Genomic DNA, 144,179 nt, shown 5'->3' on the forward strand with positions numbered 1-144,179 from the left:
GCCTAACAGTGCACTGCTTATGTTACAGACAGATGTCTAGGTTAATGCTTTAGCTAGCACTATCAGATGTCTATCTAACATGCATGCTAGCTAAAACACACTTTAAGGAACATCCTCCTTTTTGCACGCAGAAGGCCAATACATGCTGAAAGTAGAACACACACACCAACATTTGTCTTCTGAGCTGCACACACCAGGCCAGAAATGTCACATTTGCAGACATTGATCCATTGACTCCAGCTCTCACATTGCATTTGTTGTGGAAGCTAGAAATCTTTACTGAAAACCACTATTAATTGATTAACCTTCACTATTCAGACCTCCAAAATTACATTGACCCCGCTATGGGTAAGGATGCAAGCAAGATTGTTCCTTGCCTCTGTTACTCCTGCTGTAAATGTAGAGGGGTATCTACAGAGCAGAGATGCTGACATGCTATTGCTCAGCTTTGGGTTTAAGAGTTGCATTTTCCATTAGATTTCTTATGAAAAATTGGGGGGAAACTGCCAAATCACAGTCCTCCCAGTTCAGAACTTCATATTTCTTCTGCATGATGCCAGCAGCTGGTCTAGCTTCCACTCAGGGATCTCTCTGCCATGAATACGTGGAAGGTGTGAGATTGTTTAGAAACAGTATAGGATTATTCAGGAGTAATGTCTGAGAACACACCTTGGTTATCTTCAGAGATGAGAGAACTGGAAGGCTACGTTGCCTCCCCTTTCTTCGATAGTAAGGGGGAAAAGAGGCTGCAGGAATGCTTTTTATTTTCCTGGCACACAATAATAGCAAGGCAGAAATAATTAAAAGAACATATGGAGAACTAAAAAAAGTTGCCAAACCTGGCTGTTCAGACAGCATGAACTATCCAAATCCTGAGAGGTCTGCACAAAGAGGCAACTGCACAAAAGCTGTCTGACTAAAGACTTTCAGAGTAGAAGAGCTTGGCAGAAAATTGGGTGCTTGTTTATTAGCTTGGCTTCCAAGCGCCTCCCTCAGCCCTCCCCCCCAGATCCTACTCAGCTTGGAAAACCCCTTTCACAGGAGAGGCTGACAGGAAGAGTCTATATGCAGATCTTCAGGCAGCCCTGAGGGGCTGCCTTTGGCTAAAATTAAACGACCTGACATCACCTTTCAAACATAGATGTCTGAAAGCTGTTGCTTGCTGTATCGAATCCAAAGAGCTGCTGCTCATGTTTCTGCCTTCCTACAGACAGATGGCCAAGAAAACTCACGTCAAGAAAATCCTGGTGAAACAGGAGAAGTTCTGGGTGTGGGAACAGGTGTTTCCAAATTCTGCCTTAACCATCCCTTACTCTTACATACCCACAGCCAACTGCCCTCCTTCTTCCCTTAGATGCGGGTGGTTATACTGGTGGGGAGGTTTCAGCATCCATCTATACTCGGGCTTTGTTGTTTTTTTCTCAGCTACCAAAAATTAAATCAACTCCAATATGAGGGAAATTAATTTGCTCTTTCTATGAAGGATATGAAGGCTCAAAACTTTTAAAATGCTTCCAACTCTTTTCACATGTATAAACTCTGATGCAAATGTATTCTCATGGAGGCAAAGACAACTAAGATACCTTTACATTAGCCGTGAAGAATATTGGAAGGGAATACTGTGTGAAAAGTTCATTTATTTCCACTTAAAAACAGATTTTAGCTTACACAACATAAGACTCTTATAGAAATTGAGTGAAATTTGCTTCATGCTCTGGAAATAAAAGGCACAGAACACAGGGCCTCTCCATGAAATAGCATTACCACTGTTATCCCTGAAAGCAGATTAACTGAAATTTATGGCTTTCTACACCAGGAATTGTTTGGTTCCAAGTCTACTTAATCAAAACCTTAAAGGTTTAGATTCCAGTGTATAACATGAGTATTACTCGCCTGGAATTAATATGGATTCCATTTGGGGCCATCATCCTTTCCATACTAGAAGGAACAGTGCAGTCAACAGGACAGCTCTGCATGATCATTTTTTTGAAACCCGAATCTTGTAGTTGGAATACCTACTTAAGATCAATTAAAATAACAGAATTAAGACCTTACTATTGAAACAAACTGGCTTTCTAATAGAGATAGCAGCTTTTTACAGTGGGAATCCTGAACATTTATTTTGTGACTGGTAGCTCCACCTTCAATACTCTCGATTGCTACTCAAAAAGAAATGCTTGTTTCCAAACTCCTCAACTTACCTACAGGTACAAACAGAAAAACAAACAAACAAACAAGCAACTGTGTTTGAGCAGCTACAGAACAATGTAAGACAAAGACCAAAAAGATGACTGAGGTGGCTGTGCTCAAGGATTTGAGATTCAAGGCACTGATATAATTCAGCTCAGTTTCAAAGTTATCCAAGGATTGTGCTTTCTACAAACCCTATCAAGCAAAGTTCTTGCTCAAAGAAAAACCTCTGCCCTGTTGATATCATAACATCCAAGAAGAGCCTAGCTGCTCTGGGGTGTTACTTTCAAAGATGGCATTGCACTTGTGCATCACAGGAGCACAGGGTTGTAGGGGCTGGAAGAGACCATTGCATATCATGTAGTTCAATGCCTGGATAAAGCAGGTTCTATACAGCAGGTTACAGAGGAAAGTATCGGGTCAGGTTTTGAATATCACCAGATCTGGGCAGCCTGCTCCAGTGCTCTGTCACCCTCACAATAAAGAAGTTTTTCCTTCCATGTTCAGATGGAACTTCCTATATTCCTGTTTGTGTTCATTCCCCGTTCTGTTGCTGGGCACCACCAAAAAGAGCCCAGCCCCATCCACTAGACACCCTTCCTTCAGATATTTGTAAGTATTGATAAGATCCCCGCTTAGTCTTCTCCAGGCTGAACAGCCCCATGTCTCTCAGCCTCTCTTCACATGCGAGATGCCCCAGGCCCCTCAACCTCTTTGTGGCCCTCAGCTGGACTTTCTCTAGAAGTTCTGTCTTTCTTGAACTGAGGAGCCCAGAACTGAACACAGTACTCCAGACAAGGCCTCACCAGGGCAGAGCAGGAGAGGATCACCTCCCTCGACCTGTTGGCCATGCTTTCTCTAATGCACCTCAGGATCCCATTGGCCTTCTTGGCTATAAGGGCACACTGCTGGCTCATGGCCAGCCTACTGTCCACTAGGACCTCCAGTTTCTTCTCTTCATAGCTCCTTTCCAGCAGGTCAGTCCCTAACCTGTTCTGATATGTGTGGTTATTCCTTCGCAGATGTAGGACTTTATACTTGCCCTTGTTGAACTGCATAGTGCTCCTCTCTGCCCAACTCTCCAGCCTTTTCAAGTCTTGCTGAATTGCAGCACAGCCTTCTGGTGTGTCAGGCACTCGTCCCAACTTTCTACCATCAGCTTAATTCCTGCCCCTACAGCACAGCTGTTAAAAATTCCAAAATGATCTTAGAAAATAGTTCACATGTCTATGGGAAAAGGCTGAACCTGAACTCCATTTTCACAGCCTGGAGGAATAATATTAATTAAAAAAAAAAATCCCTCAACTCTCTAGTCTGATTGTTCAGTTTGGTGCTGTGATCAGAATACAGCATAATGTCCATACGTTGTTTGGTAAAAATAATGGCCATGGTTCACAAATAAGCCCCAGATCACATACAGGTTTATGGGTATGGTACTTCTTATGAAAGCAGAAATCCTCCCTCTTCCCTCCCCTCCCAAATTAGATTATGCTTTATAAGGGCTTTGGAGGCATGATCCTTCCCAGGCTACAGAGTGAATCAGAAAAAGTCCCTGAGAGTGAGAGAAACAATATGAATTTGGTACAGATAATCAGCAGCCTACTCCCTTTCTAAATACCACTCCTTCTTCCCAAGGTGAGACATTACTTGCTTAGACAGGAAGCTCTTGAGCTCCGAGCTCAAATACAAGCCTTGGGATCCAAGTATGAACATGATGACAAACATGATACTGGGGGAGTTTATCAGTTTATCCAAAACTAAGAAGCAGCAGTATTTTCTTGATGGGCAGCAAGACTAATAGTGAGTGGTAGAAAACCATTCCGACCCCAAAATCAAAATCTACTTGCTGCAGCACATAACAGTTTAGAAAGCTACTAGACAACTTCTACTCATATCTACTTAATAGCTCATCAAATTAATGAATGAAATAGCTCTAATCAAATTAATGAAATGGCAATTCAAATATCGTGTGCATGTCAAATCATTAGGGAATCTGCTTATGTGCTTTTGTTGTTTTGCAGCCAGGACAAGATTATGCATCTATCTTCAAATTTTGGCACCTTAAAGAATACTCTGTCATATGCACTGGGAAAATGTGAATTTGAGAATCTAGACAAATCTGTCTACAGTTTAAAAACAGTTGAGAGTTAACAGCAGACAGGTAACACTATGAAGTGCGTATGCATACCTTGACTGATAACTGAGTGTCTGAAGAGTTCTTCAAGTATTCCTGCTTCCAATTCTCTCTTCTTTGTGAAAATAAACAGCAGAAGAGAAAACGGACAGTTTCAAGTCTTTGTGGTAAGAAAAGATCATTTAGGAACATTATTATAGACTGTAACACACTGTTACAAACAGTATGAAATAATATAATGTTTTTAATAATATCAGGGTAATTAATTACCTAGACTACTATCTCCTCAATATTTCATGATTATCAAAGAACATTTTACATTTCCATTCTTAAATAAGTTACTGTGTAAATAAAGTATGCTCAGAGTTCTTGTATGCGGACAGTACTTACATTTAATTACAGATGATCTGGATATGTTTGTAGGTGCAAAATACATTAAAATTGTTTACATGAAATCAGCTCAACTAACACTAAATCTGGAATCTAGATATTCACAACAGCACTGACAGTAGCTCAGCTATGTATTTGAACATGCTACTTAATATGTACTTTGAAACATAGTAGAAAAGAAATTCAAAGAAACTCTAAAAAAAGGGAAGAACAGATCAAAATTCCATAGCAGGTTGGATCAATAAAATATTGAACTGCAGTTCTTAAATGTAAGTACTACACCAAGTAGTAATCTGGTTGGTCTTAAATGGTGTTAAAGCCCTTTTTTTCCTAAAGGAGACAGTAATAAGCATTTCGCCTATTCAATCCAATCAAGATTTAGGCAACGTGCTATAAAAGCAAACATATCTGACACTTCTTCTATAACTTTAGCAGTTGGCTTTCCTGCTCCATGCCCAGCTTTGGTGTCAACATGGATGAGAAGTGGATTGGTTTGTTTACGGCTTCGGCCCACAACATATTGCAGAGTAGCAATAAACTTCAGTGAATGTAGAGGGACCACACGGTCATCATGGTCTGCTGTGAGCAGCAGTGTAGAGGGATACTGGATGCCATCTTCTTCTGGTAGTTTAACATTGTGAAGTGGAGAATACCTGCGAAGAATACACAAACATTTATATATATATATATCCTCAAGATCCAATAAGGTGGTCCTCTCCCACTGAAATTATCACAGTGACATTTGATAGCACTCAATACTACAATGCTGCCCATAGCAGGGCTGCACTGCTGGCAAATGATACATAACAAATCACTGGCTCTCAAATGTGAAGCAAATACATTAGTTTACAGAGGGGTGTAAGCATACATCTCACAGAAATAACAAAATAGCAGGAGTGGGCAACAGAGAAAGAACAGCAAAAGCTGTAAAGCTCATAGCAGGATCCATTCTGCTGTGAAGCAAGGAGATAACACTTTTCCAGCACACATATGTATTCCTGGTCTGCATGTGAATGAATGGTCCCTTTACATACAAGTTTGGAAACGGTTTCTGATGGTGAACAATATTTATATCACTTCTGAACATGCAGGTGCTCTGTAGGAATATCATGCAGGAAACTGAATAAAGAACTGTAAGTTTTCTGGGTTTTGATGGATGACTGATTCATACTTTTTGAGTAACAAATTATCTTACTTAAAACACTTGTTTTCTTTGCAGGAGAATTTATCTTTCTTTAAACAACTGCAGCATAACGTGAAAGATATATCTACATATCACAACAACAACAAAAACTGAATTTAACAGTCACAGAGAATTCCATCTAACCAAAGAATAATTTTACCTTTTTAAAATCTAGAGTAGGATACAATTTATTTTTCCTATTTCATTGCAGAAAATACAAATGGAATTCTGTTGTTTTTTAAATTAACCTCACATTTAGATGAGTAACCATTAAGTAATCCCAAACTGTTTTTAAGAACGCACAACACAACGATATTTGACTGCCTATCCTAACATATTCCTAGCTGCCTCATTTCCACTGAAAGAGCAATGGAGGTGAATTTCCAGATGATGATTTGTTTTAAAAATAGATGGCAGTCTAGCTAGCTAAGGTTTTTTTTGGGTATATCTGTAAGACAACATTTTTGAAACATTATTTATCTTTCTGTATTTGATGATTGGTGGTGGTACTCAGGTACTCAGGGATATGACTTAGAAGAGGTTTGTTGTTGTGGTATTGTTTTGTGGTTGTTTTTTAAGAGATAGGCTACTGGTTAGGCTGCGGTTGGACTTGATGATCTTCAAGGTCTTTTCCAACCTGAGTAATTCTATGATTCTATGATTCTATGATTTGATGTGCCATTGCCAGCTGAACGGGAAGCAGAGCTGCTTAAAGAAATGTTGCCAAGTAGAAATATGTCAGGTAATATTACATATGACGTAGAATGAATTTAAAACTCCGCTTTCGCTTTACAACTTCAGAATATCTGAACTTACAGATATTTGTGCAAATTTTACTGTTCAAAACACTCAAGATTACTTGATGCTTACATTGTAAAGCAATCTTTTTTGGAAACTAAAGAAAATTATGAAATTTGTTCATTGTTTTGTGCACTGTATGTACAAAATTTGTTTGCCACTGAAACCTTAAATTGAACAACTAGTAACAACATAATTACAATGAGCCCAACTGATTATTTAGTATTTGGAATTGATATTGCTTGTTTGTTTTTTTTTTAATAAATGTTGTAGATAAGTTAGATCTCAGTGTACTTTAGTATATACATTTTTTATGATCTAAACGCTATTGTATTTCAGACAAGCCAAATTGTTAGCATGTCTGAAGCACTGTCCTGTAATGCCAATCTTCATTATTGAAGGAATACAATTACAGTAACAGAAGATGAGATGCCAGAAAAATAATTTAAAATGATGGAACATATTTTAACACAGTCCTTAGTGACCATATCAAATGTGCAGACCATTGCTGTTCTCTCACAGTTACTGTTTTGTTTTTTCCCCTTCTAAATGATCTTTCCAGAACTCTTAGCAAGAGCCGAAGAACTGAATTAATATCCTGTTGTGGTCTACTGCCATTCAATTCCTACAAATAAATCCTATCCACATTGTATAATACAATTCATAATGGTCACTGTCTCTACCCCGCCATAAAAAATACAATTTGCGTAATGATTCACTTGAGAATACTCTGTTGTGACAGCCTAAAGCAAGCATTGTTTGGAAAGAGTACCTAACAAATGGTAAAGCTGCTAGTAGAATATGGTTTCAGAAACTATAATCAGTTAACTCAACAGGGCTTCGAGAAGAGTTGTTCTCGTGCAAAGCTGACTTGTAAAGAAGCTGTAAACTCCATGAATCCAATGTGAGAAAAGAATGTAATGGCTATTTATCACGACAACCTGAAACTGTTGATCAGAGTTTGCGTTTTAACAGTGACAGAAGTATTTAAAGACACTTACTTGAGCAGCCATTCAAACTGTTCTTTATGGTCAGAGCAACCATAGTCAGTAGTCCAAGCATGGCCAATGGTGTACTTGTGGAACTTTAGCATATCCATCACTCCCACTTGGGCAATAACACAGCCAAAGAGGTCAGGACGCTGATTAGCACAGGCAGCTTTGACAAGAAAACAACTTGATTAATATTAATATCTTAAAGAATTAAACACAGCAGTGAAAGGTCCAGTAACAGTAAGTTATTGTGAGAAAAAACTTCTACAAAGATATCCCTTCAAAGGAAACTCCCAAGTTTATAAAAGAAAAGAAAACAACAACAAAAACAGAAAAATGTTAAACAACAGAAAATTGTTAAGGTAAAACAAATATGGATTTCCCATGTAATATCTGAAGCCAAAGAACTTGAATACAAAATATTGAATATAAAACCAGTTGCAATGAGAGAAGCCTGCCAATGTATATGAAATGAAAGTCTTTTAAGAAAAAAATGAAAACAAATATGCAAATGGATAACAATTATAACTGTCAAAGCTGTTATTTTCTAAGGCGCTATTTCTTCTTAAAGAAGCACAGTTCTTAGAAAATATGTCTTCCAAACTAGCAAACTGAGTTTGCTAGGAGAAATGCACTTGTTAGATATGTGAACTTTCAGACTACTGCAATTGAAGTGTGCTGAACCATTCATTCACTTTCTAACATTATTGTCAACAAAGAGAAGGACATTAAGGAGTAAAATTCTCCATTTACTGATAAGTTTTCTTCCATAATTACTATGCCAATTCGTATGAAAAGAATTCTAATGAAAGCAAACTTCTAAAAAATCAGAGGAATAATGTCACTTTAATAATAATTAAAAAAAAGTTACGGTGGTATTTTTTTCGTGTTATTATTTTCATTTCCCCACTTCTGGAAGGGACAATTTCTTTAAGAATAATGCTTGTCTCGTATTACAAAATAAAAACCAGACTAGGCCCATCTAGCTCCATGTTCAATTTACATGAGTGGCAACTGGCGGATGCTCTGGAGAAGAGCTTTAACACAGAGAATACTGAGAGATTTCCTGTACAATGTCAGCTTTTGCAACTAGTCGGTTGGTTTCTCCTGAGCTGGAGTTTATCCTCAGACACCAAAACAAGTATCCTCCATAATACATCTATTTCCTTTCTTAATGTTCACTCATCTACTGTTACGATATCCTGCAGCAATGAGTTCTTCAATTCCAACTTCAGTTGCTTGATTTAAATATATTGCCAGATGATTTTACAAATTCCCCACACTTTTTTTGTAGCATAAGAACTAACAGTACCTAGATATTCATTCAACTACCACAATAGATCCCTCCCTTAATTCAGAGCTCATCACTGTGCATCCAAACCCAGATATAGTCTTTCTCAAATTCTTCAGCTTCTCATTTGTGTCCACTGTGAAAACAGATTATTTATTCTCATTCTTTGCTTTCTGCTGACCAGGATATTACAACAGCAACCTTCCATCCAACTCAACAAGAACTTTCTTTCAAAGTCTTGAAATCTTGTCAGAAGCTCATGAAAATCCAGGAATAACCAGATCACTGTTACATGCAACATGTGCTCCTTGACTCCTTCAAATAGCTCTAAGATTTCATGTTGCAACTTTAGCCTGCAAAATTCTTCCCCATGCATGTCAACTATTATTTATTGGTTTCAGTTGGCTGGCCTGTTACAGAAGTCAGATTTACTCATCTGCAGTTTGTGGTCAGCCATCAACCATTTTAAAAATTGGCACTAAACTTGTTCCCTTCTGTTCATCAGACATTCAGGCTTAGTAGTCTGCAGTTTCATATTGGAATTCACTTAGAATCTTGTGTGTGTACCATCTGGTCCTGGCAAGACACAATTTTTCATTTGATTTACTCTAAAACCTCTTCTGCTAATGCTTCAGCTTGAGGCAACTCCTCAGAGCATCACGCACAAGGAGAGACTGGTGCAGGGAAATCCCATCGCTCTGTAGTAAGGAACATCAATAGAAATGAACCATTTCCTTGTTCTGTTCTGCCCTTATTTTTATTTAGTGCTCCTGCACAGCCCCAAAGATGTTCTGGTCAGCTTCCTGCTTCTGATACACACACAGAAAGTTTTTATTAGCAACCTTTATGTTGTTAGCAATTTGCTCAATCTCCTGTGGTCCATCGGTCCCTGTCAAAGCTTATTTTTATCCTATTTTCTTCAGTTGAATCTTATTTTTGTTTTCTGGAGGATGTTACTTCTAGCCATCTCTGATATGTAACTACACTTCCTGGGTCTTTTTCTTATATAAGACTGCCATCTAAAAGCTCTTCATCCTTTTAACTGAACCTTTCAGATCTCTCCTTTTCAAATCCTTTCCTTTTTTGAAGAGAAATGCTATTCTGGTAGGAAAAAAAAAAAAAAGAGCCAAAACACCTATAGTAAGATTGAATTCATTCAATTCTTCATTGTAAAACATCTCTTGAAGGACTGTGCATTGCTCAGGATTATATCAGAAATGCTGCTCCTAGCTCTCATAATAGTTACTTCAGTAAGAAAACACTTTTGGAGTAACTTATCAGCTCCCATCGCACCCCTTTTGTTAGCTTTATTTATATGCATTATTGAGCTGTATCCTGGAACAACAATTTATTCATTAACTTTATTCCTCTACACATCGAGCTTTAAAATTTGGTTCCAAAGCCTCAGAACTGTTTGCCTAAGCAAACACAAGCGGACAAATGCTGCACTTGCATGAAAGAGGCTTTCAGGTCACAGCTGTGCTTCTGTGCTGAGATTTGGGATCCTATCCTACAAGACAAGGAAGTATTGTTTTTCAGTTCAATGAGGCAAGAGTTCAGAGCCCTGTGCTCCTCAGAGACACCTCCTGTTAGTTAAGATTAAAAAGAAACAGTATTTTGGAAGAATGACAATATTCTTCCTTATCATTTATTTTTTTCCCCTCAGAAAATAAAAAACTCAGAAAATTTGGCACTGGATCCTTGCACTTAACATAGCAGTTATACTTGTCAGTGTCCTGAACAGCTACTGCAAGATTTAAGTTGAAAAAGCACTTTTGTATTTCCTAAATTCACCTATTTTAATCTGTCTCATTAAAAACAAAGAAATCCAGATGGATTGTAATTAGTCAACAACTGAAATAGAAGGTTTCTAACACTAGACTTTCACAACAGGCATCTAGACTCACAGCATCTGTCTAATACAGGCATGACATGCCCTCTGCACTCACTTCCCCTAACCTAAAGAAGGTGCCAAGCTGACATGTTTATGAAGAAACAGATTTTTCTGGTGACTAAAGCGGGGTAGGATGAATCCTATCCTGAGTGGAACTGAAGTGCAAGTAAGGATAAAACAGTATTTGCAGAAGCTATGTAACACATTGGAAGTTTAACAGAATTTTCATATATATATACATATAACTGTGCTCACATAAAATGGACTTTTGTAGTGGTTGTACTCCCAATGATGTGTAAAACCTTTTTTCCTCTATTTTTTTTCAGCCATTTCTATTGGTGTTGTTTACAATACGCAAACACCTTCTGCCATGTGAGAAGCAAATATGCAAAAATATGACTTTAGATGTTTGTCTTTAAAATAATTGTAGTTGGCCAAGTGGCAAAGAGCTGTGTAACTCCAAATCTTGTTTCTTAAACAAGATATTAGTTCACTGAAAAACAACAACAAAAAAATAATCAACAGAGTGAGTATTCAGCAGCTGTTAAATAGAGGGTAGTATAAAAAGCGGAGCATGCAAAGGGTGGTCATAATAAATCTCATTTTCAATAAACTAGATGTTTTTCTCATGAGTAGATCATCTCTGTCATACTGTCTCATGTCTCTCATGTTGTTTTTAAAATAAGCTAAACTAACCACAATGTTATTCTTTTGTGTTTCCTTCTTCTGCCAAGACGAAACAAATAACTCTTTTTTTATTCTACTGCTTTTAGTCACTAGGATATAATCAGAAATAAATGTTGTAGCTTTTAAAAGGCTGCTTAGAATATGAGATTTTTTTTGTGCAACCTTTTCTAAGAAGGCTATTAATTTCCTTGAATTTAAGAACATAGACCCTCAAAAGTCCATGACTTTTTCAAGTACTTGAATTTAGTGTTTTGCACAAGAGACATTCCTGGATTTACTGGTGTTAGAACCGCTGCTTGCAACACCAGAGGGCCCGGGTTCGAATCCCCCTTGTGGCGCAAGGGGTAAAACTGCCACTCTGCTACACTAGAGGGCTCGAATCCCAGGAGTTGGACTCGATGATCTCTAAGGTCCCTTCCAACTCGCATGATACTGTGATGATGATGATACTTGTCACCATGTCTTAACTACACGATTAGAGTCAAACAGTCATGTGTCGTTGTACAAAGGCCTTAAATGCAGAAATATCACGTTATCATTTTTTCCTTCAGGAATGGGAGCACATGACTACAGAAGGACTGAATAAGAAGCTCTAATGAAGGACTGCAGAACTTGGGATTCTGGATTATGCCATGGGCACATAAAATTTCCTGAATGCCACATAACACACTTTCTGGTTATTCAGTTATTGTTTCATGCTAATTACCCTTAAGAGATAAGAAAGATCTTTTAAATTTCTTTATAAATGCATTCTTACTCTGTGATCCTACCAAGGGGTTAGCTGTAGCAAACAAGACAGTAATCGTAAGTACTGCTGTCAGTACTCGCTGCAGAACCCTAATGTCCATTGGAAATGGCAAATAGAGTAGAATGGTATATATTTAATGTTTGGTGCATATATTAATGCACAGACATTCTGGCAACTCTTGAGAAAAAGGTTCTGATATATTTCTGTCAGGCTACTTTGATAAACTCCAGTACCAAACCCAGGAAATATACAAGCAATTCTTACCAACTAAGAGGCCTCCATTTGAACCTCCATTAATAGTCAGCTTCTTTGGAGATGTGTAGCCCTCTTTGATGAGGTATTTGGCAGCATACTGAAAGTCATCAAAGCAGTTTTGTTTGTTGGCCAAGATACCACCTAGCACACAAACAAAACAAATCAGTTGATCCCATAAAACCCATGTGAATCCATCTCTTCAGAAAAACACGTGTGCAAAAATACCTGGGAACAATTCCAATTCTGTGAACATTTTAATAATTGATGCAGGTCAGAAAGACAGCAAAAACAAAAGATTCTTTCAACACAAAGAATATGAAATGGCTTTGTCAATAACTCTAATGCTTTCAGAAACTCTGAATAATACATACTTACACTGTGGAATTAGTGCCAGGTAACATTCCAAACCAGTAATATTAAAGCTAAAAGCTTTGCATTACAAAATATATACAAAATAACCACACAATCCACTTGAGGCTTGATCTAATGGGACATTAACAGCACTAAACTCAGTGACAGTTTCTTAAGGCGATAAAACTTCAAATTTGCACCTATAAAAAATAAGCACTTTAATTTCCTGGACAAAGAACATGTGGCTGATAATTTACCATTTTTTCCTATTATGTTTTCAAATCAGATGATATGCAGCTGTGGTCAAATAAGAAATTCAGAATCACGTCTTGGTTAGAAATGTTATTAGTGAGCTATCAGTGTGGAAAGAATATCAACCTGGAGGGCTCACAGATGACCCAATCTCAGTATCAGCATCTTCCTCCCTTCAGAGGCTTGTTTGGTAAAGGGCTAAAAAATGGTTCCTCCTCAGAGATTACCTAATACATTCCTTTTCAAACAATTAAATGTTTGTAAAAGTCTGGGGAGAATATCTTTACATTCCTGAAGGAAAGACTGTGGTCCAGTCAGGTAACAGGGGCTCATACGTGGCAGAAATGGAGCTCCATTTCCTTCCACTTAATTTAAAGCCAAGTGGTTTAGTCTAAACTAATTGCCCAGGCTCCCACTATGGTTCAGGATAATTAACTTCACCTTAAAATAAGCAGGATTAGATATAATATGAAGGTGCTTATTTCCATCATCCGTTGATGACTCTATGCACCCAACTTAAATTGCATACTTCATCCCTACACTGCAAAATTTGAGTAAGGTAACTCCAGACTTTACTCATATGGATTTCCTTGTGGAACTGCGAGCATTATTTTATAACAAACACTCTCATACTAACAAGACCATCAAAGAAAGATGTGTTGGGACAAGCAAAAAGTCTTCAAATGCATGGCAGCAAAGGAGAAATAAATAAATCTTACTCTTTCCTTCAAGTTCTGAACTAGTGTAAGGTGAAAATCCATACAGTAAACCTATAATTGCTTCTAGAGTTAACAAAGAACAGACGTATATCTATTTTTGCAACTGCAAGAAAGACTTGGGTCAAAATTAAGGAGGAAATAGGTGGAATAAAGAAGCATTATCATATTAAAATAAATTTTATTAAAACCTATTACAAACCAATCTGCAAATTAAAATTAATGAAGGATACTTCATCTTTAGCAATAATATCCTGCATCTGCAAGCACATATAGCTTCTATTTATGAAACCATTACTTCTTAACTCAATTGTAAGGAAATGACCCAGACAAAAAGTTACCACAGATGAAATGGTAATATCAAGATGTAATGATCTGGGAATACTGTTATGTTTGATACAAAGTTATTATGGATTACTCCCCATGCAAAATGTTGCATCATCACTGTTCTGGTGCATTTGCCTTACTGACAACATCTCCAGTAACTATGCTCCAGACTCTTGGGATACGAGTAAGGCATCATCACTAAATAATGGTGGTTATATTGCATATCAGAGAGGGACTTTCTTCAGCTTTTTCTTCTGGTGAAGGCCCACAGAAAACTGTCAACAACCAGAAAAGCTGACAAACAAAGGATTTAAGTGAGGACTGTACTGGAAAAATAGGGAGAGAAATACTTTAAAGGTGCTAAGAGGTGACCTGGAACACCGAAGTCACTTAAAAAATGTCTACCTACAAGCTGTGTCTCCTAAGTACAGAGTGCATGACATGCCACTCATGGAGCTGATTAAAGATCATATGAATACAATCTCACTCACTCACTAATAAAGGATCTATTCATAAATTTTGTAAAATCAAATCTGTTGATATTTGTTTTCTAACATACAAAGCGAGCATTTGTACATTCTGAACTCTAAAGTTCACACCTTCTATAAGGTTTTACAAATGGTTAATTTCTTTCTGTGATACCAGTAAAGACTAAATAGACTGTCGCACTGTCTAGATCTAGTCACTGTCACAGATCTAGAACTGTGTGGTCATGTGCATTACAAATAATGTAAGAGATACGTGAAAGTAAGGCAGATCTCCTGCAGTACAGACAGTCTTTGATTGGAAGATTGTTCACAATAAATATCTGAATTTCCAATGCTATTATCTAGGAAATCGATCTTGCTTTTAAAAACCTACTAGCTTTCACTTTCTTGGAAAATACTTTCTGCAAATCCATTCAAATTAGGATGCAAAAAATTCTCTGAAAATCCACTGAAAATTTCAGATAACACTGGGTAAGGTAGAGATCACACAAATAAGAAAAAAAACCATGACTTTTCTATGGAGGAAATATAAGGTGAAATGAGACTTGAGTATGGAAGAAGGACAAGAGAAAGAAAACATCAGCCTGTTAGACCTGCAGTTTTGTTCCTATGCTTGGACTGATTTACCTTTGTGCCAGGTCTCTCCATATTCACCACCACCCCTGATGTTCGCCACTGCTAGAACACCCCCCAGGTGTCGCACAAAAATAAGTCTTGATACACTGAAAAAGCAAGCAGAGGATTAATATTATTATGTATTCCTAACTACCTGTGTTCCTACCACTTTCACAAAAATACTTTGAAGGAAAGTCCTAAGATCAATGACAAAATAATAAAGTCTTGCTCTGATGGCAAACCTGAGTAGCCAGGTACTTTTCAGTGGTTATCAATGGAAATGAAACACTCTGCAGCCTCTTAGAGTGAACCAGAGCTGTTCTGCTCTTCTTTAGTTTCACACCCTTGAGGAGAACGACCACTGGTTCTGCCTCTCAAACACCAAGTAAGCTATGCTGTACCACTGGACCCCAAAGGCTTTTTAGCTGCTGCCCTTCAGTGAGTCCTTTGCTTTTCCAGGAGAGGAAAGTTTAGCCCAAATGAGGAAAGCAAAGAATTAAGAATAATGATCAGCACATGACATTTGTTTATGGGCTGGTATATGCAACTGCTGCTTAACACTTTTTCTTTGACCTTTATAAAACTGTATTTGCCCTTATTTTGTGCCAGGCTCTCAATCAAGTCTTAGTCTCCTTCCTCATTATTTTCCACTTGATTTGTTAAATATAAAAAGTAAAAGTTCTGCCTTCCCTAATAGCTCTCAAACCTGACTGAAAGCTGAAGTCAAATTGCAAAAAGTATGAAAGCTATTAGTATTATTTTAAAAAGGATTTAAGTAATTTAGGTTATATTTAAGAAGACATATTTATCTCTCATGTATTGAGACAGTAGCTTAACATAGCGGAAGCTCCAGATTTAAAACTATGTTATTGTTAAGGAGAAGAGTAAATATCCAAACTTAATACCAAGAAGTTTTTTTGTTGTTGTTGTTGTTGTTTCTCCTCCTCTCTTGTAGGTTTAAATTTCTTTTTTTAGTTGAATTTACTTAAATCTCCTTTCTTACTTGAAATTTTTGCTTATGCAAGAGACCACTGCCAGCAAAATTTAAACCTATTCAACCACAAGAGCAAAGGTTAGGTCTTTTTACCTTTAAGCCCCTCCCTGCTGCTCATCTGAAATGTCCTGAAAGACAGTTGTCTTACAGCATTTCTCATGTGGATGTAATACCAAGACAAGTAAACTTTACAATGGCAAATACTTCACAAAGCAATTACGTATGTATTGGCACTTGGTTTTGATCTATGTGCCAAAGATTAAGAAAATAAAGGAAAAAAAAAGCAGAAAGATAACAAATAAGAGACTTTAGCATTTTTATAACCTGCCAGAAAAAAATAATAATCTTCCTAGATCAGCTATCTGTGGCCATCAGATGGCATGAATGATTTCTGCTTCTGCAAAATCAATTCCTGAGTTCATCACTGTGAATAGTATTTTTCCTTTGATCACTGGGACATGCTGATCATTGATAAGATTGATATTCCATAGGCATACTGTGAAAAGGTCAGAGAGCATTATTCTGTCAAACTCAAGGATGTCCAATTTCTACAGGGCAACACATCGATGATGTACAGTAGTCTTGCAATAGCTTGTCCCATAAGATGGCGGCTTCTTAAATTCTGCTATGTTAAAGCTGCAAAATCTCACAGAAAACTGCACTACTTTTCCTTGCCTCTGTCCCAGACAAAATCAATAGAAAGTTTAAGTGCAACTTACTCGATCGAGTAACCAACCAAAGGTGCGAGGAAGAGGAATTGAAGATGAGGTATTAATTTGCTACCAAACACATTGTCTGAGATTATTTTAAAAACAAAACATGCCATCCCTTTCCATCTTCTGAAAAGGAAACAATGCCTATCTGAGAAGTCAACATATTTAATCCAACAGTCAGAGCCACATGGAACCAAATTCTTGAGTGCATCATGTGCATGGAGACTCCTCTAACAGGTGCTACATTGGTGATAGCTTTCAGAGGGCCTGAAAATGACTTATCATCACCTAAGATATTGAATTTCAGAAGAGTTCCTAACACAGTCACTAATTATACACAGCTACTCTCCATTTCCCTTAGCAAACTCTCTTTCAATTTCACAGACCCTCAATAGGATGAAGTCCAGAGATTGAAGTAATAATTATATTGCCAAAAATGTAAGTAAGGCTTAGTATATTTGTGTTCACTCTTATTGGTACAACTGGGATTTAGGCACTTCTGATAATGTTACAGACATACTCTCAACACAAACATCTAGTAATGTCACTGCAAATAACTATTAATTAATACCCACTTGGGTATGATCAGTAATAAAGAGAGACAAGACTCTAACTTGACTGATATTTTGAGGTGGATGTGCCTAGTGTTTATAACAAGTTTTCTCAAAGTCAATTTTAAATTCAAGGAATTAAGATAGACTAACTTTTAAGACAGTAAAAATCCAAAATTATCAGCACAAAATTCAACTTTCATCCAAACCCTGATATTTCCTCGTTTTTCCAGTAGATTCTTGTTTCCAGATTTGATTTCAAGTCAGCCTGCTGTTTAAGTCACAGTAAACTGTTCAGTAGCCTTAGATGTCTAGAAATTGTCTCCTTCTGTATGGAAAAGTCTGGCTCCCTTTTCTCTCTGACAGTCCTAATAGCCATTTCCTCATCATCTGATAGAAAAATGCAGGCTGGTGCATTGGTGGTAGGGAAAAAATCCCACAGTCCCCGAGTCACTGGACTTTGTTGCTTTCTTAGCTCTTATGGGGCAGGAGGAAATGGTAACAGAGAAACAGAAAATAGTAATCTCACATTCTGCATCACTGGCTGTGGCATTGCTTGACCTTTCTGTGGGCTAACAGACTTTCCCCATACCATCTCTGTGCTTAAAGGCTTGGTCGAATCGGGCCCTGTAGCAGTGAAATACAATTTCACAGTCTACTTCACAATCAATTGTATTTCTGGGTGCATGAGAAATTGCTTCTACTGCACCTGCAGAGGCACCCGCAGAACAGTACGGGGACACATGCTGTTTCCTGCAGTGTAATTAGCAGAATCTGAGGCATTATTGGTGGGTTTGCAATAGCATTACCACAGCAGTTCTGCCAAGCCACAGGTGCCAATTCCATCAATTTTAACTTGCACTCACTATGCAGTCTGTATATAATTAATGACAGTGCTCTAGTGTGCACATTTTAGAAATGCTACTGAATACAGCTCTTTGGTCAAGAGGAACACATAAAAGATGCATGCTTGCATTCAAAAATAAAACACTGCTGTAACTGACTTAATGACTTTGGCCTATCATTCTCATAGTTATTTTTGGATCCTCTTACTTGTTGATTTGTTTCTATTGCTTTCAGGGGAAAAGACTTTTTGTGCGTGTGTACGTATGAGAGAATAAGTGAAAAGCAATATCACTTTTGAAGAGCTGGCTAACATTGATGGATGCAAAATATCAGCAAGAAAATATTATACTGACTTGAAGCAGTATAGGACAGAAGATGGTCACTGGAAAAAATCAGCAGTCTAAAAACATACCAGGGAGGTTTAGGCTGGATATTTGAAAGACATTCTTCATGGAGATGGTGGTTAAGCATTGGAATGGGCAGCTCATGGCAGAGATGCAGTTCTCATCCCAGGAAGTATTTATGTGTTGCGTGGATGTGGCACTAAGGGATCTGGTTTGGTGATGGGATCTGGTAGGTCAGGCTGATGGTTGGACTTGGTGATCCTAAAGATCTTTGCTGACCAAGATGATTCTATGACATGAGAAGTAGGAACTGGGAACAACTCCTGAATACCGTAGTGTATAGTAACAGGGACATAGTTATGCATTGAATCTACTAGGTATGGAAGTCATGTCTTTCTGACATAACTTCTCTATTACAATTTCCTTTCCTGATCTTGCCTACTGTAGTGGAATTCCAAGGTCACAGCCTGAACCAACACATGAGCATGTGATGGCTTGTAGTGGGGCTTGTGGGGGGGGGGGGGGGGGGGGGCTAGAGCTACCTTTTCTGTCTCATCAGTGTTTCTGGGAGTGTGTGTGCAATCTGAGTCTGCATGGGTCCCCCTTCCTCCCACCCTTTTCTTCTACAATGCGAGAGTACAAACAGGAGAAAGCTCCATTCCTCAGCTCACCCCTTTCTCCAAACTACTACTGAGAGGGGTGAGGTATTTTCTCTGTGATAACTTTTCCTATAGCAGCTATTTCTCAAATAAAGGCTCTGTCATTGCCTTTGTTCGCTCTACACCTGCTTACTTCCAGAACATTCTTCCTCATCAAGTGTGCAACTCTGAGTTTATAAACAGTAAAGATGCATTCCAAGGCCTTGGTCTCTCTCTCTCTCTTTTTTGAAAGGCTAAGAAGAGATGTGTTGCTGTTACAAGGAAAGAATGAGGAGGGAGATAGAGATCACCTGTGTCTTCTTCACATTATTGGTGGAATAATGTATTTATTAAAAGAGACTGATAGTTCTCTGTGCTTCTTACTTTTAAGGTATTGTTTCAGATTCATACTCTTATTTAAGAGTACAGTTTCATGGGGCTCTGAAAGATACAGGCTACTGCTCCTTTCTCCCATCTTCCCTTCTTCTGTTAGCTGCACTTTCTTGCTGCTTGCTAATGCTGGGCTTCTACAAGTAAAATTTCAACTTGCCCAAGTGGCAGAAAAAGCCACCCATCCTTTTTGCTAGGAGTGTGAAGGTAATGAGCTTAGAAAAAATTCCAGCAAACATCAGGGCTAATGAAATTGAGGTGGAACAAGGGACCATGGGATACCTTCCACTCCTTTTGCCAGCAGCCAACTCACGTTGGCTCTGCAGCACATGAAATTTTATCCCAAATCAATAAATACATTATATTTACTTTGGAAAAGAAAACATGGTAATTTTTATCGCAGTTTTCAGCATCTACAATAGACCATAATAAATCAGTGCTTGAGTCTAATCTAAAAGGGAATTTAAAACCTATTCTGGTTATATAATTGTCTCACAAAAAACCACAGGAAATTAAAAAAGTAGCTTTACAAGGCATATAAAATACTTTCCAGTAATCACAAAGTGCAAGATGTGAGGTCCATTGTTAGGCAAGGTATTTGATATAAAGCACCAGAGACTGTAAATCCTACTTGGAAATACAATCACTGTGACCTGGAAGAGCAAGCACTACAAAGGATTTCTTGAAATACACTGACTCTAAAAGAAGACTGGTAGCACACAAACTTAACAGGATGATTTGATAATAGATTATTTTCGTATTAGTGAGCTGCCTTCTATCTGAAAAACAGTGTTCCATTCAGCCCTTTGCATTTCTGTTTACTTCTGCCTTGCTTAGAAACAGTTGTTATACATCAAAGCTCTAAGACAATCAGTGCCACTTTTGCTAAGTCTATTTGAATTCCCGTGCAGAGGAAATAAGCCTTTTCTTTAAACGAGGAGATGTATTCAATATAGGTTATGGCTTTGGAGAGCTACAAATCCTGTTTTGTAAGCAGCATTTTTGGTTTACAACACATTGCTTTGCATATGCAGAGCCTTTATCAAACCTACCTCCAGACAAAGTTGTCTTTTCTCAATTACATAGGAACACAGTATGATTTTGCTTCTGACAACCTCCACAGAAGTATATGAAAATACATGTGAATTTTTATAATTTAAAGTACACAAGAATTTTCTTTAATATTTAAGACATATTTGGTAAAAAGGAAACTTTCTATAGTATCGGTTCAGCACTTCAATGTATTATGTCTTTTCTGTTGAGCTCAATGACAAAGCAGGAAGTGGTTAAGCTATAATTCACAGAGTATTGTGCCTGCTGTAAACCTGAGAAGAGCACAGAACTTCTCTACTCTGACAGAAATGTATCCTGTGATTCTGGGCAAGTCCCTTGATTTCACAACTAAGAAAACAAACAAATGATGCCTGAACTCTGCTCTGCAGCCCTTGCAATTCCATCTTACTTCTCAAGGACCTGAAACCCTTAACTTTGCAGATCTGAGTCCAACCAGCTCTTAGTCCTTTCTGACAGTTGTTAACATCAGATTGCTTCAGAAGGTGTAAGATACCCCACTGCTTACCTATAGCTTGGTGTAATTGATATGTTGAAGCCTCCATATCCATACAAGAAGGCAGGATGAGAACCGTCCAATTTAATTCCTTTCTTGTGAATAATAAACATGGGGATCTTAGTACCATCTTTGCTAGGGTAGAAAACCTAAGACAAGACAAGAAGAAATGTGAAACGATCAAGCCATCACCTGCATGGTTGCTAGATAGCTCTGAAAAACATCAAAACGTGACAATACAAACGGTATGTCTATTAACCAGATTTCTAATCTAAGATATTCCCCAAAATCTCTCATTTTAAAAAACTCTACATTTCAAACACTAGAGAACAGTGTACAGAGAAGAAGCAACTCATTGTAGGGTAGCGGCTTAGTGAGACCCAAGCAAACGTACTGTTTTGGGTAAGAAATAGCTATGCGACTCCCAGACAAAATATGTAAAACTCCTTTAAGACTTTATGTTGTCTGCTGAAATGCAGCAGTATTTGCTTGTAAAAACGAATTTAACCATGAGAAAAAGGCTAAAGATATTTAAAAAAGCCATAGAATTAAGTTTTTGGTATCAATGTATTGGCATACATTTTGTTAACACTGTTAATACATTAATAACATTTCTCAACAGAGTCATTCCACACACCAGACTCAAATCAAAAGAATAAACCTTGAATAGCTGAAAAACCTGTTTCTTATTAAACCTTGTGAAAGCATCAAAAAGGTGACTATTCAACACTTGTGCACGCACCATAAACTCATAACAGCAGGACTGTATCCTGCAAACATGGATCGAGCACTGGCAAGTCTTTCCAGGTTGTCTCAAATTCCCCTAATCACGGTGGTAATGTAATCCACAACAGACACCTCTGTCATATTTGGCATATTTCCAGGCATTTCCCAGCAGCTAGGACCAGGAGTGCTGGCACTACAGAACCCCCAAACCCACCTGGCAGGACAACAGAGCTATCTGCTGGCTTTTAGGAAATCTGCTTGCAAAGAACCAAGCATCCACAGGCAGCATATGCTTTCCTACGTGCCTCTCTGCTATAATAAGTCACAGCACTGTAGTAACTTAAAAGCTAAATTTCACATATAGAAACATCCGCAGCAATTGCTTAGCAGAATTTCTTCATCTTGTTATTTAGATGCATGTATCTGCATGCATTTTCTAGTTTAGGATCTAGCATATTCTACTTTGACAGTCAAACAAAACATGGGCATGAATGCAGTTTACTGCTTATCCTAAAGCTCATTGTTTTGTGTTTGGTATCAACACTTGTGGCTTCCAGTCTAATCAGAACAAAGTAACAGAACTACAACCTTTCTTCATTGTATGTTTACAACCTCCTCAGCTTTAGAGGAAAGAAACCTATCATACAAAGTGTTATGTGATCAACAGGATCTGTTTTTATAACTAATGAACCCCACCAGTAATACGATCTCTCCCAACATATTTATTCTGAGTACTGCTTGTAACGTGAAACAGAAAGCCACATGGCATGTAAAAAAAAAAAAAAGGAAGAATCACATTTGATTTTAGTTTGGTCGTGGCTAAAGATGTGTGAGAAATTTCAAAAGACACTGTGTCAATATCTGAAGGCTTCACTGAGTCTTGTAGGCTTAAATCAGAACTAAAAGCTGAAGGCATTTTTGCATAAATGAAATAACCCTTCCCAGCTCCTGCCACAAACATCTCCTTACTGCTGAAGTACTCATCAGGGATCACTACAAGTGAACAATCAAAATATATATGAAGACATTGCAAACAAATTGAACACTATAAACAAATAAAATAGTTGATGGGCAAGAGACCATCTAAGGCATTCCAGAGAGACTCCTCTCTAAAATACTCTCCAACTACTCCAGTTGCTGGCAATTCACACAACGCACGCACCTGGCCCTCCTGTGTTTCCAGTAACAATGCTGTTGGACCTTCTCTTTTCCTTATAGAACTCTCTGGAAAATGACTTCAGCAAGGCTTTTGTCATCATCAGTTAGGATTAAATAACATGCCGGTAAATGCAAACTCATCCAAAAAAAAAAATAAACCAGACTGAAAAACTGCATGTCAAGGTGACATTTGCAATGTAAGGGTTTTCATTCCTATTTTTACTGAAATAATCATTACCTCCCTCTCTGAGAGGAACAAATGGGAGGCGGGAAAAAAAATCAATTCAGTGAGACACCAAGATATGTGAACCTATTTAAGCTTCTCCAAATAGACTATTTTCAACAACTGATTCAATCTCACCTTTAAATTGGGTGTTATCTCTGAAGCAAGTCCAATGGTTTATTTATGCAACCAATAAAGGGCTGTGCTTCTATCTCAAAGATTAAGGTAAACTGGAAAGGGCAAGCCCTGAAGAGAAAACCTTCCCGTGATGGCACTTCATGCCTAATTTTAGAAGCTGACGGTTTTTACAAGAGTAACTGCTCACAGAAGGGTCCTATGGTTTTCTGCTTTATCGCAGTGCAGAGTGATCCACTTGTGCCAGTCGCATTATGTTACTCATCGCTCACATATTTCCAAATGAAGACTCGCATCACTAGAGCCATTAGCACATATAAAAAGCAATATTTTTCCCTCCAAAACCACTTTGAGGACAATGCGTCAGACATACTGGGAAGAATGAAACTGTAGAAGTAGTACGGGAGGGAGGTGTGAAATGCTGAGAATAAATATTTTCAGTCTCCAGGAGTGTACCAGCAACAGTGTGTGGCTGGCAGGGTGCTTCTGCTGCGTGCAGCCTCTCAGGCTATTCTCAGAGCATGTGTGGGAGCAGCAGAGGAGCCCTGAAATAGTTGTAAGCATAACTTTGACTCACACTAAACTCCCTTTGTGTCACATGGCCTGGGCTCTCACTGCCAGAAAGAATCTCTCTTAATTCAGATGCTGGAACATGAGGCATGAATTTAGAAACCTTATTCTAATTAGCATGATCCAGAGAGAAAGCAACATTGCTTGCACATCTACTCATTACTACAAAGCACCTGAAAATTAAACTATAAAAACTACACACAACAATATTTGTTATTCCTCTTTAGTACATACGGTTTCTATTCTTTTTGCTTTAAATAAACAAGCCTTAGCACTTCAAAACAATTTACACTCAATTTTTGATCTAAAACAGACACTAGAAGCTTACTTCCAATCCTGTTCAGTAAGGTCTACATATAAATGATTTGCAAATTTACTTAGCAGCTAATGAGAATAAAAAGTGTGCTGTGCATTCAGTTCTGTGGCAGTCTTTGCCCTCTTAATTCCTGTTTGTTAAAAGCACACAGAATTTATGTTACATGATCTTTGCTTAAGGAATAGGACAACCAACACCCAGCACTACAGATACAGATACAAATTCAGAAAGATCCTTAGTTTATCCATTTTTGCCTCTGTAATGACAACAAGAGCATCCTCCCTTCTTCACAAAAGGCCAGGAAGCAGATGTTCATAATTCAGCTTCTGAAAAGTTAGCAGACTTTGGAAGAGAGCAGTTGAAAAGCCAGGTTTTCCATTTTATTTGTCTACAGAGATAATATGCTCAGACAGCGAGAACTCACGCATTGAATTAAAAATAATTTTGGCACCCATTCACCATGCACTTCTGTGAATAAATACCAAGTCGGTATCTTATAGCACTAAAGGAAGTGATATGATCATCACAACAAATAAATAAAATGAATCTGCCCGAGTACAACACTGCATCACTCAGCTAAAAATACTTAAAGCTATATAGCTATAAAATTGAAAATCCCCCTAGGCAAAAAAATCCACGCCAAACTTCTACCAATTTTAAGGTAAGATTCAACACAGGATTTGAAATACTGCTTTGAATCACAGAATATAAAAAAAAAAAGCCCAAAATAATCTAAGTAAGTCTAATGCAATTTTTTTAAGCCGTGAAACACATCTAAATGTCTAGAAATCTTTTATAATTTTTAACATGCTAGTTAATAGCAAGAATAATTAAATTCCAATTAAAAAGTGTTTTGTGCAACTTTTCAGACGTAATTATTCTTTGAAGACAATATGTTAATTTTACATATGAAAAGAAACTTCTGACTTGGGATTTGAAACACTCTCTAAGTCACAATAGGCTAATCATTCTTAGAAAGCTGCTTGTGATTCTAAAAATGTCTCTCAACCTCTCTTTCAAGATTAGTTACTACATACCAGAGATATCAATTCTTTCCATGTCTTTGTGTGCTTGATCCAAACCAGGTAAAAGTTGTATCTGTCAGTGCACTGACATTCATTGTGCCAAAACGCCGCAGAACGTTACGAAAAGTAACTAAGGCACATAAACCATAATAGAACAGGCCTTATTAAAAACATCTGTACCATAATTTAAATACAGCAATACCAAGACAATGCCTTCAAACAGACTTTTGTTCTATTGTCAATTAGTGTTTTATTGAATTCATTTCTTTCCTTTTGAAAAAGAACAGGATGTAGCAGACTTGTGAAGTTCAGCTATTGTTTTGTGCTTGCAGACAGGAACATCCCCTTCACTCATGGCTGCTCTCTTCAGTCCCAGCACACACAAGTAGGGTGACCCGAGCATACCTGTGCTGAGCAGATGATCAATAGAAATGACCGCTTCATTTCTAACTTCCTGGGACTACATTTCACACGTTCAGATTCATCTGCAGTATTCCCTTCATTAACTGCAAAATGAAGATGTCTCACTGCACTCATGCCAAAATTCATGCTTTGCAGTTAAGAAAAGTATAAGAAATCTGAAACATGTAATGTCATTAGTTTTCCCAAACACTGCACAAGCTTTGTTGAAATTCCATACAACTGTATTTCAAAGAAGACTGAAAGGGTAAACCTAATGGAGTAGTCCCTGAAGAAAGGTCGAACTTGTGCACAGACAGCACCAGAGGTTGCTGTACAGCAACACTTAAAATTGATAGATTGTAATAACTGCTGCTCAGCACTTCAAGGAGGCAAATCACAAAGACCCTACACCAGCAAGCCTGAAAGTATCAGTATTGGCAGGCAGGGGGAAATACTCTCCTTGCTTGAGGTGAGAAGGTGACAGTCTCATAGACTGCCATAGAATCAGGATTCTCCCTCCCAGTGCTTGGCTATGAACACAACCTCTGCACAGTACATTCAAATTCTCATAATTTCTGACATTACAAAACAAACCAACAAAACCCCCTGGTTTTGTACTGCAGGCTGCATAGCACTCCACAGAAGAAATGCTCCATCTATGATAGCAGTGACAAGCACTCGACTATAAAAAAAGAGGTGTCCGAAGAGCATCGTAGATCTGGCAGCCTATTGCCACTACACAGCAAATCCACAGCATCTGCGGTTTCCCTTCTTCAGAGGGAAATCCTAATCAATCTTCTTTAAGTTTCTTAAATTAGCTTCAAAGCAATTCTGTGCTGGTTGCAAAGCTTGCTAAATACAGAGCTGGACAGGAGCCAAAGTGACTCAGTACAGCAGAAATTAATGCAGGTAAAATCCAGAAGGAAGAGCACTCACTACAGACATTTTCAAAAGCACTGCGAAAATAATCGAGAAATCTCTTAGAAGAACCTGTTTCTCTACCCATCCACTGGGATGAAAAGCAGCCTCCTGATGACAGAGGAGATGAACTTTTAGAAAAGATGTCTTCTTCAGTTCAGCTGCCCTTCTGCAAATGCCTTCTCCCTTCTGCAAATTTGCTGTTTTCAGATTTGCAGTACTCTTTCTATGATGAAGAAAAATCACCCAGTGAGGAGCAGGAAGCGGAAAAGAATGATGAGAATGAGTTAGTTGTTTTTTACAGGGGGGTTTTGATATTGCTTTAACAACCGTGTGTGTGGGGGTGGGGGGGATGACAACAAACTAGTACATTGAAACCTTGAAAAATGTCACTTTATGATGCAATTTCAAGACAGACATCACAAGGCTTGAAGGTACTTCATAAAAGAAACACTAAGGGATATGCTAATGCATCTCTATAATAATGTTGGAACAAGGAGGAAAAAAACAAGGGGATGGAAGATAAACTTGTCTATTAAAACAGTAAAACTATGTACAGTTTGTACCGATCTTTCCTTTCATGGGCAATATCTGAAAAGGTGGTAAAATTCAATATACTTTTTTATCAGTCAAAGAATTCAAATATTAAGAATCACAAAAGAGATGAAATGTCTAACTGCTGCAAGGCAACTTCAGTGACTGTTAGTAGCTCAAAAGTACTCCAAGAAGTGGAAGAAAAACTTCAGGGATGTTTCTAGAGGTAAAAGATTCCTCAGCTCCAGGTATTCTACCATTACCCTTTGAACCTTTTCTGTATCTTGGGCATTCTAAGTCATTACCAACAAACACTGTGCACTATTACTTCCAAAAGCATTTGGCCGAAAAGCAAGCTGTAGTTGTCAGGAAGAATTTATCCAGCCATTTTTCTGTGCATGTGAGAAAAGCAAGTCAGGACTCAGGAAATCTATTTCTTTATATTATTCACCTAATATGGGTAAAAAACGAGTTGCTATAATTATGCTTCTAGGAGGTTTCTCTTGTCCTACAAATTTTCTAAGATGTGCCTCCAGGACAGAGCAGAAACCAAAGGAAAGATGATATTCTATCAATACCTCCGGGCAGTGTTGATAAAATAAAATCAACTGATAAATGAAGTTGCAAACTAGATTACCCTTAATAAAATTGTGCCCTGATGAATTTGTATTGGATCATAGACAGATAAATATCCAAAGGAAAAAAAAACAACCTCATGTAATTAGTGACTGAACTGTGCTGGGTGGAAAGAGAGCTGCTACTTTCTCTCCTTTTTCTTAGAAAAAGCATTCTTTCAGAATGCACCAAGATTGTGTCATTTTAACATAACTCATAGCTGTTATATGATCATCTTGCATAATATCCATTCTTTCCTAAGCCAATTGTATTCACAGCGGAAGTAAGAGTCATCAGTTCACAAATGCGCCACCATTTGCTTCCCTTTTTACCTTCCAATAGCTGAGTCTGCTCAGAGCAGTAGTCATAAAGCTTTACTTACTTTGTAGAGAGCCCCCAGGTTACAGACAACTTAGTTACAGTGTTTGAAGCAAGTCAACTCGAGATCCCACCAACACCTGGAATTACTATTTAACAGCAATATTCACCACTCAGCTCTATTTATCTATCTTCCACCAAGGTGATTAATGTTATTTAACACCAGAAATTCAGATTTTCTGTCAATAAGGATCAAGCAGAAATTTATCAGGCTTTTATAATATCTGTAAAAAGTTTATGGGTATTTTTCACTACTTTTAAATAGTGCTAATTATAATTTGGTTCCAATACTTCCATGTAATTAACACACAGTTTCTATTACTAACTGCCCAGAAACATAATTTCTTGAACTGTCTTGCTTTCAAGGTGTAGTTGGCAAGGGGCCCTGCTAATGGCCTGTCTGTACATGGCACTTCAGTGTACAGGTGAACATAGTCCATGACTAAGCCTCCAAAGTGCTTCAATAACACAAGTAAATAAAGATTACTTTCCAGTTTGTTCTCTGTAGGCTGCTGTACTACCTTAAATGTTTCTGCATCAGTTGTATGTCAAGCCTAATATAAGCTAGTTACTAACTTGTGTGCGTTTAGAGGCCTGGGGCTCACAAATACAAACCCCTCAGCTCTGCCAGAGTCATTTCTGTTCTGAAAACACCCCAGTTCCTTGGTGTCCCACAAGGACATTGTTCAGGATGAGAAATTCACTCACTGTGAAGTACTTAAGTGGAATAGGGGGAACTGTGGGGAAATTTCATTGCTAATAGGAAATACTAAGACTCTCCAGAAGAAAAGAGGCAGCAAGGGAGTGCTTTTTTGCAAAGAGAACACAAGGCAAAGCTACATGAAAAAGTAAAACAACATCCAGTATGGCAAAAAATGCAGCACGATGTTAGGACAGGTGCAATCACCTACAGGATGGGAAAGAACTGACTAAAATAATTCAGAGAAGCAAATGAGAAGTACAGAACATGTCAAACAGAACGTGAGCAAACAAGGAACTTCCAGGCAAGAAAAATCCACTTAACTTAACTGGCATGTATGAGCAGAATTCTTACCTACAACAGGAATATAACAAATGAAACAACTCATTCTACCATACTTAGAATTTGCAAACCTCAGCTACAGTTACTTTGCTTAGCATGTCATATCACATCCGGAACATTTAGCGAATGCAGGGAAAAGGAAGAAGAACAGAAGATAACGCTGTCTAGAAAAACTGAGCAGGCTGCAGATGTTTATATTCTAAAGAAAAGAACCCTGTCTGTGAGGGACACAAAGCAATGCATTGCAAGAGTAGCCAGAGAATTTAGGTAAAACCTTGTGGCAGACTCCTCTTTGCCCTGCAAAAAAAGAGGTTTCTAACAATAAATACAGTGAACCACTGGGACAAATTGCCTAGGGAAAATGGAGGTTTTTAACAACCAAGTGGATAAAAGCCAGTCTGGAATAGTACAGGCAGAAGTGGCCTGTCTTAGAAACCATAACTGTGACCTGTCTTAAAAGTAATGTGCTCTAGCACATGGATACATGACCACATTGCCACTGCATACACACGCTCCAGTTTCTTCCCCTCCCTGGTTTTTCTGTCCTGTTATCACAGCAGCTCTGCCAGAGGCTTTTCAGATTGCAACATCCCATGCTAGGCAGTAACAGTTGGTTCTCCCGTAGAAAAAGAGATAATCCAATCTCTTTAACTGCAATGTAAAAAATAACCTCAAAAGATCATTTCAACTTATACTTTATACGATCTCAGAAAGAGAAGTCTCATAGTAGAGAAAACAAAAAGAATGAAAGAAAATAAGCTTCCTTTCTGCCTTTCATAACGCCATGATGTAATAAAATTTCATAGAATCATGGAAAAATCTTCAGGAACAGCTGGTGAGACCATACAATTTATTAAGGGCAAATCCTCTTCTTAATGACTTAATGACTATTCAAGAGGACTATACTATACTATGCCTTTCCCTGCCAAATCAGTGGCTTGAATTCTGATCCAAATCAGTGAGGTCTGACAGCTGCAATCACCTAATGTCCTTTTGCCAGTGTATAAAGTGAATAAAACTAATGACTATAGTCCCAGAGAGAGCTGTCCTCTGTGCAGCATTAAATCACAATTTAACCCTGTCCTAGATAGGTCCTGTGAGGCAAAGTAATGAGCGAGCAAGGATGGATTAAAAAAAAACATTCCCATAACTGCAGAGGAACACTGTCATTATGAGCAATGCACTGGCATGCCAGCAAAGTTGATTTTAGCCTCAAGAAAGAGACAGAGAAAAGAAAGCTGGTAGTTATCGCTTTTTTCTTTCAGAGGACAATTACACATACAGTCGTTAGTATGGTAAGATTTTTCATTTTTATTACTGCGTGAGTCTGAACAAGACCTGAGGAGCCATAAAGAAGGTTGGGAACAACAGACGTTTGTGGAAGCACTCTGCATTTGATCCTTCACCAGTATAGAATGCAACTGCTTTATTCTGCCACTCTATGAGACCTGTGTATACTATACTGATCAAAAGACATTCTTTAGTCAGGATTTAACATTGTTGGAGATACTGGGAGTGGGTGATGTTTAGGTTTTTTGGTTGGATTTCTTTTTGTGTTTTTGTGTTTTGTTGTTTTTTTTTTTTAATTCGTTTTTCTTCTGTATGTTTTTTAAACTGATGCTAAAGTTCTATGAACTGGCACATATGTGATACCAAAAACTTACTTAACAGTTTTCTGATTGCATCTGAAGCATCAGCTCCTGGCATCAGCAAAAAGAAGAGCAACCCATATGAAAAAAAAGAAACCCTGGCACATCAGCATGTAACTATAGACAAATCTCATCCTGAATGTTTTTGTTCCTGTAAAACTGAGTTAGTATTCCTCACTACCTTTGAGAAATAACACCAACAGCTTATAAAAAGGGGAAAATAAGAGCTGTGAGAATATTCCCACTGAGAATCATTACAGAGAATTCTTACTTATTTTGTAAGGGAGATAATTAAAACAGTGATGTGTCCATGGTTAATTACTGGATGTAAGAACTACAACAGGAGTGAATATGAATGGTGGGAAAAAAAAAGAGAAGGGAAAAATCTGTGAAGAACACTTTTAATCTTTTTTCTTGTTGGTAAAATGTATTTAGTCACTTACTGTAGAAATCTATACTGTTTTTATTCACTGCTAACAATGCAATAACTTAAGACTTAGAAGGCTATAAAATAATCATCTCCTTTGCAGTTGTATAAAGCTCCTGTATATCAAAATGGATTCTCTACACTAGGTTCAATGATTACAGCTGTTTTAATCCATGTGATTCTATGTTGTGTTTTAGGAAATTCTGAGAAAGAAATGGAGCATGTAATGCAGCTTGGGATCAAACATGCCAACTAATATCTCTATTCATTACAAAAGTGAAAAACAAACCATTACAAGTTCAATCAAAGGTTCTACTGAGTAAGGCATAAGAATACTTCACAACACATTTTAGTTAACCTGCTATGATTTAACATGAATCATAGAATCATAGAATGGCCTGGGTTGAAAAGGACCACAATGATCATTCAGTTTCAACCCCTCTGCTATGTGCAGGGTCACCAACCACTAAATTAGGCTGCCAAGAGCTACATCCAGCCTGGCCTTGAATGCCTTCTTGGATGGGGCATCCACAACCTCCTTGGGCAACCTGTTCCAGTGAGTCACCAACCTCTGTGTGAAAAACTTCCTCCTAATATCAAACCTAAACCTCCCCTGTCTCAGTTTAAAACCTCCTTGTCATATCACTATCCACCCTTGTGAACAATCTTTCCCCCTGCTGTTTATAGCTCCCTTCAAGTACTGTAAGACAACAATGAGGACTTCCTGGAGTCTTCTCTTTTTCAAGCTAAACAATCCCAGTTCTCTCAACGCTTCCTCATAGGAGAGGCAGTCCAGCCCTCTGATCACCTCAGTGGCCCTCCTCTGGACCCACTCTAAGAGCTCCACATCCTTCCTGTACTGGGAGCCCCAGGCTTGGAGATAGTACTCCAGATGAGTAGAGGGAGACAATCATCTCCCTCTCCCCACTGACAACCCCTTTGTTAATGCAGCCCAAAACACAGCTGGCCTTCTGGGCTGCAAGAGCACACTGCTGGCTTAATGAAGGTTCTGCAAACTAGCATTTTAAGAAGTTCTTCAATTCTCTGCACACAAAATCTCATATTAGAAAGCCTGGGAATAGCAAATCACAAAGCCTGTATGATGATCACAGAAAGAGAGAGACTGGAATTTTAATATTATCCATGCAAACTGTGTGGTCTGGTATTGTGTTAATTCTTCCTAAGAGCAACTCTGTACTCCTCCACCCCAAACAACACTTCTATTATTCTGCATTCCGCTGAACACAAACTCCCAACATCCTAAACTGTACGACAATGCTATGTAGAATGCAAGAAGGGGAGAGAGCAACTTTGGACATTTAGGTCTTAAAACAGGAAAACTGCATTGCTTTCTTTGCCAATCCAGTTCAAATTAAATTACTACATCCCTCCTGCGTGGATTATGAAGATCTGGTTCCTACTCTATTCACCTTCAGACTTAGGGAATATCACAATCTGCCAGAATTACTGGTATGGATTATTTGAGTGCATTGCTTCTGCTTAGGCTAGCTTCAAAAGTTCAAGATCATTTAAGGTCATTATGGGAAATCCTTCACTAATTGCTCTTCTAGACATAACATCCTTCACAAGCACAAATTTTCACCTTAAAATGGAGTGCAATATGGCTGCCCTATAAATAATTTTCCAATATACTAACTTCTGGCTTTAAAGAGATACAGAACCTTAAAACCTAAAGATTGTGTTTTGAGTTGCTTCCTCACTGACCTGCAAGAAGAAGAGTTAATGGCAGATTAAAGTGGTGTTCACAGGAATCACATGCCAAGGGTGTAAGAAGTTAAATTTATGTAGGCATACTGCCAATGCTGCCACAGTTGTCGCTATGATTTTGTTGATGCCCGCCAGAGCAAGACTGCTGACTAAGTGCCAAAACCACAGCCATTACCAAAGTGCCAGAAAAGCCCTAAGCTAAAGACTTCAGACTCATCTTGGGGGTTTTGATGAAGTGAAACAGTCCAGAGTTTATTTTCCCCTTGGAAGAGGGTAGGTGGCCTGCTGCACTGTGGCAAGTACTAAAACCCATGCACTTCCTTACATTCCCGCCTCCCTCACAGTATTTCTTAGTCTTCTTCCCCCCTGCAATATGAAATCACAAGGAAATAAAAATGAATAAAATTGAAACAAACAATAATAAGCAACTTGTTTCCCCAAGTATTAAATCTATTCCCTCATCCCATGAGATCAAGACAGGAGTCAAACTCCATATGCTGTTAAAAACAAGCAAGTAATCAAAACTCAGTCAGTTCTGAAATGGGAAGAATTTTGTGTGTGTTTGTGCATAGATTCAGTGTAAAATAAATGCACTTTCCTCCTCTAGTATAAGAAACACAGCTGACCCAGCTACTGAATCAAAATTCAGTAGCTCTCCAAAACCCAGTGACCTCTCTGCACCTATTAGACAAGAGACAGTCTTCTTATTGCTTCCATCTCTTTATCCACACTGAAAAAAAGAGATAACGTCAGCTCTTGTACTGCTAAGCAGGTTGAGCTTACTATATCCTTTCATAGGACACTGCTTTCCTCTTCTGCCTTCTTTACTTTCATTTTAATGAGAGCATTTAATGCTCATGAACGGACACTAACAGTAACAGCAAGATCCAGGAATAGCATGGGCAGGTGCTGTGCACAAATCTCTCCCACAGCTCTGTCAATCAATCTCCAGCCTGACTCCTCTTCTGTGATTTATTTTCCCGAAACAGAGATTAATAACTGTGCCAAACAGTACAGTGAGAAGTTCCACTAAGAATTAGAATGTTTGGAGGCTAATTTTCCCTTATCAATGACTCACAACTTGAAATCAGTGCTGCAAAGTAGTGCAGATGGGGCTGAAAGGCAGAACAACAGAATGGACTTCTTATGAAAATCACTTCACTTGTAAAAACAATTTCTGCAAAAGAGACAGTCACATACCCTCTTAAAGACCTGTCCTTCTTCACAACAGAATCTAAACAGCAAATGCTTTCAAAACAAAATAAGTCGTGCTGTGAATTCCACAGTTCTCTCACAAGAGCTAATTCAAACTTTACTTGTCAACAGCAGCATAAACGTTTGGTTCACATCGAACTATGAGGACTGCTCTGAAAGTAATGCCTTCTATTTTGCCATGTTGGCTCATGATATTGGAGGCTCATGGTGGCAGTATGGCAGTAGAGTTCAAACCTTCCTGCTAGTGCTGCATGACAGATGGCAGCAGAAGGGTGGTCTAACAAAACGGTATCTGACTTGGAAGTGTATATGCTATTTGCTACTTAAAATGAGTATTTCACATAATATTTTTAGCCACAGTATTTGTTATGAGCTCACAGCAGATGATATAAATGGATGACACCCATTGCCCTTCCCCTGTCCACTGAAGCTGTCACTCCATCATAGAAGGCCACCAGATTATCAGGCACGATCTGCCCATGGTGAAGCCATGCTGGCTAATTCAAATCACCTCTTTATTTTGTATGTCCCTTAACACAGTTTCTAGAGGATCTTTAGGCCCAAGAGCCCCGTAGGGCTCAGAAGCTGAAGAAATCACTCACCTTCAGCAAAGCACAATTTTATTAAACTTCCGTCTAAGGGTTTACAACCAGATGGAAGGAGTTGCATTTATTACCTGAATTGTCTGGTAAACCGAAGGATCAAATCCTTTCACAGTCACCTCCCGAAAAACTCTTGGCTCCAGTTCCTCTTTAGTCAGATCACAGTGATATATAATACCTATAACAGAGCGCAACTTTGTCAGCTTCAAGTAAGGGGCACTGTTAAAAGGACGGTAGTTAGGCATTGTGATAGAATAATGAATTATATGGATAATTCAGCAGGGTGGGAAAAAAAGCTCCTGATAACTCTTTCAGTTAATACTTCTCAAAAAAAGCCAAAAACCAAACATGTCTACATTTAATCTAAGAGGGGTGCAAAGGTTTTCTGTATAGACAATAGTTCTTGCTGCCCAAAGTCAGTATCACAAGTGGATTAAACAAACTGGAAAAAAAGAAAATCTGTTGTTTTCATGAAGTAACAAAGCATTTATTGAGACTGAGAAAACCAGAAGAAGTATAAAGCCCTCTTCAAAACATCTCCCCCAGAGCTATCAGACCAAGAATAACTATACCAAGAATTTTATTCAAGTCATTTTTATCCTTACAATAAAATATTTTGACACTACAATACAAACAGAACCCTGGATAACAGAAAGAGCTGGGAACCCACTTGTGATAGCGGCAGAGTAGCAGAGATTAGCTATGCGACTGAACAGAATTTGGTCTCCTACCATTTATTTTACATCCTGATCCTGAAGGTTTGAAGGCAGCTACACTTTCTTAAAACATGCCTGTGTTTTCCAAGTGATTCTGCATGAGAAAAATCTCTGCCTTTGAGCAGTATAAAACTTCTAGGCTTTAAGGATTATTATTTTTTTTCAGGTTGTAACAGAATTGCAGGGCTTCAGCAATCTAGTCAGTATGCAGAGGTGTTACTGGACAAGAAAAATTTTGCATATAGACTGTAAATCACCAGTCCTGTCATTCAATCCTAGTAACACTTGAACAGGGACCATACAAAGTAAGATTTTCAGTAAAGTGGCTGAGACTATCAGTGCCTGCACACTGATTAACATCCTAGAAAATCCTACAGTTCATACATATGGTACAGATATACATGATGTAGAAAACTGTCCTCACTATTAATTATTCTGTTTTTCTAGTTCCAAAAAAACAATGAGTCTCTAGAATTTTTAAACAAGCATTGAAGTAAAGAACACTACAAGTTTAAGGCAATAAGCCGTCCACAGAAAATTTCATGGCAATAAAATTAACCAGAGTGGACAATGCTTGATTGAAATACTGCTGTGTTGTGTATCTTTTAGGTAATTGCTTCTGGTTTCCTGAAAATATTGCAGAAGTTATGGCTATAAAAATTATACTGAAAAATGAAATAATGAGGACACATCTGATACAAGTTAATTGCCTCATTAAATCATTTTTATAGACCGTGGAAAATCAAAGGTAGAGATTGGTGAAGGAACACAAGTGAAAACCAATACTTAAAAACTGATAAAGCTTTTTTCCATCACAGTGAATTAATGGGAAAAATAAAAGGAAGAATATTCTAACCTGCTGGGAAGTATTTTATTTAATCGTATTTGCCATATAGTGACTAGCAAGCCTAAAGCAGGTGAAAATACAAATGAGCATTACAGCAGCATTAAAGTAACGTGAAAGCACAAAGGAAATCACACGAGGTGGTCACAGGCAGTGCAGCTGTTATACACATATACAGCTGCTCAGAGCAGGCAGAATAAGCACATATTAGGAAACAAGCAGTCATGGATGGTATTTTGGTAATGGCTTGGCAGTTAATCTCCCAAACCATAGTCATCTCTAGTACAAGCCAGTCCTTTGTACTTTCTGAATGCAGATGTCTCAAACATGTTCATTACTTAGACAACGTGGACTTCCCAACTGGTAGATTCTGCAGTACGCAGCCCCTCCCCCAGGGAAACGAACACAATTTTATCTACATTGTAGATGTATTTAGTACCTACTGAACAATAGAATACAAGTCACCAGGAAAAAAAAAACACAATATGTAGTAGGAAAAACAAACAAACAAAAAAACACAAACAAAACACCTTACCTGGAGATAAAAATGAAGTAAATTGATAGAATATTTCACTATCCTTCTTCTGACCACTATAACCCACAATACTCCCAACCTCTAATGGGAAAGTCTTGAGATGTGCACCAGTAGCTAGATCATGAAGTTGCAGGACATTCTTCACATCATGCAAATAGCATAAAACAAGGAAGTTGGATCTCACACAAGCAACCCATTCTGAAGAGCATGGAAAAGAAAAAAACAAACATCATATATAAATTGACTGACATACACCATACCATTTTATAGGTCACTTGACTTCTGAAACAAAAAAACGTGAACCCAAACATAAAGGATGACATTCTTTGGATATGTGCTGACCATGTTTAAGCTAATTTATGCAGACATAGGTGAAAAGAATCATTTAACTAAGATTATTCCTCATTTTGGGCATTTATGGATCAACATTATTCTTAAATACCACCGATTTCAAAAAAATTCCACTGAGACCTTGTTTTAATTTTCATGCATTTCCATAAGTATTACTGGCAAAAATAAAATCATTACGATTTTGGCTCAAGATAAACTAATAATAATGAAGGGATGTATTATCCTGTGTTGCACAGTAAGTATAGCACCTGGAAGGTAGCATCCATCCTGTTTTAATTGTCTCAGCATTCAGGAGACTATTCTTCAAGCGAGCTCTAGTCAGCACTGTGAAATACTCAAACAGGCACACTGGAATCATGGACATGATTAATTAGTTTTGTTTGCAGCACTGGTGAGGCTGTGGTTCTTGTCCTCTTCCAACCACACATATGCCACTTTTCCCCTGATAAGTCAGACTGGAAATGAAAATCGTGGATAAGGCACCGGCATTACACAATGCCTTATCTTATCTACTGGAGCAAAACCAAAAAGGATGGACTCAAATGAGCAAGAAAAATCAGGTTGGAATGACTGGGGCACGCTGCCAGTGTCAAAGCAGCAAGTGGGGAATTTAAAATGCCAACACAGGAGCAAAAGACAAAACAGAAGCAAGAAAACATTGGCACAATTTCCATCTTATTCTGTATTGTATTATTCACATTTTAACAGCTTCTTCTCTTTCCTCAAAGCCCTGTAAAAACAAATGACTTGCATTCATAGAGTTGTACTGAACACTGTCTTATAAAAACATAATTGAGCATTCAGGAGCCAGAACAGAAGTTCAGTGACATATCATGCACCCCTTCCATTAAAGATAACAAGCTCTTCCTGAACTTGCTACTTTGCATAGCTTAGCTTCTTTAACAGCCTCTGCTTTCATGTGGAGTTTAGGTCTATCTTGATCCTCAGGAGCTTGAAAGCCATCAGAACCTAGCAGGTCTATAGCCTACACTTCTTTTAGCTTGATCCAAAAGAACTTAGCCATACAAATTTGTTATAGAAACAAGAAATTAAAGCTTTAATGCTCTGCCCTCTTCCCAAAGAACACCCCTGAAATTACTTTATCGTAATTTTCGTCTTTTTCCACCAGACTTTTCAACTCCCTCACAAGCTTCCAGCCTAAATCTGGGAATTTTTGGACAGAAGTCCCAGAACATAACATAAACCAAAAGTTCGTCCACAAATCCATGGTCTGAAATAGCATAATAGCAGACAATATAACACTGTTTATAAATTTAGCGGTCATCTAATTTTACTTCTGGAGTTTAAGCAAGACTGGAGAACAAAACATGCTTCATGACTTCATTATATATAAATATATATTTTGAAATATAGAATCATTCCTGGCCACATACAAAGAAAATATGCAGTCATTTGAAGTATTTATTACATCATCATTGCACAAACCTGCCAACATTTACATCTATAACTGGATCATTAATAAAAAAAAATCTGAATGAAATCCCTCTAGTAACATCCAGCTGTTACAATGAGCTCCTGTGAACTCTGTATCCTCAGTAACATCTGTAACAAATATGTCTCCGTTTACTCTTGAAATTTCCTGGCAAAGTCTCACAAAATGGACTGAGACACTCTCAGATCAGCCTCAATCACATTATACGCGTAGCTCTGCTTCAGCAAGGATACTCTTCAGGAAATCTTTATTTTAAAATTTAAATTGTGATCAACCTTAATTCTTCACTAATCATTCAGCAAAGCATTGCAATTTAGTGGATGTTTTCATTAAATGTCAAGCTACAGCAGATACTACTCTTTCCTTAAAAAAAAAAAAAAAATAAATTCATTTGCCCATAAGACTTCTGGTTTCCTGCTACTAAAGAACTTGCCTAGGAAGCAGCACTATTAACCTCATCATCAACTGGTTCATTTACAAATATGACACTTTCACCAAGCTGAAGATATGAGAAGACAATGGGAAATGGTTTTAAAACGGTCTATGAGATTTCAGCAGCATATCCTTGTAATTACTGTTTTGGTGCCTTCATAACTGCCTCCAAAACTTACAGTAATGGAACCTACATAAATACATGCAAATCAAAACAGAATGAAATAACTGTAGCAAGCTTGAAAGAGCAGAAGAAAAGAAAGACTAAGACTCAACATTTATATACGGCAAGCAAACAATGCTAAATTATTAACAAGAGCTATTTTTTGACTGCAAGCTCAGCCTGTTGCTCCCCTGCTCAGCACTGAGAACTGCAGGTGCTACTGAGTTTGTTGTGACAGCGGTCAGCCTCTGGTTTTGCCCATGTTTTGCAGAATGCACTCTACATGCCTCTGCACTTCCTTGAAGCTTTTAAGACTGTATGTGAACAAGCCTCACACGTCTAAAAGCTTGGGCTGACACCACTGCTGTACACTCCCTTTACAGAAAACAAGCAGCAATAAACATCTGTAGGACGTAGAACGGGTATTTTGGCTGCCCTGTTGAGTTTCTCTACAGATTCACATACTGAACAATAAACTAGTAGGAGGTTGCCTTTTCCAACCTGATCCTTCGGCTTAGGCATCAGAGATGAATGGAAACACCAGTCAATGCTACAAGCAGGTGTGAAGGAGTATCCTTGGTACTTTCCATTTCTCTCTGAAAATGAAAATATCCATCCTGATGACTACATAGTCATAAGAAGAAATGAACAAGTTATTTTCTATACAACATGCTCATGCATCCACTCAACAAATAAGAATGTGTGTTAATTGGCTGTGAAAACTTTAGCTAGGAAATTGATTCCAGTCATTTTTGGATTCTTTGGTCACCACAGATGACAATCAGTGTTCACTGTCTCAGCAGATTAACAGATATGCATGCTGGTCTCAAACAAAATGACCTATAACCACCCACTAAAAGATTGCTGCAGGTAGACTTGAAAGGAAAGCACCAGCAGCTTGCAGAGTAAACCATGAATCATTTTGAAACATGTGAGGGCAAGCAAGTTCTCACAGCATCTGTCTTTCCTCTGAGACACCATCAGTGACAGACTGCCATGATTAAGCTAAGGGCAAAGCTCCAACCAACTTCAGCACAAGGATTTTATACTCTACATTCTCACAGTATGAGAGACACAAATGAGAGAGCAGGGGGGTGGGCAAAGCTCTTCTGAAGCTGCAAACATCAGGAACAATGCTTCCTTAAATAACCAATAGGCTTTAGTCATCTGTGATTGATACAGCCTTTCCATGGTAAACTGAGTTAAACAGACACACCAAAGCCCTACCCTGGGAAGCAGAATAAAACTGAAGTTAGGGACATGTATCTGGACCACATCCTCTACATCCCTGATTGAGGGACTGCATCTAGCTTGGCCAGATCTTAGCTCTTAGTTGCTAAGAAACATGGCAGCTAAGCCACACAACATCTCCCAGTAGGAACTTATCAATCTGGTCCCTTGCATTGCAGCCAAGTTCCTCCTCTCTGTCATGCTGGTGTGCCAGCCAGCCCAACAGGGTACCTCCATGGGTAACAGACAGAACAGCTGCTCCTCAGACCATCCATGCAAGCCTCCACTAGCTTTACTTTGAACACAAAACTCTCCAGTGTGGAGTATGGGCACTTAAAAGACAACAAACGGTAAAGGAATGCACAAGTTTTCTGACAGCTGAGACAAACATGACAGACTGTTCACATCCATACACATTACACATCCCCTGCCATTTAGGATTAGTAATTTTGTGATCTCAGTTCAGCCTTTCTCTCCTGGTTCCACTACACTACCAAAAGACAACAATCACCAAACACACATGATGTTTCTGGATGTTTGTTCATTATCACCGCAGATTCTTAAGTATTTCTGATTTAGAAGGTTAGAGGTATGAGAGAAATCACTGCCTTTCACTAGCACAAGCTAGCTAAGGGAAGGTAAACATTCTACCTGCCCTGAATTTGGGTGTGCAGATGTTTGCAAGGTACAGAAACATTGTTAGCTTTGTCCCTGCTTACTAAATGGTTGAGATTTGAGGCATGGAGATTGGAACCAGATGACCTTTAAGGTCCCTTCCAACCTAAGCCGTTCTGTCATTCTAGGATATCATTCTATTGTTTAAAGTCATTTACCTGATCTACAATGTTCGGGAACACTGCTTACTTCTTAGCCCTCCCTACTCAGGAGATCTATTTTATTTTATTTTTTCACTGTCCCAACTACATGACAGGATGCAACTCCACAGGTACTGAGTACTCTGGGGGCAATTGGATAGTTAAATAACTTTTTGAGATCTATAACAACATAAGTTGGTCTTATGACTGAAAAACCATGATCCAAGCGTTTCTAATGACCACAGTGGTCACAGGTACATAGCTGCTTTTGAATGAAATCAGCACACCCCTTTGCAGCTATGCAGTTATTTGAACCACAAGTTCAACATTAGACACAAACTTCTCCTAGGGTTAAATTTCAGATTCCCCAAAAATTAAGAGTAACACTTCATAAACAAGGGCTAAAGTGGGAGGGAAATGAGTTTCATTGCACACCAAGATGTCCTCGGGCTCTTCCTTAAATTCCATTTTAAAATAGCTATCATTTCTTTCTTCCCCTTAACTCAGAGAGAAGTGATCCAAATTCATCCCAAGTTTCCACAAAGTCCCTGTTGTAAAATGAGGTGTGTGATCAGCCTTAATGTGGGACAATATTTGCTTTTCCCCTGTATTTCCCAAACTGGTTTATTTCTAAACAGTTCTGAAAATAAAAAAAAGTCAAAGTCAATTAAAAAGAAGTATATCTAGTAAAACTAAGTGATATCCATATTGTCTTGTAGGCGAGAATATTTGTTTCTTGGTTAAATCACATTTGCATGTTCCTTAAGAATGCAATATGACACTTTATGGAATTTCTTTTTTTAAAACTAATGGACATTGGCAGAATTTTGTTGTTACTAATACTTAATTTATTAATCATACATAACATTTATTTGCATCTAGCAAAGGTTTTCAGAAACAGAATTCAAGTCAACTCACAGAAACAAAATCAGATTGTGTCAGAATATTCAGTCAAGTATTCATATATCCAATAAAAGTACAAAGAGATATTTGTGGCCTGGAGGATCACTGACTATAGTATTTATAAAGAAATTCTAAAACAACTGATAATATCTGAGTCAACAGCCTCCCTCACATACCTTGAAGTGGACAAGCAGCAGCACTCATTTACCCTTTGAATCACTGCTGTCCTAGCTTTTGCTGAAGGCATTTCATTACATTGTCATCTCTGGATCACACAAAATCAAATTCCCTAGACTGCAAGGCTTACACAAGGCAATGAATTATTAACTGCCTTCTGCTATAATTATGTCTTTCCAAACCAAATCTTGGAATGATTAAAACAAAATGACAGAGACTGGTTTGCCTGCTATCTTCAAGTGTGTTATTTTATTCAGGGCTGCAATCTCCTAAAAGTGGTAAAACTCCCTTATGTTGGAGCTGAGCATGTAACACTAACTTGCAACTGTCTACCACAGCAACTGAACAATTCATGTACATTTTACTATAGCATTAGCTCTATGATACACTTACAATTGACCTTGTAGGGATGCTTTCATTTGCTCATTTAATGCAATACCATTATGCACCACCCCAAAAAGCTGGCAAAAAACCAAGAATATGATTGCTTTTTCTTGTTCCACATTCAAACACAGCAGAAGCATGATAATACACAATAGAGTCTTGAAAATCACTGTGATAGTTTCATATGACAGATTACTTTTGCCTTCAAGGGTGTAAGAGCTGAATGCCTGTTGTGTTTATAGTCTGAAGGCCAGTGCCCTCAGCAAACCCATTTATCTGGGCTTTTGATTCTCTAACTGCAGCATTTGTTATGTTTATATAGTCAAGACTGTCGCATATAATCCATTAGAGGAACGCTGCATACTTTATGCTGTTTTTTAATACTTGCACAAACATGAACTCAGTATGACTTTCCTTTAGAATAGAAGCAAAATGGAATTGAGCTAACTGACATGGTGCAGTGAAGAACAGATGTGGCTTTAAGATTGCTAGGAAGGAATATCTAGCTAGCATCTACATAGACACTGCACAATGCTTCTAGGCTGCCCAGATCACAGTGCAGGTAAACCCATGTCAGCTAAATGTATTTTATGCCAATCAGATGCCTCTGTCCCATTCTATTTAAACACTTGCTATCTGTAAGCTCGTTCTTCAGCTTGGTACCTTTCTATAAATTACTGTTCCTCGTAACCTACATATGGTTTCACAGACAGTCAGAAAATTTGCTTGCAATGAGAAATCAAACTTGGAAGCAGTTTTTTTAACCTGCATGCATCATTTATTTACTGTCTATAAATGGAAAAGTACTTCTTTTAAAATCCAGACTGTTCATGATTCAGAGAGTTCAGAATCTTGAGAAAAAGATTTGTGTCTCGCTAAGCCCTGCTCACCACTTCTGTGTTTACCAAAAATCTTGCAAAACTCAGGCTCCAGTTGTTTGGCAACATCACTGTATTTCTGGACATGCTTCATAGGTGCCTTATTTTTCCTCACAAATCTGTTACATTGGACAGATGGGACAGAGACTGCCCAGAGAGCATCTGGTCAACTGAAGAATATATCAAATACTATGTTGTAAACACTTCAGTCTCCATTTATGCCATATAGAGGATAAAGCCTATCTAGGGTGCAGCAGAAATCAGACAGGAAACAGTGCAGAAATTGAGATTTCTTAGAGGCCTTGGAAAGTGAGATCTTAACTGGAATTCAAAATAACAGCTGATTAGATTTGTCTTAGTAGCAGACAGAAGTATATACGGTAGCATATACGTATGTTCATCACATATACAGAGCATTTTACTCATTCTAAGAAACAGATCCCCACTGGAAAAGTAGCAGACAGTGAATCAGTGAATTTGTATAAAGAAGGATTAAAAAAAGAAGTTGAATTTTTTTGTATAGCTGTAATTATGGTAGTTGCATAAATCATAATTAGATCTTGCACAGTCTGGAGACTAGACTACATGAATGTACACAAAGCATCTGTCAAAAAATAGCTCAGGGGAAGTTTTTCTTTATTATCTGAAACTAATTTAAGTACAATGTTTTAATATCATTTTCCCCAAAACAGGATAAAAAAGCATCCCAATGTTGAACTTTAGTTCAGAAAATTTATCACAATATACCTTGAAAAACCAAACACTTCTACACTCCAAGAATTCCACGCACTTTGACTGTCTTGAGGATTTTTTCCACTGCTCTTTACTCGACTTATCGCTATCTCCGACCAGGTCTGCTCATAGTGTGGTACACTCCTACTGTGCTTGCTCTTTTCCTTCTTTCTGCTAACAAAGCCCCACTTGCTGTGATTTCCAACTGTCCAATAAGCATTTACTACATTAACACAAAGCAGGAAAATATTTACCCGCCATTTCCTACAAAAACAGAATTAAAACAAGGACAGATGAAGCGACTCCTTTATGGCCACACAGGATGCTAGAGAGAGAGAGGGGAATGGAATCTGGACCTCTCAAGTATTAAGCAAAACTTAATTGCAAGCAAACACATGAAATTCTAAACAAAGTTTGAAAACAGTAAAACATTAAGGTCTGTACAAGATCATCCAACTCACTAATGACTGTATTAGCTTAGAAAAACAGAATAGGGAGACTTTTGCATGACAAACTCTTACCTAAAACATCTTTTTCATGTTCAGGGATGAGAACTTTCCATTTGGACTCATCTGGGTCACTGAAGTCAATGTTGATTAATCGGTAATTTGGAGATTGACGGTTTGTCTTGAAAGTGAATATTGTTCCTTCGTTGGTGACATACTCATACTCAGCCTCAAAGTTATCTATCAGCTTCACCCACTGAAGAATTCCTGCAAGATTAAACATGTAAAGTGAATTCCTCAACTTCTGAAATAAAGCTTCCTTACACTCAAGAGCAAGGGCTGCCTCACAATTACTGTAGGTTCTTTCTCTAGTAACAACAGCAATCTAAAGAGATACTGCTATGGGATGGGCTTGATATGCTTGAATAATTAACCAGCTTTCCATTTCCAGTGGAAAAATGCCTGTTCATGGACAAGTTGAGGAATTTCTAACTAAATTCATGAAGAATACTGTCAGAACAACCAGAGAGTCACAGAATTGTAGGAGCTGGAAGGGACCCTTGAAGATTGTCTAGTTCTACATAATAAAATAGGTTCCCTAGGTTACACAAGAAAACATCCACGCAGGTTTCTCAGTATCTCCAGAGGAAGTGACTTCACAACTTCTCTGGGCAACCGGTTCCAGTACTTTGTCACTCTCAATGTAAAGTTTTTCCTTGTATTCATATGGAACTTCTTGTGTTGCAGTTTGTGCCCACTGCCCCCTGTTCTGTTGCTGGAAACCACTGTAAAGAGGTGGGCCCCATCCACTTGATACCACTTTTACATGTTTGTTGGAATTGGGAGTTGCAGCTGAGCCAAAGAATTTTGTCAAAAGTTTTCAAGTTGTATTTTTTATATATATTTTAATATATTTTAAAATTAGTGTTCAGCTACATAAGTCCTTTGCCTTCTTTCTGGAAAAGATTTTATCTTTTCTTCAAGTGTGAAAATTTCCATCTACCCTGAAAGCAAATAGTTAAATAGTTTACCACAGAAAAACAAATGGTGCTATCTGAATGAGTAGAATACATTTTAATATAAAGCATTTCCCTGTCAATTCAGGGACAACATCCCTGGACGTTATTCTACAGAAGCTTGTCATTGCCACCAGAAGGACTACACAATTAGCTAAAATGTTAACTCACATGTTTATCAAGAATGATATTGCATTTTTGCTATATCAACCTTATAGAATATCACACCCAATAACAGAAGTACATCACTCTTGATCATGAACTGCCTCAATTTATTCACTCCCTAGCACAGTCTTAATATTGAATAACCCAGAGTTGGGACAGAAATAATCTGCTACTTAATCACATCTTACTTTTTTGCATCAGGTTCAGAGGCCAGTGGAAAGGAAAAAAATACATCAGATATCATCAACATGCTTGTTACATCTGCAACTCAACCTATCAACCAAGCATATTATTACGGGCATGCAATAAGTAGGAGTCCTTACTGATGAGAGAAACTGAAACTTTTCTGTTTGTAAATAACAATTGTCCATTCTCTACCTCATCCTTAAAACTAAAGGTTGTTTCTACATTCAAACAAGAACCCAAACTGCGCATAAATGTGATCATGTAAGTCCATAACACAGTATTTCCTTCAATAAATCAGCACAACAATATTAATAGTTGCTCAGGATAATAAAATTAGGACACAGCTGATATATAATTGTTTTAAGTTTAAGAAAAGTTAACTGAGGAAGCAGTGAGATGGCATTTTAAACTCATTAAATACAGTAAGAGTACAGTCAGGTCTAGTATGTTCATAAAGCTTGTATCACCCAATTAATTGCCAATTTAGTTTAAGGAAAACTGCCCCGTCTCTTCTCACAAAGTGAGGGATTAGTCAGTTAAATTTTACTTTTTATACTACTGTAATATAAACTTCCCAAATAATCTTGTCAGCTTAGTATTTGAGTGAGCATACTGCATGTGAAATCTTTATTCTTCACTGGGGCCCAAACTTTCGTTTTTCTCAAGAGATCTCATGCTGAAGACAAATCCTGCTAAGCCCCTGAATTTCCATGGAAAAAAATATGTCTTAAAGTCCAGTAAAAGCAGAATATCTATCCTACATCTAACTCTAATATATACCAGTGAAACTGTTTTAAGATCTCAAGTCACACACACAACAGTTTCACAAGATAAAAATTTAATTGCAGTGTAATGCTATAAAAATACTGGCACATTTGTATTTCAGTATCTGACAGAATGAAATCATCCTCCTAAGGAAGAACAAGACTTCATAAAAAGGAATCCCAAGACTGTTGAAAAAAATCCATTTTTTTTTTAATGGTAAATGCACATAGTAACTGCAAACTGCACAGTCAAAACAAAAAGAAAAAAGAAAGGATTCAGTGGAAAAAAAGGACAATATCATTACATTAGCAATTTATGCTGCTGCCTTGCAACTCATTTATCCAGTCCCAATAGAACAGTAAGTACACAATGAGAGAGCTGATACTCTCTACAGGGATACACTAAGTTGTTATTACAAAAAAAAAAAAAAAAAAAAAAAAAAAGTCAAGAGCATTCATCTTGTTAAAGTGAATATTATACAGTCCTTTGAAGACAAATACTGTAGGTGAATTACATCCAAACCACTGTCTCGCTGAAGTGGTTAATTACATCAATATCTGTCCTGAGTTAAGAGCCAGTAACAAGGCAGCTACAAGCAGTTGAGAAGGACAGTTACATCAGGTACATTTGCTACTGCTACTTGCTGTAGTTTTTCAGTGAGTGAAAGAAACCCAGCCATAGAGAGCGCATCTGTATTGCATACTGCAGCTGATCCAGACACAGCTTGCAGCTGATAGGGATGCCCCAGCATTGCCTTATATCAGTCTGTTTTGCTTTTTCTTTTGAGCTAGGAACAACAATTGGCCAACCAGCACAGCCACTTCCCAGCTGAAAACTGACTAGGGGTGAGGGAATATGTTATTTGGCTAAACCCCTTCTGGCTGCTGATGCCCATGTCTCCCTAGTGCCAGCCCAAATGGAGGGGCACCCCTGCAGCTATGCCAGTATAGAGGAGCACCCCAGCGAGCAGCATGACCACATGGCCAGGTGCTGGGTTGATTCAGCATCACTTCAAGAGTTGTTCTTCACTCTGCTCTTCCTAGCCCACTTTTTTTGTTTTGCTTATCTGCCTTCGAAGCGCTACAAAATAAGCTCCTCTCTTTTGTTGCCTGACCAAGCATGCAGACAGAAGAGCACCAGTATGCACAAGGCAGCAGCAAAGAGAAGCAGAAGAGGAGGAACATTTTTCATGATTAATGAGCCATAGGAGAAGTCTGACTGAACCAAAACTGCACACTCCTTTATCTCCCTCCTCCAGCAGCAGGCCTCCACTTTCATGCTTGGTTTGGCATTTGCCCGAGTGAACACTGTAGCAGATTAAATTAGTTAACCTAAAAGAACGTTGATCTGTTTTACAGGGTTTTCATTTCCCTGACAGAATAGCAAGAGTCATCACCTATTCACAGGTTGAGACAGGAGATGCTGACTGACTTAAAGCGAGGGGCCAGCACTAGGTAATCTGTTGGCATGAAAACATGGGTAGAGCCAGACAAAGGAGTTGGCTGTCTCAAACTGCTCTCTCCAGCACCCAAAGCACCAAGGGGAACAGACAAAGCAGATTTCTATTGAAAACTGCACATTACACTAGGAGGGAAGTTTGTTTAAAGGAACATAATTTGAAATGCAAAGTACACCTTGTCAATGGTTCTTTCTGTATCAGGAATGCATCTACAAGTCCTTCCAGATGGGGAGACATGGGCATTCAGATTTAAGCTAAGTGTAACCAGATTAAGTGCAACTATTCTGTTTCTTCAAGTGTCTTTTGTTTATATGGGTAGCTACTGAGTACTATGGAAGATATTCTGCATGTAGCATTCACTTGGCATGAATTTAGGAAGATTGTATAGTAACTGATCAAACACTCAAAATCAAGGTGAACCATGTAGACCTAAAGCACCTATTGTCATGGTTTTATGATCATCAGTATTCTATATCATTACATCATTTAGTGTACTGGTAATTTCTGGGCCGAACTAGCCTGTAAACTGTCAACACCTATGGAACATTCTCTATACATGGGTAACAGAACAGCTGAATGAGTAAGGCTGAGAATCATCAACAGAAGAGGATGTTCCAGAGATCAGAGGTAAACAAAAAAGCAGTCCAGCATGCAGTACAAATGGGAAAATGTGTCTGACCATGGAGGACCCACATTATAACTACTACTAGAAGGAAAACAAAGAATACACAAGAATACATCGGATAATAGAAGACCTCCCAAGTCCTTTCTCTCAACACTGTGCCACCAGTTCCAAACCCAAGGGAAAATCTGAGAAAGTCTGTGAAGATACTAGTGAACAAGCAGCTCTAGTAAACAAACAAAAACCCAAGCCAGAATTTGTATGTCTTAGTGAAGGGTATAAAGCTATGGAAATAGAGATGAACTACACAGTTTCTCTAAGACAAGGCAACTGTGGAGTACATTTAAAACAGGTAGGAAGCATGATTAAATCTAAAAAGTTTTCCAGTAGAATAACCAATGAATATACCTTAATTGGAGCTCCAGTGCCCAAATCTTCCATCAGAGCAAGGATGGTAGACCTGCTATGGGCCATAGGCTGCAGTCAGATCTCTGTACAATTGTTATGTGATCAGCACACTCATTCTTAGCAAACAGTGAAAGATACACACACACCTTCCCACTGTATGGCTGGATGAACATTCACCTGCTGATTATATCCATGACCAAAAGCAAACGCATGCATGTATCTAGTTAGCTAAACAGTTTCTCCTCACCCTTGAAATACTTTGACAAAAAGTCACCAAGGCTGCTTACCCTGATCTAAAGGCAGCTGAAGGGTCCCTGTTTCAATCTCAAATTCAAACAGTGTTCCAGTAACAGAAACAATACATCTCTAAGTAATGACTTAAAAAAAAAAAAAAGCCTCCCAAAAGCACTAACTTATCTAACTCCATAGCTAAGAATAGTCACAGAGACAATATGAATTAAAAAAAATATTGCACTTGCAAAAAGCAAAAGATTTTTTGTTTGTTTTTTGAATTTGGATAGATAGAAGTCAATAACTAAGCACTGAGAAAGAAAAGTCTGTAATTCCAAGAAGACAAGGCCAGAGGTGGCACACTCTTCTTTAAATGAAAGGAGGGCAGGAAGAGGTGAAGAACAAGATCTTTATTAAGATCTGCAAGTTTTACTAGCAATCTGTTGAGAATAAATCTCTAAGGAGATCCACTAAGAAGTGTCTGTAGTCCAGGCTCCCTTACCCTCAGCACCAAGGTCAATGAAGACTCAAAATTTAATCCACATAAGTATGCAATGAGATATTACATGTAGCAAAAGCACGAGGTTAAAGCTGTTGGTATTTCCTACATCCTGCTATAACTTAATCAATGTTTCTGCCAGTCCTTCCTCTGAAGTGCATTGCTGAAAAGCTATAGACAGTTTGGCATACATGTTCTGTCAGAGAACTATCCACCATCAAATAACTACATTACAGTTGCAACTCTGATAACGGGATTTATAACCTTCACGTGATGGTCAGTAAAAGCTATGCCCCATAGCAGAAAAGCATAATCCTACAGAGCTGACCCTTCTTCAGCAATAATTAGAGCAAAAATAACAAAATGTATGGATTATCAAAGAAAATTTTCAGATCAGCGAGATCAAAAAGAAAACCACGTCTGTAAGCAGCACAGATTCAGTCCTCAGCAGGACACAGCAAAACATTTGCTGGTCTGCTGGGGGCTCTCTGTGATGAAGCAGCTTTGTGGCTGACTGATGAAAAGTACAGGGGAAGGAAAAGCTAATTTGAACAAACTGTGATTATAGCAGCAAGAATGATCACAGAGAGCCTGCCGTTAGCCCTCTTTGAGAAAGACAGAGTACTGGAGAGTCGCTGTTCATCAGCTTGCAAATGTTCTCAATAATTCCTTCCGTATTTCATGGTTCACAGAAAGGCCAAACAATCCATTTGTGGCAAATAACCTCCTCACTATGCTGGCTGGAGACAGTGATTTTACTTATCAGCTAATGGCAGTTTTTCATCTGATGTATGGGGAAAAGTTATGAGTAAGAAAAACTCTCATTCAACCTTTTTCATGTATTCCAGCAGCCAAAGTGATCAGGTAAAGCTATAAAATAAAAAGCTATAAAGCTGGTCAGCATTTAAACAGCTTTTCCTCCAAGCTCAGGATCAGTGCATCCCTGTGAGCAAGAAACTGGGAAAGGGTGGCAGGAGACCTGTGTGGATTAGCAAGGAGTTCATGCACAAACTCAAAGGGAAGGAAGAAGGCCCATGAAACATAGAAAAAGGGTCTGACCACTTGGGAAGAGTATAGAAATGTTGTCAGGGCCTGCAGGGATGCAACGAGGAAGGCTAAAGCCCACCTGGAATCAAACCTGGCAATAGTTATAAAGGATAACAAAAAAGGCTTTTTAAAGTATGTTAACAGTAAAAGGAAGACTTGAGAGAATGTGGGCCTCCTACTAAGTGAAGTGGGTGTTCTGCTCATGGGGGATTCTGAGAAAGCGAAGATACTGAATGCCTTCTCACTTCTGTCTTCAGGAAGCTAGTGAGAGCATCTGGGGAATGGAAGACTTCCCTTCAGTCAGGGAAGAGGTGGTCCGTGAGTGCCTAGGCAACACCAATGTTCATAAATTCATGGGACCTGTTGGGGTGCATCCATGGGTGCTGAGGGAGCTGGCGGACATGATTGCTGAACTGCTCTTGATCATCTTTGAGAGGTCTTGGAGAACGGGGGAGGTGCCTGAAGACTGGAGGATAGCCAATGTCACTCCAGTCTTCAAAAAGGGCAGGAAGGAAGATCCAGGTAATTACAGGACAGTCAGCCACAGCTCTGTCCCTGGAAAGGTGATGGAACAGCTTGTGCTGGATGCCATCTCCAGACAATTGGAAGAAAATGAGGTTATCAGGAGTAGTCAGCATGGGTTCACCAAGGGGAGGTCATGCTCGAAAAACCTGGCAGCCTTCTATGACATTGTCACTGGCTGGGTGGATGGGGGGAAAGCAGTGGATGTAGTCTACGTTGATTTCAGCAAGGCATTTGATATGGTCTCCCACAACATCCTTATAACAAATCTGAGTGGACAGTGGAGTGGGTTGAGAACTGGCTGACTGGCAGAGCACAGGGGGTCATTGTTGGCAGCGAAGAACATAATACTAATTTTGAAGTTTTAAGCATCAAAAGTTTCCTTGTTACCTCAACTTCTGAGCTTGTTACTGTGGATGTCAAAAAAAGTTCAATTAAAAAAATAATCTGAAAAGTTATTTCCCTGCTATAAATTGTCACGTCATTTGTCACCAGAAAAGACACTTGTGAAGAAAAAAAGCCATAAGATGTTCTGAATGCTAGTTTATATATCCATCAGCCTTTTCTAATGCCCCACATACTAACAAAAACCAAACTGAATTAACCAAAGAAGTGGTAGCATGTTCCTTGCAAAAGTAATCATGTTGAATAGCATATGAAATTATCTTTTAATTTTCACTGCTTCCACTCATATCAGCCAACAGCTTAATTGCACAAGGTCAGCAAGTTACCATATGAAAGGTGTCTGAACTTTCATGCAGAAGCAGTCTTATTGCAGAATACCAACAAACTAGATTAATCAGGCTTTTATTTTAGAGATTTTTCAAACCTGAAAATCCACATACTCGAAGGCTTTCAAGTTTCAAGTATTTTTTATGAGAAGAGATTTTGAAAAGTGACCATTTACTCTGGAATTTATATCACGCTACTAAATTCACAGTAGTCTTTATCACAGAATCACAGAATCACAGAATTATAGGGGTTGGAAGGGACCTCTAGAGATCATCGAGTCCAACCCCCCTGCCAAAGCAGGCTCCCTACACCACGTCGCACAGGTAGGCGTCCAGGCGTGTCTTGAATATCTCCAGAGAAGGAGACTCCACCACCTCCCTGGGCAGCCTGTTCCAGTGCTCCGTCACCCTCACCGTAAAGAAGTTCTTGCGCACATTCGTGCGGAACTTCCTATGCTGGAGTTTCAGCCCGTTGCCCCTAGTCCTGTCCCCACGCACTACTGAAAAGAGACCAGCCTCGCCACTATAGCTCCCACACCCCAGGTATTTATAAACCTGGATCAAGTCCCCTCTCAGCCTTCTTTTCTCAAGGCTAAACAGACCCAGTTCCCTAAGTCTCTCCTCGTAGGGGAGATGGTCCAGGCCCTTCACCATCTTTGTGGCCCTCCGCTGGACTCTTTCCAAGAGATCCCTGTCTTTTTTGTACTGGGGAGCCCAGAACTGGACACAGTATTCCAGATGAGGCCTCACCAGGGCAGAGAAGAGGGGGAGGATCACCTCCCTTGACCTGCTGGCTACGCTCTTTTTAATGCACCCCAGAATGCCATTGGCCTTTTTGGCTACAAGGGCACACTGCTGGCTCATGGCCAACCTGTCGTCCACCAGGACGCCCAGGTCCCTCTCAGCAGAGCTCCTTTCCAGCAGGTCTTCCCCCAACCTGTACTGGTGTATGCAATTATTTCTACCGAGATGCAAGTAAGTCCCGGAGGAGATCAAAGTTGGCTCTCCTGAAGTCCAGGGTAGCAATCCTACTTTTTGTTTTGCTTCCTCCGCTCAGGATCTCGAACTCCACCATCTCATGGTCGCTACAACCCAAGTTACCCCCGACTTTTACTTCCTTAACGAGTCCTTCCTTGTTGGTGAGAATAAGGTCCAGCAGCACCCCGCCCCGCGTCGGTACCTCGACCATCTGCATTAGAAAGTTATCTTCAATACACTGCAAGAATTGTCTGGACCGCGCATGCTTGGCCATATTGGTCGTCCAGCAAATATCTGGATAATTGAAATCCCCCAAAAGTACCAACGCCCGGGAGCGTGATGCTACTTCCAGTTGGCTACGGAAGGCCTCATCAACCTCCTCTTCCTGATCAGGAGGCCTGTAGTACACACCCACTACAGTGTCCCCCTTACCAGCCTGGCCCTTGATTCTCACCCACAAGCTCTCGACTGCTACATCACTCTCCCCCAGGTGGAGTTCAATACATTCTAGCTGCTCTCTCACATAAAGAGCAACTCCACCACCCCGCCTTGCTAGCCGATCTTTATATTTAAGACATGATAGATATTCTCATAGTAAACACTAGTTCAAATTGGAAGACAGCTTCACGGCCCTAGCGGTATGATCATAACCTATCTAGACAGCATGCAGCCCTTCATTTGCATCATCTGCATGCGCATCAAAAACTACCTCCATTTTGAATCACTCAGTATACACCTTGCTTTTAAGATCTCACTCTGACCAAGGCAGCTACAAAAAATAACTCTTTTCTCCCCCACCCCTCCCCTTTCTTCTTCACAGCCACAAATTTTTAATTATGTGTGTCACTCTGGTCTCCAAAGGTAAAGCAGGTTTTCAAGAAACTTGGACTATGCTTGAAATTAATAACTCAACCTCATAGGATCAGACTTCATTTATGAATGCCTGGAGGAGAGGATCTACTAAGGTTTGTCTGGAAGGAATGAACCTTTGTCACATTTGTACATAGAGCTCCCAGTACAACTCATCCTGTGGATGATGGCTACTCATTGTAATGCTATATATTTTGAATTAAAATAAATAAATAAGAAGGGAAAAAAAAGAAAATAAGGAGGCAATCTTTGTTTCTGGATTAAGAAGTTCAGACATGTCAAGATATATAAGACTAGCCCAAAAGAAAGAAATCAAACACTTTTATGAGCAGAGATTCATCACTTTCAAGGCTTCTATTTTACTTCCCTTTAAATGCTTACACAATGGACAGAAGAGAATATATGTGCTTTGTTTAGAGAGTTATAGCTTATGGCCTCATGCAGCAAAACAGAGCAATAGAAAACAGGAACTAATGGTGATCTCTCATGCCATACTTTCTCTAACATACATAAAGTACAAACAGTCTAAAGAATACCTTGATTGTGAGTACTATTTATAAATGCGATGTCCAGGGAGACATTAGATCTCTTTATTCAAATTGTAACCTGTTTAACCTTATTGCTAATGAGTCCCCTTGAATTAAGAGTATCTACAACAAGACTGTTGAGAATGACCATTTATAAAATATGAAAATGTTTTCTTAATGCAAACACAGTTTTGTTAAGGCATCCATGTATTTTTACAATATTGAGCTGATTTTGTTGTTGTTGTTGTTTTTTAAATTGTTAATCATTATTATTTTGAAGTTTCTTAAAACACAGAAGTCTTTCTCCACCTGCTATGCTCAGCTTTCTAGCTGATGTCTATTATCATCTCACTATTCTTTCTCTTGTCCATTTTCACCACAAAGGTTTTGACTTACGTTTTCAGCCTATGTAGAATATACTGACTCACCCCTTTGATGTTACTGTATATAGCACTGTTCACTGCTGTTTATTTATCTGTTATAAAGACAACCTTATAAACTGCAAGACTAAACAAAAGTACAAAAAGATCATGCAAACCTAATGTTAACAGACAGTTGACAAACATCATATTTACTTTTCTGCCTGCCCACAGAGCACATTTCTTCAGTTTGTCTAGGAAAAACAGAATGCTCTTCTGAACAAAAATACAGAATAAAGAAACTCTTACAGCTGATAACACTGCTTTTCAAGTCCTTTTTGCAGTCTGCCTTGCTTCTCATACCAGCCTAGTACAGCAGCTCCAGTTGACAACTTTGCAACACTGAAGTTTAGTCTTTTTCAGTTTGCCTAACCTCTTTCAAGCTAGTAGTTCTTCAATATTTTAGACAAGATTAACTTCTTTACATGCTTTACCTACCTCCCACTCCTTCCTGGGAGCCATCACGAACCAGTTAAAGGTCGACCAGTGGATCAGGCCCAGTCAGCATGGGTTTATGAATGGTAGATCCTGTTTAACAAACCTGACTTTATTCTATGACAAGGTGACCCACTTAGTGGATGAAGGTAAGGCTGTCGATGTGGTCTACCTGGACTTCAGTAAAGCCTTCGACACTGTCCTCCACAACAACCTTGTGAAGAAGCCAGCTGCCCATGGTTTGGGTGGACGTATGCTCCACTGGGTGAAACACTGGCTGGATAGCTGGGCCCAAAGAGTTGTGGTCAATGGAGTTAAATCCAGCTGGCAGCCACTCACGAGCAGTGTCCCCCAGGCTGGGTACCGATGCCACTTCTATTTAAAATCTTTATTAACAATCTTGATGAGGGGATTGAGTGCACACTCAGTAACTTTGCAGATAACACCAAGCTAGGAGGGAGTGTTGATCTGCCTAGGGGAGAAAGGCACTACAGAGGGACCTGGACAAACTGGATTGATGGGCCAAGGTTAACTGCATGAGTTTCAACAGGGCCAAGTGTCAGGTCCTGCATTTTAGTCACAACAACCCCAGGCAACCCTACAGGCTTGGAGAGGAGTGGCTGGAAAGCTGCCAGATGGAAAGGGACCTTGGTGTATTGATGGACAGTTAGCTGAATGTGAGCCAGTAGTGTGCTCAGGTGGCCAAGATGGCAAATGGCATCCTGGCTTGTATCAGAAATTGTGAGCAGAACTAGGGAAGTCATCCTGCCCCTGTACTCCTGCATTGGTGAGGCTTCACCTTGAGTACTATGTTCAGTTTTGGACACCTCAGTACAGAAAGGACACTGAGGTGTTGGAGCAGGTCCAAAGAAGGCCAAAAAGGCTTGTGAAGGGCTTGGAGAATATGCCCTGCAAGGAGCAACTAAAGGAATTGGGGCTGTTTAGTCTGGGGAAGAGGAGGCTGAGGGGGAGATGCTATTGCTCTCTTCAAATACCTGAAAGATGATAGCAGCAACAGTGGGGTTGGTCTCTTCTCGCTGGTGACAAAATGAAGGAAAATGGCCTCAGGTTGCACCAGGGGAGGTTTAAGTTGAATATCAGGGAAAACTTCTTTACAGAAAGGGTTGTTAAGCACTGGAATAGGCTCCCCAGGGAGGTGGTTGAGTCACCATCCCTGAATATGCTTAAAAACTGTTTGGATGTGGTGCTCAGGGACATGATTTAGTGAAGGGTTGTTAGAGTAGTATAGCTAGGTTGCAGTTGGACTTGATGAGGTCCCTTCCAATCTGAGCAATTTTGATTCTCAGAGAAACTATCAATTTCCAAAGCAGCTCAAAGTCACTGCTCCCAAATACCCAAATTTAAGAACTTCCATCACCATCCACTCTCCTCAAGTTCCCCACATCTTCAACATCTGCAAAACTGTGTTCATAGGAAATCTCTTCCAATCAACAACCTAGGCTGTATCCTGTGTTTTTCAACTGGCTGTTTCTCTAAGTCTTCAGCTCTCAGGAAACCATAGCAAGCTTTCAGAGTTGATACATACTATTCTGCACCACAATCTGCTTTGTGTCCCCCCTTTCTCACTCTGTTCTCATGATGCAGCTCTCCCCCAGGAAGAAGAGAATGGGGCCTGTTCAGAGCTCTGAGGCAGTGATTCATAAATCAGCTCTATTGTGCCTGTAACAAGAGGATCTTAATTCTTTACTAGGCTTCCTGGGCACTGCTATAATACAAAAAGAAAAAGGTCAGTACTAAGAACTTCAAAAAGACCAATTGGCCATGTCATGTTGGTTTAAGTTTTTATCCAGGGTTGATTAAAGAGCTTTCACTTACTCCCCTTCACATGCCTACATATTTGAGCTAACTCCCCTTCTCCCTGCACCAAACCACAGACTCAGAATAAATAGTCAAGGCTGACAATGCAATAAAAAAATAAAAACAATTTCTAGAGAGAAGGAAAAAGTTATTACCAGACACAGGAACAATAAGAAACATGTTAGGAGAAAAATGTTATCTTTCCAAAAAAAACCCAAAAACCAAAACAACAAAACTTGTACAGCAAGGCTTTCTAATATATAAATGCTTGATTGCTATGCATTCAACTGTTTCTTTTGATGCATTTTCAGGGATATTGAGTACAACAGGTAAGTAAGGTGATTAATGAGAAGACTTTTTTGTTTGATTGGTTCAACATGCAATCAAACTCCAGAACATTGCCAGTACCGTAGAAGGCACGTTTAATAGAACAGCTACTAAAAAATTATGCCTTACAATCCTGAGCTATTGAGCAATTGTGCTGCTTTTGTTTCCTTTCTTAATAAATATACAGCATTAAATTATTATTATTATTTTTTAATTTTGCATAAGTCAATGTTTGAGACATTTATGTTCAGCCTAGCAAGAAAAGTAAGGAATTCTGATGTCTTGAATGAGAGGCAACCTCCTGGGCATGAACCCACAGTGTTGTCCTTACTGACACAACATACAGTAGTTGTACCTCTGCAACTGAATCTCAAAGCAAAATTAAATTATATTAGTCGGTTCAGTAGCTGACAGAGAACCAAAATCAATAAGAATTCCAGCACTCATTAAAGAATAACTATGAATTTGTCCGAATCTACACAGTGATTTTCTAGTCTAGAAAGGCCCATTCTTAGCACAAATAGCTCACAATGGCCCAGTTAAAATCTTAGCAAACCAACTTAATATTTGAAGAGCAAAATGACTCATTCTGTACACATTATGAGTACCGTCAAGGTGGGATGGGAAACACGAAGAACATTTTATCTAACCTGAGAAGCAGAAAAGATGCTTCCTTTAATATCAGCGGAAGGAAATAGAAGCACAGCTTCATAAGTTATCTTCCAAGGAAAAAACTCTAGCAAGGATTATTACAGAAGATCACACTGTAAATTCAATTAACCCATGGCTGTTGACCAAGTATCACATGCATTCCTATGCAAAAAAGGGGAAGCAGTCTACTCTCATTTCTTAGAGGCAATCTCCACTTAGATTCAAGACTACTTTCTACCCTACACAGAGCAACCTGACTTCCCCTGTTCCCCAGATGCTTGAAATGTATAAAGAATCAGTGTATGTACAGGACAACTGTTCTCACTACAGCAGAACTAATGTGTCATGCTTGCACAAAATTTTTAATTATATCATTTTTCATTTACAGTTTAAAGAGTATATGCAAAAAGAAGCCACAACTCATGCTGTGCAGGAAGCTAATGAAATGTATTAACTCACAAATACTAAACTAATAATGAAGTAGCAAATATTGGGCAAACTGTATTTCATAAAAAAGATGAGAAAGTTAAGCCAGAGGGTTCCCTCCACATGGAACTAATTTTTTTGTACTGGCTGACATCTACAATGCTGTACTAAATATACAGCAGAGCTGACAGAAGACCCACCAGATTTCCACAACTAACATTTTTCTAAAGTACTTAAAATACCAATTTTTAGATTTGGACTTAAAATATATATAGCTTCTAAGCTAAGAGGCTGAGCTGAAGAAAAGTATGGAGTGAAAACAATTTCATTTCAAAAGACAACATCAACAAAGAAAATACACAATGGTGTATGTTCTCTATGCTGTGCTCTCTGTGGAAAGAATAATTTTTTGGTGAGGTATTCAGTTTTAAGCCTTTCAGGAATCCAGTATTTCCAAAAGTCTTCTACAAATTTTGCATCACTTTGCTACCCTTCCTTTCTAAGTTATCATGTCAGTTTTTAGTCAGAGGTTACACACTACCTCAGCAATTCGGCTATTTCACCTTAAGTTCTTCTAGAACTCATAGGTGAATTCCTCATACTTATCTGTTCTGGTAAGTGTACTGATGGTCTGTCAATTTTTTTGGCACAACCTATTTGTAATTCAGCAGCACAATCATACCCCTCTCACTTCAATTTTAGATAAATCTGCTCATGTGTTTTCTGAAAAGAGTAACCCAGCATTGTATTACCCTATTTCCATTGCGTGCACAGTGAAGCATATAAGACACACAGTTTAATTCTTGCCTACAAGCAATTCACAGACTAACTTTTGTACAGACTACTCTGTATTACCATACACTGAGTAAAGTCTACTAGGTATTCCCTAAAAAAGTAACTGCTTTGTTACATAAACATTAGCCATGATGGATGAGATTAAAAAGACTGAGTTCCACAGAAAAAGAAAGATCCAAAGGAAATAACTGCTCAGTAGTCTGAACAAGAACTCCTTCTTGAGGCTTAAAGATTATTCTCTTTTTTTAAAGGACGGATAATGTGAATCTGTGTTGATGGTAGTTAAGAACTATTTTATGACTAGTAAAGAAATACAATGAAGTTAACAACCATGCCATGTTTAGGAATGCATTTAATAGGGGTTTCCTTCAGCCTGGATAAATGGTACAAACACAAACCTGCCAAACTCATTAAAAGAAAAAGACAGTGATTCTATTTAACAGGATTATACCTGCTAACAAAGTCCATTCTTTAAAGGTACAAATGATAGGTAAGAGAAACTTAACTCCTAGCAATACACCTATCTAGCTAGAACACCTGCACAGTTACTTCTCAAAAAACGAGGGCTGCACACTTAAAAGTACATTCTAACCTCCGGATGAAAATTGGCATGGAAGCCAGTGAGATACGTAAGCTATTACATTACATGATTGTACTAGCCATTTTGCAACTCCATAAATCATAAACCAGTTGTTTCATAATGAAGGAGAGATTTTATTTTGGATTGCTTAGGGTATCGGTTTCAGCTTTTCCAAAACCTAGACTACATAGACAGAACCTACTGTAAGGGATCCAAAGTCCTCTTCAGCTTCTGCCACCAAATACAAATGTCGCCATTCAACTTCCCTTATTTGCCATTCAGATAGTTACTCAGTATAAAAAACATTCCACTAGAAGTTTATTAGCTAAGATATGTAAAACTAAGCCATTAATCCAGAATACTGCTACATTTCAAGAAAAGAAAGACACTACTGCTTTACTGTTTAGGATAAAGAAAACTGCTACCTGAAGTACCACTTTCCTCATCTTCACAAAGACAGAAGGATCCTAGCCAACTAGGACTTTATCAGTCCTGGATAAAGCATTAAAATATACATTTAGCTCCTTATTTGTAATTCTTCCACACAAGCAAGATGACTGAAGATGACGCCTACTCTTGCAAATAGAAGCATCAAATTATATGGGGAAAAAATGGTAATTATTTTAAACAACAAAAACAAGCTAAAGGTAGGGGAGAAAAGTCAGGCACCTTGAGAAAACAAAACAATTTAAATTAGCATTGGTGACTGTCAGATTCTCTTAGTCAGACAAGGAGAGCAGTGGGATAAAAAAGAAGAAAAGCTTAAAGGAGCTGAAAAAGATAAACAAATCACTATCTGGAATGAGACACAAAGGAAAAGCTAGAATATTGTCCTGCTACTTTGGAAAGTAAGGCATTGCTCCTACTACTCATGAATTGTTAACAAAAAAGGTTGACTTATTTAATTGTTCCATTTCTTGCTGATTCTCATGGGACAATCTGGTTTGCCCATTTCAGCCTCTTACACAGAAGAGCTTCAGATTTAATTTATTTGTATTGTCCAAGTATCCAATGAAAAACAAGATGGGCATGTAATTGAGCATAAATGGGAAAAGAAGTTCAAAATTTAAGCAAGTAAAAAGGATTTTAAAGCATTGTTGTTTTGTTTTTTTTCAACTGGATATGCTTATCCTGTTGTGCTCTTCTTTTCAAAACAGCCAGAAACTAATGAATTCAATTTGAAATGAAAAAGGAAATATTTTTCTTGTTATAATAGCACTTCAAACGTAAATAAAAGTAAAAAGGGAAGACTACACATTCATTCCATCTGCTGAGGAAAGAAATATCTTAACTCCTGTAAGCCTGCTACAGGCTACATTGTGTTGGACCATAATTCCCACAGTAGCTGACTCATTTCTGAATTCACAGTCATCTGATGAGTTCTCTCAGGCAAGTATTTGATGAGTGTTTTTCATTTCTATACATGAAATACACTGCTTCATCATTTTCCTTTCCTACTTCATTTCTTTTCCCAAGATGGATTTTTTTTTCCCCTACTTTCCTGCAAATGTAAGCCAAACAATTCAACTGAATACTGAATGGTTTGAAAGACAATGATTTTTCATTTTTTATCTTTCAGACTAAAGAAAAACTCTGACCTTTCCTAATAGATAAGTAAAACTATTTTTTGGTTGTCCCCCCCCCCCCCCCCCCTCCTTAAATTGTACACTTCTAACTTGTAGTTTCCAGTTGCAAAGTCAGACTACTTGTATGCATCTTTCCACAGCAAGCTTCTACAAAATGGAATGGAATTTTAATTGAAGTAACTCAAGCACCTCCTACTTTTAATTTAATGTTATTTCATCTCTTTTTTTAATGTCACTAAATTGGAATTTCACTGTTAAAGCACTACATCCTTAAGACAAGTAAAAGGCGCCTATGTCAGATATGTTATCTGCTACAAAGACTCTGTCTAATAGTTGCAGAGAGAGCACAGAAATCCAGCTAATGATATGAAACACATGAGCTATCTCCATCACCTCCTCTCAGACACAAAGGGTCTGGAAGCAACTCTCCCATTATTTCCAACAGAATTCAGCAGTGACTTGATTTCTGCAGTACAGCATAATGTAAGAAAGATATTGGAGTTCACTGCATTCAATAATGGAACTAGCTGTAGGATTAGCTTAATGAAAATATGAAACCAGAAGAGATTTAAAACAACTCTACCTTGTTATTATTATATACTCAATCTGTATGTCAGTTGTTATCCGACGCAAGAAAAACAGATTTGAAAGCAACTACTCCAAGCCTGAATTTGTCCACCCTGTACATCCTTTATATCATATACCAACACACTGCCTAGTCATCCTTTACAATGGTATTCCAGTGCTACACTATTTCAACACAATCAGTTGCATAACACACTATTAATTGATTTATGACTTAGTTATGTCTAGGAACAGACAGAAATTTAGTTGCTTAAGGAACTCTCTAGAAACCAATCCATTTATTACTGCTCCTTTTATTCCATGGATCAGTTCTGAAACTGAACCATCTTAGGTCACAGTAATTACCAATAATGACAAAGCCTTGCTAAAAACCCCAACAATCCAAACCAACAAGTCCACAGGAAGGGGTGTTTTTTGGTACCTATGTTTTAGGTGAGAACTTACATTAAAATACTGAGTGTCACCCTCCAGAAAGCATGCAAGTTCTGTACAAAATTAATCTATACCATAAGTCAATCGAGCTCCTACAGTAACTCACTCATGAGATCAATCATCCTCTTTAAAAGAATGGGAGCCATTGCAATTTTCCAAAATCTTTCAGTTCCTTTCCTCTCATTTGTCATTATTTCAAGCTAGTGAAAGAATTTTTAATCTAAGTCAGATATTCTGAAATCTGATGTACAGATTTGTATGAAGTCATCTGTTGAAATTTTAACTGTACTAGGGTTCAGCATAAGTAGGATGCCATCAAATTGTTCAAAGAATAAGTTACTCATGTCACAACTGACAGATAAACTTTCATTGATCTCCTTACCTCAGATAATCCATTAGGGAGAAAACCCTGTGGGCACAGTGTTTGCCAAAACCATCCAAGTGATCAAGAGACGACTTGGACAGTTACAACGCTGGGGAGTGAAGAGACATCTCTAGCACACAGAGATGAGCTGGCACGTACCTCTTGGCTTCAGTGTAAGGGCATAAATGGCTGTGTCCAGCCTGCCCATGTATAGACATAGCCTGAGTTACACAAGCAGCCTATCTCATCCCTGAGGTGAAGTAGTGGGAAGCCTGAACACGTGCTTCTGACATTCAGAAGACGCGAAGGGTTCAAGACTTACAGCAGGAGGGTGGCACTGAGAACAACACAAATAAAACACATAGCCACACTAAGTCTCTGTTTCAACAGAGGTAGGTAGGCAAAGGGTAGTACAGGGTATGTTGACTCAGATCATTACAAAGCGGTGCCAAAATATCCAAGATTTGTCCCCTTTTCAGGAAACACAACACAAGAGCTAAAGTAACACACTGATAAAAAATGGGAGCTGCCTTCAGTTCATTTTATAACCTGTGAAGACAGTAATAATTAAAGTTTTACAAAGAGGCAGTGTAATTATCTAGATAATCTTTTTGTTAATTGCATTTAGAAGTGTTATTAGGATTCATTAAAACCCAGCTGCCCTGAAAGCTGGATTTTTTTTATTATTTTTTGTCAATTTTGGAGATTACTGCTAATCAAGAGGCACACTATGAAAACACCATGCTATGTTTTGAAGAGGCCATTTATATTTTCTTCTGTTCACTCACATTAGGAGAACCCTAATGCAGTGTTTTTCAGCTTGCATTTTCATCTCATGTAAAACAAGAATGAAATCACTTTGCAATTAGACAAGATTAAACTGTAATAATGAACTTTAAAAAACATTCTGGAAAAGCGGATCACTTGAGTCCAACTTTGAAAGACACTATAATTACTGCTTTGTTCACTGTTTTAATGAATAAGACTACCATATAAGGTATAAAATAAAGAACGCTAAGGCTTATGAGAAGGAAAAAAACTCTCATTTCATTCAGAGAACAGTATTGGTAACAGATGAGTTACTGCTAAGAGAAATGTATTTGCAGTCTTCCCCAAATAGAACAATTTGGTGCTTCTTTTTGGGTCAGGCTGCATTGTTTTCAAGAAACAGATTCTAATCCTTCTGACTCATTCAAGGATTCAGCAGATCCTGAGGCTGCAGAATCACTGGAGACTTAACACAGAAATTATTCTCAGCAATGCAAAAAGATTCAATAATTAAAAGACCTGATGCACATTTGCTAATAAAAGCTACCTTTTTTAAATATTGTAGATAAAGACACACCAAAATTAGGTTTGATGCAACGTTTTCACTGTTTTTGTTATCTTGACTCTGAAAAGGACAATTTTGGATGCAAACTTCATCACAGATATAAAATCAAGGGAATATTGTTTATGCAATGTGCATGCACACACTCTTTCAATATACTCTACCATTTTCAACCCTCCCTCTACAAATTTACCTCAGGCCTAGAGATATTCTTCTCTCTCTCTCTCTCTCTCTCCAGTTTTTGTCTACTTTAATTCTTACCATAAAAGAGACACTTTCTCAACTCCTATCTTTCAAGATATTTCTTTTCCTTTTTCAGGAATAGCAAGTGTTAATGACAGAAGTTTTTGCATTTCGGAACTCATTTTCTTCACTTCTGAATCACTAAAAACTATACACATAAATAAAAGATATGATTTGAATTTTGAAAAATTGTGTAATTCTATATGTCACAACTCAGGAAACAAAATAATGGCCTATAAACATAATCTAATTTCACAGACATTCCCACTGTTTTCCAACTAACAGCAACCTGGCAGTTTTGGCATTCAGTACTGAGGTCACAAAACTGAACTACCGGACTTCTACACAACCATTTGTAAGTAGGCAGGCCAAGCAAATGGCCATTTATCATTGCAGCCATTGTCTCAAGGAAATAGTAAAAGAAATACAATCATCTTCCCTTGGTACATCACGGGGAAAAGAAATCCAGTCTTCAGTGGTCATATTTCTTGACTATAAGAACACCTTTTTAAAGAAAACTATTTAAACAACTAAGAAATTTGACTGCCTCCTGTCAAAGGAAAAGATTGCACTGCAAGCAAACAAAATCAAGAAAGGCAGACTAAGTTAGTTGACATCATATTTTGAAATAGGCTTTTTGGGTAATAAATCACAGATCAGAATCAGTTCTCTGCATTTTAGTGAAGTTCTGTCTAAGTGACATTAATTCCTGACTAAGTGTGGGCATTTCAAACTGTAGTGGCACAGTGACTACGGGAAAGACTATTTTAAAAAACAAATTTATGATGATATAGAGGAAATGATATTTATAAAGATATGCTACAGAGTAACTTTAAGAAACAACCATTTGAAACGTGTCGCGATTAGCAGTTGCTTTTTTCTTTTCCCATTGCCTCCAAAAACAAACAATCAAAAAACCCCACAAACAAACAAGGGAGGGTGTACTTCATACCTTCTGATAAAGATTCACTGTTTTTTCTTTTCTTCAGTGCTCAAAAAATAACTTTAAAGAACTGTCAAGCTTGAACAATGTAATAACCTTTAAAGAGTATTATTGGACAACTTGTATTAGGGAAGTAAAACAAAAGTCTGAGAAACTGATAATTTACTTCAAGTACCATCTAGGACACTGGAAAAATACTGTCTTGCTTTTTTTCCTTTTATTCCTATTTATATACATATATAATTTATTTAGTTTTTTGAAAGAAAGATGATATTCTGAATGCTACCTCAGATTTGTGAATAAACAGGTCATTGCAAACAGGTCAAGTAAAAAGGCTCAGACTAAATCAATAATTCTGAGAGGGAAAAAGAAAAGGTAAGAAATCCCTTAGACTTAACCAAAAGTACAAATTCTTCTCATTATAAATAAAACATGTTCTAAAAGCTAAAAGACAAAAGAATAATATAATATGCTTTAAAAAGCAGATACTCAAGATTTGACACTCTTGAGCCTTCATAACTGGTAACATGATTCACTACTTACACACACACATAACGTATAGATAGCATAAGGAGGGCCAGCATTTTTATACCTCTTGGTTTTGTAAGAATGTGCTTCCTTTATACATTATTATCCCCATCTTAACCCATCTAAACATCCCTTGGAATATTATTGAGCAGTCTCTACCTTGGAATATTATTGAACAGTCTCTCCTAATTTGCAGTTAAGTGCAAGTCTTAAATCAAGAAACAGACTTGTCATTAAACTCAATTTCAGACATTCTAGAGCTGCTCATTTATTATCTAAACCACCTTAATGAAATCTGGTATTAGTTTCTCTGAACTTCACAAATAATTTCTTCTACATTTGCTGACCCAGAAAATTACAAACATCTGAAATTACATTTCTTGTCAGAAAACTAAGCTTACACATTTAATGCTTGCTCCGATTTACTATTTCTGGCCAAAGACTGGAGGACCAGTAATTCAGGGTGCTTATATTTGAATGGAAATTCATCTCTAGGAAACATCTCATATGTCTACTGTTAATTCTGTGCTTACTAACATGAAGGCAGAAAGACATGGGTCTTGGAACTGAAAATACATTTGGTAACTTAAAGGTACTTGGGGTTATAAAACAGAATTTGTGCAAGCAAACTGTTATACTTACATTTTTCCTTTTATAAAGGGAGAGAATTTAGAGAGGCGAAAGAATTTCTGCCCACAAACAAATAACAATGCAAGGCAAGGTCTGAAGGAAATATTTTTTGTAAAGCAGCATTTCCAAGCCTGGAAAAAGTTTGAACTATACTTTTACCTTATACCAGGCAGTATAAAATGGAAGCTTCTCTATCTCATCCATGGTCTGTTAAGGCTTCATGCTAGTTTTCTTATCAAGGTTATTCAAAGTATCTATAAATGGGAGGGTAAAGATGGGAGGAGAGCTACTCTTTTTAATTCAATCTGCCTCTATCTGGAAAGTGTCATCTTGAATGACAATCCAATTTATCATTTACAAAAATGCATCACTATACTAAACAGTTTTATCTACACAGTTAAATGTTTGTAATAGACTTCCACAGAAAGTATTAGTAATGATTGTCATTAGACCTGCCATTTTCTACATTCAAGAGGGCATTAAAAAACTTAGCAGTTTTGTCTAATACAACTTGTCTAAGACAAGTTTAAAATTAATTAAGAAATATCATTTGTAAAAGGGCAGAATAACATGAACACAAAATAAAAATCAATATCCTCCCTGGGAAGGAGTTTAGAAGTAGGAACTATCATCTCTAACACTTAACTCACCAAAATTCAATGTACTGTACTAAGACTTGTTCAACTAATTAAAGGAAGACCATGCAACCATGAAATACAACAAAGGCACTGACAGAAACAAAAATGTATTCCCCTCTCCCCCTCCACTGCAGAGCTGTCACACTCACAAGCCTTTAATATTTTGTTTATAGGCAAGAGAACAAGTTGCTTAAATCCAATATCCAATGAGGAGCTACTTCAGTATTCATTACCCCTGAAGCTTCTTGAAAATAGAAGCAGCAAAGAGTCAAAAAATCAAGTTGTTGTGTACTATGCAAAGCATATATTGAGGAGATTTCAGCAGTGCCAGTATTCTGGCAACACAAAAACCACTGACTTGTTAAAACAATTTGCTATAATGACCAAAGTACAAAATGTCTAGCCCATAGTATCGAGGCTAATATTGCAAATACACAGAAGGCAGAAGGTAATCCAACTAGAAGACAAATAGGTGACAGTTTATAAATGTTTATTTGAAACCTTTCTGTGGAAGTATCTACTAAGAATAACAACACTACAGAGCCAAGTTTTATTACTAATACATTAAAGGGCTTTTTTTCATTTCACTGTACAGTGAAAATGTTACATAGATGTTGGAGAATCAGGTTGCTTTGTTTTTAAAAAAGGAAGATTAATGCTTGAAGAAAGAGACATGAACTTTTGAAATGTAAAAAAATTAAGCATTAGAAAATATTAGTGGAGTAGAAAAAGACTGAGCATACACTGCTAAGGATGTCTATATTGTATCAGTTTTTCTTTGGGACGTTTTAAACTACAAAACTAAGATATATATATATATATATATATATATATATATAATTTTCCCCTAATGAAACATAAAGAAAACCAAGTTCTAGAAGCGTGAATTTTCTCATTCTCTGCATCGGAAAATAAGATGTTAAGTGATATGTAAATATTTATGTGCAAATATATTTCAAATATAAAGAAAACACATACCTGATATACCCTGAGACTCTGTCTGGAGATCACAATACCACAGTCTGTTCACTGGATCACACCCTTCTCGAATGGACAGCAAGACATATCGACCATCATCAGATATCTATAAATTACAGAAAATAAAATAAAATCCATGTTGAAAAGGCAGTCCCTAAAAATCTAGCAAAAAATTAGTCAGTACTACAGTTAGTTGAATGAACAGATGTATATGGAATATGAGATCTCACAAAGACCCCTCACCACTTCTATCAGCAAATAACAGAAGTATAAAAATTTAAGTTGATTAAAGCAAAACAGCTGTATCCATTTATTCCCATCTTCAACTAAACAAAGAAGTTTATTATTATCAAACACTTTCTATATAAAAGAGTCAGTGCATAAGGCAAACATGCTTGCTGTGTCAATTTATTTTTAATAGAAAAAGGCAAGCACTGCCCTACTGTCATTCACAACAGCACACACAAGAAAAAGATCTAACAAGATGGTAAAAGGTAGCTTTGGATTCATGGTTGGCCTAATTACAGTTAACTTCCAAAGGTAGCTGCTAAAAGTCTCTCCATCAGAGGTGCAAAGAGACTGGCTGCTCTCCTCCCAGTCACTAAAAAAATTATTGTTTTGATCATTTTCATAGGGTTTGAACATAAATCTAGTGCTGCTGCTAAAATGAACATTATAAGACACAAACACATTATAAATTTTTCAGATAAAGCTTTTCATTCTGCCATTACAGAAACACACGATAACATTTCCAAAGATGTGTCTGTTGGTACACAAAGTTATCATTTAAGCCTTTTTTTCTGTTCAATTTTTGCAAACATTACCTTTTTCCTTGCAAAGCTTTTGAAAATGCAAGTATATGAAGGGAAGGCATAGTGGAACAGGAAGTCATCAATTTAAAGTTTCCCTTTCCTTACTAAGTTCTTTTGAGCTTATTCCAAAATTACCAGATTTACATGTTTTATTAACATCTGATGTAGAAGATTGTTTCCTGTCTACATTCTTACACGACAGTGTCAAATGGAAATTTAATTTTAGTTACAAAACATGAAACTGAGCTTGAAAAACTTCCCATCTGGTGCTAAACATCTTCAAGAAATCCTTATTGGTTGTAATTATGCTGTAGGTTTATTTCGGTTAACATTCATAATGTTAGTAGTGCAAACTTTTCTTAGAATTAGTTAGCAAAATCAATTTCAGAAAAATTAACCTGTTTATATATGTGTGTGTGTGTGTGTGTGTATCTATATATCTATAAGCTATACAGTTATTCAAGCAGATCCATGGTTTTGAAGGCACAAAGGAACACTGTAGAATATAGCGCAAAATCTCAGTACACGAAAGCTAACTAAAGAAACAAGACCAACAAACAAACATTTCCAAATTACCTTTCTGATAAGCAATTTTATCAACAAGGAATTACACCATTAAAGAAAGGCCTTACATCTGCAAGCTTATAAGATGAACAGGAAGGAAGAAGGAACACGCAACCGGACCAAGAAAAAGCATTACAGGAAAACAGCTACTACTGACTTAACAGGGCAATAGGCAATATTAAGACATTTTGCCTCCTCCTTCCCAGATGGATTATATTCAGGAATAAAAATCAAGGCCAGGTGATCTCTTTTAGAAAAGCATCTTTTGTGTTTTTAGACAAAAATCCACTGAAAGTGTCAGTTTTAATTAAACTGAACTACTGCAATATGTTGCTTAAACAACTGTTCATTACATTACAGTAGAAGTCAGTAGTAAGACACAAGTCTTTCAGTCATAGCCAGAAACCACACAAATTTGTTATTTGATGCTATAAATTAAGAGTTAACAGAAAACTGCCCACTTCACACAAGACAGAAAACTTATTCTATACTGTTTTCTCCTGAGTTGTCATAGCAAGGGCAATTCAGCAAATTTGGGCACATCTAATCAGTTTTTCCTTCCACGTTCCCAACTGAATGAGTGAAGAGCTGATAGCAGTTTATGTTTAATTTCAAGTAGGAATTCCCAAAGCACATTCCTGGTGGGATGCCAATTATGTCTGCCTCTATCACTGAAGCTGTTTTTACATCAGTGAGTTCTATAACCCAAAGGAATGCGACAGAAACAGGATGAGACACTGTTGACTGTTGCATGCTAAAAAGTTTAATATTATATTGCAGATTTAGAGATCCACATTGCAAACTTACAGTTTGACGAGTAATTTTTGGCAGCAACACCAGTGTATGTAGTCTCCAACTCTAGCTCTTCTTTCTGCTAGGGTTGCTTGTATCCACGCAAGTTCATTTCCCTAACCATACCAGTGCAGGCATTTATTACCTGTGTGGCAAAGCACACTGGAGAACTCATCCAGATGAAAAAAATAACATGCTCAAAAACAAGTCCCCACTGCCCCACGCAGAGAAAGAAAAACTTGGATGGGAAGAAAAAAAAGAGAGAGAAAGAAGAGAGAGAAAGCGAAAGCCCAGGAGAAAAAAGGAAGAGATATAGAGAAAGCCTCCTTTGCTAGACCAGTATCTCATTTCTCTGGGCAGCTGCACAAATGGCTGAGTTAAGACACTGTGCTGAGCAACTGGAAATATGAGTAATAGGGACAGAGATTACTTTGAAGGCAGCTCAGCTGCTATGCCCCAGCTTTTCTATACTGCAAACAGACTAGTTATCCAAATGGCAAAAGGAAATAGGATTTCCCAAGAACATTTGGGTTATCCTTACACAGATGCATCTTAACAAGGTAAACTGCAACCCTTGCTCTTGGCCCACAAACTTATGAATTGAAATGTCACACCAGCACTTCACTCGAATCTCAAAATGCATTCATAGTTCAAAATAAAGGAGACAACTGTAATGTCAGAGTTGACAGCCTTGCTCAGAAGTAAATTTGTGTTTACTTTCATCCTAGCTGGAAAGAAACACATTGAAAATTTCTGAGAGAGACCCGAAACACTACTTAGTCAGATTGCATTCTCTCTCACTAATATGACTTCTATTATTTCAGACAACATGCACTGATACAAGGTGAGGAAGTTATAAAGCAATTAAACATCTTAATCTGACACATAGTTCCTGTTAGAATAAGACAGAAGTAGTCCTGTAGCCTTTCAACTGGAATTGACTCTTGAATCTATTCAATGCTTTTCAAAACCTTCAGATTAACAGCAGTTAAGTGTAAGACAGCAACACTCCCTAATACAGTACTGGTAAAGAAAGGATTATTTCAAAGATGCCGTGTTGGTACGTAGTCTGTAGTTTTGCAGCTGCTATTCAGTCATGTGGCAATTTTGAATGGATTAGATCCACTATTTTAGGAATATTTTCAGTGACCATCTTTACAGCATATGAAGGAATATCACTACAATATCTTTACTCACCAGCAGTGTTTTATTTGTTTCACGGATCATACCTTATAAACTAAACTTCTTCTACAAAGACTTTGTAGGTGGGCATGTTTTGTTTTTAATAGCAGCTTTGTTCCCTATCACCTATTCTCTCAATTTCCAAGAAAGGTTACCACTCCTGAGAAAAATACTCAGGGAGGAAGCAGTTTTCTTGTGGCTTGAGTAAGTTAATGGATATAAATATTTATTTAAAGTCCAAGAAGTGCATGCACATAAAAAGAGCTTTCCAACTACATAACTATATTTTGTAAAATAAGGAAAAATGTAATTCATTCCACAAGTCACTTAAGGAACCCCAAGTAGTCCTATCTTCTGCACTTACAATAGCAGTAACAATCTACGAGGACCCGCAGCAAAAAACTGAAGTTAAATATTTTGTCTCATAGAAACTCACTCCAGATCTAAAATTCATACATAATTAAACGAGCAAACAAAAAAGAACAAACAGGAGAAGGCTGTAGGATTTTCTGACTTCCTGGCTCTAAGTATAACCCCTCAACTGTAAAGTCAATAAGAAAGTCATTAAAATGCTTTCCTTCCAAGTAAAGTGGCCTGACAGCAACTCCTGTGAATATTAATGCTAGTTCTTTGAGTACTACCTGGGTAGTTACCACTGAAAGATTTAGAACAGAGAAGAGCTCTGTGTTTACAAACACAGGTCCTTTGAATGCCTATTATTATGTGAAGGCAACTACCTATTTTATGTCATCTTAAACTAAACAATTACAAGTTTTACCACTTTTTCCTTTTCTTATCATCAAGGTAGAAAAAAATCCTAATTGTGGCATAATTTACTTCCGCATAATAAGTCATTAAAAAAATGAAGTAAAAATCAGTTCTTACAATAACATTCCTGTGTCTAGAATAAGACAAATGCTCTCTCTTCTTTACCAGCAGATATTAACGCTATTATAACCCACCTCCTGACCTGCATCCATGGTACCTATCAACTACTGCTTTTCTTCAAAAAACAGTGTCCTCTGGATATGGAACAAGGTTAACTGCCATTGCAAACACATATCCAATATAACAAAGTAAACAATAGAGCCAAATTGCCAAAGTAGGAACCGCATTCTATGCGCTAAGACATGGTAACAACAAACCTTTCATGGAAAGCAAGAAGGGTGGCAATAAAGATAAAACTATGCTGTGTGTGACAATAGCTAGACTAATTAATAACTCAAAGCATTGGTAAGCTATGTTTTAATACTACAGTTTTCGTTACATGCTATGCATACAACAGTTTAAAACCATGAGGAATGATTGTGTAAAATCTTCTTTTCCACCCATCAGTACTCATTTACGAATGTAGGAAGCCATCTAGTATAAGACAGATGACAGCTGTTATTTCCAAATCTTCACATTCCTGCAGCAAAAATGTTGGGCATGATTTCACCAAACTTCAACATAAAGAATCTACATGCAAAAGACACTTCAGACTGATGTAGGATTTATCTGCCTTCCATCACCTTTAAATGCCTCAAGTCTTCCTATCAGATGAGTAAATTAAAATCCTAAGCACAAAAAAACAAACAACAAAAACCCTACAGAAGACAAGCCTTCCACAAAAAGAGATGCAAAATTATCTACTGAAATTTGTCAAAACACTAGGTCAATAAGAAATAAGAGTAATTTTGTCTAAACAGCCCCAGGTGTTTTAGCGTCAAAGATATGCCACAGAGATCTGCCTGCACAATGACAGTGAAGAATCCCTACTGTACTCTTCCAGCCATTCAAATTTTGCTTTTATTAACTTATTGCTTGAAAAAGCAAAGCTCCGTCTTGTCCTACAAGAGGAAATTAGGTAAAACATTCTTAAAGATTTCGCTTGTATGTTTTAAGAAAAGTTAACATACAGCTGTACTCTGAAATTATTTTTGCAGTAGCTCCAGAAAGTCACACAAACTAGCATATAGCTCCAGCAAAGTGAAAGGTTTTGAAGCTGGGCTGGAGGAATCCGAGGCATATATACAGACTGGAAGGAGCACTCCTTGAGAGTAGTCCTGCAGAGACGGACCTGGATGTCCTGATGGATGAAAGGCTTAACATGAGCCAGCAGTGTGCTCTTGCAGCTCAGAAAGCAAATGGTATCCTGGGCTCCTTCTGATGAAAAGGAGTGTCTAGCAGGGACAGGGAGGTGTATTGTACCTCTCTACTCTGCCATTGTAAGGCCCCAGAGTACTGTGTCCAGGTCTGGGGCCTCCAATAGAAGAAAGACAGTGAGCTATTAGAAAGGATCTGGAGGAAGGCCACAAAGATGATCTGGATGACCTCTCCTATGAAGACAGGCTGAGAGAGCTGGGCTTGCTCAGCCTGGAGAAGAGAAGGCTGTGGGGTGACCTCATTACAATCTTCCAGTACCCTAAAGGGAGCCTACAAACAGGAGGGCAGTCAATGCTTTACAAGGTTTGGTAATGCCAGGACAAGGGGAAATGGTTTTAAGTTGAAAAAGGGAAGATTTAGGTTGGGAATCAGGGGAAAGTTCTTTACCATGAGTGGTAAGGTTCTGGAACAGGCTGTCCAGAGAGGCTGTGGATGCCCTGTCCCTGGAGGTGTTCAAGGCCAGGTTGGATGGGGCCCTGGGCAGCCTGGTCTAGTATTAAATGTGGAGGTTGGTGGCCCTGCCTGAGACAGGGGGTTGGAGCTTGATGATCCTTGAAGTCCCTTCCAACCAAAACCATTCTATGCATCTGTGATAGTTCCCATAATATTTTATGTTCTTGAGAAGATATGCTACAAATACTTGTTTTGTTTCCTACTTGTATCACATTGGTTTAATAAAATAGATTTTTAAATTAGAAGAACTAACAGTGAGTGACTACAGGAATGCAGGATTTCTGGATCGGGTCCATCAGAAATCTTTCTTTTCTGAAAAACAGGCTCAATATACTCCAAGAAGGACATGGTCTTACTCTATGCAAACAACAAGATAATACACTCTCCATTTCCATTTTTCAGCTTAGAAAAATTGCTTTGGGCATTAACTCAGTTTCATTATTTCCTCATATTCCTACATGAGGCAGCCATGTTCCCAAGTGGAACACAACAATATGCACATGGGTATTTACATGCATCCTACTAATTCCAGTACAGAGTAAAGTTAGTAGCCCTTTTATGTGATAAACTAATGTATTACTTTTTATCCTGTGGTCTTCAGCTTCTTTTTGAGTGCAGTGAAAGTCACACAGATACAAACATATGACACCAGAATAAATTCAGGAGGTTCCAAAATCTGGGTTAGATCCAATTCCCTTTGAAGCCATTTGAAAATTAGGAACAACTTCTCAGAAAGAACAGTCAAGCATTGGCACAGACTGCCCAGGGAGGTGGCAGTCACCCTCCCTAGAGGTGTCCAAGAACTGTGGAGATTAAGCAGTGAGGGACATGGCTCAGTGGGCACTGGGGAAGGATGGACTTGGTGATCTTAGAAGTCATTTCCAACCTACATGATTCTGTGATACAATGTCTATAAGATGTTACACCTACCACAGATCCATGTGCAGCCAGAAAGATCACCCGGCTGTTTTACTTAAGCAAACTGGATGCTTTGAGCCCTTCCTGTTCATTCTTTCCCCCTGGATACTGCACTTTCATGACCTTGTGAAAACACGCCAGAGCCAACACCTATCTGGCAAAGTTTATTTCTCTACACTCTGAATTTCATCTGCAAATCCACCTTCCTTGCTGGGAAGCGCCGATGCAAACTGACAGTTCTAAATGTTTAAAAATATTTTTCTTGTCAGGTTACAGCCTGTGCACAGTGTATCAAAAAACCACACAAAAAACTGTACTTGTTTCATTGTTGGCAGAATTGGGACAGGAGGGTTCCCCCATTGCTCTCCTTTCATTCCTGCCTGTGTAGTAGTTCTAACACTACCGACTGTGAAAGAATCTTATATAATTACAGAATAACTGTCTGTGAAAGACAGTTATAGTATACTAGTCTGAAGAAGAAGCAAGTACATACCACAGACAGAGGGGCAGAAGCCTGGGAAGCTCCTGTTTCAAACACTACCTACAACAGCGTAAAGGTCTGGAAAAAAAAAACAAACAATCTTCATCCTATACTGCCATCTACTGGAAATTCACTCAACCTCCATTCCTGCTTCTTCCCAAACCCCTCACCATCCTAGAATCTGCACCAGAAAAACATACACATTTTCTACGCTACTGAAGAGATGAGATACCATCTTCTTCAAAACTGATCTAGCTATAAATCTAAAGTATGAGGAGCAATAAACATCTTTTTCCTCCCTCAAAGACAATCCATTCCTGAGAGGAGGTGGAAACGCATCTATAATTTTTATGCCAACTCTATTTTATGCATTACATGTTTTGTTTAAATCAAGCATACTTAGTGCTGGTGTTGAATAAGTAACGTCTTAAACTGAAGCTATTTTCTTACACATTGTTTAGTAGATGTGACAAGCTGACAAAATCTTACTCAATTATCTTCTGTCCTAATTGGAGACCCAGTTTCATTTCTCCCTTTAAATATACATCATAGCATCACCCTATTTTTAAATGCATAATGGCGTTATTACAACTTTCTCTGTCTGAGAAAGATGCACGTGTCTGACATGGACAAGTCAGGAATTTTCCTTCCTCTATCCAATGGTTGCAAAACCTGCAATTTCTTTTCTAAATCGAGTACGGAACTTCAAGACCTGATCCCACTATAATGAAAGGTTTGATATTTGAAAGTAAACCATCAATATCTAAATCTGACTGACTCCACTGGAACCTGTGTAAAACAGGAGGGAATCTGTTTCTATGTATTTGGCCCAGCTAGGCACTGTAAAATAAAAATGCTTCTTCATTTATCTTACAAGAATGCAAGTAAGCAGACTTCCAGAAAATACTGAGCTGTGCTATATTTTAAAATCTCTGGCAGAGTGATAGCACTGGATAAGAACATTTAGGCTGGCATCACTAAGTCACACAACTTGATTTTTACTAAAGCTATTTTAATTCTTCCCAATTATTTTGTGGTGTTTGGCTTTCTCAGATGCATGCTTTAAAAAAATAAATGAATAAATAAAAAATTGACCAGAAAACTTGTTCGAATGGTTCAAAAAGGAGATTTTTGACCTATTCTACAAAGATAAAACCACACTTCGCAATCACAATGGTATATTTCAATTACAGAATATTTGTCATTTCCTGACTATTAAAAACCATCTTCCATTACTATTAGGGTGCCAGAGCCACATTTTACAGCTGCAGCTCACAGCATGATTCTGGAAAGTCAGCTGTTTTATAGTAGTATCACTCTTGTGGGGATGTTTTAATTCCAGAGAATTAGAACTGGTAGCTGCACTACAGTCTATTACTCTCCTACGCTACAGCAAGTGTTATTACTACCAATGCATTCTTCCCACCCCTCAAGACTTTTTGATCACTTATTACAAGGGCTATATATTCTCATCAACAAGAAAAATTACCCAAGACATTTGCTGTCAGAGCAAAAGGCACTTAGTTTAACGTTGCCTCAAGGTCTTCTTTCACGACAGAAGAGGAAGGAGATTCAGGATGGTTACTTCTCTACAGTCTGGTCTGGTAAACTCTTCACTGATCACTACAGGCTCCGTGCTACTAGTTCTCTTTCATCATGCTCATCATATTCAGTTCTATATTTCTGATCTTGAAATGCTTCAGCCTTGCCGCTTCAACTTCGCACACTGACAAAGCCTTTTATTACCTATTACCTCAAAGATTTTACTAAATGAGACCTTACCTAGAACACCAGAGTACCTCTATATCTAATATAGAATACATAATTTCTGTGTCTTCTAATATGATCTAAGACAGCAAACTTTCACTACCCAAAAAGACAGTATATGCTAATAAATAAAGGTCATAATAAATCAACATTGTAATATTCCATCATCCAGGAAAATTAATTTGCCTTAGCAAGTGTAGATTAGCTCATGACACCACAAAACAATAATAATATGCATCATGGTGTGAATCCGTGAATATACCACTGCAAGACATCTGCCACCAACAGAAAGAAGCCCCTTTATTACAGAACTGGAGAAAAATAAGGACAATGAATTAAATTAGCAATAGGATGGAATTTGGAACTCAACACAACTTGCTACTGCTGTTCAAAAACATATTAAAATCCTATTTGCAAGTTCATACCAACATTCAGGTCAGACTGTAAAGGTATGCTCTGATAACAGATGAGATTATGTAATAGAGTTCTGTTTATCTTTACATTCCGTAAACAAATATGATTTCTATAGACAAGGTTTAGCGTGGCTACTTTGCTAATGCACATGTTACATGCTTATTTGCCGTTCCATTTTAAATCCAAGTGCTCAAATTCTTTGAGACAACTGGTGTTTCCTGGCAGCATAAAGAACCCCACATGGTTGGAACTGACATCATGGGTTGATATGCTGAATGGTGAGCATAGAGTGACAACCAAATCTTTGAAAAGAGGTGCCCCTAGGAGAAGTTGCTCCTGGAACCAAATACCCCAGCTGAAATGAAGGTCTTTCACACTTATGAGACGTGTGAAACTTGATGAGACCTTTCACAGAAGCAAAGCATAATGTTTAAGCATGGTAGTCAGAAAAGTACTAATAATTACAACAGGATATTACCCACTGGAAAATGATTTTGCCAGTTCCCTGATCAATTGAATGATCTCAGCATTATAACCACACCCAGATTCAATGACTCTTAAGAGAGTGAACCATTCTAATTTAGAATCATTCATTCATCAAGATTGAAAAAGGCCTCTAAGATCACCAACCATTAACCCATCACACCATGTCCACTAAAGCATATCCCTCAGTGTCACATATAAGTGTTTAATGAACACCTCCAGAGATGGTGACTCTTCACTACCTCCCTGGACAGACTTTACCAGTGCCTCACCACTCTGAGAATAAATGCTTCCTAATATCCAACATGAACCTCTTCAATGCAAATTCAGGCCATTTCCTCTCATTTTATCGCTGTTGCCTGGGAGAAGATGCCAACCCCTACCTTGCTACAATTTCCCTTCAAGGAGTTGTAGATAGCAATAAGTCTGCCCCGAGCCTCCTCTTTTCCAGATTAAACAATTTCAGTTACCTCACAGTATCACAGTATCACGCGAGTTGGAAGGGACCTTAGAGATCATCAAGTCCAACTCCCGGGATTCGAGCCTTCTGTGTAGCGAAGCGGCACTTCTACCCCTTGCTCCACAGGGGGGATTCGAACCCCGGGCCTCCAGTGTTGCAAGCAGCAATTCTACTACTGCGCCACCGGGGCACACAACCTCAGCTCAGCTGCTCCCCAGGGTCTGGAGCACAGATCTTATATCTCATAGTTCTAGTATAGTGCCAATTACAAAAACTAAGGCATTTTGAATCATTCAAGTAAAGAAGATCAAAGCATGGTTATGTACAATTATGGTTAACTACGACTTTGAACAATATAGTTGTAGTTCGACAAAATAAACTTAAGCAATTGCTTCCAGCAGTCACTTTCTTGCAACACTGTCCACACCAGGTTTGTACTGTGGAAGTCCATCAAAGAGGAAAGATACAAACTATAAATTGAAAATAGAAATAGCAAATAGAAAATAAACATGGTGGGGAATATTCAGACATCATGCTTCTTTAAGTAGACTTTTTGTAAGAAATGGAAACTGAAGTTTGCTGACAAGAAGCAAACAGAACAATGATCTATTTTCCTCTTTTATCCCCAAATTTATGTGAGACAATGTCCTCAGAGAAGAAAAAATGCTGTGTGACTGTGTCATTACAGACTCAAGGACTGATTTAAAGCAGACCAGTCTTACTTTCAGCAGTTCTTAGTCAATGATTCCAAGTCAATGATTTTTTAGTTCAATGCTAAGCTCTGCAACTCTAACAGATTCACAGAACAGCTTGGGTTCAGAAGAGATCTTAGAACCAATCCAGTTCCAATTCCCTGCTGTGGGCAGGGTTGTCTTCGACTAAATCAGGCTGCCTAGGGCCTCATCCAACTTAGACTTAAATGTCTCCAAGGATGGGGCATCCATAGCTTCTCTGAGCAACCTGTTCTAGTGCCTCACCCACCCTTTGATTAAGAAGAATTTCCTCCTAATAACTAGCCTGATAAAAAACTTTATTTTAAAGAGTATATTTTCCGCTCTATATCCGCTACCAACTGTTACAACCTGAAGAACTAAACACGGTGATGTTAAGCTTCAGCACATTCACCATACCTCAGCTCCACCCATCCATTTTGGTTCATCAGGAAATTCAGCACACAGGATATCTTCTGATTGGTCAGTTCCTAATACATGATAATACAGCTTTTGGTGCAGATTAGTGGAGGTCTCAGTACCTAGTGAAATGCATAGAATTAAACAATTAGCTCTCAATGAAATCTTACAACATCCACATAAAACCCTATGAAACTCTATATCCTTTTTAAGTATAAAAGAAGAAAGCCATTCAGCAGAGAGAACTAGGAATAATTTAAAAGTACAACCATTCCCCTCCAAACAACCAATGTCCTCTACTATAAGACAGATCTTCAGATCACTTGGCAGCCTTGTTCAAACCGTTAAGACTTGTATTGCAAGCAATACTTTCTTCGAATGTAAAGGTTTATCAAAGTGCACTTTCTAGAAATACTAAACAATCAAAGAAAATCAACAATCTCTGCCACCCTTTAAATATGCTTCTGCTTCTATCTTACATTGGGGAATTAGGGGAGGGGGGGGATCTATTATTAATTACTACTTTTAGGAACCATTGCATTCCCATCTGCTGAAAATAAAACAAAGCATTTTAAGGCACAGCACAATGTGCTACTTGATTTTTCCTTTTACTTTTTTCTAGCAACATTTTCTGGTGCAATACTTCAGATCAGATACTGAACTACAAATATATTTAAAAGTAAACACAATAAATGGTGGGTGTCTAAATTACAAGTTTGGCAAAACTGTAGGCTACAAATTTAAATACAAACATAGAATTTCAACTCTCTTCAAGGTTTCACAAAAGGCACAGGTTCAGAAGAAACATACTAGCATTCCCTTACAGTAAGAGAAAGCTCCTAAATTCCTTCTATATTGACACTCTCCAACAATTTATTCTACTTTCTATACTACTTTGAGTTTTGCTAACATAAATGTTTAGGTTTGCTGTGCAGTGAAACACAGATGAATGAGTCTGGTTGAGTAACAAAAACATTACAATCCTTGACTACTCTTCAAGTCAACCTCCTAAGTCAGTTCACCAATGCCCAGAAAAAATGCATGAGGTAGAGATTTAGAGTAAACTGTCTCCAGACATCAAATTCCAGTCAACCACAGCCTGTGTGAAAGTAAGCAAACAAACACCTGCAGAGAAAAATAAAAGGGCCAGTAAACTTTTAAGAAAAGGACAGAGTCAGACAAGAATGAAAGGAAAGGGCACTAGTTGAATACAGATTTTGGCCAAATAAGACAATCTGATATCTATCTAACTGTATAAACTAATGTTAACTATTTGTTGCACAAATTAATTGAAAAGGTTATTTTTTTTCCACATAGGATACAACTGGTACAGCCATACTTACCATCACTTTTACCATCTTGTTTTGGATAGCAGTTATAGAACATGCCTTTTCCATCATGAGTCCATGCCATGCAACTGAATTTAACTCTTTCCAGTGTATCTGGAAGTTCCTCAGGACCTTCCACTTTCATAAACTTGATAGTAACCCAATCAGAACCACTAGCACTCAGGCCATATGCAAAGTATTCACCATCTTCACTGAATGCATAGCCTAGAAAATCAGAAACAAACAAGATGCAGCAAGAACTAGAACAAGGAATCAGTGCCTTCAATAATCAGTGTTTGCTATTTTACCCACATGGCTTTTTGCTATTTACTCCATGTTAGTCAAAATCAGTAAAAGAGAGATGTGACTGAAAGCAGTTAAAAGGACTGTTCGGTGAGCACAAGAGGATTTATTTTCTACAGACACTGCAAGCAACTACACCAACTATAACTTGGGATTTGCAGTAGTTTTCTTATCTTGGGTTTCTCAAATAGCTTGCAGATTAATGTTAATCATGTGTACTTGGGAAGTATCTTTAGTAGCATCACTAGTATTCAGCATGTGATATACAATTTGAGCAGTAACTTCTTCTTCCCTGAAGTTGCTGGTAAGGATGGAGACTGCAAATGCTTGTAGGCAACCACAAATTGAGGTTCTAAGACAGTAAAAGCACAGCAGAAGTTAACATGAATTGAAATAAAATAAATAAATAAATCTGAAATAAAGAAATTGCTACTTCAACTTTGCAATCAATGAAAACTAGACCCTGCAAAACCATCAAAACTGAATTCCCCACTACAAAACAAACAAATTCATTACCATATTGTCAGCTAAGACCTCTGAGACATATGCAGTTCTACTCAAATTTTTAAGAAAATATGATTCTGAAAAAAATTCAGAAGATTTTCCATCATAGCCAATAAGGATCAAACTCACTTCTAGAAATCAACTCAAACGAAGAGACTGAATTATCATAAGCCTATCAAGACCTGACAGTAACTACACTGGACAAAAAAAATTGCACTTAATAGAAACTTCAGGTTTAAGACACACTACTCATGCACCCCAACATGTTCTCTCTCCCCTAAGGTTGTCATTCTGATTCAGAACAGATTCCATATAGGAGTTTTCAGAAGTAACAAGATGCCTGCAAGAGCAACACAAGCACGCCTATTACTTGCAAGTATTCTTCCAGCTTCTGACCATTTTTAGGAAACATCTTTTCCACAAAGCAGTTTGTTAATCATCATCAATGAGTGCTTTCCCTTGACCTTTTCCACCTTCCCTATAAACCCACAGTAAGCTCCCTGTATCAACATCTACTGTCATTGTTGATCAAACCTACTACTTCCAAGATGAACAACCACCTTCTTTGCCACCCACTGCCCTCATTTGATATCCTCTTGTTCTCAGAATAGAAAAATAATCACAAATAACCAAGAACTTTGCACTCTCTCCATCATACTTAATGCCATACAGGATTTTGTACACTGCTCTAGCATCTCTGTTATCTCTTTTCCAGATCGATCGATCTGGGCACATTCCGTTGTTTCTGACATTTGCTCCGAACTTTAGCTTGTTCCAGTTGCCCTTCTCTGAACTACAATTTAAATCCCCTTTTGGGAGCTGACAAGGCTGACACTGTATTTGATTTTCAACTGCTACCACATAAACCCCTGGGTTGCAAATATAATGATTTTTAATGCTCTCATCTCTATTTCTTTCTTAACTATTTCTGATATTCACTGTCCTTATTTTGGCTGCTACAAGGAACCAAGGTGACAATGTCATGGAATTATCTATTACAAACCAAGAATTTTTCTGAAGTAGTCATGGTCAGCTCAGAATCCCATCCATTTCCCTCCATATAAGGTCAAGGTTCTTTGTCCCCCTGTGCATAATTAATTTATCTACTTCCTGCATTTTTTCACAGTCATTCTTCAGTCCTTATATGGGATAACTCCATATTATCAACAAGCTCTGACACCTCTCTGCTCACTCCTTTCTCTAGATATATGAGAATATATATAACAGCCCAAGTCCTTTCACAGTTCCTGAGAGAGCTGCACCAGTGATTTCTACTTTGACAGCTAGACAGTTATTCCTGTCTCTGCCATTACGTTACTTATTTATTTTAGAACCAATGCCAGGATTTTCACCTCTTTTTCCATGGCTGTATTCTCTCTAATTGCATTTAGAAAGAGACTTTGGTATAAGCCTTTCAGAAATGCAGCATGAACCTGATCTGATATCCATACTTTAAAGGCAGGACTTCTCTCTGAAAAAAAAACATATTGATTCTTTTTTATTAGATTATACTCAAAGTGTCCCCTAATTCTGTCCTTTGCATAGTTTTCATCAGTTGGTCTTGCAAAGACTTTGAAGGTTTCTAGATTTAAGAGCCCTGCTTCTGCAACAAGCCAATAAGGAGTAAGAAAATGGACAGCTAAGATGAGTAAACACCAAACTGAACACAAGTCATCTTGTGATTCTGACAGATGTTAACACTACGCTACTTCATTCTCTCTTACCTTATTGTAAGGTAAGGCTTGTATTAAGAATACAAAATACAATTTTAAGATAATTAGTTGATGGAAGTTCATAAACTTTTTTCCTAGCTATGGAAAGCCTCAAAATCCATACGTATTTCAGTGGAATATGTTCCAGACTTATGAAAAAGACATGGCAAAAATAAACCCAGTTAATTATGAATATAACAAAGACTTAGAAGTGTTCTTCTGAAAGGCTATACAAAATACATATGGCTACTATGATTACTTTGATGCTAACAAGCCACTCAAGTTGTACTTCTTTGTTGTTTTAAAAAACACATGAAGAGTTGCAAACTATTTCTAATTACTGAAGACCCAGACTTGTTCAGGAATAACCACTGTGTCACCAACCTCGTAAAGCCACAGTGCCATCATCAGAAAGCTTATTTGGATCAAGAAAAACTTTGGCATCAGCATCCAAGGAGTCCTGTACATATAAAACCCGCTGGTTCTGCAGTCCCGTATTGTAAAAGTGAAAATACCTAAAAGAACAAAAGATGGCAAAATGACTATGGGGAACTCAGGTTTTTCAATTAGACTACCAAGAAAAATTGTGTTAGGCCTTCATGAAGTGAATAAAAGACAGGTAAATAGGGAAATACAAACATCACAGTAGAACAGGAACCACGGCTTCCCCTGTGACCATCAGAGAGTTGATGATCCACTTTGACACAGAGAAGGCCCAGACACTAATTTCTAGGCCTCTGAAGACAAAAGGAATTCCAGCCTGTAGAGTTGGAATAATACAAGTATAGTTATGTATAGCTGGAATAATGCAAGTATAGTAGCAAATAGATAGCCAGAGGGAATCTAAGGAAAAGACTCATCAACTCTGAGGCCTTCAGTCAAGATGGATAATGTTGAGGCTCACCACCAGAACTCCACAAAGGAGCGAGAGATGCTACCTTAGCAGTGGTCAGCCCTTAAATGGGATCTAGGAGAGGTGGAGTCAAGCTCCACCCCTTCCAGGAGCACAGCTGAATTACCTTCACCTGTGCTCCTGCAGCTGACTCATCACTTGCCTCAGACGGTTAATCAGCAGCTTCACTGCTCCTGGGCTTAAATTTAACATCTTTAAGAGATGGCATGCTACATCATGTCCGTGCCAAATCAACAGCAGCTCCCCACAATATACCAAAAAAAAACCAAAAAACAACACAACAAAACCAGAAAGCAAATAAAGCCTCCTGCCTCCTCAAACCAAAACACCCACACAGTATACTCTCCCTCCATTAATAACAAGAACCTATGCCCTCTCTCACAGCACAGGTAACTGAAGAGCTGCAGATCTCTCTCAATACCAATGCAAAAGTCTTAAGGTAATCAAGGTATCTTTTGCTCTTCTCCATGCATAACAGTGAAAACACGTCTGGTTTAAGTAAGCGCTCACTTAACAAAGATCAAATCAATTGAGATTACTGGAACAGACTACTCTTGTTTGGTTTCAATAAATATTCGAAATATGTATCTGACAGATTTGTGCTTTTTTCTAGAAGTGCCTTTAACTGGCAGTGATAAACCCTCAAAGAAATTCCTCAGAGTTTTATTTTTACAGCAGCTGTCTTACATTGTAGTTAAGAGTTTTGATAAACCACTGTTCTTTTTAAAAAGATGACAAATGCACAAGAAGATAATATGACTGGGAATCGCAAACAATCTAGCACCTTCTGCTCTGCATCATGCAACCGCATATCTCAAATACCAGCTTAAACACATGCCTTTCCTACTTCCCAGCAATAAGGGAATTAATGCAAGTACAGCTTATAATTTATCTAACCTGTATTTGCTTTTGACCTGCTCCACATTCATCTATGTCACCTGTGAAGACATTCCTCACGTACCTTTTTCCTTTCTTGAAGTGGCAACTGTACTTAGGATAATCATAGAGTTCAGTCATTCGTTCTTTGAATAGTCCTCTGACAGGACACTGCTCAAGAAAGGGTACTGTAAGCTTGTTCTGAGCCTCCACAAATGCCTGAAAGAAAATAATACCCCCCCCAGAAAAGTAAATTAGTTCAAGTAGAAATGCATACTTCCTACAGGAAACACTATTTTCTGATGCAATTAATCACATACATTCTTTCTTCCCATGTAGGGTGTGTAGATTTACACCTGAACAACCTCACATATTTACCTGCATTATTACAGTGTTGCATCACTTAATAAGACTGATTATATACCTTGAATTATCTTTCTTCAGGACACACATTAAGGTAATCAGTGTTCAAGCCAAAGGCAAGACAGATTCCTGCCCCTCCCTTTTAAAAACAAAACAACACACTGAAGCTCTTTCTTTAAAACAACCCTAAGCTTTACCACTACCATTTAAGCAAATATAAGTTACAGAAGACACTTAAGAAAAAAATCACCTTCTCTTACTTCACCACAAATATACAACGCTCCAGTCCTCTACAGCATATTAATTAGAAAACCGATAATGAAGAGAGTCCCTTTTGCCCACAGACATGACTATCATTTCAGGGTCTGTGAAAAGCTAGATGATGATACAAAATGTCATGCGCACCATTTGTTCATTCTATTAACACTCTGGATTGGTAGCCCCAGTCAATATTTCTTGGAAAGCCAAATGTGCTATCCTTTACAAGAATAGATGAGGCATTTTCCCCTTGTCCAAAGATAAATTCTTAGTTACAAAAGAGAAACATATGTAATCTCTGGGAAGAGAACATTAAGGGGTCTGGCTTCCTTAGAACACTCCACCAAACAGATGCAAGCACTTAACTCGAGTGGCCAAAACTATTGCCACTTCAGCTGTTCATTAGAGGCCACCACTCCCATTACACGGATAGAAAAAGTGGTGCTATGCTGGTGTTTCATCACAGCACAGCACATTAACATAAAATTAATACCTAACATCTTAAGGCAACATGCTGTAAGCCACAGCTGTTAGGAAGCAGACATGCAGATTCTTCTTTCAAGAATATAGGCTAGAAAGGGCAGGGCAGAGTGCATATAGCTGTAACTCACAGCCAGGCTTTCGAAAGACAGCTGCAGTACCATGCACAATCCAGCCTCTAGCTGTTATTGCAATGTAGCAAGTTGAAATGCTGGACTCTTGTCACCTGCTTAACACAGGTTTCTTCCCCAGCAACTTTGAATATGGTTACTGTTTCTACCCTCTGAATCTGTTACAAGGCAGGTGGAACAGTGCACAGTAATGCCTGAGTTACATTTCACTGTAGGGCATGACCTCTGGGAGCAGGTGGGCTACAAACCATACTGCAGTGTGCGTTTCACTGCTCTTCAAGAAAGTCAGCTGCTGGACAAAGCACCTGACCAGCATTTAGCAGTTGCTGTCCATGTTCACCCATCTATCAGTTCTTCAGGTGAAAAAAAATGAAAGAATAGAACAGAATTGCCTGTTAGTAGCATTTTACAGACATTTCACACAGTGAGAAGTGGCTCCATGAGGACTCTCCCATTCATCTTGCTGCGACAGCAGTGCATGGCCAACAGTTGCATTACATGCCAGGCTTTGTTTCCAGAGACTTGTCAGGCTACATGATAAGGGGGAAAGTACATTAATTTTGGTTACTCTCTGTTTGGAAGATAATTGTTCATGTCCCACAAAACGTACAGAAACTGATAAATCTTAAACACAAGTGCAAAATTAGTAATGCTCCAAGAACACTTGGCTAAGTGCAGAAGTGCTTTAGTTTAAGAACTTACATGTTGGCTACATGCAAGTGACCACTCAAGGATGACACAGAAAAACAACAACTATAGTACCGAAAAGTCAAAGATGCAAAAGAAGGCTAAAAATGATGATTTATGGGCCTTTAAGCAAAAGCAGATTCCATGCATCAGTGAGGACTCAGTCAGGAAATTAACCCCCAAGAATGAAAGAGGGGAAACCATTGCCAGGGGAAGGCTGATTTTTATCTCTCTTCTCCCCCCTGAGGATTAAACTGACAAAGGCAGCTTTAAGATCTAGCAAAGAAGCACAGCACATCCCAGTGGTAAGCCAAAACAGTGTTCCAATCCAAACATGGTGCAGCATCTTGCTGTACTAACATTCCCAGGCTCCATCAGAAGACAAAAAGAACTTAAATCTACCCAAGAATCACTTTAATCTGATCTGTTTCCTCTAAGTGGAAATACAGAAATACCTAAGAGCACAGACAGCACATACCATGTAAGCTAACTACTCAAAGTGTTATGATATTCTCAGAGGAAAAAATACATATATACATACACATACATATACACACACATATATGTACATATGCATATATATATGTATAGGTATCATAGTATCATAGTATATATATATTATACGTGTATAATCACCAATGCACCATACAGGCAAAAGCACTCTGCAGTGGCATTCAGTGGAAAGAAATTGGCACATATCCTTGTTCCCTATATTAAGTGTGACCCAAACAGTAACACTGCTGTAGTGTTACTCACTTTTAATTGCAGTCACAGTTTTACCACATCTGCTTTTACCTCTGGTACTCAGAAAGGAGACACAAGCTTTTCCTTGCAAGTGTTCATTGCACAACAATACACTTACAAATTAACTGTTGCATTCAAGTGAATTATTAGTAATTTTGTTTTTAAAGAAATTTCAAATATATCTATTTTTCACTTTCACTTAGTATGCACTGAAGATGAAGACTACTTAGAAAAAGGGAATATCATCAGTGCCTAAAAAAGGAGGCAGAAATTAAAGATTTTTGGAAGACATTCTGTCCAATTTGGAATCTGCTCTTAATCACTCGATCATAAGGCTGCATTCACATTCAAAAGGCAATACATATCTGAAATATTGCTCTGTGTGAAGTACAGGAACAGATGCTACCAATAGAGCTCTCACAGCAGACAATTCTATTGACCATGCTAAGTCAAACAGATGCCAACCAACAGTACAGAACCTACAGCAATTGTCCATACATTCTCATGAACCTACAGAGAAAATACTTCCTCTGTTGAAATCTACACCTGACAAATTAACAGCAGTCTTGACCCAAGAGAATTTGTTAGCAGGAAAAAGAATAGAATAAGGGTCAAAGTAAGGTATATACTCGCATTTGTCAGAAAATAAGGTAATTTTCAAAAGCAACAGTGGTATTAAGTCCGGAGATGTTCTACACAAGGCTGAAGTTTTTGACAATCACTTGAGCAGGTCAATTGCTATTTTTTAAGAAGTTTATATTTAAATTTCATATGAAGAAACAAATGACACCTTTTCTTAAACCATGCTTTTTATATCCCATCAGCTACATGCTACTATGCTATTCTCTTGACAATATGATTTCTGTCCAAGAAGAAAATTACACAAGGCATTCACAGTACACTTTCCACGGAGAAGCCTTGAGATATAAATTGCTTTATGGTGTTTGTTTTTTTTTCTTCAATATTACTAGTCTTTGTTATTAATCCATAAAGAATTTACAGTTCATTTAATAGTTACCCCCCAAGGTCTCTGTATCTCAGTGAAAGATGATTTGGTCCAACTCCTACAAGAGTGCACGTACCTTGTATTAAATGTTCCAAAATAAAACTAAGAAATTTCTCATGGCTTGCTCCTTAGCACTTTCTTTGGTCTTTACTAAAGCAAAACTCAAAGTTTAGCTGCGAGATTATCCAAAAAGTGTATAAAACCTGTTGAATTATAACTGAAAACCCATTTAGTCTTAGTTTTGAGAGTTTCAGTTGTAATCTCAATCCAGACGTACACCTGTTCATAGTACCAAAGTAAAAACTGTCTGCTACACAACCCCTGCTTTATTATCCCTTCTCCATCCCTCACGTCTGAGATATGCTACATGTTCCTGTCTACAAAGCTGTTCTAGTGAGCTAAGGTACTGTATACAATTGACTGATGCACAGTAGCAGAAGACTTTCCTAGTCTAAAATAGAGCTTACATCCCATAAATTGTGAAACATGCCAAGAAGATAAAGAAGTCCAACCAAGCCAAACCCAAGACTCTAAAGGAAGTGCGATTTTGCAATTGTGATTTAGATCATCAACAAAATATCTCTACTAGAGTAGCAAAACATTTCAAATGAGACAAAAGGTCTTCCACAATTTGTCTTAAATGTCAGTGGCTGAACAGAAGTAGAGCAGAAACCCAGCTTCTGCCATTTTTTCTCCCAGGTAAGATAGGAACTTCCTTCTCTAATCAGGGGCTTGGCTTCTACTTGTGTGTCTGCAGAAGGGATTTTTAGTTGGTTGTAACTGTGCATTACTATATCCACCAAGAACACACAAGCCAAAAAAAAAAAACAAAAAAACGACACACAAATACATAGACCATAGCATGGAAGCATGTTACTTGATGGTTGGCTTTGTCAACTCAAAAGACTTTGCATCTGACAAGAAGCAGTACTGGTTACCTACATACTTCAATAGTCTGTTTTTTATGGAAGCTACGTGCACTGGTGATCCGACTGAAAGATCTCTAGAGCTCTCAGACTTTCATCTAACCAAAAGTAGCTTGCGTGCTGCCAGAAAAGAAAATATCTCATTCTTATAACCAAATATCATGTAGCTTTTGGATGAGATCAATTAAGAATGCATTTCACTACAAAACTCATTTACCTAAAGGCTTCATCTCCAGAAAATAGCTATACTGTGATAGCTATGTGATAGCTATACTGATGTAATAAAGGGACAAAACCATTCCAGTCAGTGTAAGAATGAGAGGGCAGAGAAAGCACATAGTCAACCAATTTAATGGAAATTAACAAAATACAGTGGATTAGGTACAGCACCACCTACACTCTAACGTCACTTGAGAAACACCTGATTAAGTCAATTACAAAAAGAAAAATCATTTGGATTAGACATAGTACAAGTGACTGTGATTCTTTACAGGCATTTTGGATAATTTCTTTTCACCTTAGTCCTATTAAACCTACAGCATGCATCAATTAGAACAGTGAACATTCCATAGTTGAAACCAGTATCATTTGCTTGCACTTTTTACTCCATACTCATGTCAACAGAAACAAAGTAACACCAATCCTGACCACCCCAATGCTTGACTATTTCTGCTTGATCAAGAATTCTGAAGTAGAATCCAACATAATTGTCTTGCTATTCAACAGCACATACAGAACACTTCTGACTGTTCTCATGTGAGAAAAGATTCCTAATTTTATAAATGAAGTTCAGCCTTCATTCTTAGCATAAACCAGAATTTTCTGTTTACAATGCTCTTGATTTGCATGATATAACAGGAACTGGGAGTGGGAGCTCTTTCACTGCAGATGAGCATGAATGCCAAAGCAATTCTTCTAGTCTTTATTTAATATGTAGAAAATTCAAATTAGGTGGGGGTATACATTGGACACCCAGTCTTCCCCAAAAATACACGGAAGTGTGAGAAACTACATAGAGCATAAAGAGAACACTGGACTCAGAGGAAGAGAAGATGCGGGTCTCAAGATTAACGACTTCAAGGTTTGGAAAGTCTACAAAGCACACTTGAAATTCCCTCTGAAGTCTGTAAGTAATTCAATTGTCCCTTTACCAGGGTCTGGTTATTGTTTGATCAGCTAAATACAGAACGGTTATTCTGCACGACTCCTGCAGAACAATCTAAAGAACACAGAGATAAAACCATTAAGAAAAGCTAGTAAGAAAGAGTAGCTGTCAGCAACCTCTGCTGTAGAGCGCAAGAAAGCGAGTAATAGGGCAAATGAATAAGGCTTAGTGCTTCATGACTCTTCTGACCTCTGTGAAAGAAGAAGGAAAGCAAAATACCATCTTAGTTCAGTAACTCCTGAGACGCAGCAAAAAGATAACCTACTCGAGTACTCAGACACACAGGAACTCTTTCCACTTCTTGCATCATTCTACGACAGCATTGCCCAACTGGGCAATGTTTTTTGGAGTGTAGTTAAGTATGATGTAACAGAAGTTTCATTCCACCAAAATAACATCTTGTTCCTGGGTGGCCTCATTTTTACAATGATGCTTCAATTCCCCACTTCTTTTTTTATACGTAAATAACTCCTCTGCAGGAGATTCACCTGCCTTCAACTGTCCTTCCCCAGTCTGTTCGCAGCATGTAGCAAAAGCAGTGACACAAAAGGTGACATCTTGGCATTTTCACAATGCCACCTCTTCTCCATAGGGTTTTGAAAACCACCTGAGTGGGTGGGTATTTGCATGGCCCTTATAAGACAAAGATATAACCATACCTCCCTATGAGTAAATCCTTTTAAATGTGATACAAAAGCTAACCTAAGTGTACCATTACTTAGGTGTATCAGAATCAAAACATCAAAATACTCCAAACTTACTACATGTATAATTTTCATTGTCAGTGTCTATGGATGAATTTTTCTCTACAGTACAGTCCCCAAATAAATACAGGTGAGTACTTATAAATCCTACATAAACATTTACAGGTAGGGAATGGAACACTATGTATGTTTTTATCTTAGTCTTAACTGTATAACAAATTCTATTTAAAAATCCTGTAACTCATCAAAACATCGCTATACTAAGCACCTATACGAGTGAATCTAAAAGGAAACTCACTAACAGAAAGATATCTTACAGAATTATTTTTCAAAGGAACTAACCCTCAATCTTCTTTCTAACACAGTCATGTCAGTAGACAAGCTAGAGCTGTAGCTCTCTAACTACAGCTGTCACAATGGTATTAGCCATTCTAAGGGAACAACCCCCTTCCAGTCCACTGTCACCTACAACTTACTTGTGATCACCCTTGCAGCTCCCCGTGCCAGGACTATTGGAGGAACTGGCTCACAGACACACCATTATTTTTCAGGGTCTCTCTCAGTGAAAGACCAGCACCAGTAACAGAGTCTAGCTATACTAGATTGCACACTGAAAATACTGTAATATCTGTAATAAAAGCCATTATCAAAGCCTAACCTGAGGAGGTCGAAGTTGAAAACACACAAAATAGATTCACATACTTGTCACTGTAAGAAAGAGGAAAGGAAAATGGAAAGCTTCCTTTCTGACTTGTTTTAATATGGCAATCTTAGATGTACTTAGGACAGTAGGCAAAGCTATCTTAAAAACAGAGCACCACCCTCAGTGTTATAGTGCAACCTTGAAAATCAACTTGACGAAAAGAAAATCAGTGCAAGACAAACAGGGCCTTACTTCTGCATATTGTTATACCCACCTTAACACAAAGGTGCAAAATAACAGCATTGCTCTGTTGGTACCTTTAAGCATCAGGTGTACTATGTTACACCTACATTCACAACAGTAAGATTCTTAAGCCTATTGGCAAGGTCTTCTAAAAACAGCATAAGTATACATACCCTACAAAAGAGATCTATGTTGGAACAGCTATTTCTGCACAAAGAAAGGTTACCTTTGTCTGCTCACTGTCAGGATCTTCAAGCCAGCAATATGGGTCACTGATTTTGTGGCCATGGTAATCCGAGACCTGGATTAATAAGAGACAATACTTAAAACAACAACAAGAAACACCAACATTTATACAAGTGAACTATTTATCAGGGAACAAGCCACATTAAAACAAAGTTTATTTGGAATTTCAACAGAAATACATAGCGCTAGGAAGCAAAAGAGGACATCAGCATCTTGCTCTCAGTTGAGTTGTTAATATCACCATTTTTTGGTGGAAGAACTAAAGCAGCAAGAATCCTTAGGGGGGAAAAAAATACAACCAACCGAAAACACAGAACACCAGAGAAATGCATCAGAAAAAGCTTAATTCTATCCACGAGCTAGGTTAGAAAACTAATTAAAAACAAACAAACAACAACAAGGCCTCCTTCAAATCCAGATGCTTAAGTGAAATCTCAAGATCTGACTACTGGATGCACCCAAAAGTGTAAATTCAGGTTCTGCCTCAGGCAGTTACTACACCCCTCCTGCTAATGCTCACGAACTTTCAGCAAAGTACACATGTTGATAAGAAGAAAACCATTTTTAGCACTCAAATTAGTCTCCTATCTGCCTGCTTGCTCCAGCATACAAAAGGCACCAAGATACCTGGAGCTGTATGGTTCAGCCTTCCACTTAACTACAGAAGTAAATACTTGAGTCTTTCCAGTGCCAGCTCATCTCGGCAAACATTTTGGGTTAAAACCAAAGCCCTTTCTGCAAATAATTCCTAGCCTGGTGTACAAAGCGCAGCTGTTTGTGGAAGAACTGTGAAGCACTCACAATTCTGGACAAACTCACACGGCGATCCATGTGCGTACCGCATCGGAACGCACGCAGACATTATGTTCCTGGTGCACCATTACAGAGAAGCCGGCAATGCCCCTCAGGCAGCCAGGCAGGCCTGCATTTTCCAGCCGCGCTGGAAACCGCCCCTGAGCCCCCCACCCGGCTCCGCAGGGCTGCAGCCGCCCCCGGGTGCTCAGAGGCAGCGGCGGGGTGCCACGACCCGCCTCGAGCAGCCCCGCACGGCCCATCCCCTCGCCCAGCCACCCCCAGGCGCTAGCAGAAAGAGGGCCTGGAAAGGGAACGCGGGAGGCTTCTCCCGACAAAGCGGCTCGGGCCGCTGAGGCGCCCCACAATCGGAGTTCCGGGTGCGGGGCACCTCGGGTGCCCGGCGGGCTGCCCCAGCGCCAGCCGTACTCACGGCGGCCTCGTCGCGGTACACATCGGGGTACTGGAAGGCCTGCATGGCGGGAGGCGGCGCAGAGCGGCGAGGAGAGGAGGAAGAGTGGCGCGGAAGGGGCTGCGAGGCTGCAACTCGAGAGGCAGCAACCGGCAGCAAGCGTGCAGCACGGCCCAGGCGCAGCGGGACCGCCATAGGACCCGCCCCAGCCAGGGGAGGCCGGCGGCCGAACGAGGCGGCAGCGCCCTCTGTTGGAGGCCGCCACGCCGGCACGCTCCCTTAGGAGTTCAGAGTACCGCACTTCGAGCATCACCATCCCGGTGTTTATTTGTAATAGGGATTCTCGTGTCAGAAAACTCAGTCCCCAGTGTAGTTGTGGTTAGGATGACAGTGGTGTAACGTATTCTGGAAATTGAATCAAACCTTCATACTTCAACTCAGAAATGTGTCTTGATTTGATACTCTTAATAGAAAGTGTTACCATCTCTAAATGGGCTTACTTTGGGGGTGGGTAGTGTGCATGTGACGGAATAAGGCAACACAATAATGATCTCTGTTAGTAACTGATCTAACTACATTCATCAGTTTCATTTAGATCTGTACATCTTCCTGTCTCTCATCCCTTCTCTTTTGATCAGTTTTCCTTCTTACCTTGTTGCTCCATTTAATCTTGTGTAAGGCCAACTACAACTTTTGCACTAGTGCTCACAAAACACAGACAGCAAGGAAATGGAGATGCCTTGGTGTGCCCTGTGCTGCCAAAAGTTTGCCTTTGTCAGGCACTTACTGACATGAGATTACCCTGATCTTCCTCTTCTCCAGGCTGAGCAGGCCCAGCTCTCTAAGCTTGGCCTCACAGCACAGGTGCTCCAGTCCTTTCAGTATCTTGCTGCCCTCCACTGGACCCTTTCCAGTATATCCAGGTCTCTCTTTTACTGAGGGCCCAGCACAATGATCCAGGTGTGACCTCACCAATGTAGAGGGGAAGGATCATTTTCCTTGACCTCCTGACAACTCTGCCTAATTCAGCCAAGAACGGTGACAGCCATCTCAGCACAAATGGCACTCAGCTGCTGTCTCATGCTCACCTTGGTGCCCTCAGTAGCCCCAGGCCCTTTTCAGCAGAGCTGCTTTCCAGCTGGGTGTCCTGGTGCCTGGGGCTGTTCCTCCCCAGGTGCAGCCTCACATTTCTTCTTGCTGAACCCCTGGAGGTTCCTGTCAGCCCCCTCTGTGCTGTTGGGGTCCCTCTGGGTGGCGGCACAGCCCCCTGCTGCACTGGCCACTCCCCCCAGTTTGGTGTCATCCATAACTTTACTGAGGAGGCTCTCTACTCCATCAGCCAGAGCATTCATGGCAGTGTTAAACAGGACTGAACCCAGAACCAGTTCCTGGGGTACTCTGGTGGTTACTGACCTCCAACCAGGGTTTGCACCACACTGAGTCTGGTTGTCCAGCTGACAGAGTTCTGAGTCCTCTCAACTGCAGTTTATACACATCTAAGTCCTTGCATATGATCCAGAGCTGTAGTTTTCCTGCAGAAAAAGAACGGCATCTTCTTCAGCCTGAAAGTGATGTCCATTGTTAAATGTGAACATTCCACATTTGTCCAGAATTCCTGGATTTTTAGCATCTTGGTCATGCTTAATAAGAAACTCTGACCTAGCAGCCATGCATCCAAACATCTCAGATATTTCCACAATGTAACTGAAGATCAGCTTTGTGCAATAAAAGCAGCCCAGCTGTCAAACGCTGGCATTATGGACTGATGTTCTTCAGGCACTTGAAGAACTCTGATTTGCCAGGAGAGGGCAGCCAGACAGCACACTTCTGTGCAGCTGGCACAGGAATGCTTCTTATATTTCAGTCTAGAGCAATGCTCTCAAACCAGTGCACAATAATTACAACACGGCCTGGCAAGCATCCAAGTAGTCACAGTAATTATCCATTATAATACCTTTCAGTTCATCCCGGATGCAGAGAAAGTGGGAAGATACAAAGATACCCTCATGCATGGTTGTCCAAGATAAGATCATTTGGCTCGTATTTTACAAGTAGTAATATTCTTTTAAAGGTGAGCACCAGGGATGGGCAGAAAGTGAATTTTCTCTTCAACGTAAATTTCCCTTTTGTTCCTTGGGGGTTGGAGGGGGGAGGGGGGAAGGAGGAGGGCTCACAAATGAACATATAAAGAAGCAAAATTACACCATCTGAACTTTCCTTATCAGTAAAGCAGTTATTACAGGTTACACAGTGCCTAAAATGTTGCCCAAAACATGTTTTTCTTAGCAGTGAGCATGCGCTCCCTGTACAAGTGGAAGAGAGTATAGCACGCATTCTGTTAACAGAAATACCTGCTATGAAAGATGTAGCCATCTTCTCTCTTTTTCTTAACACACTCCCTTTTCTTAACTAACACAAAGTTGAAAGAGATTACTGTTGGGACTTTACTGTAATTTTAGCTTTGAGACCAGATTTAATTGTTTACTGTTGTAGAAGCAAGTGAAATTTAAAGAAATACTTTTTTCTAAAAGCCTCCACTTGAGTTCAGAAATGATTTTTTGGCTGAGTTTTGAGGTTACTCTGCTGAGTAAGCAAAAATTCTTCCTGTACTTCAAAAACCAAAACAAACCAAAACAAACTCAAGTTCTAACACCTCGCAGTATTCATTATTATCACACTTCCACGTTAGCACGAATTCAATCATTTGAAAAACACATTCTGGTCTCTGCTGATATTAATTACACTTCTGCTGATCATCCACTCATTAGCTGATTTATTTTGGTTTAATCAGTGGATCCACTTTGACTCACTGCAAGTTGCATATTGACTCAGTAGGAAGTGACCTCCTTCTTGTGGGGGAACATCTTACCAAAAAATACCAGCAAATTTTGTTTTTACCCTTTTCATCATTTCCCCAGTCGGATTCTACAGCCATGATTTGACAATGACTCGAAACTTTTCTGCTATAGGAAGAAAAACCATCTCTGTACCTTTACTTCTGTTTACTTTGTGTTTTTAAAATGCCGTTTCCTTTATTGTAAGACACCAGTTCTGCTGTTCAGACATTTATCAACAGGTGTCAGCAGAACCTCAGTTTTTCACTAACAGGAACGTGCTGAAGCATGCAAATAATTCAAGTTTCAGCAGAAAGCGATTCTGAAGGCGTCTGTCCTGCTGGATTTCTGTTTTGAAAACACTAATTGAGAGCCTTAGTCTTATTGATTAGCAGTGAGTCTTTGATTACCCTACATTTTAATTACAAAAAATCAGTTTCATGTCTGGATAGCTGAAGGATTGCTTGGTTTTTGAGCTGATTTATAAAGTACCTGCATAACATGGAGCAAGTTTGAATTATGTCAGTTGTAGAAAGTACTACATGATATAGAAATGACCAATGTTTAAAACTGCAGTCAAGCAAGATACTGTTATGGTTAACTGCTCTGCACGCTAAGGGTCAGGATGGGTGCTTTAAAGTCAGTGATATGCTGGAGAAGCACATTACCTTTCCCTGGTATTGTGGGTTGGTACTGGAGCTATGAAGTCAAATAGGTAATACAGGGATATTTACATGGGGAGTTAGCATGTAATAGCAATTACAGAGTAGCTATTTCAACGTATTTCATCAGGCAGGCAATTCCAAACCATGATTATAGTGTGATAAACCGTATCTAAACTGACGTATGATTACCAACATATAAATCATCTTAGTATAAATACATCCAATTAAAAATATCTTTTCCTAGGCTGAATGAATTGGTGGTTGTTTTTCTTTTTTTTCAGACAGATGAGTTGAGGTGTTTTAGCCTTGCTTACTTTTTTCTTTTTCTACATGGACCTTCCTTGTGAAATGAAGAATGAACAAAATTCGAATCCTGGAAGAGGCTGACGTCCAGGGGATTCTCACCTGACCCTTTGTTTTAATTCCCTAATTTTTATCTGATATGAATTTGCCACAAAAAGAAGGATTTGCCAAATAGCAGAGATCACAAAAGTAAATACGGGCTTTTGTATCCCTTGGTAGATACTGAATTCTCAGCTTTTGCTGGATGTTTGATTTGTTTGGGTCTTTTTATAATTTACCAGGGAATCCACCAGAGTATGTAAAGTTAAGTATTATCCACCAGATCACGGTGTAGTCCTGACATGTGTACTTCAGTGTTTCTGGAAATGCATCCTAGTGTTATTATCTCAATAATTCATCTACAACACTATTGCATTTCTCTTGTCTTCTGGAAAAAACAAACAAACAAACAAACAAACAAAACCAACATTGTTGCAGATAAGTTAGAAGAGTTTGAACTTCTGTAGGTACACAGAGTTTAATGGGTAAGAAAGTCCAACACTGTCAATAGGAGGTTTTCTACCTATCTTTTTTCATCCTACCTATTTCAATTCCCACTAAGCAGCATTCTGTATAAACGACTCTATAAGCATTTCCAGTCTAATTATTTTGTGTACATGTGGAAAGATAGCTAATCCACATTAATAAAATGAAAAGGGAAGTGCTTATACTGATGTGGTTTTGTTGTTGTCAGTTTGGGGTTTTTTGGTCTTTCTAAACTCTTCTTTTTGGCTGTTGTGTGATGCAAAAAAATTCATAATATTCAAAATATTTTGAATATTTATATATATGCATATATATGTATGTTTATATGTTATATATATGTTATTTGAGTTGGTTTTAAGATTTGAAGTTAAGATTATATATATGTGTATATATATATAATATAGTATATGCATATATATAAATCCTATATGGTAGTATCTGAAAAAAGAGATAAGTATGAATTTAAAGGAAGCTTTTTATTCCTTTCATTTCAGAAAATATAGGATAATTATTTTCTGTTCTGAATGAAATCTTCTCCCCACTGAAGTCAAAGGAAGCTTTGTTACCAGTTTCAAGAGGGTAGGAATGTTACCTCTAATCTTGTCAACAAGCAATACAGAAAGCAACCTCCTGGTAACAGCTTATGACTTGTTGACAGAATTTGAAATACACTAAGTATAGAGAAACTTACTTTGTATTTTTACTTATTTATTTAAATTTTTAAACAGTTTTAGCTCCTTTCAGAAGACTTTATATCCAGAAATATCTTCTGAAGCCATCGTATATCCATGTTTAACAGATTTCAAATATGCATGTTCACACAGCTTAGAGAAAGAGTATTCCATTGTCCCTCAGAAGACATTTGGTTTGGGTTAGAATGCTATAGAAACTATAGTCCCCCGAAGAAAAAACAAAATTCAGACCACCAGAAATGCTATTCCAAACAAGCTTTAACATGCCTTTGAGGAGAACCACTCATTACATGGGAAAAAGGAGGAAGTAAAACTATGAAATTTGTGACCTTTGAATTGGAAATGCAAACTATTTATGACATTGTACCAGGTTATCACAGTGCTCTGGCCACCCTTTGTAACAGTTCCTTTAAAATGAATTATATCACTACTGTTCCACAGTGGAGACAAAAACAAGAAGAAAGAAATAGTTTTAGTTCCAGAATTGTCTTTTGAGAAAGGTATAAATTTTGATAGGAGCCAAATAATAATTATATAACAATTATATTTGTAAATAACCCAACTGTAATATTTTTAACATTTAGAGGTGACTTTAGTGTCTCCTGTAAGGTAGTATAAATTAAGCCTAGTTATGTAACTGAGGAACACATTCCTAACATTTGCAGAGCTGAATGTAAAATCTCTATATTTCAGTAATGTACTGTCTATGCAGTTCAGACATGAATCGTGTGCACTGTGTATTATTTACAGAGAGCTCTTTCGAGTCTGGAAAGGCAGTGTAGGAAAAGTAATGATGTGAAATATGTGATTACTGCTTGCACATCTCTGGTTTATCAGAGATGACAGTGGGGCTGGTATCTGCAGAGAGGAAAATTATGCTGTGCTTGGAAATGGGGGAGTTCATGTGATGAAATGAGAGGAGAATAAACTTATTTTCAATAGTGGATCCCTGCGATCCACCCTGAGAAGAAAGAGTGAGAAAACACTCTGCCAAAACAAGAGAGGGCCATCTAGTGGAAATAGACATACAGGAGAATGAAACCCAGACTGATAATCTTATCTGTATGGTAGCATGAGGAAGGTCATAGCTTTGAAGTTTTATGTACCATGATTCACACAGAGCATTGGTATGAGAAGCTGAGGTAGAGAAAGATCTGGTCTGAGGGTGCTGACAAATTCAAGGACTGGACAGAAGACAGGGCTGTCATGTTAGCTACAGTGGCTACAAAAAGAAGCAGCAAAGAAAGCTTAGAAGAAAGATTAAGAGCTCTGGTGAGCCTCACTAAGCTTGAGCCGATGGCTAGACATTCAGAGAGAAGCAGGCTGAGAACTGGGCTCGGACAGACGGGAGTCTAAGAGTGGATTTGAGTCATCAGCATGAGCAGTTGGGCTCATGTTTACAGATGAGCTTACCCAGAGAGGAGGAGCCCTCGACAGAGGGAAAACACATTCACCTACTTTTGCATGAGATTTATTGATAATAAAATCTTTTAATACCTATGTGATTTTAAATTCTGCCACCAAAACTTTTTAATACACAGATTTTAATCTAGTGCAAAGCTGGTAGAAAAACTGTACGTGGTTTACCGAATAAGCAGTCAGTTTAAAAGATGAACTTTCTCAGGTTGCAACAATAACACTGAAAACAAATGCCTTGCTTGTATTTCGTTACTTCCTAGTCATGGTAGAGTGCAGGAATGTCAAAGGAGCAGGAATTTCAAAGACCCAATAGATATTCAAACAAATAACTTTTCTTTCTCTTTGGCATTTTCACACTTTTGCAAAACTTTATATCTCCTTTAATTTTTCTATTTTTAAAGGTTGGAATTCTGACAAAAGTGAGAAGAAAGGGAAATTGAGACAAAATCTATGAAAATAAATTCCTCCTCTGATGATTTTCATTAGATGCAATTCCTTTGCCTTCACCCTTGGAGGAAGAGACATCTTCTTCACTGACTGGAACAGGTTCCTAAGTACAATTGGGAAACACGGAGCAAGTCAAGGAAACTGCAGAAATATATACGGCACATTCTGGTGGAAGTAAATTGCACAGAAAATCCTCATGAACTTCCATCTATTAAATCTTATCTAATTCATCAACTTTTTCGGGAGTCCTATTCTAAATCTTGTTTGATGGTCATCAAAAGGCACAGAACAAGGTGAAAGTATAACCTCTGGTTATAGGGCAGACCTACCATACAATTTATGCATAATTTCTGCTTAAATTACCCGGAAGGACCTTTTATACATCTTGGGAACCTTCTAAAATTAGTGTATGTGATAAGTAGCAGCACCATGTCCTCCTTCCCATTGCTGCATCCCTCTCACAGGTAGTGATATTGTGAAGTCAGTGTTCAGCAGCCATCACAGAACTAACAATCTACTGTTGTAGTTCATTTTCTTCCTTAACAAACTTACTTACCATTGTTTTAGTGTTCTAGATGAAATGGAAGTACTTGGGGAAAAGAACTTGATGGAGAGAGAGAAATGCAAGAAATAAAGACTGGAAGACCACATCTTCTATGAGCTAGTAAACTTTGATGTCTAATTATGTTAGATGCTAGTGCTGTAGCAGGCTCTTTTGATCACTAATAATGTTAGATGTACTGTTGTTGATATTAGTGCTGCAAATAACCCCTCCCTGAATTCACTAATTAAATATTTTTACATTATTCATTCACTCCTAACAAAACTTATATTAGTAATCAGAAAATACGATGGTAATTTATTCTGGACATGTGACTCCTTTGTTTAGATAATTATTTATACAATTTTACTCTATTACAATTACTTATACAATTTTACTTTATTACAACCTGAAAGAAATTCATCTTCAACATTTAATTAGGCATGTATGTGAAAAGCCGGGAAGTATTTGAAGATAGGCTGTGCTTGTTAGCTTTATTTATGTTCTTAGTCGTGCAAACTTCAGAGTATTTACAGAGGTGTAAAGGGTAATAGTTGTTACCACACCAAGTAAAACTTGCAAAATATCTCCATTTACTTCATGATAAGTGTGTTATCTAAATCTTGTAAGCACTAAAAAGGATCAGGGAAAGAAATGTGCCTTTCTCTTGTGTAACGCTACCTGGATTTTCTCTTTGCCTTGCAGCAGACTGGCATATTGCTGCAAGCCTTAGTCACTTGTGCCCTCACTGCCCTAAGCTGATACTAAGGCTGTGCTCACTATCATACAGACATGGCTGAAGGCATGTGGCAATGGACACATTTCTACACAGCTCATAGGATTTTTCTTTTACCAGAACTGCCCATGCAAGGTCTTTGCTTCTGTTGGCAGGTCATGATTCAACCATTTGGCATGTTCAGCCAAAGACACTGGGAAGGCTTCACGTAATTAGTGGGAATAACAGACTTGCTCCAAGGCTCAGCCCTTTGGAAAAAGCACAATAAATTTAACAACTGTGCCCCTACACCTACTAAAGTAACTGAACTGGCCTTCCAGCTTCAGGATAATAAATGTAACAGCCTCATTTCCTGGAGGTTGCTGAAAATAAATGAAGCCAGTCCCTTCATTCCAAGAAATGGAAAAAATTGGCAATCAGTCTTCTCCAAGGGAAAACAAACAGAACTAGTCCCTCTAACCCAAACACTGGAGAGTCCCTCCTTCTCCTAAGCAGAAGAGCAAAGAGCTGGAATCCTTCTTGACTGAGATCAAATAACCCTTTTCTCTTCCCTGCAGACTGTCTGATACTCAAGTAAGATGTAGGGCCAGCCAGCAACAGGTTGCTTCCCTTCTGAGCCACCCACTTACTCTAGCCCATGGCTGTGCAGCAAGGATAAGCCGTCCCTTCTTTAGTTCTGCTAAGTTCTCACTTTCGGGATGATTTGCTTGTGTTCTGGGAGAGGGACTCAGAGACTGCATAGTGTGCTACACTTATGCCTGATGCTTCCTAGGTTACATAAAAAGAGAATACTCTACTTCTTCTCTATTGCTATCTGACCCTTTCAGGCCCTCTCATAATCCATTCATGAAAAGGCAGAGTCAGATCTAAGATGGTAGTGATGAGGTGATGAAAAGTGTCTTCATCCCCCTGTTTCCTGGGGCTCTACGTTAGAAAACACCCAGCCAGATCATGGTGAGCTCACACTTGCAGGCAGCTCTTCTGCTCTGCCTTGTGATTCTGCCATCCACTGGACTCTTGCCTCTCCTTGTGGACATCTGAAGGACGTCTCACCGTACCTCAGCAGAAATAAATGGCTGTCGGTGGCTACACAGTACAGTTGAATGTACTTTGGATGAGAACAGCCATTCTGCATTCTATATGAGTTCTGAGTTTTTGCAAATCTCATGATCACTCACAGTGACTCAGAAAGGAGTCTACCTATTCTAGAAAACAAAGCAATTATGGAATAGCACTGCTGGAGGACCATCACCAGCTCTGTGCTCCTATCAGCAGACTGACTACAAAGCAAGTGATGACTACTAGGAGCAAACCAGCTCATATACCTAAACCCTTCTGCCAAGACTCAAATCAACTCTCCAGCAGAGATATTTTGCATTATTTTGCTGCTAACCTTGCATAATCCCGTACTTGCTGAAGTCCAAGCACCAAAAGCTCAGGTACCATGCGCTGCTCAATGCAGGGGAAAATTCCCAGTCAAAAGGGATCAGGTCTCTTCCTCCCTCTTCTCTGTCCTTGCATACTTGCACTCTCAGCATTTCCCTCATACAAAGCATGAAGATCCTCCTCTGGGTTTGCTTTGCTTGCTTATCATCATCTCATGAGTTACTACTTTGCAAAGCTAAAATCTGTTGAGCACAGGGGCATTTGACCCTGACCACAACCTGCTGTTCCTTTAACAAACAATTAAGACATTCCATTTATGACTGAATTCGAAAGCAAACCTAAGAATTAATCTGCTTGTTTTAAATAGGGATATAAATAAGAACCAACCCAGATACTGCCCAAGTGATAAGCCAAAACTTTGAGGTTCAAAAAAAGTTCAGTAACTTCCGTAGTTTCTTAGGCAGGTTTGTCAGGTCTTAATTTAGGGAATAGGGTCTTTATTTAGGGTCTATTAGGGAACACGATGTCTCCCTGAAACTTGAAGTATGCACTTCCAATTCTATTTGAGTAATAGTTTCCCCTGGGTATCATACTAAAGGAAAACAGTGTAGCCAAATCCACTGTTACCTAGCACAAATTGTATTTCTGCAAGATTTCTACTTTTAACACACAGTTGTGGCAACCACACAGTTCTAGAGGTGCCTGCATAATTCTGCATTAGATGTATCTATCCTGTAGGCTGTGAAGAGAATGCAGTACAAGAATATTTGCATTTAAATCAGCCTGGAGATAGAGATGAGGCTGGCAAAATACAACACAGCTTTTTAAAAAGTTGTTGACAAGAGACACTACTCATTTTTAAAATCAGTGGCAACTTGTTTGATCGATTTTGTTGATATTATAAGGATCCCATCAAAGATGGCATATCAGATCTTTGAGAGACCGAGGACAATATTTATTATATATCTCTGTACTTATATATTACATGTTACAGTTTGGAGTCACATAGTGTATGAAAAAATAAAATAGTTTGAACGTTTTATGTAGGAAAAAAATCTATAATAAAAAGCTGAATGCAGTAGGAGAACAGGAGAACTGTTAAAGTAGTTTTTTAGCATGAAAAGATGCTGTGTGGAAAGAAAAAAAAAAAAAAAGGAGATTTTTTGATTAGTTTAATTCTCTGAAGTTAGCGATATCAGTGATGCAGTTATGAAATCATGGAAAGTGACTATACCCACACATTTTTTTAGGTGACATGGAGTGCGGAGAGTTCATTTTTCAGGGTTTGTAGACTGAAGATTATACATTAACCACTAACCTAACTGATAACTCCATGGACAGAGTCCACTTTTCAGTGTAATATGGCCTCGCTTGTCCCACGCATAATGTTTTATGAGCACTTATTCTCACAGTGCTTTCTCACAAATTATTTTGCATGTAGATTATAATAAATAGGGCTTTTCCTAAAGAATTCTTCAAAATATCTCAGTTTTCATGCATATAAAATGAACTCTTTCTTGAAAGCTCTTTCAAATAGGTGTTTTACTTCGGAATGACTAAGTGAGCAGTATTTCTGCTAGGAGTGAAAAACTGCAGCAGAATGCTTAAGTACTAACACTACTGAAGTGTCTAACAAGCATCACATTTTCAGAGAGGCAAGGTGCGTGAGTATCTTTGACATTTTATTGTCCTCTACATATCACCAGTAACAGGAACAAGGTTAAGGGTATTTCTTGACTTTTTGTGCATTTGTTTTTGAGAAATACCTTCTCAGGATCATGGGGAAAGTCCTAATTTCTCAGAAGATGCTAATTTAATATCCTGTTTTATTAGCAGAATGTTATTTGATGAATTCTTACAATGGTAAGATTTATTTTGAAAAGAAGGAAGCTCTCCTGTAATGTTTTAGAAAGAAATTTCAGAGAAGAGCAGATGATGTGGCACTGAGAGACGTGGTTAGTGGGCACAGTGGGGATGGGCTGGTAGTTGGAGTAGATAACCTTAGTGTTTTTTTCCAGCCTTTATGATTCTATGATTCAGCAATTTATGGTAGTATCAGGTAAGTCCGGTGAGAATCAGAAGAACCATTTGTTCTGAAAAACAAACAGAAAATATCAGCGTATAATTGTATGATTTCAATTTTCATTCAAGCTGAAGGATCTCTAACTTGGTATTGAATTCTATTGCTCTAAAAATGCTTCTGGATACATACGTATTTTGCAACCTTCTGTAAATCAGCTACACATGTGCCACTTATTAATAATTGATTAACTTTATTTTTGCATTTGTAACGTCATTGAAACTTGTCTCCAACTCTGTCATTTCATTTTTACTTTAGAATAACTATAAAATGCATTGATTCCTTGTAAGATATGAAAGATGTTACCTTTCCAGTCAGCAGAGGCAAAAGCTGTCTTTTTGAAGGGCTTCAAAAGAGAAACCGTTTTGAATGTTTTAAATAATTACAGAGAAATCATGTATTTTTATTTTCATGTGAAAAGGCAGAGTGAGCTTTCTTGTTTGATTTTTGGTTCTTTGAGGAGGTTCTTAGAGGTCAAAGAGATGATCTGACCCTTAGCAAGTGAACCCCTAATTACTGCAAAGTATCATGGCACCAGGAGCCTGGGATCTTCGTCCTCCTCTGAGGCATCATGGTTCCACTGAGCTCTGTTGAAAGATCCCTCTCCTCAATCAGCTCCTTGCCTTCCTGGCAATCCCAAACATCATTTCTCTACAGATAGATAGCATAAAATCTGTCAGATGAAATCTGAACTTTATATTTGTTATCATGTTACTTGCTACTATGATGTGGTGCACATCGTATGATTTTAAAATTGCACTGCTATACTGCTTTACTCCACTTGTAAAAATGGGACTGTCTGAAGCCCTCAGGCACCTAGTGCTTGATTCAAAGCCAGTTAAAGCTAATTAGACATTTTCCACTGACCTAAAATATAGGACTCCTCAGAGTGAAATAGATCTTGCATGCTACTAAAAAAGATGTAATGACTAATATCAGAGTAGTCCAAAGGCTTCCATCTCAACATTCTCTTTTCTTGGAAAATAATAATAATAATAATATATTTATATATGTATGTGTGTACATACATACATACATATATATATATTTCTGGCTCACATTCTAAGATACATCAATTATTTTAAAAGATTTTGTTACAGGATAACTAAGTAAGAATGAGTCAGATTTCAGGATTTTATTCAGTTCAAGCAGTGGCTGACCAAGAAGAAGCTTTGGCCAGGAGCTCTGTCTGAGCTGAATATGATACCTTTTTACTTCTATGTTGCTGTACTCCTTAGGGAAGTAACTTAGCCTTTGTGTAAAGAAACAGCCAGGTTTCTGTTTTTTACCCATTTTTACTGCAGGTTCCAGTCTTCTGATTTCAGTCTGTATGGCTGCACTGTGTGCTGGTGTCCCCACAGAACCCTTTGTATTCTACCTTTGAAAACTTTCAAAACAAACAAGTCCCTTTCTCTTCCCACTGATGAGACACGTAATAATAATGGTTATCTACCTATGATAAGCGAAGCAGTATCATTTTTCATGACTTGAAAGGGCCATCCATATCATCAGGCACAATTAACTTGTCGTACTCTCACAAAACAGAGTGGGGGATGTTACTGAGAGACCATGCTTCCGCACATACCTTAGAAAACTGTTCTGGGAGGAGGGGATGGCCAAAAGGCAAAGAAAACTTGCAAATACCAAATGTTTTTTGGTTGGAATGCAAGAGGCTGCATGGCACCTACTTGATATTGTACCTTCTGCAGTGGAAAATGATCAGTCATGTGCAAGTTTGGATGGTGTTACCTGCAAGATGTATCTTGCTATTTATCCCACTTTTAAGGAAAGGTAACTTTGCTGAAAAATTCTGGAAAACAGAATGGATTTTAATGAGAATTTCTTTGAGGATTTATTCACATTACAGTTAAGTCCATGCTGAAATGTGGCAGAACTTGCACCATTTTTTCTGTGTTGTTTTTATTTTGCAAGCATACATAGATCAGAGCAGCAAGCTAGGAGTGAGAGGCAACTCTCACTCACTATAGGATGCTTCAACACCCTATGTACCTGCTTTTCAACTCTCAAAACCAGTAAGTTTAACAAATATTCTACTTTGAGCAGAAAATATCTGGGAAATGGATTGTGTAGAGAACAGTGTTTGCAGTTTAGCAGATGAGCACAGCCCTTCCGAGCCAGTGCTGTGTCCCAGCTGCTGCTGTGGGCACTTCATTCAGATGAAATGATGCTGACCTCTTGGGTGGCAGAGAATTGCATAGCACTTGTCACAGTAACACTGCTATTAAATGTGTGACGTGACCAAATAACAAGTCTAAGTATTACTCTGACCACATGCATTATTCCTGCAATTAAGTGAAATATATTTCTCTTCCTGTCTTAAATAACTGGGTAGTGCTGCTGCTGACAAGGTGCTGAGTATCAGCAGAATGAATGAATGTCAGTAATTCATCATGGTACCCTTCAGAGGTTTTCTTCTGCAAAGGTTTAGGGTCCTTTGGAAGGAAGCATCCTGACTAATGGAAATTTTCTACTATTTATAGCATGGCAAGTTTGAACATGCCATTTTCCTCTTATGGCTGAACTAAAAGTCAATGCCAATCTTTTTTTTTTTTTTTTTTTCCCCCTCTCTTTCCTGGTTTAACATGCATATAGAGGGAGAGATGGACAGAGAAAATTTAACCATTTTTTGTTTTTCACTGAGTAAACTTTTAACACAGAAATAACTGAGAAATATCTTTTTTCCCCCATTCTTGCAAAGAGAATAATACATCTGTAGAATTGTTTTCTTCAGTATAAATAAATGTTTTGAAAAGGAAAAAAAAAATCTTCCTATATAATTTCTATCAGTTTTAAAGTTATTTCCAAATGAAGGAATCCCTTCTATTTTTGTTTTCTCCTCAAAAAGAAAAGGAAATTTGGAAGTGCTTCAAAGTCCCTTTTGGATTTTCTTCATAGATTGGTGATAAACTGTCATGTTTTGGTGAAGAAATCAAAATCTCCTTTTCTCTCAGAATTCTGAAGTGTCCAGTTCTTACTAGCTGTATGCTGAATGATGGCAGCTTGCTTGAATAATGGGGATGTTCACAGGGAGAAACTGTGGAGAGTGTGTTTTGCTTGTGATGGATGGAAGGACAGCATCCTGCTGGGGACACAGCAGTCTGTCGGTGCTGCTGCTGTAACATGAAGCTTGCCAAAGGTCAGCAGCTGCACTCTACGGCCTGCTCTCTGCCTATCTGTGCCATCTCTTGGAATAACAATGGCTTCCAGGGTTTCTTTACCTTCTTCCATGACTGGCCCCTGCCTCTCCCCCTCCTTGGTTCCCCGGTCCCACTCTGGCACACATCCTTCAGCGCTGCTCTCTTTTCATTCTTGAGCTTTTCCTGTTGTCATCACAAAGACCTCTGTGTCCTTTATTGTGCTGTGTCCTCTCCTTGCCTGGCTCAAAGGCTATCTCTGCCTTAAAGATGAAATCTTCTTTAAGGAAGGATGGACATTTAATTTAGAATGAAGAGTTAAGGAAAAGAAACACACTTGATGTCCCATCTGGGAGGCAAGTAACTCATTCCGACAGGCAAATTCAAACTTTAATCAAATACTTTCTCATTATCATACCCAAACTTTGCGAATTTCCTGAACAATCTATTTATGACTTGTTCCCTTGAAACTTGGAAGCAATTCTTTTAAGAGAAGCTTCCATTTTACTCTGCCAAGTGAATTACTAAAATAGACCTGCAGCATTGTTATTTTTGAGGATTCATGACCCTTCATTTGTTTGTTTGTTTTAGAGGGATTTTTTTGTTTGAAGCCATTTTATCTTGGTGACAATGAAAGTTGAAAGGGACGTTTAAAGTAATAAAAAAGTAACTGCTCACATTTGCAATGCACACTGTTTCAGAAGGACTTGCATGGCTGATAGGAGCTCACATGTAACTGCTGCCATATACTGCCAGATGGTGTATCAGGTATGAGAAAATATGTACTGTGCTGAAAGGTTTCACTAACCTGAAACTGAAATGCAGGGTAGAAAAGTGATATGCTATGTATTTGTATCACATAAAATTCTACTCATGTTTCCTTCTAAAACTAGATCACTGTCACCAGTGCAGCAGCTCTGTCCACTGCTGGGTACTGGGGTAAGAACCTGAGCTCCTTGTCTTGATGCACAGTGCACAGAGCAGAGGAAGGTGTCATGTACGCCCTCATATAACCCCAGAAATGGCTGAACTATTACACTCACCATTTCCCTCCCTTGCTTTACTATATCATTTTTCTGCAGTGCTGTGAAAACACAGGGAAAAACCTGCTGCATCTGAGTCATATGCCAACCTCAAAAATAATTTACACATGAAAAAAAAAAGAAAAAGCAAGTAAAGTGAAGTGGATAAAGATGATTAACAAAACATAAGCATGATGAGTAGTAGACAGAATTCTGCAGAATTTTGCTATTTCCTGTTTTCCAGTGCCTACTGAAATACCTAACTAGGGTCTCAAAGGAAATTTAATTAGGATTATTTTAAATAAGGAATAGAATAGAGCCAGTTTAAAGGAAAGTATTTGTAATAACATAGCTGAAAAATGTTCAACATAGGTTACTTCTAAAACCTTTCATGTATTTTGTCACAATGCTGTTCATGGATACAAAAAGACATATAGGTTTGTACAGGCAGATGTTTCACAATAAAAATCTCTGCTGAAGCCATGTTAGTCTTTAGGATAATCCTTATATCCACTCAACTGTAGATACCAGATCTTATGCAAGCATCTCCCTCAACTGTTGGTACATGCTTTTAGGACTGGGCATTTGAGGAGGGCTCTGAATGTATTCTACGAAGGGCACCTTTGTAAAAAATGACAAATATCTAAGTTTTCTTCTCAGACATCATGGCACCTATTAATTAGCAGTTCATTTGCTCAGATTGTTCTTTAATTTAGTACAGAAGATCTTAACACTCAGGGCAACTTTTACCTCAGAAATTACCTACATGGTGTGCCCATCTTGACTTGTGAAATAAAGTTCCATGGCAGGACCTGTGAACTGAAATTGCTAATGGCTCTCTCAGAGAACAAGTGTTCCTTGCTCTCAACAAAGGATTCTCAGCACTGAAGACAGCTGACTATATCATAGTTTGATATCAGTAGATCCCACTTGTAAATATGGAAGAGTTATATATAATAATATGATGAGAGGGGATGGCCAAAAGTTGCACCAGGGGAGGTTCATGTTGTATAGGATTATATCCTATATGAAGAAAGGCTGAGTAACTTGGGTCTGTTCAGTCTGGGAAAAAGAAAACTGAGACAAGATCTGATAAATGTTTATAAATATCTAAAGGGAGGTGAGAAGCAAATGTATGAGGCCAAACTCTTCTCAGTGGTGTGAAGTAATAGGACAAGGAGCAATGGTCTAAAACTTGTGCATAGGGAGCTCCATACAAACATGCAGAAGAACTTCTTTACAGTAAGTGTGATGGAACACTGGAACGGGTTGTCCAGAGAAGTTGTAGTGTCTCCTATGGAGATATTCAAGACCCAAACAGATGCATATCTGTGTGACTTATTGAAGGGGACCCACTTTAGCAGGGGAGTCGGACTTGATGCTCTCTTGAGATCCCTTCCAGCTCCCATGATTCTGCAGTTCTCTGATTAGGAAAAGCTTCTCTGAAGCACTGGAACAAAATTCCTGGGGAGGTGATAGAGTCACTACCCCTGGAGGTGTTCAAGAAACACATAGATGTGTTACTAAGGAACCAGTGTTAGTGGGCAGTATTGGTGGTAGGTGAGCAGTTGTACTAGATGATCTTCAAGGTCATTTCCGACCATAATGATTCAGTGTTTTTATGATATACAAGCTCATCTACTTGAAACTAGTATCTTAGATCTGGAAAAAAATGCTTTTTATTATCATCTTATTCCCTAATACTCCCTGCTGAGAGAACCATTAGAATTTCAGGTAAATGATTTAAACTGGTATCTCCCACCTTTCTTTTACTACAACAGTACTTCTGCCAGAATGGCTCTTCTGTTGAACAGACCAAATTATGAGCAAAGAATCAGAGACCTAAAATAAATAACATGACAGAAATTAGGTGAGTGGGTGGTCAAAAGTAGTTTGATTACTTTGTGACCAAAGCAAATAGTTTTATTGGCTGTAATTGGTCAATTCAACCTGTGATCCAGAAATACTGTTGAAGTCCTGATCATCTTAAATGACAATGCAGCTGTTTTTCTTTCATCTGTGGACAGTGAAGAATTCCATGTCTTTGTAAATTCATTTCCTTTAGCTGGACTATAGCAAAGTGATGAGCACAGACTCTCATTGCAAAAGGTGCAGGACACTACAGCACATCAACTATTTGAAGGTATTGGTATATTCTTTCTCATCTTCTTCAAACCATTTTGTGTATAATCTAAATGGTCCCTATGCTCTTGTGTGAAGACCATGGTCAACAAAACTTTTCTCTGCTTTAATGAAACTATGTGTAATAACAATCTTTTCAGAATAGAATTGTCAGACTTGAACACCTCTGAAATCTGAGGACTACCACAAACTCCATCCTCTGTTCCAAGGTCTTGGTACCCGGGGGCTCATTTATTGGTCTTTGCACGCCCTACAGTAATCATTTGTATTTAGAACAAAAATTAGAAAATGTTTCTCAATCACTGAAAGTCTGGGTTCTGAAACAGCCTTCCTAGCTGAACTGTGGGGGAAAGAATCTAGAATTACTTTGAAAATAACTTTATGGATGTGACAATATACAATGAGCTCAGAATAAAGATTAATGTTTAAGCTGTCAGTCTTTGGACCTTCTGTTCATTACTGAAAGTAGATGTGATCTTTGTTGTTGATCAGCTGTGTCACATTAGCATCAGATTTCACATCTCTGCTAGCTACTTGCAGAGATTAAAATATATATAAATGAATTCTCTCTTCCTTGATGTTAAACTTGACTCCTATTTCATTTTGTTTTCAAAATTATTTCTACTTGCTTCCCCTTGCAGCAATAAACACTGCCCATAGCAAGATTTCATGATAGATGTGCTGGGGCTCCCACTTGCTGATTTGGGCACATAAAGCAAGCACCAGGTTTGAGTTTGGGAACACATTTTTTCCTGATGCTATATTGATGAGGCCCATGGGTATTTGGAGGACTTCTTTGCAGAGGGACAAATAAACAATTTTCATGACCATGTGAGCAGGTTAAAAACAAACTAACAGAGAACACTGTAACAATCTTGACTTCTCTTATTCCCTTCTTGTGGCACTACACGGTCCCACAAGAATCTTTACATTTTTTTTCCTGCGGCATGCCAGGAAATATATGGCTTGCGGTACATGGAGACATGTGGAATACATGTGCTCAGCATCCTTTCAGTCCTGTTCTCAGTATCCCATTCTGTGGGTTAGTCTTAGATTCCTCTGTAGTAATGTGTATATTGAAAAAACAAATGGGAAGCAAAAAAAAAAGACAGAACTCTGTACCAAAACCAAACATTTTCACTGCATGCCTCTCCTCTTGGGGAGTGGATGTGAAAACAAACAGCGCAGATGATTGACACTAACCACACTACTTAATACACTCATGGCAATTACTTAAAAATTTCTGATGATCAAGTAGTAAGACTCTAAAGCACAGGCTAGAATTATGTGAGATAAATCGATAGGCACAAGTAGAAATTTCACTGCGTAGCACCATAAATATTTTTAGAATGGTAGGCATAAAATTCCTGCAATTGTATAGATAAGGGAACCCAAAGGTAAATGTAATTGCTAATATTCATATTGTGTGCTGTTTATCAAACACACTATGAACAAGTGTACTTAAAGACACTTAGTGTAAAGTGTCACTGTTTGCTAAAGATTTCTTCTCGTAATGTTTGTAGAGCCCTGAGTGGTTTGCAAGGCAATTAAACACTGATGGAACAGAGATAAACATGTCCTACTGAGAAATGTCATATCAGTCTTTCTGCTTCACTTCATTGTGTCAGTTGATGCACTGAAGGGCATTCAAGTGATGCAGCACCAGATTTAATATCATAGCAAAGGCCATGGAACATGCTGAGCCATGGCCAGATGGGTAAAAAAATATTGTAATCTTATACATTTGCACAGAGAGAAGGGACAAGTCATGTATTTACTTACAGAGAAAAGTAACATGCAACCAGAGTCTCAATAAATTGATTTGCTCTCATGCATAACTCTTCAAGCAGCAGCATACAGGCATATGCAAGTTGACATCCAGTAGCTCTCCATTCCTTGAAAATTAAAACGTCTGGCAGCCAGTGTTGTCAGGATCCTTTTAGGATCAGGTTTCCTCTTGCTTTCTACAAATGGGAATGTTAGCAAACTCTGTCAGTCCACTCTACATAACATATCACTCATATTGCTGAAGGCAATAGATAAAGCACTGGAGTTTCAGGAGTGCCTAAAGAACTGTAGTTCTTTTGATGCTTACAGTTTATGAAATGGCTGAAATTTCCACCTACTTTCTGTCCTAATTTTTAAGAGCTCAGGAGGCTTCTTTTTCTTAAGAGCAATGCTGTTACAGTGAAGGTGAAAGCATGCCTAGTGAGCAGAGAAACCATATGTCCCTATTTTAATGAGGCCTCAGACTTAGTTTCAAAATACTTGAAAGCTTCCAGATTTTTATTCCATTGTTTGTATGCTTTGCTATTGTTGCTAGCATATTGTTTGACAACACCAGCATCCATGTTCAAAGTTGACTCAGAATTCATTACTACATTGTGCACAACTTTTCATTCAAATATGAATACTATACAGAACTGTACAGTAGTATTTAGAAGTGTTTTGTGAGATAAACATGGATCAGTGCAGAGCAGAAAGCTGAATGCATTTGGAAGCTGTTAGACTCAGTCTTGCACTTCAACTAAATGCTGGAGTCCTATGATTCACACTGTATGATAAATTAATGCAACACTGAAATAGAAATAAATATGTCCCCAGTTCTCAGAAATGTGCATACGCTACTGTTGAATCAGATCTTGGCTACACCACCACTGGCACACATAAGGAGAGTCGTTTTGTCTTCTATGGGGATATTTATGGAACTGAGTTTTGAAAATACAGAAGAGCTTGTAGGCTGCAGCCAGCTGATGAGTGCTAGCTATCATATATAGGCATGAATGAGATGCTGCATTTTCTAATTGAAGCAGTGACCATTTTTACTCTGTTCCCACTGCCAGCTGGAGCTAAGCACCCTTCCCAGCTGAGCCATGATTCCAGTATTTGGTGCATTAGGTAGAGAGGTATGGGTCCCTCAACTGTATCCATGTCTTTGTTCACAAGAGCACACCAGCACTGAGACTATTCTTATGTATTCATGGATCTTTTTCATGTTCCTCTTTAAATACAAAAATAGAAATTAAATTGGAATCAAGAAAGTGCTGTTGAAAAGAACTTGAGACTTCATCTTGTTTTTTGTTTTGGGGAAAGAAACAAGATGTGAAGAGATAAAAAGAGAAATATGTATTGACAACTAAAGGCAAGTTTTTTTGTGTATTTCTTGTCACCCTACTGTATACACAAGAAAGTCATTAAAGTTAAAAATAATGACATGAGTATTTTTGATGATAAAATTCCTTTGTCAACAAAAGAGCTAAATGTGTAAATATTTCATATATCATCTCTTTCTCTTTCCGTCTGTATGTTTTATACTTGCCGATTGAAGTATAATAACTCCCTAAAACACACAGTTTATTCCAGGATTTTTATGTAAAGCTAACTGAAAACAGATTGTACCAGGAAAGAATAAAGCAAAATCCACTATAATGCCTGCAACCGAAATGTTTCAGCCTTTCTGTCAGTTCTCTGCATCCAGAAAGAAGGCTGTCAATGAACCCCATATTCCCCACTGTACACTCTCCTCAGGAGAGCACAGAAACAGGTGCTTTCCTGTTTCCTCTTCTAGTCCTTCAACTTGGCCTGTCCTAAGCCACCCTGACTCATCTCCAGCAGGAAGGGTGGAGGTTTATCTCTTCCAAAGGAGCCGATCTCCATGTGGTTACAGGGCTCTTTTGGCATGTGGGAATTGTGGAGTCAAGCCCTCTGAGGCTGCAGAGATAGGCCAGATTTCCTGCTTCTGGATGAGAGGGTTAAGGCATCATGAACAAAATGAGCACGGGTACTTTTTCCTCATTCTGAGTTAAGGAAATATAAGACGTAACATTGCTACCCTGAGTACAGAAAAGCATTTGAGGCTCTGAAGACTAAGGTGAGGCTTGTTGGGAAATCAGATTAAATTCTTTAGAAATGATTTGGGAGTGGAGACAATGCATACTTTCCAAACATGAAGGTAAGAACAAGTTTTAAGGGATATTATCAAAGGTCTTAGATACAGAAATTAAACATTATAATCTCTTGAAATAGGGAGCATTCCCCAGGAATTTCAATAGGAACTGGAATTTTTATTTAGGGGGAAAATAAAAAAGAAGTGCGAAATAAAGGCAAAGCAAACCAATCCATATGTAACAAAATGCTGCAACCATCTGTTTCTTGGGCAGCACTTCAGGCTGCAGCTAGTAATCCCATATTCACTGTCCCACAGAGGGTGCGATGTGAGTGGGCAATGCATGGGTTGAGCTGTCCTCTCATATCCTGGCCAGCTTAACCTTCTAAATTGCCTCTGTAGTAGTATCACAGCTTAAAATATATCTTTCCTGGTCCCTTATGTGTGTTAGCCTGAGAGTTACTCTGGACGGTAATGGAAGGCAGGAAGTTAGGTACTGTTATTTTTTTCCATGTGTATGTAAAGCTTTATAGACTAAACTAGCAGGGTCAACAATAGGCGAAATTAAAACAGTTCTAAAAATGAACTAGACAAGAGGAAACAATTACAGGGCTGTTATTTGGAGGAAACAAGCACTGGGTGGTTCGGTCGCTAACACAATGAAGGAGACAGCCCATGATGGTGCTTCTAAACCCTTCCTGGTCTGGTATTCCCAAACTACCCAGTGTTGTTTACTTGCCTGGAACAACGCCACAGACACATCCTGATAGGTCAAGAATGATCCTCAGGGGTTTCTATGAGAAATAGGAAGTGGGCAGAGAGGGCAGCAGCAAGTGACGTCTGCTCGTTTGAGGAGCCGTGCAGTGAGGACTGTTGTGTTCCTCAATTGTCTGTGGCAATGCCTTTGGTCAAAAAATAACTCCAGAGGGTGTCACGGGCTGTGGAAAGCATACTAAGATAGTGTTCACAACTGCTTGGGTCTGCCTTGAAGATGTCAGAGCCTTTGGTGGTCCCTGCTGTCACATTCCCACCTCCAAACCATTGACATCATAGCAATTAATAAAAAATTAGGTACAATCTTAAGCCAACTGCACTGACCAAGAACTTGGAGGATCTATTCTGGCTTTTGTGCTGACACAGCCCCACAGCATGCCCTTGGATGTCGCAGCTTCCTGTCTATGACTAGCATTGCTTCTTCTTGCCTTGTGCTTTGAATGCTGCATTTCAACTGCAAGGAGTTTGCAGCAGGGTCTGTCTCACACCAGCGTCTGTGCTGCACCATGACCAGCAATGCCAGGTTCCAGGCTACTGTAACAGTCACGAAGAATAACTTGTATGTCCTTCTACCTCACTGCTAGTTAATGAATCTGTTTATTAAACTGTACATCAGCACAATAATCTCTGTTTGAAATTTAGTGACAGGCATTAGCCAGGCTTTCTGATGTCTAATTAGTGATTTTTTACAAGTGTTCTTTCTTTGTTGAAGGAACAGAAACATCAGAAAAGGAAAGCACTGAGAGCCCTACAGAGATATTATGCCCATACCCATCCACTGAGCAAAACAGAGAAAAGGGAGACTTTCTCTGTGGTGTCTGTTTGTACTCCTTCTGCACATTTTCTGGTAAGTAAATGTATTTTAACTACTTTCCTTCAAAATGCTGAATTAAAACAAACAAACAAAGTGCTCTCAGATCTCTGCTCTGCAGAAGCCATGGAGGACTTCTTGTGCAGATCCTCTTGTCTGTCAAGTTCTATCATGTGAGGTGAGACTGCCAGTTTTCTGAATCCAGAAACAATGCAGACCACAAGAGTGTCATCTGCAGCTTACCACGTAGTTATCCTTTTTTTTTCAGTGAATGATTTAATTGCAGCTGTGAGAGACTGAAAAATCCTTCCTGATAAGCGTGCATTTCTGCTTTAAAGATGCAGCTGAAAACATTCTGCTAGCAAGCCTACACAAAAGCTCGTTAAATTAAATGCCAGGAATTATCTCTGAAGGTAAGAGTATTTAGAAAGCAGGTGGAGATAACAAAAGCAGGATATTATTCCATTAACATTTGTTCTGTTGCTGCACCCACTTTGTTGTCAGCTCTCATTAGTATTCCATCAGAATGCTTCCAACTACCTGGAAAGGAGATCGTAAAAGAGCAACCTGCCCCTCCTGTCAGGTGAGGGAAGTGGTGACGGCTCCTTGTCAGCCAGGGCAGAAACGTGCCAAAGAAAAGTGTGAGCTGCAGGCAAGGCTGCGGAGCAGCAAGGTGCCTGATCCTCCCTTCTCAGCAGAGCCAAACACTGTCAGTGATGCAAGAGCATTGCTCTTGGCGTGCCAAAAAAGCGTACACTCTTTCAATGTTTCATTGCCTCACACCACCCGCTCAGCAGCTAGTGGCACTCCTTCTATTGAAGAGTGATTGTGCGTGATGCACACGTCCCACAGCACACACAGCACCTCCAGGCCCTGCTTTAATAACTGAGAACTCGGTGTACTCCCTAAGTGTGTGCTGGCAAGGAGAGTGGTGCTGGGGCAGCTCAGGGAACGCAGCAGCAGCCAGGAGGGCCTGCCAAGGAGTCCAAGGAACTGAAGTTGTCTCTGGACTGATGAGGCACCCCATTCTTGCAACTCTCCCTGAGTACTCTCTAGGGATTCTAGGTCCTGGTGGAGGGGCAAGAAGAGCTGCCAGGAGCTGGGTTTTACAGCTCTTTCCCTTTGGTGAGAAGAATCCTTTGCAATTCTGCCTGGTCGGACAAGCACTTCTGCACTTCCCTGGGGCAGTGGGCACAGCCCCAGGGTGCCAGAGTTCAGGAAGCATTTGGGCAATGCTCTCAGATGCGAGGTCTGAATTTTGGTTGATCCTGTGCAGAGCCAGGAGTTAGACTCAGTGATCCTTATGGGTCCCATCAAACAAAAGATATTCTGTGGTTCTATGATTCTGTGTGAGTGGGGTTTGTAGGAGAAATAGAGTCACTGTGGTGACTGGAGATCAATTTATGGTCCTTCAGCCAGTACCCTCCTTTTTTTCCTTCCCTTCCTTTTCTGTTCCCCATTCTTACTCTTTCTACCAGAGATTCTCCTGTGATTCCTTTACTGCCTTTCTGTGTAACTAATCTCCTCCAACTAAATCCCATCCCAAGAAGCAAACTTTCAATTCAATAAATCCCTGCTTTTGTGTTTTGATTTTCCCTAACCTCATCTCTTGTTTGTTTACATACACTAAAATAATCTGCTGAAGTGTGGGAAGCCCATTATCCCATGTTCTTTCCTCTCCTTTCTCTCTCCCATCCCCTAACTGTCTTTAAGGCTCTGAGTCTTATAAACATAAATATAGCTCAATTTGGCTTTGAAGCACAGTCAGTCCCATACAACAAGGTGCACTACAGAGGATACCGATAGAACATGCTTCATTTTTTTAAACTGTTTTTTTTCCTCTTCTCCACTTTTGTTTTCTTAGTCTCTCTCTTTTTGTTTATCCCCTCTGCCCCATTTTTCATCCAGGACTTCTCTCTGCCTCACCCCACCCTGGCAGCCTCACCTCAGAGGAATGCAAACCAAATAACCATTCAACGCTGATGAACTTTAAAACCCATGACATTCAAGTGGGTTGGAAATTAGACAAAACAATTTCACCCATCCCTTGTTTAGGGCCCTGACAAACAGCCTGCTGTGGCCCTCAGGATGGTGTGCAAGAGGATGTGCTGCTGCATGTCTCCCTTTCATAAGGGAAATGCAGGAATGTGGCTGTGTATCAAAAAGCTTGTTGGAACATGGTTTGTTAGAAGGACACCCTGGATCCCCCACATGCATCTCGCATACTGTGCTTTTCAGCTCGCCTCCTTTGATAGTGAGCACACGGAAATGGCAGGATGAGTCTTGTTGGTTGCTGAAGCAGAAGGTTCATTTTGGGTAGTGAATAGACTAGTCAGCAAATCCACTTGGCCCAAACTGAAGATCTGTTCCAAACAACAAAACAGAGTGCTGTTTGCTTGAGCAAGAACACCAGATTGAGAGGAATGCCCCATTTCTACTTTCTTGTTTTTTATAAAGATTGCCTAAGAAAAGCATATGAAATCCTTTCATTTTCTTCTAAAATCACTCCCAGGACAGGGCAGAAAGGCATTTTATTTACTTCACAAGTCATGTAAGCCATGTAACTCAGAGCAGAGTCTGGATGCCTGGTTGTGAGGGGCGAGGAGGAGGTCCTTTCCCTTATGCACTGTCAGTAGCAGAGCAGCAGAGTGAGCCCCATGGTGCAGGGCTGGGGGCCAGCACCAGTGCCTTGACACTGCTAGAAAAGTCAACACAAATTCGTACCCTCTTTTTTGTCTACTCAGCTCACTAGCTCACTTTTAACAGACTAAAACAAGCTTGTAATTATCACAGTAACAAAGCTGGAATTGAATTTCTCATCTGGAAAACCATGAATATCAGTTCTTTTCCTTGACTTTTTCAGGACTGAGCTATTCTTACAGGAAGGGGCTGATATTATTCCTTGAAAATGAGCTAACAAAGTGAAAATGAAATATTTTAAAATGCAAGAGAAAGGAAGTACTTGAATACAGAGTCCATCTGATCTCATGGGGCCTAAATCTAATTTTCCATGCAATTAGTTTCAAATCATGATAAGTGACAGATGCTTTCATTTATTTGGCTGAACTGTGACAACATTCTCTCTCCCTCTCTCCCTTTTTCTGTTCTGTAGTCCTGAAAGCCTAATCCAAAATCTACTGAAACTGGTGGAAAGACTCCCACTGTCTTCATATGGGCTTTGGATCAGGCCCTAATTAGCCTTGGGCAAACCACTAAACTCAGATACTTAAACTCTTGCATGCTGAGTCTCAAACTGTACTTTGTTTTCATTCTAAGTTTACTAGAGAAACTATGAATAGCTTACATCTCTGAAGTCAGGAAAATGAAACTAAATTAGATTGTATAAAAAGCCCACAACAAGTTAAAAATCTACCTTGGGAACATTATACCTGTATCCTGTCAAGAAAGAATGGGAAAAGTATATAATCTTTCCATTGGCACAAAGTGAATTTCAAGCATAGTGAAAAGCATAGTCGGAAATCTTCCTCCAGTTGTCTTCAAATTCATTTATGATAGTCTGCCCTATATCCACTTATACTGTAGATGTTTTTGTATGTATTATGTCTGTAAGTTGTGTCTGCATACACAGTGATACATATTAAATATAGCTACAAGCAACTACAATTTTTGTTGATGTAAATAAACTACACTAGCTGAAGGATATTTTTGCTGATATAATTATATCTACATTAGAGTTCTTCTGGCATGACTACGTGCTTCAGGTGAATTTTTCACACATCATAGCAAAGCTGGCAAGACTTTTAAGAGTTATTAAGTCATAGGTTGGATAACATTTTAGTTGGCAAGTTGTAGGCACCTTGACTTGCTCTGCCCTAATGCTATACAGTAGAATTTACCTAATGAGCACATTGGAGAAGGTACTTAATTCAGGTGCTTAAATCAGAATCTGGAGTCTAGAACAGATCCAGAGCCAATCACAATGTTTATAAAGAACAAAATAAAGCAGAAAAGGTACAAAACCAAGCTCAGACAGCTGCCTGTTCACTCTGTTTATGATGAGAATAGGATGTACCCTACCTAGCACACTTCCTTCCAGAAGTCAGGTAGCCACATTGCTATTGCCACATACTCCTCCAGCAATAACCGGTTTCTTAGCCTGGGCGTGCTGCCATGATAGCACAGCTACACAACTTTCAGAATGGAGCTGGATTACATCTGACTTACTCAGAATGGAGCCATGTAGGAATCTGTTGTGTTGTTATACTGGGTGGGACTTTTGGTCCAAAATTAGACATCTGCCATGTATGCGTCTATGTCTGAGCTAGTTGTCAAGGCTCTTTTTAGAAGCAGTGAAGAGAAACAGTCACCATCTGGGGGTTCAAGTCATCACAGCTCGAACTACGTGTCTAAAACAGGTCAGAGGAGTTGTGTGTGAAGGTGTGTTAACTTAGGTGAGGTGATTTCCAAGCGTCTTTGTTAGTGGCTGCATCTGGGGCTTGATAGTACACAAAAGATGCACTGATTTAAGTGAAGTAGTGATGCTACAGTAAATCTCTCAAGTTTCCTAAAGCCCCATCCAGCCTGGCCTTGAACACCTCCAGAGACTGGGCAGCCACAGTTTCTCTGGGCAGCCTGTACCAGTGCTTCACTATCCTCATAGTGAAGAATTTCTTCCTTTTATTCAATCTACATCTACTCTTTTCCAGGTTAAAACCATTACCCCCTTCTCCTTTATATGTAAATACACATTCTTGTTAAAAATCTCTCTCCATGTTTCTTATAAGCCTCTATTAATCATTGGAAGGTTGCAATAAGGAGTCTTCTCTGGGCTAAATGAGGCTTACTTTGTAGAAATGTTTCATGACAAAGATTGAGTTCAGCAGTGATTGAAAGATGCTGAAAAGCTAGAGAGTGAGATGGGTTTTGCATTTAGGGAATGGGCTATGAGAGAAGATTTGCTGATCTGAGCTAACTGAGTGGAAAGGTGGAATCTATGAGGATATTTATGAGGAAAACGACTAGATGGCCTGTAAACTTGCAGATAGTTGTCTTATTTTGAGATAACTGTTTTGGTTCTCTTCTCAATCACCTCTGTTGCAAAAGAATCTTCAATATAATTTTGGTACTGCTGTCATTGTGCTGTGTGGGATGAGCAGTGCTGAGTCTGCATAGGAATAACAAGGTTAGTAGTGGTTAGGGGCTGCTTTCAGATGCTGAATCCATATGCTATGATCCTGTGTTGTGTTAGAGACTCTTAAGGTATTTACAAGCAAACAGACACCTCTGTGGATGGAGGGACAGTAAAACAGTAGGAAGCCAGTCTTGTTTTTTTCTGCTACTGTAGGTGTTTCATGTATCACCAGCTCAGCAATCACCACCCTTGGGCTACCAATGCATCTTCAGAGACCTTCAGGGGCCAGAAGGACGGTTCTTTCATTCATTGCTCTGAGCTTGCTTCCCACTGATTTGTGCTGTGTTTTTTTGCTAAAAGAGGACAGACTAAACCAGCATACACTTACATGCTACTAATAAAGATAATGGTCTTCAAATCCTCTGAAGCTGCCAAAAAAGAATTTCTTCTTAGTTTTGAAGAGGTGTTAGATGCTCAGCTCTCCTGTCTGCTTGGATCTCCAGTGCAATGCAGTATGGCATCCAATATCTCTTACTTAACTGGATTATTTGCATGAAAATGGGCAGTCCAACCTGCACCAAAAAAAGTGGTACAGGATATCAGCAGCCATCCACCATGAAACTTAAATCTTTGAAATGAATAATGTGATTGTTGTATTGCAGACAGTTCTCGCTGAGTTTGAAAGAAAAACATCAGAAAAACCTGTTCACAAAGCATAGTTCCATAAGAACAATCCAGTAATTAGCCAACTGTTCGGTGAAACACTCTGCTAAGTATATGTATTTGATCTGCAGCAATTTTTATCAGTGGTTCAGACAAGTTAACCCAATGCATCTTTAAGGAATAGATCTGCTAAAAGATGGATTTACTCTATTTTAAAGGAAGCAAACAAACAGATTTTCTAGCTGCTAGTAGCAGCCATGCAACTTTTGCTCCATATTTGATTTTAGCTAGATCTTCTCGTTGCAAAGCCAAGTCATCTTATCTCCATTCTCATGGGAACCAGATACAACAACATCTCCTCCGCCACTTGTCAGAAGGGATTTCCTCTTCTGACATTTTTTCTCTTCATTGGTTCTTCTTCTTAAGGACACTTTATGTATGTCCCTAGACACACCTAACTTTCACATCATAGCTTTAAGTATTCTGGTTATTGAACATCTTTTCAGGAGAGTAGCAAGTATGTGTCATAGGGACCATAGGGACCACTAAAAATAATGGTGCAGAAGCCAGATGGTTCAATTTCTTGTTATCTGAGATGCTGTAATAACCATACTGTTCTTCAGACTACCATGACTTCCTGATTTTCGCACCGTACGGGCAGCTTCTAGATGTCAGACATCTGTCTGCTGTGCTGTGAGAGAACAGGTAGCAACCTAGTCCCTGGGGCTAACCTAGCAAACCACTGACCCAACTGCATAAAAATAAGCTGGTGTTTACATTTTATTTTACAAGACTGACCGGCAAAAAATTCGCCAGTGATTTCACCAATTAAGAGTCTGCATTTATTCTGGCACTTGTTTTTGGTCAGGTATAGTATGTTCTAGAAGATCAAACTAAGATTTCTTTGAGTATGTGAATGCTGGAAGGTGAGACATAGGTCAAAGGATGATTAAAGGCTACATGTCTGGCCCTGGGATGCCAACGTGGGGGTGTAATGTACCCATGCTGTTTTCAAGGCAGCTCAGCGTCAACGTGCCCTGCCTTTCCCAGAGGACTTGGCTGCATATGACATAGGCATTTTCAGCAATGAGCATGCACTGTCTTGTTTTCCTGAGTGCAGTTATTTGACAGTGCTGTAAGGCACTCTAGGGCCAATAGTAGAAACCTACAAGTCTGATTGGCCTCTCTTGTCCAGCAGCTGACCTTGTTGTAAGGGGAATATGTGGACACTGAGCAGACTAAGCAGCACACACTAACTGCCTCCTCCTTACAAGCTTCAATTTGCTCTCACTGGAACTGCTTGCTCTCATCAGAACATTTTGGTGAGCTTGGGCACCAATGTGGACTTAGACCCTGGCTCAAAAGAACTCAAATTAGAGTAGGTCAACATGATGCATTACCAGTCAATTGTGCCAAGAATTTTTGGTGCTGGAAAACATTTGGTCTCTCTTTGATCAAAGGCCAGACTAGACTCAGCTTTGGACAAGAGAGGTAGTGAGGAGCTCTGGTGGATGCGCAGTAGATTCCCTGAATTCATTGCATCCACAAGAAAAAGAAACATCATGGATCTACTTCTTTCAGAACATAATCTCAGGGGGCATTTATCACTGGAGAACAGGATAAATGCTTGCCTATAAAAGTGACCTCATGAGATGAGTCAGTTTCTGCTTTCTACTCCAATAGGCAAGTCCTTACTCAAATGCAAGTCATCAAAGAAATTAGAGAATTGCTTCAATCGGCCATCCTGGGAGAAGTTCTGCAATGGAATAAAGTAAGGAAGGATATTACTAAACATTTTGCCCATCCACTCATCTCTAGCATAAGGAACTAAATTCCAGCTCTCCTGCAGATGTATGCCAAAGTTCACATCATTCTATGTTGATATTCAATAGATATATTCATAAATTAAAATTATAGAACATTTCTTAGTAGAATTTAAAAGAATGAGTGATTTTTTCTATGTGGAAATTTCTTGGCACAATTTCTTCAGTACTTGGAAAGATTATTTTTGAAGTGTCTTCTAAAAAAACAGAGAGTTTGTGTGTGTTTACTTGGTCTTAGGTAGGTTATCAACCTCTGGTTTGCTGATGCATAGCCTGGGAAAGAAAAAAGAACTCCTTGAAGTGAAAGGAATTTTATTTGTTGTAAGCCCAGAGCTGAGATGCTATTGAGATCATGCCTGTCCTTGATTGTTTTAATCTGTATTGTTCATGTTTTCCTTTTGCATGGTCCCTGTCAGCACCGCTGGAATCACTGCTATTCCAAAAGTTCCATTTCCTTTTGGCACTCCAAGTCGCACTAGTGGCACCCCAAGAACAGTTCTACATTTTTTATTAGGGGCAGGGCTCTCCTCGCCCCAGCTGCCATACAGTGGGATCTGCACAGATCCCAGTTTCATATCCCTCTCCACTCCTGTACAATGGTACCTGAAGACACTGTGCTGCACTGGCCATAGAGGGACAGAAACGAGGGCATCACCTTGTAGGGCTCCCCAGTGTTGGTGCAGTCTTACTGGCATTGTTTTCTCACCCTCCTCCATCCCCTGCTCATATGTCAGAAGAAATTGGTCCCATCAGCCTGGCCTTCTGAACAGGCAAAAGCACTGCAAGCAGACAATGTGCACAAGAAAGCAGGCAACAACAACAGCAACAAAGCATAAATAGGTGCAGTCTTTTTCTGGATGCAAACTCTCTTCATGAGGCATGGATTTTGGGACACATAGTGTCCTTACTCTCTGGTTGTCTTCTCTCCTACTTTCTCCCAGTGGCTGATAAACAGTTTTCAGAAGTGTTGTGACTTCTGCTGGCAGTCAGTGTGGGCCTGTTTTTGTGCTCTTACTGGTCTCACCTTTCTCCACACTTCTTCCATATTTCTTAAAACTGCAGCCAAAATACTCATCAGATCCCTGTTAGTAATACATCTATTTGAACTGCCAGCTCTCAGGGCTGCTAAGTTGAGCACCACTCCAGCGGCTGTATAGATGAGGGAAAGAGAAACATTACTGAGTTTTCCTGGTTTGTAACCAACTCCAACTGGGAGACATCCTGAGAGACGCCTTGGGAGTTTATCCTAGGGAGAGCCTGGGCCTAGGGAACAGTCTGGTAATAGCATCCTTTCTACCACTGCTTCCTCTATTTGGAACAAATGTCATTCAGAGAGTCTTGGGAATAACTTAAATGATTACTAATTTTATTCCACAATGTGTTTGAGATGTTCCCAGAGCTGCCTCAGACCATCTGCAAACTGATTTGCTGTGAAAACCCACTTCTTTAAGGGGCCAGGAGATGGAGCCAGTCAGGACAGTCAGTCAAACAACACAGGCCTTAGGATGGACATGGGGACAGTATTTTTTGTAGAGAGCTTTCCTGTTTTTTGGGGGTCAGAAAAGAAAGAGTGAGAGTTAGTTCTGGGCAAAAAGATGTTGACATACTTGGCACACTGCAGCATGGCAGAATGGTTTCTCTTGCAAATGACTATCCTTTCTGGATCCCTCCTTTGAGGGTTCTGGAAACTGATGGTTGTTTCCACATTTCTGAGTATTTTTGTGAATCCAGAAGGACTGCAAGGCATCACTCATACATGCCCTGTCCCCTGGGGGCAGGCTAAAAAGACAGTCCTTTCCCCACAGCCTGCATGACTTGGGAGAATGTGTGTTTTATCCCAGGCAGCATTAACAGCCTTTGCCTCCCAGCTGTAATAAGCCTTTGTCACATTACCGACCTGTGTCTCATCTCCTGACTTGGTGACGTGGGAAAAGACGAGTTGTAAGTCCTCCCATGCCAACATGTGCATAGTCCCTGTGAGGGTTACAACCACCACTTGGTAATGACAAAAGAGAGCCCATGCTCATTCATTGTATAGGCTGCGTGTTCTGGCTCCAAAATCCTGGAGGAAAGAAAGAGAAGAAGCCTTCTCTGTGCGTGCAGGCAACCAGACAGGCCAACTTGGAGTAGGTAGAATCTGGCTGCTGTGTGCTCACTGGGCTACTGGGTGGAGGTGCAGACAGCCCTACAGATAGGGTGCAGAAGGCGGCTAGTCCAGAGCTCTGTTGTTTGACCTACAGTTTTCTGTATCCCCTTTTTTTTGCTATGAGATGCTGATGAATAACATGAGTCATGCTAAGCTTACGTTGTATGCTGCGTTTTTCCTGTGGATTGTAGGTGTTTTGATTTTATGGTTTTGTTTTATATTTCTTTTTTTCCCCTCTATCAGTAACTGAAATGAAAGATCAATGGAACAAGAAAGAAGTGCTTAGAAACTATAGCAAGCTTCTGACTGGACATCTTGTATGACATCTATATTTTACACGAAATAGTCTGGTAGCTTTTACTTTTAGAGATGGTAAGAGGGGTGCAAGCTCCAGAAGAGCCTCTTTTGACCCCTTGCTGTCCCAAGATGTAGGTGCAGAGAGTTGCAGCAACGTTTACAGTAGACACAGGTGCTCCTTGGAAGCCACCCAGCCTTTGTCTGACAACTCAAATCCCTCAAAATAAAGTTAATTTAACAAACTGAGAACAAGATAACAAAAGCAATAATAAAAATCAACATTCTCCATATGCTTTTTCATAGATATGTAATTCAATTCGTGTATTGAACTGAGAATCCAATTCATACTTGCCTTGTTCTTGTTATATACCTGAGGTTCAATTGCAAAGGTATAAATTTCTCTCTGACTGAGAAAGGTGTCAATGCAGGGTTGGGTTTAATGTGCCTTATGAGGCAGCCTGCATAGTAGTTCTTCTCTATCAGCTTTCTAATGATCTAATAACTTGCCCACCTTGTGTCTTGCCAGTTTGAAAGAAAAACAGTCATCCACAGGTACTATTAAGTACATTTTTCACACTCACAGATTAGCTTTTAACTCCTTTGTATCTTGCTAGTGGTGACAGCCACTTACTATTTAATGTGTCCTGCGTTTTGGGTAACTGGAAATAGGCCAAACTGAATGTCAGGAAGATTCAAAAGGAGAGGATTATAGTGAATAGGGAGAAAAGTGGCTTAGTTTTCTTTAGTGAGCATGGAGAATAATAACTTCATTTTAAAGAGATTGTGGAGGTAAAATTGATTGGGCTTAGGAACTACATCTGTGGGGAAAATACTTCTGGACTGAGTCCCTCCGAGGTAGGCAGGGGCAATGTCAATACAAATAAGGTATTCAACAGGAGGTGCTATCATGATCTTTGCTAAACTGTTGCCGTGCCAGCCTGACAGATAGTGTTAACAATTCTGACATCTCTGCAGGAATTACTGTGCTTTATTGCTCAGGAACAGAAAATATACTCCAATCACCTGATTCCTGTCCACTCATCCGCCGCATAGAGCTTAGACTGCACTGAACCACCAGATCTTATCAAAGCTTTGGGAGCAAAAAGAAATGAGTAGGACTGTGAACAGTGGAGCCAACAGAGCCTGGTCCGCGAGGAATTGCATCTTGTGGTTATGTTCTCTGATGTCTAATAAGGTGTGAGTTTTGCTTGAAGCTTTCCATGCAAGAGAAGCCTTCGTTCTCAGTTGCTGTCACCCACATGAATTCTCTGATGCATCATGAGTGGTGAACTCATGTCACATTGATTTCTTGGAACATGCACTAATAAGTTCTCTTTTGTGTAATCTCTCTTCTGTTTTCTTGACACCTATAGACACACACACACACACACACACATCCTTTGGAATCTGTTTACTAACTAATGTGGTTAATTCTGTTGCATGTATGCTCCAACCACTCCTTCCCATGGGGTTCTCTTTCTCATTATTTTCTCCCTCTCTGGAGCCTTTTGTAGGAGCAGAGCAAGTTGAGATGCCCACAAAAAACAGATGTAAAAAGGCTATTTGTGTGGGCCAGATCAACTTTATGTGATCCAGCTTTCTGAAGGAGGCTTCCCCATGGGGATTCACAGATGCTGGTGCCAAGACAATGAAGGGGGCAGGCCCAGAGCATGAATGGGTCTTAGGGCAGGAGGAGAGCTGGATGGCTTCTTCCAGCAGCAGGACTGCCTTGTGGTAGCCTATGAGCCTACAGTATAAAGAATGTGCCTGAAAGAATTAAAATGTAGTATTCAAAGAAAATTCACTGGCTGAAGTCAGGCAATATGCATTCATATGTGTTCACAGGCAAGCTGGCTTGGACTGGGGCAGGGGTTGTTTCTCTGACATAAAGCACCTCCTCGGAGCGGGTTTGGAATACAACAAGAACAGAGGATCTTTCCTTAAGGAAATGTGAGGCATTGTTTTTCTCTTAGATAAAGGCAGCATCAAATAAGTTGATCTAAATAGCAGAAGTTACAAAAATGAGAGTAATTGTTGAAATTGAACCACCTTTATGGGACACCAGATTTTTCACCAGCTGCTATTCCCATTCCACATTCCAAGTGCCATACACTTCAACCTAGGGAACTGGAGGAATTAAGGGCTGCAATGTCACCTAAACTACTGATTTCAGTGTGTAACTATCTAAATCACTTGTCTTTTTGCCTTGTCCCAACAAGCTCAGCATCTGGGCAAGACAGGGAGGTAAAAAAGAAACAGATACTGACTTAAACCTATTTGAGTCAGTATATCAGAGATAGGTACCTGGTGGTGAACATTTCTTTCTGGGGATTAAACTTTACTCAGTAGGATGCTCTGGTCAGAAATGATATGGCCAGCCCAGAGAAATAATAAACACAGTCGAATCTTGGCAAGCTAAGGAAACCCATGGTAAACCCTCTATTTAGATGAGTATTATTCATGTACACAACAGCTGTTTTTGTTCCCATGGTTTCTGGTAAACTGAAATACTGTTTTATATTAAATATCATTGCTTTTAAACATCTTCTGTTCACTGCTACTTCCTACAGACTTCCTATCAACCACAACTTTAGTAAGTTCTCTGATATTGCCCTGGTAAGAACTTCATGTCTTGATGCACTTTTTAAAAGTTCTTCCACTCTTCTTCCTTTGCTGTTGTAGATGTGTCAAACATGCCCTGACTGATTCAGCTTTGTCTGCCCATTTAGACAGAGAGGACTGGAAAATTTACATTCATGCAGAATCACTAAGTTAATAATGATGAGGTGTTGAAAAAGTTTTGGGTCACATCCAAGCCTGTGTTTCCAAAATTGAGACCCAAGGCAAGAAAAATACTCAGAAAAATATAGAATTCAGATTCACTTTTCAACCTTACAAAGGTTTTCAAAGGAAATTCAGTTCAGTTGCATATGTGAAACTTCAACAATTTCTGGATGTAATCCCATAATTCTTTGTCACATAAATCCCTCACTGACTTTGATTTCAAAAGCACCATTGCCTGTGTGTGAATGGCAGGATATGGTGTAAATTTATGATCGCAGAGGGCTCTGCTGTGTCTTACTTTCACATTTATTTTAATTCACTTTATGGGTATATTATGAGAAATAGACTCTGGCCTCAATTCATTCAACTGAAGCTTTGCCACTTCTATGGAGCCAGGCTTCCACCTGTTCTGCTTTTTAGTAGGCAAATAAAATGCAGTACCTCTGAAAACAACATCTCTGGAGTGAGCCTTGAAACAGCATCCAAATTTTGCCAGACGGAAGGTGATTAATTTTAAGTAAATACACAATATATTTTTTAGCCAACGGTGAGTCAAAGATTCATGACTTAATGGTGCTATAGCAAGAAAGAGCACTTGGCAGAAAAGATCTTGCAGTGTAGTGACTGGAGATTTTGACAGAGAATGCTTATGTGCTTAAGTGTGCTAACTTGCTTATCATCCTAACCTACCTGTTTAATATGAGCTGCTGTGATAGAAGCTGAAGGATAAGATGGATTAATAGAATAACTTTTTTCCACAACTAAATCATGTACAAAGTATAATCTATGGCACAGCTGGTGTCATAAAATAGAGATGTGATATCATTACCTTGACATTATCTCCCTTGCTATCCTTGAACTCTGAGGACCTAATGTCCTTCAAATAGATTGTATTTAAACAAACCACTTTTCGAATGGTCTTGTAGAGACTATTTAATCATTACCAGGAATAGATGGTCATTGCTAAGAACTAGGTTTTCCTGGCTGTACAAGCAATAGTCAGTGTGCTCAATTCCCTGTGATTAGAAGTTGGTTTAGCAATTTCTTTTTAGTGCAACTTCAAATTTAAACAATTTGAAAAATGAGTCTGTATGCTGATCAGCTCCCAATCACAGCTCTGTCATCAGGAGCATTCTGCAAACTGCTAAGCTCCTGTGTGTTAAATGTACATTCTTTCACACCTCTCTGTCTCTTTCTCTCTCCATAGGTGATACAAGCAGAAGGATACATATCTTGTTATTCCTAAATTTCATAATATCACACATTGGGGCTGACATGAGTGTAACTTAATCTAGAATCGGGACTCGATTCAGCAATGGCTAGTCATCGCGCTTCATATGCTGGAAATAAGATTCCCCATTCTTTATCCAAATATGCAATTAGTCATAGTGGTTACTGTTAAAACAGAGTGAATCTGAGAAGATGCATCTGCTTAGAAAGAAAAAAAAAGAGCCCCAAGCGACTGGAAGAACTTTCTTTCTGGTATAATTTTACTGGTGTAACAACAACGAAGTTCTGCAAGCAGAGAGTCTCTTAAGCATACCCATGGAGTGCAGCAGTGGATAAATATATGTTATATATCAATACTTTGACAAGTATAACGATAGTTCCCATCTATTCTCAATTTTACACTGTATGTTTTAGCCTATTTCAGCTTTATGCCATCATTCATCTAAATGGGTAGCTGTGGATCTTAAAACACTGGCATTTATGTGTGAGATGTAGTAAACTGGGACATTAGATGGATTGTTGTAGACAAAGAGAAAAAAGCTGTTATCTAACAAAATCCAGTGCTCCATATGTTGTCTTGCAGGTGTCCCTTTATGTTCTTGAGCTGAGTACTTAATAGCTCTATTTTTTGCATAAGCACTGTCAGATTTTCTTTACCTGTTTATGTCGTCATGTCCACCACTCCACACAAGTATTTCCTGCCAGAGGATTGCTCTTCGTGCCAGTGCGATGAGAGCTGTTTTGCAGCAAGACCATCATTGCTAACCATGAGCTTTCCCCCATCCTAAAACATATTTTTCTAGAAGCCGAGTTTTTCTGAGACAAGATACGCATCATCCTTGGTACATAAGTCCAATGTCACAGTTTTTTGTTTTGTTTTGTTTTGTTTTGTTTTTAAGCCTGATGAAATAACCTCAGTTCTAAAAAGCAAAGCAAACTTTTCCCCGAATTACTTTGCCTGAAGATAAGGATGTTTATTTTTGCCGCACAAAGCCTCAGACTGAGCCCTGCTGTACTTCCACTCTTCTGGCACTAGTTGGGGCTCACTGCAAAGAGAACAACCCGTCCTTACCGCCTGGCTACAGGCTGTGCTTCGCGGCAGCTGAGAGCGTCATTCCCGTGCTCCCTAAGATGGTCCTTCTTGCTGTTATAGAGACGACATATAGATTCTGCATGGCCAGTGGCTTCTGGAAAGCCTCTCCTCCGAAAAGCTTAAAGGCTCTGTAGGCTTCTGCCACAGAGCAAATGAAAAAGCTGGCTAACCATAACTAACTCAGTCTTACAGGGGAGCTAAAATGCAGTTAAATGAAGCGGCTTCCTCAAAGGCAAAAAATTAAGACTACTGTGGGCTCCAGAACAGAATCTAGGCAGGCCATTCACCAGCCCTTTGTTTAAATACCGAATAATTTGTCATCTAAAATGATCCTTATATCCATGCACTGATTTCACTCTTACTACTCACGTTAAAGTGTCTTCTAAAATTGTGTCCTATTCAGAGAGATGGCCTTGCCCGCCCTGAAGAGGAAACCTAAAATAGAATAAACTTCAGTATCTATGGTTCTGGGCAAAGTTTCAGTTTTAATCCTAAACAGCCCTTAATCCATTCTTAGTAAGATGTGAATCATCATGTTTACAGTCAGAGCTACAGAGATAAATCCCAGCACAGTCTGTAAAAACAACTGTGTATTAAAATATGAAACTGCAGTTCTCCTTCAAGTCCTAAAAACTGACACCTGGTGCTAAAAAATATCACCTTCTTAGCAGAGGTGCCAACACTCTGTTCAGACAGGAAAACCTGCTTACAAGACTGGCCTCTGCTTTCTAATCTCTACAAGAAATAGCCTTTCATGGTCAAGTCACTCAAGCTTCACAAGATTTTCGTTCATATTATATTTTTTTTATTTTATTTTATTTTATTTTTTTTTTTTCAGGTTTGTTTGTTCTGTCCCCTTCTTGCAGCCCATGTTCCTCTGGTAAGACTGATAAACAATGTCTTTTATTGCTATAGGCAGCCAGTCCCACTTCATACAATAACAGGCAAGACTTGGCGGGACTGCGAAGTGCAGGTGTGTGGAGTATTGTGGTCATCCAAACCAGATGCTGAGGAGATGGAGCACCTGTTTCCCTTCTTTTTGGCACTGGAGAATACAGCACTGTGCAGGCTACAGAAACAGCCTGAAATTAATAGCACTGCTGCAGTTTTCCCTTGACAGGGAAGAGAGATGTACCATCTACAGCTTTTGTGAGCATTCCTGTGAGTGCTCATACACATGTGCTGGATTATTGTGTATATATATATATATATATATATATTTCAGAGCAATTGGAGGAAATCAGAGATGGGTCTGTAACTTCATTTCTCTCAAGATTATTTTATTTGTCATTAATCATGCCCTGGCATATATATATATATATGTATATATATAAAAGGTGGGGTTTTTTTGTGGCCCTGACAGCAGTAAGGTTAAACCAAAGTCCCTGAGGTTAACCTACATTTTATTTCTCTTTTTAATAGGTTCTGCAAATGTCTCTTACGGACACAGAGATGCAGTTACAGTTCTGTGGTCAGGATGGCTGTCCCACTACTACTGACTGCAGGCAGCTGAAAGCCCTCTGTTGATGTGAAAGGAATCAAAACCCTGCCAATACTGAAAGGTAGTAGCAACCCTAAATGAAAGGTCCTCAGGAATAATAAAAAGTTTTCTTTTATCTGTCTTACAGCCTCTCTAGATTGCATGGCTGAGAGGCAGGAGTTGATCTGGGAAGCTAGGCCTCCGAAGTGTAAAGGTGCAGTGAGCCCTCCCTGTTTTAGGTCCTCCTTCTTCTGCCCCTTCCTACACCCCCTTCCCCAGAAGCAGCTCCTTTACGGAGGAGGAAAAGAGCAAACTGTCCTTTGCAGCCTTTGCTGTGGCCAAGTGGGTGCCAAAACATATGGAAAGGACTGGTGTTTTTGCAGGCTGGAGGACTGACTGTGTCCAATGCAGCAAGTGTAACTCCTCATTTGCACTGTGCCATGCACTGCAATCATTTTTTAAATTGAAGAGACAGAAATTTTAAGCTGATAGGGCAAAAATAGCACCTGCTTTATAGCATTTTATTTTCTTATTTAGTTTAGAGAAATCTGGGTGGTCACTAATGTTTTCCGGAATTATTTGTGTTAAAAAAATATACATATTTGAAAAAAAAATTGCCAGGAAGATAAAATTTGAACATTACAAAATTTGAAATGACATTTTAGGCCATGTCACTTTTAAAGATGGAGGTTCTCCAGCCTACCACTAAAAAAGAAGTCTTCCTTACAAAAAGAAAACAGAATGTTACTTCAGTTTTTTTAGCACAATGTAAATTGCACTAAAATCCAACTTCCACAGGTAAGAGAGGCTTGTGACACTATGGTAATATCATAGGAAAACAAAACAACCTCATTTTCACTGTGATTTTTGCTTGGGATGGCCCACAACCACTGAAAATCGTGTTGTAGCAATAATCAGTAATGTTTTCTCTGTCTTTTTTTCTCTCTGCTAAACAGTATGCATGCATGCCCGCATACACACACAGGGTATACATGAGTAAGGATCACACTGGACATAAGAACAGCTTCAGTTCCTCAGCAGTTCCTCAGCAGTCTTCTGGATGCTTTAATTTCACTGAGATTTGACTAAAAGTACACAAAGCACAGAGGCAACAGCTCATGCACATCTTTACATATGTGCACGCCTCAGAGATTGGATGAAATGTCTCCTGGTTTCCCGAGTGCTTAAGTCAGAGCCACAAGTAAGGTGCAAATTAATCACATAAGATTGGAAGCTTTTCCTTGATTCCTTACAATTCACTGCACAGAAAGACCTGAAATGAGAGCTCATTATCACTACCAGTTGGTACAGATAAAGCTTGCTTTAATTTTTCCCTGGACAAAGTGTATTTCTTTGCTGTGCCACTTAGAGCTACACAAAGAATTCCACCTCTCACAGCATCTTGCTTTTTTATGGTTTCTGGTGTATTCCTTGGTTTAGCCTCAAACTACTCCTGTACTACTGCACAGATAAACCGCGTCTGAGCTAAGAGTTGAGATATTAAACCCCTGATACCTTTTCCTCCCATCACCTCCCTCTGAACAGACAGTGTTAATGAGCCAGAAATGGTTTTGAATCAGGAAAAAGGGAATTTTGGCAACTGGTGTCGTATTTCTGTAAGGACTTAAAAACAAAATTATAAGAAGAATGTTATAAAGGAGCTATTTAAGCTGGAAGCACAAGAGAGAGGGAAATTACCCAAGCTGGGAGACAAGAATGGCAAGTTGGAAGACAGATACGCTGAGTAGACTTCAAGGTCTACAAAAGATTGGTTGTCTCTTTCAGGGTTTACACTCTCATTGTCTAATTAGACTAACAGGGGTAGAATAGAACAGGGGAGATTAAAATCCGTGATAAACAAGGCATCTTTTATTTGATATTATTGGAACTGGTTTCACTTATCTTAGGAGATCTTTCTTTTTGTGCTCCTTAATTTGTCCTTGAAGTCCTGTATCTAATCATTAGTTGAGCAACCAATAATCCTCCTCCAGCCCCTCCACCCCTTTTTATGACCAACTTTAATCTTTCAACTCAGTGAAAAACATGTTTCCCCTATCATAACTAGTTTAACAAAAATTCTCTTTCAAGTTTAGATTGCACAGATACAATGGCTTTCCTGCAGCTTCATGCTGGAGAAAGGAATTTACATTAGAAAAAAAAAGGAGATTTATGATAGCATTGTATTTCCATTTGAATATGGAGAGTTAATAACATGCATATGTTTTTTTTATTATTATTATTTTAAGGTTTAAGCCATGCCATAGGCAAAAGGAAACCTGGAAACTGTGGGACTGGCAGGGCTCAATGAATAACCTAATCTGGATTTCATTCACAAACAGCAGCTCACACACAGGGAAAGGGCTGGTATGTTTCGCCAAATCGGAACTGGAGTAAGTGCCAGGATTTCCTGATTTGTTTACATTTCTCAAAAAACTTTTTTCCCCTGGATGAGGCTAGAATTAGACTTCCTTTTCCACTTTTGGCCCTTTCCAAACTATTCTTGCTTGACATATTCTCTCCTTTTCCCTGTATTCTCCTTTGTTCCAGTCTCAGCTGGCTCTTTTGTCTTGGAAAACAGAAAAGGTGATGAAAGATGTCAGTCTATGATAATAATGATAATGTGGCCAGGTTTGCATGACAGCGAAACAATGCTTTTCCAACACACTTGGATCTGCCATTCTTTCTTCAGTGATTCAGAGGGGAGAGAGTACGATCACTCCGGGCCGCACATTGGAACAGTGGTGTCACAAGGCAAATGAGGGGAGAAATCTCGATGAAAGCCTGTTGCTGAGTTAATCAGAAAGCACAGGGGGTCTGCTGCAAAACTAAATCACCTCTTCATCTACTGACTGGTCTTGCTGAGCCTCTGAAAATGATGGTTTCCCTACTAGTCATTTTTCACTTTCACTAACTTTACTGTACTTTACTCATTGTTTGCAGCTTTAGTGCAGTCACCGTAGAAACTTGTTTTGGAGACCTTCTGTGTGCCTTTGTTTATAGCCCTTTGATCATCCCACAGTAAGAAAAACACTGCAGTTTGGATAGGAGCCATTGTTTCCTTAACATGACAAGAAAGCCAGCCTGCAATCAGTATTTGATGCGCAAGTGTAAAAGGGCTGGGAAGGACTTCCTACAGTTCTGGGTAGAGCAACGTTTAGAGTTTGGGCATCTTGCTGAGTAGGGCTTAAAATCCTTGATGTAGCTCCTTAGTGGTAGCACAACAGCAGTCCCTGTTGTTGTTTCTTGCAGCAATGCTACAGCAACACAAAACCTACTCTTCTTAAGATGTCAGCTTCATTTGGCCCTAACTCCTGCAGCTGAGAGTGTTGGGAATGGTTTACGCTTCAAATGTGTGAGGTAGTGAGGAGGGGCTGTGGCAGACAAACCACTCAAAGCAAGGAAAGGCAGGGCTGCAAGACTGGATTTCTGCATTTCAAACAAGTGTTGTCAGCCAGGATTTTAGCTGACATTGCTCTGCTTACATCACTACAACAATGCTGATTTATCCCACCTGATGAATATGTGTCTGGGAGGGCATGTTGATAAGATGGTGGTGCAAAAGAGTTAGTCACATAGGAAAAGGAAGTGAGGGGAGAAAGATGAAGATAAAGGGGGAAGACGAGACATGACCGTGAGACTCAAGAAACATCAGTTGTAATGTTATGGCTGTGAGAAAATGATTAGAAGAAATTGCATCAGAATGCTCACCAATTTTGCAATATCTTCATCACCTTTTTAAGATTCCATATGGAGATACTGAGTAGAATGTGTGTGGCTGGATATTTGGAACAAATCCAAACAACAGGCCAAATGCAGTCATCTGTGTTGGCTGAAGCTGTGTACTAATGTTTCCTGTGCACTCATTGGAATATGTTTGCTTTTTCTGCTCTGAATTTGTTTTTCAACTTTAATGTCTTCTTTGGTTGCTCTGAATTCTGTTTTTCACCTTGAACTATTTATATCATATTTAACTGCTTACACTGTGCATAAGCACCCATTTTTAGCACATTGTCTGATGTGAGGATATACGGACCAGAAATCACTGTACCACTGTTACTCATAGGATGGAGGGGTGAAAGAGAGAGGGGTGGGAGTAAAGCAATATGAAAGAAGAAAGTCTGACTTTGGAAAAGGGGAGTAAGCTACTGTAAGGGATGTTAAAGAAGTTTTATGCATGAAATCAATAGTCAGTTTATTCTGTTTTAGAAAATCTCTGCAGAGGAGCAAGAGTTCAAAAGCTGCTGTGCTTACATGACTGACTGGGGTGATCTCAGAAGAGCTACTCATGTGAGTAAGGTGATCAGGAAATGGGTTAATGTCAGCAAGCAGCCTTCGCTAGAAACCCACACCTACCCTTTCTGCTTCACCAGTTGTCTGAGACTGCAGTTTCACTATTAGGTTTTGGCGGTACGTTTTTAGATTTCCAGTTACAGCTTGCATGATAACAGCCAGTACTTGACATCTGAATAGTTACTGCCATTTAACTGTATGAGAACTGTAAAGGAAGCATTCTTGCAGGAGGAAACGTAGAGGAAGGGACAAGTGTATTTCTAGTGCTTTCAAATAATTATGAGTCATTGCTTCTGTCAGTTAGAGTTCTCACTGATAAGTGTCAGTAAGAAAGTTCTACTTCAAATAAACACTTCTTCTTTTGCATTACTGATAGCTAATACAGATGAAACCACAAACCTGAAGTCACCAAATTTTAGTCATGCGTCATTTGAAGTAACTCAGTACTTCAAGGTAATCGGTGTTTAGTTTTACTGTTCCTTTCTCCTTTTCTTGCTATTCCTGATGAATTTTCTCTTTCATTTTCCTACTACTCTTCATGTGATTTGAGCATTTAGTTAAGCCACGATTTTCCCACAATGTGGGGTCATACAGCAACCTACAGGAGAGGTCACACTAGGAAGTCTAAATAGGTGACCTAATGCACCACCTTGGGCCACCCAGACTTCTAGCAACACCTAAACTGACAAATTACCATTGATTTATTCTGTTTAAAAATAGCAACAAACTAACAAACAAACAAAACAATGAACAAGATTAAGTTTGTGGGCATCAGGATGCGACTGATGACAGGATGTCTCAAGCTGATATTTACAACTAGCTAATCATGGCTGCTGTGCAGTCTGTGGGTGAACAGAACAGAGGTACAAAAAAATGAATGGGGCAGCATGTGAAGGAAAGTGATGCAGAATATTGGCTTGAAATTTTTGCAAGGACCAACCAAGATCTCAGACTCTGAATCCAAAAACCCCCTTCAAATTGGAACTAAAATCATAGCTAAAATCACAAGCTACATTTTGCCATCCTCAAATTGCACTACAGGAAACACACTTGACTCAGAAGAAATCTCAGTGTTCCCCATACAGACAGGGAATTCCTCTTCTGTTAGAGCTACAAGAAACATCATCATCATTGTTGTTTTTTCTTTTTTTTTTTTTTTTAATGAAGAATTGGTTTTGAGATGCAACATTTCCAAGAGCATTTGCAACAATTCTTGAAGTGAGTCCAAGACAGTTCTGTTTCTCTTGGTGGAATTCCTATTTCTTTGTTGTGAATATGCAGAATATGTGCAAAACGATGATCCTTTTTTTCCACAAGATTCCCTTCCCCCAGACCAACACCCTTAAGTTTTCCTTTGTCACTTTTGTGATCACAGTATAAACAGCACACAATTCACAGAGGTGATTTATTTATTGATTTATTTTAATTAGATTGAAAGATTATGGTGGGGCCAACAAAACCCATGTAGCTCAGTAGCTTTTCTTTAACCTTGGCCAGCTGAGGTTTGCTGAGCAAAGAACAGGCAAACTCAGGAGAGACTTCCTTGAGTAAAATCATGCAACTACCAACAGAGAATTTTTGAGCCAGAGGTTGCATCTGTGCCATTGTTTTTGATGTTAATGAATGGACCTATTCTTCATAAAATTCTTCATTCCTATTTTGAATCCATTCATATCTCTTGGCTTCCACGACATCCTCTGGCAATGACTTAGTTATGCTTTGGGTGAAAATACTGCTTTTTTTTTTTTTTTTTTTTTTTTTTTTTTTTTTTTCAGCCACCATGTCTCATAATTTCATTCAGTATTCCCTCTTGTACAGTAAGAAATGATGAATAGATGGTGCCCATTCACCTTCCTCATGTCATTTAGGATAATGAATTTGCTGTGCTAGTCATCTCTTTTACAAATTGAGGAACCGCTGTTTGTTTTTTTTTTTTGTTGTTGATTCCACAATCCTATTCTTTTCATCAAGATTTTGTCTTCATTTTTTCCATCTCCACTGTATCTTCTGGAGGTGGGGAGAGCAGAACTGCTGTGACAGCTACAGAAATAACATTTGAGAATCTAATGCACCATAATATCAAATCACATCTACTGTAAATTTCCTCATATGCCAAGCTTTCCCCTTAGACTCCATCAGAATGGAATGGGCTAGAGAAGAAACATTTAAGACCATACTTTCTGTTTCTCTGTTTCTAAAGAATAGCACTTTCAGGACCACCTCTGTGTTTTGTTTTTGTTTAGTTGTTTTTATTCAGCAGACTGACTCATGATTTTGGGGGCTAGCAATAATTCACATATGTCCTTCCCAGAGCTGTTTTATGTTTCTGGCTCATCTCTCTTTCTCACACTAAGGACAACACTTTATCCAAATGAACTCAATTATAACATATCTCATTTTTGGTGTTATGCTGCATTAGTCTCTAATGAAAGCTCTCACTATTTACAATTTCATAGCATGTTTATGTTTTTGATCTGAGCCGACACAATCCATTCAAAGATAAATACATCAATTAATTAAGCAGTTGTTGAGATTAGAAATCTGACACCCATATGGTGTCAAATTAGTGTCTGAAAGCAGTTAACTACTAAAAGAAGCACATGCATCTGTTGCAAGAGATTAAAATGAAGCATCTATTAATTACTATGAGTTTCTTGATTGACTTCAAAATTATACTGCTGAACCAATTCTCTTTGTGTTATTCATCTTTAATGTCATCACTTATAAATAAAGACTTGCTTCAAAAATATCATGTTCCAAGTAAATAATAAGCAGTCTCTAAAAAGCAGGGAAAGGAAACTCAGCAGTGAAGAGATGGCACAAAGCATGTTGCTATGTGTTTTTCCTTTCCTAGGAACTACATAGAACCAGATGTATGCAGGATAGAAATGTTGCCTGATACAACAATGAGTAATAAGGACTATCTCACAATCATAGGATGCGTGACACAATAATGAATTGTATATTACATGCTTCAAAAACACAATAAAAACTGTCAATTTATTTCCAGTGGAAGTTCATTGGCAGAATAGAGATACCACAAGAATTCCACTTCAGGTCTCTCCTGCTATTTTCCTGTTTTCATGCACTCACAAGTGAGAAAAAGTGCAGATGTTGGAAACGCACATGCTGTCTCTCTCTGTATCCAAGGGAATAGTTGTTTTAAAATACATAGGTATCCAATTGTCTATGGCTTATTTTTAACATCCTAAAGTCAAAACTACATTTGCTTTGATTTCATTGGATCTCAAATCAGGTGTAACTTAGTCAGGCTTCTTGGTGCAGAAAGAAATATTCCTACTATCTCAGATGTTGACATGCTTCCTTCTGAACAAATGGCTTATTATTTTGATGAGGATATGTATTCTGTTTCTTTAAGCACATAACAGGAAACCAGGCAGGATGGGGATGGCGAAAGAGTCTACAGCGGTAGCTCTACAGTAGGGAGAGAGAGCACATGCTTTTTAAGGAAAACATTCTGTATTTTAATAAAAATCTTTGTATGTGTTTTCAGAAAAGAAATAATAATAATAATAATAATAATAATAATAACAACAATAATAATAATAATAATAATAATAATAATAATAATAATAATAATAATAATGGGCTGAGGGACTGTTTCAGTGACTGTTTTTCTCCTTATATTCTATGGGGAATGTTATACTGCTGCTCATGCACTCAGGTGGCAGAAAAGAAGCACTGATCATCAAAGCTTTCATCTCAAAGCCATCACCAACCTGATGATGCCAGTTACCTCTGTTTTTGCATATCTATCTGTATGCTAAAATGCTTAGAGATTTGTGGTATAAGACATGCTTTTATTCCACTTTGGACACACACTGGGAATCAATGCCAGTGCCCCAACCCTGGTGTGGTGTGCTCCTGAGGTAGAACTCTTTGCACTAAGGTGGCCAGATCCTATGTGAACTTTGGTATTAGAGGTCTCTGTGCAGGTCCATGGAGTTCTCCCAGCTCTAATCCTGAGCCAGGGGCAGGAGATACAGAAGGTCAGGCAGTCACAGCCTGGCCATGGCCTCAGAAACCCATTGCTGTTATGACTGAGGAGCACATTCTACTTTTGGAAAGGTATTGGAAGAGTGTTACACTCTTCTGAAAATAGAGGTCTTCTCTTACCTACCTAAGACTTAGTCTAAATAATTCCCAAGCAAGCAACCTGCCTTCTGTCTGCTGTAGGAAACATGCAAGGAGAACTTATTAGGAGGTTATCAGCAAAATGACCGCTTTAGGAAATTTATTCCCTCCTCACTCATTCTTGGAGTGATCTTCTGCACACACTGTGTAAGAAAGCTAAGAAACATCTGCCTGAAGTGCCTTTTCTCCACGGCAAGACTGCAGTTTTCTGGTCATTTCCTTAGAGAAAACAGGAACTAAGCTGCTTAACGCCAACAAACTTCTCCAGGCAGACCAATAAATCTTCCAGCCACTGATATCAAAAGCTAGCAACAAATCTAAGAGTTTTGCAGAAATTTTGGTCTCCTGCACACAGATGATGATTGATTACACCTTTGTCTAATATTCAGGCTTGTAAGCTAAATCTACAGATTTGAGGAAATTAATATTTCAGGGGAATAGATATCCTGCCACAAGCTTCCCATTGGCTTTTCTCCAAAAGGGGAACTGAAACAGACAGCAAGATTATCAGGCACATAATTTTAAAAGCCTCCTTTTGGGAGGAAATATTTTGTTACTGTCAAAGTTTTCCTTAATGAAAACTAAAACTTTTAGGAGATGTTTGATTTTGTTTTGTTTTGTTTTCCCATTTCCTCTTTCTAGTTTTCCTTCTCATTTCAAGCTTTAAGGAAAGTAATCGCTTTCCTCATGTGGGGAAGCATCCCTATAGTAACTAAATAAGATAAATATGCTAAGTGTAACATTTGGGATGCATTTGGGATCCTGTTTCATCTTCATTATCTGCAGACAACCCTTTAGAGAAGTACAGTGGATTTATTTTACCCTAGCTAGAATATTTCTGTATCCTTCCTCCCTCTGTCT

The 144,179-nt window shown here is 38.8% G+C and overlaps 1 protein-coding gene across 1 annotated transcript; it reads right to left on the reverse strand.

Annotated features, from left to right (window-relative positions):
- Nucleotides 1-4,550: 4,550 nt before the first annotated feature.
- Nucleotides 4,551-95,073, reverse strand: PREP (prolyl endopeptidase). Its single transcript, XM_072333085.1, has 15 exons — nt 94,869-95,073; nt 93,624-93,698; nt 86,133-86,266; nt 84,643-84,773; nt 81,755-81,964; nt 80,412-80,533; nt 68,811-68,916; nt 45,152-45,343; nt 37,113-37,310; nt 35,092-35,195; nt 21,367-21,503; nt 15,324-15,418; nt 12,572-12,703; nt 7,697-7,853; nt 4,551-5,367 (listed from the first exon to the last, which is right to left on the reverse strand). Exons 1-15 carry the CDS (start codon nt 95,040-95,042, stop codon nt 5,073-5,075), a joined length of 2,262 nt encoding a protein of 753 aa, XP_072189186.1. The 5' UTR covers nt 95,043-95,073; the 3' UTR covers nt 4,551-5,072.
- Between the last annotated feature and the right edge of the window lie 49,106 nt (nt 95,074-144,179).

This window comes from Excalfactoria chinensis, chromosome 3, assembly GCF_039878825.1.
Source record: "Excalfactoria chinensis isolate bCotChi1 chromosome 3, bCotChi1.hap2, whole genome shotgun sequence".
In the NCBI taxonomy this organism is placed as follows: domain Eukaryota; kingdom Metazoa; phylum Chordata; class Aves; order Galliformes; family Phasianidae; genus Excalfactoria; species Excalfactoria chinensis.

Bases quoted from the DNA above. Each gene is read 5' to 3' on its own strand.
- PREP (XM_072333085.1), bottom strand. From the start codon at position 95,042: ATGGCGGTCCCGCTGCGCCTGGGCCGTGCTGCACGCTTGCTGCCGGTT. The intron at 81,965-84,642 runs GTTGGTGACACA...CTGATTTTCTAG, and splicing joins TGGCACTGTGGCTTTACGAG to GCTATGCATTCAGTGAAGAT. The intron at 80,534-81,754 runs GTAAGTATGGCT...GCATTTCACTAG, and splicing joins ACAAGATGGTAAAAGTGATG to GTACTGAGACCTCCACTAAT.